The sequence below is a fragment of the Bufo bufo genome, chromosome 6, assembly GCF_905171765.1.
Source record: "Bufo bufo chromosome 6, aBufBuf1.1, whole genome shotgun sequence".
Lineage (NCBI taxonomy): Eukaryota > Metazoa > Chordata > Amphibia > Anura > Bufonidae > Bufo > Bufo bufo.
The window spans coordinates 169,784,797-169,908,313 of record NC_053394.1 but is presented as its reverse complement, the minus strand read 5'-3'; the positions used below and the strand labels follow the sequence as shown (position 1 = coordinate 169,908,313).

At 46.6% G+C, this 123,517-nt stretch overlaps 1 protein-coding gene across 1 annotated transcript; it reads left to right on the top strand.

The window, feature by feature from the left end:
- The first annotated feature begins 3,782 nt into the window (after positions 1-3,782).
- On the top strand, positions 3,783-106,445 carry LOC121004645 (membrane-spanning 4-domains subfamily A member 4A-like). The gene is made up of 6 exons (XM_040436891.1): positions 3,783-3,889; positions 33,365-33,475; positions 70,055-70,111; positions 85,376-85,498; positions 104,493-104,615; positions 106,162-106,445. The coding sequence occupies exons 2-6, from the start codon at positions 33,443-33,445 to the stop codon at positions 106,270-106,272; spliced, it is 447 nt and encodes a 148-aa protein (XP_040292825.1). The 5' UTR covers positions 3,783-3,889; positions 33,365-33,442; the 3' UTR covers positions 106,273-106,445.
- The last annotated feature ends 17,072 nt before the right edge of the window (positions 106,446-123,517 follow it).

Genomic DNA, 123,517 nt, shown 5'->3' with positions numbered 1-123,517 from the left:
GGCGGGGTGCAGGCGCAGAAGATTGGGCATGAACGATGCCCGGAGGATTGAATTGCGCAGGCGCAGGATCGGGACTGGGGAGAGTTCTAGCCGCCGCCCAGCGAAGTGAATAATGATGAGCTGGGCGGGGCTTAAGAACAGCAGTTGGGAAGGCTGGCTGGGCGCATTTTCACATGAAACGCCGCCCCTTGGGCAGATTGCTGACCGGAGAAGCAGGTTATAAAACTTTATATTTCGCTCTTTATAAGGTGGACAGGGGGGATACTTATATGCTTTTAAAAGACTGTATAAGACTTGTAATGTGATATATCTAACTATATATGCTGTTTTGGCCTGTCAGTGTCCCTTTAAGGACGACGCTTTGCATGTGAAAGAGGTGGAAATGGGGTAAGACATTAAACAGGGTGATAGCCAGACCACCCTCAGTTCGTCTTCTCAGCGCGAATTGGACAATGAAGAGGAGGAGGAGCAGGAGACGGTTGCCTCCGCTACAGAGGGTAGTGCCCATAGAAGTTTAATTCCATCTGTTCTTCGTGGGTGGGCAGAAGAGGAGGAAGAGGATGAGGAGATTGAGAGTCATCCTCCTTATGATGACAGCGAAGTCTTGCCTGTTGGTACTCTGGCACACATGGCTGACTTCATTTTAGGCTGCCTGTCCCGCGACCCGCGCGTTATACGCATTTTAGACAACACGGATTACTGGTTGTTCACCTTTCTCGACCCTTGCTACAAAGAGAACTTCTCATCTCTCATTCCTATGGTGGAGAGGATGAGCAAAATGGTGCAATACCAAAAGGTCCTTGTGGAAAAATTGCTCCAAAAATTTCCATCTGACAACGCTGGCGGCAGAGTCCGTAGTTCCTTGGGCAACCTAGGAGGGGAGACAAGGTGAACACACAGCAGTTCCAACAGAGGCAGGGCAACACTCTCAAAAGCCTGGGACAGTTTCTTGACACCCCGCCAGCACCCTCACCCTGATGCGTGGCCTAGTGTCACAAGGAGGGAACATTTTTGGAAGATGGTGAAGGAGTACATAGCAGGCCGTTTCAGCATCCTCAATGATCCCTCAGTGCCTTACAACTACTGGGTGTCCAAGCAGGACATGTGGCACGAACTGGCACTCTATTCCTTGGAGGTGCTGGCCTGCCCTGCCGCCAGCATTTTGTCTGAGCAGTTATTTAGTGCTGCTGGTGGCATTATAACAGATAATCGTATCCTCCTGTCAACTGAAAATGCTGACAGGTTCACACTTAAAAAAATGAACAAGGCCTGAATTGACCATGAGTTCTCGACTCCACCAGAGGAAAGCTGATAAACAAAAATGCACTTTAAATGATGTTTATAATGTACTGAATACACTGTATTCCCATACACCCTTTCCACCAAAAACAAGGGTATATGGTTGAATCTTCCTTTTCTCATCCTCCTCCTCTTCCATCATATCAACATGCTTATTTGTCGCATATAATGCCCTCGCATATATGCCCTCGCATATTATGTTTTACAGGGTCAGCTCACCTGCAGGCCCTTGCATATAATGTTTTACAGGGTCAGCTCACCTGCAGGCCCTCGCATATAATTTTTTAGAGGGTCAGCTCACCAGCAGGACCTTACCTACAATCTTTTACAGGGTCAGCTCACCTGCAGGCCCTCGCATATAATTCTTTAGAGGGTCAGCTCACCTGCAGGCCCTTGCATATAATGTTTTACAGGGTCAGCTCACCTTCAGGCCCTCGCATATAATTTTTTAGAGGGTCAGATCAACAGAAGTCCCTCACCTACAATCTTTTACAGGGTCAGCTCACCTGCAGGCCCTCGCATATAATTCTTTAGAGGGTCAGCTAACCTGCAGGCCCTCGCATATAATGTTTTACAGGGTCAGCTCACCTGCAGGCCCTCACCTACAATCTTTTACAGGGTCAGCTCAACTGCAGGCCCTCACCTACAATGTTTTACAGGGTCAGCTCACCTGCAGGCCCTCGTATATACATTTTTAGAGAGTCAGCTCACCAGCAGGCCCTCACCTACAATCTTTTACAGAGTCAGCTCACCTGAGGCCCCCACCTACAATCTTTTACAGGGCCAGCTAACCTGCAGGCCCTCACCTACAATCTTTTACAGGGTCAGCTCACCTGCAGGCCCTCACTTACAATGTTTTACAGGGTCAGCTCACCTGCAGGCCCTCGCATATAAATTTTTAGAGGGTCAGCTCACCTACAGGCCCTTGCATATAATTTTTTAGAGGGTCAGCTCACCAGCAGGCCATCAATCATAATTTTTCAAGGGTGTATGATGCCCTCCTTCATGTGTAATAAAGGGTGTATTGGAGTGCCGGTTCCTTGTAATTTTTGGCAGCACTTGCACTTTATTTACAATTAAATATACAGGAAAGAATGTTTCCTAACAATTTTTACTCTAAAATTGATTTTATCTTACCATTCCCTGGATTTTATGTGGCTGTCATGGCCCATGAACAGGTAGGAACAAGAGTTAGGGACCACTCATGAGACAGCCTTGACGCGGTGAGTGGCTTACTATGCTTTGGCCAAAATATAAACCAATGTCTCATCCAGCATGGAGGGCAGAGTGCTGGATGTAGTGTGCGATCACATTTGCATTTTCCGATTTTATCTTTGGTTTTGTGCATATAAAAGTGGTGTACTACAAGGACAACATCGTTCCCAGCAGCGACCTGGGAGTCCAAGATGCATCCAGACATCCTCTTTATGCTGTTCCCGAACCATTTCAGTGGTGTCTCCATCAATTTCTGACCTTTTCATGTGAATCAGACACCCTCCCCTCTTCAGAGCAGGGGGTGCCGGGTTTAATGCTCGGGTTCTCCCTTTGACTTCCATTGTGCTTGGGTGCTGGTTAGAGCACCCGAGCATCCCGAGGTGTTCAGCCCGAGTACCTGAGAACCCGAGCACTTTGGTGCTCGATCAACACTAGTATGCATATGTATGAGATACATATTTGTATATACATATAAGTAGTAGTGTGTGTGTGTGTATAAATATTATATATATATATATATATTATGTGTGTGTGTGTAACAAATCTTGTGAACTCATATATTGATAGATAGTCATGTGGATGAGATAACATGTACCTCAGGATGTCACGCTTTTCGTGCGTACACTAATTGCCGTTCAAAGGTTGCATTCTCCTTTTATCTCATTAGTTGTGTGCCTTTAAGAATTATCAGTATCATGAGACAGCAGTAAAAAGTAGAAAAAAGATTAAAACCATGAATGTGAGCAAGAACCTTCAGAGTGAGAAAACAGCAAGCCAAAGGCACAATAATGTAAGTAAACAGTGTTTGTGTGCTACATGTTCCGCTGCAGTGTATTGGTACAATATATAGTTTCTATAGTTATGACTTTCCACTAATTACATTTGTTATGGTACAAATTGCCTGGTCGAATGCATAAGTATACAATAGGTGGCATTTCTATGATTCAGGGGTTACTCATCTCAGCATTTTTATGACAATATTCCATGATTATTTATTGTGGTTTTTGTACCTTGCTTATTTTTCAGCAGACTTTTCATGATGTCTAAACCAGAGAAGACATTCGTTACACCAGTAAATGGTTCTGGTCAGTGTTCTTTTCCCCCTGGTGTCCTTTCTCCTCCAAATTATACACAGTCTCAGTTCCAGTGGAGCATTGTTCCTGGACCCAATGGAACCAATGTGCTTTCAACTGCGTCTCCATGGAATATGTCTGTTGGACCGCAGAATTTTACACCAAATTTTCCAACCTCACACCAATGGAATACCCAACCTTTTTCAACAACCCATCAAATCCAAAATGATGTAATACCCCAACTTACAGGTGTTACATCTTGTCATCAGACGTTTTTGAAAGGAAAACCAAAAGCTTTAGGGGTAAGTTTTGCATTTTAATAGTTAGCAGTGAAAAAAAATATCTAGTTTTCCCTCAAATTAGTTATAAAAGGTCATGGTACACTGCTACTGTACAAATAATAGTTATGGACACTAGAAAACATGTTATGTAGCCCACTAAGATTAATAAATAGTTTTGCCTAAGGTCTATGAAGAAGGTTATGATGGGGAAGCCATTTAGGCACAATTATCTTGCTGTCTCACATAAATTGTCCTAACTCCATTGTAGAACCCATCCTTTCTTCTCCACTGTAGTATGGCCCCTTATTTTTTTCTTTCTACCTTGCTTTATACTACCTGTGACATCTAGGGCTGTCACTTTCTATGGGTCTATTATATCTTTCATGGATGACTGGGCAAATCTAGCGGCCAGTGCTGGTATTAATGAGCCATGCTTACAAGGTCAGGAAGCTAAAATGGTGAGATACAGATAGTTTTGCAGTTCCTATAGTTATAAGTAGAGATGAGTGAATTTTTCAAAAATTCGATTTGCCGGTTTGCTGAATTTTTTTGAAAAAATTCATTTAGATCCAAATTTATTCACTGCAAATTGCGTAAAAAAACGGCTATTTCCTGGCTGCAGAGAGCCTGTATAGTGGTGTAGAACACTGTGCCTTGCAGTAACACGCATAGGGAGTCTGCTGTGGTAGTAAAATTATACTGTGAGTCAGTATGACATGCAGATGACAGGCGTCGCTCTTAGAATCACTGCACACTTCACTTATTTGGGCAGTCACAGGGCCAAAACTGACCAAATAACTCAAGTATGAACTCAGCCTTACAGGTTGATGTTAGCATCAAAAAGACGCGCACTCCTTTTACACCATTGTCAGCTGATTCCACATAGATGTCTACAAAACCTGTTCTATTAAATGCTTATACAAGTAGAGCCCTCCGACAGAGTGGAGAGGGTGTCAGCAGTAAGTTTGTGTTGATGTCACTGATTATATTGCCCTTCCTCTGATCCATCAGAACAATAACCCACAAAAAACGGATCCTGTCTGTTGAGCATCCACCTTCACTCGGTCAGCATTTGGTCAGTAATCCATCACTATTGCTAATGCCTAAAAAACAGGATTGGATCTAAAACAGAGATGACACGTGAATGGAATATTTGCATGTCTTCTGTCTTTTGTACCCACTCCTTCTTTTGGCTACCAAATCAGAAGCCAATTCTGATGGGACCATACAGGCCTTACAGCTGCTACACAGATAGGATCCATTGTGCAGCTCATTTTTCCTTCCTTCTGACACATCAGAAGGAGGGTCAAATAAATCATAATGTTAGCCAGGCCGAAAGGCAAAATAGTGGCCCAGTCACGAAGTGGGGAGGGTGGGAACAGCATGAGAAGTCCACAGAGTGGCCCTATGACATAGTGGGGAGGTGAAAGCAGCATGATGAGGCCACAGAGTGGCACAATGACAGTGTGGAGGTGACAGCAGCATCAGGAGGCCACAGAGTGGCACAATGACAGAGTGTGGAGGTGGCAGCAGCAGCATCAGGAGGAGGCCACAGAGTGGCACAATGACAGTGTGGAGTTGGCGGCAGCATTAGGAGACCACAGAGTGGCAAGGTGACATAGTGTGGAGGTGGCAGCAGCATCAGAAGACCACAGAGTGGCATGGTGTCATAGTGTGGAGGTGGCAGCAGCATCAGAAGACCACAGAGTGGCAAGGTGACATGGAGGTGGCAGCAGCATGAGGAGACCAGAGAGTGGCAAAGTGACATAGTGTGGAGGTTGAAGAAGCATCAGGATGCCACAGAGTGGCAAGATGACATAGTGTGGAGGTGGCAGCAGCATGAGGAGACCACAGAGTGGCAAGGTGACATAGTGTGCAGGTGGCAGCATCATGAGGAGACCACAGAGTAACAAGGTGACATAGTGTGGAGGTGGTAGCAGCATTATCAGGAGGCCACAGAGTGGCAAGGTGACATAGTGTGGAGGTGGCAGCAGCATGAGGAGACCACAGAGTAACAAGGTGAAATATTGTGGAGGTAGCAGCAGCATCAGGAGTCCATAGACTGGCAAGGTCACATAGTGGAGGTGGGTGGCAATACCAGTACCCGCTGAATATGGTGGGTGAAAGAAGTAGCACTTGGCATCAGATGTGTGGCATTAGGCGGGTGGCAGCATCAGAATAGTAGCTGAGGCAGGTGACCAGAAGAAACCGGTCTCTTTTGTCAAAGTGCTGGTGTGGCACCATGGATGATCTAGTCTGATGCATCAGGCATTGGTGGTTGGAAATCCTGTCTGATCCACGCCTGATTCATCTTGACAAAGGTCAGTATCTCCACATTTTGGGTGGACAGGTGAGTTCTTCTTGGGGTAACTATAGCCCCCACCGTACTAAACACTTGCTCTGATGCCACGCTACTGGCCGGGCAGGACAGCTTTTGCAGGGCAAACTCTGCCAGTTGTGGCCACAAATCCAATTTGGATGCCCAGTAGTCCAGTGGATCTTCAATGACAGCTGGCAGGGTGCACTCCAGGTATGCCACCACCTGCTGGTTCAGGTTCTGCTCTATGTCTAGCTGCTGGTGAGTAGTTTCTTCACTATGTGGGTGAAGAAAGCTGCTCAAAAGCGACTCTAGACTCAGGCTGCTGCTGATAGAGCTGGTACTGCTCCTGCCACTCCACCCCTCCCAGCAGCCATGGCAGTGGAACGTGAAAGTGCCCCCCCCGGGCAGACCTGCGAGAGGATGGACTATGGCGCAGATAGGCAGTGGCCAACTGACTACATAGGATGTCTCTATAGTAGTTCAGTTTGTCCTCCCTCTCAGCCGGTGTAAAAGAGGCAGCCATTTTGGACCGGTAGCGAGGGTGCAACAAGGTGGAGAGCCATAAGTTATCCCTCTGCCGAATGGTGACAATTCGCCTGTCACTACGCAAGCAAGTGAGCATGCATCGGGCCATTTGTGCAAGTGACTCGGAGGGACTCCCTGCCTCTATCTCCACTGCATATTGTCACGGTGTGTCTGGGTTCTCTGCCTCATTTTCCTCATCTCCCTGTTTTTCCTCTGGCTGCTCCTACTCTCCTGTCACCTGTGTAGAAAAACCACCCATTTTGCTACACATTGCTTGTGCTCCAATGTCCTCCTCCTCTTCCAGTTCAGCCCCCACATGGCTCATGTGAGCTCTAGGCACCGTGTCTCCAGTTTCCTGACCAGTCACACTTACTAGCATCTGTTCCAGGACATGAAGCAGTGGAATGACATTTTTCATCCCTTAGTCCTGGCAACTGACAAATAACGTGGCCTCCTCAAAGGGCCTGAGCAAACGGCAGGTGTCACGCATGAGCTGCCACTGGCTGACATCAAAGTTACACAGAGGAGTAATCCTGTCCGCTTGGATCATCAAGAAATTGTTTCTGGCCTTGCTCTGTTCGTACAGTCGGGCCAACTTATGGAGGGTGGAATTCCAACGGGTGGAAGCTGCTGATGCAGCTCAAATAGGTTGTGCTTTGCGCTGTATGAGTGGCTGAAGTGCATGCAAAGTTTCCTGGCCATTTTTAGGATGTCTTGCAGATGGGTGGAAGACTTCAGGAACCGCTGGACAACCAGATTGAACATGTGTGCGATGCAGGGTGCATTGCTCAGCCCTCCTTGTTGCAGCGCTGACACCATGTTCTTCCCATTGTCGGTCAGTTCCGATTTTCAGTAGTCGCCGAGAAAGCCAGGATTCGATTTCTTTCTGAAGGACACGGAGCAGTTCCTCCCCTGTGTGACTCAGTTCGCCCAGACAAGCAAGGTGCAGAACAGCGTGACACTGCTGTGCCCTGCACATGTGGTATGCTGGAGGGCCCCTGTGAATTGTCCCTGCAGTGGAGGCTGAGGACACGGTGGAGGATGAGGAGGCAGAAGCGGACATTGTTGCAGGACCAACGGCGTGGCAACATGGAGGTGAAAGCGGCGTTACCTGGCCAAGTTGCTGATGTGGCTGTGCAGGAACCACATTAACCCAGTGGGCCATAAAGAACATGTATTGTCCTTGACCATAGTTACAGCTACGGCATACATATTAGGACATCGTCAGACATCATCCACAACTCTGTTCTCCCTCATCCAAAACTCCATCAGACCTCAGACAAAACTCTGTCCTCCCTCATCCAAAACTCTGTCCTCCCTCAGACATCAGACAAAACTCCATCCTCCCTCATCCAAAACTCCATCAGACCTCAGACATCAGCCAAAACTCCATCCTCCATCATCCAAAACTCCTTCCTCCCTCATCCAAAACTCCGTCAGAAATCAGCCAAAACTCCGTCCTCCCTCATCCAAAACTCTGTCCTCCATCAGACATCTTCCAAAACTCCGTCCTCCCTCAGACATCAGCCAAAACTCCATCCTCCCTCATCCAAGACTCCGTCCTCCCTCAGACATCAGCCAAAACTCCGTCCTCCCTCATCCAAAACTCCGTCCTCCCTCAGACATCAGCCAAAACTCAGTCTTCCCTCAGACATCAGCCAAAACTCTGTCCTCCTTAACTCAAAATACGCCCTACTACACACACTCTTCACCTGACGGAGCTGCTAGCTGCTGGAGAGGCAAAGGACCTGTGATGACGTCATGACCATGTGACGAGTCACGTGTGTGGGAGGGGTCAGATGTGCACAGCAGCTGGTAGAGTGCACAGAACTGTAGCCATCAAATATAGCTCTGTACTAGAGATGTGTGTGTAACCTACATGTAGCAGTGCTGTGTACTGTGTAGCAGAGCTGTATGTGTAACCTGCATGTAGCAGTGCTGTGTACTGTGTAGCAGAGCTGTATGTGTAACCTGCATGTAGCAGTGCTGTGTACTGTGTAGCAGAGCTGTATGTGTAACCTGCATGTAGCAAAGCTGTGTACTGTGTAGCAGAGCTGTATGTGTAACCTGCATGTAGCAGGCTGTGTACTGTGTAGCAGAGCTGTATGTGTAACCTGCATGTAGCAGTGCTGTGTACTGTGTAGCAGAGCTGTATGTGTAACCTGCATGTAGTAGAGCTGTATGTGTAACCTGCATGTAGCAGAGCTGTGTACTGTGTAGCAGAGCTGTATGTGTAACCTGCATGTAGCAGAGCTGTGTACTGTGTAGCAGAGCTGTATGTATAACCTGCATGTAGCAGAGCTGTGTACTGTGTAGCAGATCTGTATGTGTACCCTGTATGTAGCAGAGCTGTGTACTGTGTAGCAGAGCTGTATGTGTAACCTGCATGTAGCAGTGCTGTTACTGTGTACCAAAGCTGTATGTGTAACCTGCATGTAGCAGTGCTGTGTACTGTGTAGCAGAGCTGTATGTGTAACCTGCATGTAACAGAGCTGTGTACTGTGTAGCAGTGCTGTATGTGTAACCTGCATGCAGCAGAGCTGTGTACTGTGTAGAAGAGCTGTATGTGTAACCTGCATGTAGTAGAGCTGTATGTGTAACCTGCATGTAGCAGAGCTGTGTACTGTGTAGCAGAGCTGTATGTGTAACCTGCATGTAGCAGAGCTGTGTACTGTGTAGCAGATCTGTATGTGTACCCTGTATGCAGCAGAGCTGTGTACTGTGTAGCAGAGCTGTATGTGTAACCTGCATGTAGCAGTGCTGTTACTGTGTAGCAGAGCTGTATGTGTAACCTGCATGTAGCAGAGCTGTGTACTGTGTAGCAGAGCTGTATGTGTAACCTGCATGTAGCAGTGCTGTGTACTGTGTAGCAGAGCTGTATGTGTAACCTGCATGTAGCAGAGCTGTGTACTGTGTAGCAGAGCTGTATGTGTAACCTGCATGTAGCAGAGCTCTGTACTGTGTAGCAGAGCTGTATGTATAACCTGCATGTAGCAGTGCTGTGTACTGTGTAGCAGAGCTGTATGTGTAAGCTGCATTTAGCAGAGCTGTATGTGTAACCTGCATGTAGCAAAGATGTGTACTGTGTAGCAGAGCTGTATGTGTAACCTGCATGTAGCAGAGCTGTGTACTGTGTAGCAGAGCTGTATGTGTAACCTGCATGTAGCAGAGCTGTGTACTGTGTAGAAGAGCTGTATGTGTAACCTGCATGTAGCAGAGCTGTGTACTGTGTAGCAGAGCTGTATGTGTAACCTGCATGTAGCAGTGCTGTGTACTGTGTAGCAGAGCTGTATGTGTAACCTGCATGTAGCAGTGCTGTGTACTGTGTAGCAAAGCTGTATGTGTAACCTGCATGTAGCAGGCTGTGTACTATGTTTTAGAGATGTATGTGCAGCCTTCAGGTAGCAGTGCTGTGTACTGTGTAGCAGAGATGTGTACTGTGTTACAGAGATGTGTGTGTAACCTGCATGTAGCAGAGCTGTGTACTGTGTATATAGAGCAGTGTGTGTAACCGCATGTAACAGAGCTGTGTATTGTGTTACAGAGATGTGTGTGTAACCTGGGAACTATAAAAAAGTGTAAAAAAAAAAACATACAACTTCAGATCACCCCCTTTTCGCAAAATGAAAATAAAAGAACTAAAAAAATACACATCATGGGTGTCGCAATGTGTAAAAACTCCCATTGTATAAAAATATATTCCCCATACGGCAAACTGCAAAACAGAAAAAAAAAAAGAGTCCAAATGTCCGATTCGCCGTTTTTGGTCGCTTCATTTGCTACAAAAATTTTAATAAAAAGTGATCAAAAAGTCTTAAACACCCCAGAATGGTATCTGTGAAAAGTTCAGATTGCCCAGAAAAAAAATGAGCCCCCGCCAAGCTCAGTACACATAATTACAAAAAAGTTATAGGGGTCAAAATATGGCGACAAAAAAAAAAATCAGATTCTGGAAATCTCCTGTCACTCCGAGTTACTCAGAATTGGTAGCCCTAATTAATAAATACATGCAACATGAATGCATATATGCCGCTTCACACAAATCTAGATCACAAGTGTTAGGCCTCTTGCACATGAACGTTGTTGGTCCATTCCGTGCATTGGGGACAGCAATTTGCAGTCCCCAATGCACGGGCAACGTGCGTGCAGCGGCCGGGACAGATCCAGACCCATTCAACTTGAATGGGTCCGTGAATATGTTCTACTTTTTTGCTGTGCGGAGGCATGGCCAGAAACACCACGGAAAAACAATGTAGTGCTTCTGTGGGGATCCGATCCGTGTTTCCGTTCCGTTCAAGTGAATGGGTCGACATCACGGATGCGGGATGCAAACGGCTGGTGCCCTGTGTATTGCGGAACCGCCGTATGTGGTCCACAATACAACCACAGGCACACAGCTGCCATGTGCAAGAGGCGTTACAAAGATGGGATTTATGGTGCACATCCTCTTATGCTTCCCATATTCCACAGATTTATATCACACAGCTACTTACAGTTGTGCTGATAAGTTTACATACCCTTGCAGAATTTATGATTTCTTAAAGGGGTATTCTCATCTTCCCTTTTCATACTTACCTTCCTTGAGAGCGACGTTCACTTCCTGGATTCTTCTCCCGGCCGGGCCGCGCTTGCGCAGAAGACTGAATATTTTTTTTTTATCCTGGCCGAGCCGCGCAATGTCCTGAACGCGCACGCCGTCGCGCATGTGCCATGGTGACTTATTCCTGGCCTGTATAGTACAGAGCCGGCATGCGAGTTCGCGGCTCTGTACTATACTGACCAGGTAGAAGTCATCATGGCGCATGCGCGGCGGCATGCGCGTTCAGACATTGCGCGGCCCGGCCGGGAGAGAGTCTTCAGTCTTCTGCGCAAGCACGGCCCGGCGGGATTCGACAGGAGAGGTAGCAGTAACCAGGGAAGACCAAAGACAACATCAGGTAAGAGGGGACTTATTTTCTAAAAAAGAGTGGGAATTGAGTAATAAAATGTATTTAGAAAAATGATCACTGTCAAATCATTAACAGATTTAACAGTGATCATTAAGATGAGAATACCCCTTTAACCATTGTTCAGAGAATATGAATGATAACACGGACACTTTTCTCTCGCTCATGGTTAGTGGTCGGCTGAAGCCATTTATGTCAAACAACTGTGTTCACTCTTTATAAATCATAATCACAACACAAACTTCCCAAATGACCCTGATCAGAAGTTTACATACCCCAGTTCTTAATACCGTGTATTGCCGCCTTTAACATCAATGACAGCTTGAAGTATTTTGTGGTAGTTGTGGATGAGGCTCTTTATTTTCTCAGATAGTAAAACTGCCCATTCTCCCTGTTGAAAAAAAAAAAAGCAATTCAACCACAGTTTTACGGGATTTTTATTTACGACATTCGATGTGCGATAAAACTGACTGGTTACTTTTATTCTACAGGTCAGATCGAATCCGGCGATACCTTATATGTATAGTTTTTCTTGCGTTTTAATAGTGATAAAAAAAAATAATAAAAAAAAATCTGATTTATTTTTTTGTCGCCATATTTTAAGCCCTATAACTTTTTTGTAATTATGTGTACGGAGCTGGGTGGGGGCTCATTTTTTGCGGTGCAATCTGAACTTTTCACTGATACCATTCTGGGGTGTTTAAGACCAAAAACGGCAAATCAGACATTTAGAAACATAGAAACATAGAAACATAGAATGTGTCGGCAGATAAGAACCATTTGGCCCATCTAGTCTGCCCAATATACTGAATACTATGGATAGCCCCCGGCCCTATCTTATATGAAGGATGGCCTTATGCCTATCCCATGCATGCTTAAACCCCTTCACTGTATTTGCAGCTACCACTTCTGCAGGAAGGCTATTCCATGCATCCACTACTCTCTCAGTAAAGTAATACTTCCTTATATTACTTTTAAACCTTTGCCCCTCTAATTTAAAACTGTGTCCTCTTGTGGTAGTTTTTCTTCTTTTAAATATGCTCTCTTCCTTTACCGAGTTGATTCCCTTTATGTATTTAAAAGTTTCTATCATATCCCCTCTGTCTCTTCTTTCTTCCAAGCTATACATATTAAGGTCCTTTAACCTTTCCTGGTAAGTTTTATCCTGCAATCCATGTACTAGTTTAGTAGCTCTTCTCTGAACTCTCTCTAGAGTATCTATATCCTTCTGGAGATATGGCCTCCAGTACTGCGCACAATACTCCAAGTGAGGTCTCACCAGTGTTCTGTACAGCGGCATAAGCACTTCACTCTTTCTACTGCTTATACCTCTCCCTATACATCCAAGCATTCTGCTGGCATTTCGTGCTGCTCTATTACATTGTCTTCCCACCTTTAAGTCTTCTGAAATAATTACTCCTAAATCCCTTTCCTCAGATACTGAGGTCAGGACTGTGTCAAATATTCTATATTCTGCCCTTGGGTTTTTACGCCCCAGGTGCATTATCTTGCACTTATCCACATTAAATTTCAGTTTCCAGAGTTCTGACCATTCTTCTAGTTTTCCTAAATCCTTTTCCATTTGGCGTTTCCCTCCAGGAACATCAACCCTGTTACATATCTTTGTGTCATCAGCAAAAAGACAAACCTTACCAGCGAGGCCTTTTGCAATATCACTTATGAAGATATTAAACAAAATCGGTCCCAGTACAGATCCCTGTGGAACCCCACTGGTAACATTACCTTGTTTTGAATGTTCTCCATTGACTACAACCCTCTGTTGTCTGTCACTCAGCCACTGCCTAATCCACTCAACAATATGGGAGTCCATGCTCAATGACTGCAGTTTATTGATAAGTCTTCTATGTGGGACAGTGTCAAAAGCCTTACTAAAATCTAGATATGCGATGTCTACTGCACCTCCACCGTCTATTATTTTATTCACCCAGTCAAAAAAATCGATAAGATTTGTTTGACATGATCTCCCTGAAGTAAACCCATGTTGTTTTTCATCTTGCAATCCATGGGATTTTAGATGTTCCACAATCCTATCCTTTAATAGGGTTTCCATTAATTTGCCTACTATTGATGTCAGACTCACTGGTCTATAGTTGCTCGATTCCTCCCTACTACCTTTCTTGTGAATGGGCACGACATTTGCCAATTTCCAATCTTCCGGGACGACTCCTGTTACTAATGATTGGTTAAATAAATCTGTTAACGGTTTTGCCAGCTCACCACTAAGCTCTTTTAATAATTTTGGGTGTATCTCATCAGGCCCCTGTGACTTATCTGTCTTGACCTTAGACAGCAAACTTAGAACATCTTCCTCTGTAAAGATACATGCATCAAACGATTTAATAGTCATTCTTTCTAGTGGAGGTCCTTCTCCTTTTTCTTTTGTAAAAACTGAACAGAAGTATTCATTAAGGCAGTCGGCTAGCCCTTTATTCTCTTCTACATACCTTCCGTCCTTTGTTTTTAATTTAGTTATTCCTTGTTTTAATTTCCTTTTTTCATTTATATATCTGAAGAATGTCTTATCCCCTTTTTTCATAGACTGAGCTAGTTTTTCTTCTGCCTGCGCTTTAGAAGTTCTTATAACTTGCTTGGCCTCTCTCTGCCTAATCTTGTAGATTTCCTTATCTTCATTGCTCTGGGTTTTTTTATAATTACAAAATGCTAGCTTTTTATTTTTAATGATTTGGGCCACTTCTGCTGAGTACCACATTGGTCTCCTCCTTTTTTTGCTTTTACTGACGAGTCTAATGCAATTTTCTGTTGCCTTCAATAATGCACCTTTTAAGTAGTCCCATTTCTCCTGGACTCCATGTAATCCGTTCCAGTCTGATAAGGACTCATTTATGACTAATTTCATTTTTGAAAAGTCTGTTTTTCTAAAATCTAAAACTTTTGTTTTTGTGTGGTGGGACTCTTTCACAGTTCTTATATTAAACCACACTGACTGGTGATCACTAGATCCCAAGGTTTCGCCTACAATGACATCATATACCGAATCCCCGTTTGTGAATACCAAATCCAAAATGGCCTCCCTCCGGGTTGGCTCCTCAACCACTTGTTGTAGAGATAACCCCAGTAGGGAATTTAGAATATCTGTACTCCTGGTAGAACTTGCTATTTTGGTTTTCCAGTTTATATCTGGAAGATTGAAATCTCCCATAATGATAACTTCTCCTTTCATTGTCATTTTAGCTATTTCTTCAACTAGTAGATCATCTAGTTCTTTAACTTGACCAGGTGGTCTATATATCACACCTACACGAGTTACTGCATGGTTAGCAAACTGCAACGTAACCCAAACTGACTCTATGTTGGCCTCACCAACTTGTATTAGGTTAGATTTAATGCTATCTTTCACATACAGGGCCACTCCTCCTCCTTTCTTGCCTTCTCTGTCTCTTCTGTATAAAGAGTACCCTGGTATGGTTATGTCCCAGTCATTTCTTTCATTAAACCATGTCTCCGTAACAGCCACTAAATCTACATTCTCAGATGCCATTATTGACCCAAGTTCATTGATTTTTTTACCTAAACTGCGAGCATTTGTAGACAGGACTCTGAGCTTATCATTTCTTAACCTCTGTGCTTCTGACCTGTTCTGGCATTGTTTCGGGGGGCAATTGGACTCTTTTATTTTCACTCTTTTGCCCCCCCTTCCTAGTTTAAATACTCTTTTGCAAATTCTTGGAGCTGTTCACTAAGTACATTTGTTCCTTTGAGAGAAAGATGCAAACCATCTTTTTTGTACAGTTCCTTTCTATTCCAAGTAGAGCTATCATGAGAAACAAAGCCAAATCCTTGCTCTTGACACCATTTACCAAGCCATATGTTGAACTCCTTTATGCGCCTCTGCCTATCATTCTGAACATTATGCACAGGCAGAACTTCAGAAAATGAAATGGTGGATGCAAAATCCTGTACGTCATTACCAAGTGTGATAAAAGATTTTTTCACCTCTGACACTTCATTGCAAGCCAGGTCATTTGTCCCTAGATGGACAAGAACATCCACGTCCCCTTCCTGCTTTGCTTGCTTAACAATATTAATAATACGTCTTCTATCTCTTCTAGCAGTAGCCCCAGGGAGACATCTCACAAAACCATTTTCTTTAAGCTCCACACTTCTTATGATTGAATCACCCAGCAACAGCTGCATCCTTTTAGACTTCACTTTATCTTTTTTGTTGCATACATTAGACATAGGAGTCAATGGTTTCTCACCCTCTGTGCTTGAGTCCATATCCATGTTGTCCTTACATTCTGAGAGTGCTGCAAATGAATTATGGAGAACCACCGACTGTGGGACATGTCTTCTATCCACCACTCTAAGACTTCCAGAACCTACATTAACCCATCTGCCATTTCTGGGGGTCCTCTGTGGCAGTGGCATTGCAGCAGTCCTAGCTGGAGTTTGTTTAACATTTGGACTTTTTATTTTTTTCTGTTTTGCTTTTTGCCGTATGGGGAATATATTTTTATACAATGGGTGTTTTTACACATTGCGACACCCATGATGTGTATTTTTTTTGTTCTATTATTTTCAGTTTGGGAAAAGGGGGTGATCTGAATTTTTATGTGTTTTTCTTTACACTTTTTTATGGTTCCCAGGTTACACACATCTCTGTAACACAGTACACAGCTCTGCTACATGCGGTTAGACACACTGCTCTATATACACAGTACACAGTTCGGCTACATGCAGGTTACACATACAGCTCTGCTACACAGTACACAGCTCTGCTACATGCAGGTTACACACACATCTCTGTAACACAGTACACAGCTCTGCTACATGCGGTTACACACACTGCTCTATATACACAGTACACAGCCTGCTACATGCAGGTTACACACACAACTCTGTAACACAGTACACATCTCTGCTACACAGTACACAGCACTGCTACCTGCAGGTTGCACATACATCCCTGTAACACAGTACACAGCTCTGCTACATGCAGGTTACACATACAGCTCTGCTACACAGTACACAGCTCTGCTACATGCAGGTTACACATACAGCTCTGCTACACAGTAAACAGCTCTGCTACATGCAGGTTACACATACAGCTCTGGTACACAGTACAGAGCTCTGCTACATGCAGGTTACACATACAGCTCTGCTACACAGTACACAGCTCTGCTACATGAAGGTTACACATACAGCTCTGCTACACAGTACACAGCTCTGCTACATGCAGGTTACACATACAGCTCTGCTACGCAGTACACAGCTCTGCTACATGCAGGTTACACATACAGCTCTGCTACGCAGTACACAGCACTGCTACATGCAGGTTACACAAACAGCCCTGCTACACAGTACACAGCTCTGCTACATGCAGGTTACACATACAGCTCTGCTATACAGTACACAGCTCTGCTACATGCAGGTTACACATACAGCTCTGCTACACAGTACACAGCACTGCTACATGCAGGTTACACATACAGCTCTGTTACACAGTACACAGCTCTGCTACATGCAGGTTACACATACAGTTCTGCTACACAGTACACAGCCTGCTACATGCAGGTTACACATACAGCTCTGCTACACAGTACACAGCTCTGCTACATGCAGGGTACACATACAGATTTGCTACACAGTACACCGCACTGCTACATGCAGGTTACACATACAGCTCTTCTACATAGTACACAGGTCTGCTACATGCAGGTTACACATACATCTCTCCTACACAGTACACAGCACTGCTACATGCAGGTTACACATACAGCTCTGCTACACAGTACACAGCCTTGCTACATGCAGGTTACACATACAGCTCTGTTACATGCAGGTTACACATACAGCTCTGCTACATGCAGGTTACGCATACAGCCATGCTACACTGTACACAGCTCTGCTACATACAGGTTACACATACAGCTATGCTACACAGTACACAGCTCTGCTACATGCAGGTTACACAAACAGCTCTGCTACACAGTACACAGCACTGCTACATGCAGGTGACACATACAGCTCTGCTACACAGTACACAGCTCTGCTACATGCAGGTTACACATACAGCTCTGCTACACAGTAAACAGCTCTGCTACATGCAGGTTACACATACAGCTCTGGTACACAGTACAGAGCTCTGCTACATGCAGGTTACACATACAGCTCTGCTACACAGTACACAGCTCTGCTACATGAAGGTTACACATACAGCTCTGCTACACAGTACACAGCACTGCTACATGCAGGTGACACATACAGCTCTGCTACACAGTACACAGCTCTGCTACATGCAGGTTACACATACAGCTCTGCTACACAGTAAACAGCTCTGCTACATGCAGGTTACACATACAGCTCTGCTGCACAGTACACAGCACTGCTACATGCAGGTTACACATACAGCTCTGTTACACAGTACACAGCTCTGCTACATGCAGGTTACACATACAGTTCTGCTACACAGTACACAGCCTGCTACATGCAGGTTACACATACAGCTATGCTACACAGTACACAGCTCTGCTACATGCAGGGTACACATACAGATTTGCTACACAGTACACCGCACTGCTACATGCAGGTTACACATACAGCTCTTCTACATAGTACACAGGTCTGCTACATGCAGGTTACACATACATCTCTCCTACACAGTACACAGCACTGCTACATGCAGGTTACACATACAGCTCTGCTACACAGTACACAGCCTTGCTACATGCAGGTTACACATACAGCTCTGTTACATGCAGGTTACACATACAGCTCTGCTACATGCAGGTTACGCATACAGCCATGCTACACTGTACACAGCTCTGCTACATGCAGGTTACACATACAGCTATGCTACACAGTACACAGCACTGCTACATGCAGGTTACACATTCAGCTCTGCTACACAGTACACAGCTCTGCTACATGCAGGTCACACATACAGCTCTGCTACACAGTACACAGCCTTGCTACATGCAGGTTACACATACAGCTCTGTTACATGCAGGTTACACATACAGCTCTGCTACATGCAGGTTACGCATACAGCCATGCTACACTGTACACAGCTCTGCTACATGCAGGTTACACATACAGCTATGCTACACAGTACACAGCACTGCTACATGCAGGTTACACATTCAGCTCTGCTACACAGTACACAGCTCTGCTACATGCAGGTCACACATACAGCTCTGGTACACAGTACACAGCTCTGCTACAGGCAGGTTACACATACAGCTCTGCTACACAGTACACAGCCCTGCTACATGTAGGTTACAAATACAGCTCTTCTACACAGTACACAGCTCTGCTACATGCAGGTTACACATACAGCTCTGTTGCACAGTACACAGCTCTGCTACATGCAGGTTACAGATACAGCTCTGCTACACAGTACACAGCTTGCTACATGCAGGTTACACATACAGCTCTGCTACACAGTAGACAGCTCTGCTACATGTAGGCTACACATACAGCTCTGCTACACAGTACATAGCTCTGCTACATGCAGGGTACACAAACAGCTCTGCTACACAGTACACAGCACTGCTACATGCAGGTTACACATACAGCCCTGCTACACAGTACACAGCTCTGCTACATGCAGGTTACACATACAGCTCTGGTACACAGTACACAGCTCTGCTACATGCAGGTTACACATACAGCTTTGCTACACAGTACACAGCTCTGCTACATGCAGGTTACACATACAGCTCTGCTACACAGTACACAGCACTGCTACATGCAGGTTACACATACAGCTCTGCTACACAGTACACAGCACTGCTACATGCAGGTTACACACACATCTCTAGTACAGAGCTCTATTTGATGGCTACAGTTCTGTGCACTCTACCAGCTGCTGTGCACATCTGACCCCTCCCACACACATGACTCGTCACATGGTCATGACGTCATCACAGGTCCTTTGCCTCTACAGCAGCTAGCAGCTCCGTCAGGTGAACAGTGTGTGTAGTAGGGCGTATTTTGAGTTAGGGAGGACGGAGTTTTGGCTGATGTCTGAGGGAAGACTGAGTTTTGGCTCATGTCTGAGGGAGGACGGAGTTTTGGATAAAGGGGGACGGAGTTTTGGCTGATGTCTGAGGGAGGACAGAGTTTTGGATGAGGGAGGACGGAGTTTTGGCTGATGTCTGAGGGGGGATGGAGTTTTGGCTGATGTCTGAGGGAGGATGGAGTTTTGGATGAGGGAGGACGGAGTTTTGGCTGATGTCTGACGGAGTTTTGGATGAGGGAGGATGGAGTTTTGGCTGATGACAGAGGGAGGATGGAGTTTTGGATGAGGGAGGAAGGAGTTTTGGCTGATGTCTGACGGAGTTTTGGATGAGGGAGGATGGAGTTTTGGCTGATAACAGAGGGAGGATGGAGTTTTGGATGAGGGAGGAAGGAGTTTTGGCTGATGTCTGAGGGAGGACGGAGTTTTGGATGAGGGAGGACGGAATTTTGTCTGAGGTCTGATGGAGTTTTTGATGAGGGAGGACGGAGTTTTGTCTAAAGTCTTAGGTAGGAGGGAGTTTTACCTGACGGAGGATGGAGTTTTGGATGATGTCTGACGATGTCCTAATATGTCGGCGCAGCCATGCACTTTGGCAGACACCGACGGGCTCAAGGACTGGCCCACCTTCTGTTCTAAAGTGTGTGCAGGGCTGGTACTGCCTTTTTGGCAAAGAAATGACAGCTTGGGACTCTCCACCTCGGCTTGGCACAAGCCATCAGTAATCTCAAAGGTGCAGAGTCCACCACTTGGAAAGGGAGGGACTACAGCACCAGCAAATTGGACAGGAGCATGTTCAGCTTCTGTGCCGTTGGATGAGTGTACGCATACTGTTTTCTCTTGGCAATCCCTTCGGTGATCGATTGCTGACGGAATGACTGATGAGGAGTAGGAGTATCAGGACCAACAGATGATGGGAAGGACAGACAGCAGCCTTCGGCTGGGGTGGTGGAGCCTTGACTGGCTGAAACTGGGTGTGTGCCACTGAGTAATGCAGCGGTTGCTGCGGCAGGCTGGACCACCACATGGGAGCCACAGTTCTCCCAGGCCACTTTATGGTGACTTTGCATATGTTGACGCAGAGCCATGGTCCCAACATTGGCACCCTGGCCACGGTTCGCATTTTGCCCACTGATTCTACATATGACCATGTTTACCTCCTCCGGCGGCTTAACAAAAAACTGCCACACCGCCGAGTAGGTGATTTTACCCCCAACACTCCGCACTGATTGCTACTGCCGCTGCCTCCGTGAACCCATGCACAGCTACTTCCGGGGCAAGTAGGCATCTGCGAAGAGGGTGATCTACCACGGGCACGTTTGGTTCCCGTTCTCCCACTGCTGCCACCCTGTTGACTCCCGGCCACACTAGCGGCTTGCTGATTCTGCTGCTGGCTCACGGGCAAGCTGCCACCCTCTTCTCCCGATGATGATGAAGCCCCTTCATCACCCGGCTCCCATGTGCGATCAGCTACATCATAATCTTCGAATACTGTCTGCACTTCACTGATGTCCTTCTCAAAACTCTCTAAGCCAGGAGCATGACCGCTCGCAACACCAGCTCCCTCGCCACTCTCCTCATCACTACTTGCCGGCCTACCGGAGGAAGCGGCGGATGTCTCCTCCGGATCTTGGATGGGCAGTTGCTGCTGACTGTCCTCTAGTAGTTAGTCCTCATTGTATAGTGGAACTGAGCCCACAGCATATAATACTTCTCTGGCTGAGGGGAACAGAAAAAGACAGAGGCAGGTTGAGGACAGGTGAGGGCACAGCGCCTGCTCCTGGGCCATGCCAACTAAGGGTTGTGTCTGATAAACCCACCGACTCTTGGCTGGGGGTGTCTGATGTAAGTTGCAACAAAGTCTAAGATCGAGTCAACCAATCAAGAACCGCTGGGTTGCTGGTCAAGACACGACCGCTAGCTGACACAGGGAGCTCAGGCCTCTCGAAGTGACCCCTGCTGCCACGCCCCCTTAATCTGCTGCAACCTGTGCCTGCGCCATAAACATTTAGGCCTGTGCCCCAACCCTGTGCAGGGCCTGTCACTTCTCTGTCTGATATACTGTTAGATCAAATAAGTAAATATTAAGGAAATTAATAAATGCCAAAAAGCGCTGTCATTTCTGTCTCTGGGTCAGGAGCCTGACCGCTCTCAACACCAGCTCCCACGCCACTCTCCAGTCCTCATCACTACTTGCCCGCCTACAAGACTGGGCAGTAGCTGCTGACTATGCTCTAGTACAGGCACGCTCAACCTGCGGCCCTCCAGCTGTTGTAAGACTACAACTCCCACAATGCCCTGCTGTAGGCTGATAGCTGTAGGCTGTTCAGGCATGCTGGGAGTTGTAGTTTTGCAACAGCTGGAGGGCCGCAGGTTGAGCATGCCTGCTCTAGTAGCTCGTCCTCGCTAAAAAGTGGAGCTGAGCCTACGGCATATAATACTTCTTGCTCTGAGGGAACTGAAAATAACAGAGGAAGGTTCAGGACAGGTGGGGGCACAGGACCTGCTCCCGAGCCATGCCAACTAAGCGTCGTGTCAGAGGAATCGACCGACTCTTGACCGAGGCAACTATTCAAGAACCACTGGATTGCTGGTCAAGACACGACCGCTAGATGACACCGGGAGCTTAGGCCTCTCGCTGTGACCCCTTCTGCCACGCCCCCTTACTCTGCTGCAACCTCTGCCTACGCCAGAAACATGTAGGACTCTGCCACTCCACTGTGTAGTGCATGGTACTTCTCTGTCTGACATACTGTTAGATCAAATAAATAAATAAAAAGAAAATTAAAACACCCCAAAAAGTCTGTAAATTTATCACTTCACCACACATGCCAAAGAAAGCTTTAGAACATAGAACTGCACTGCTGAATAGCAAATAGGATCTAACTTTTTTCTACTTACTGTATACATGCCACAAAAGTTTTTAGAACATATAACTGCATTGCTGAATGGCAAATAATATATATATTTTTTTGCCACTAATACATGCCAAAAAGAGCTTTAGAACATATAACTGCACCGCTGAAAGGCAAATATATATTTTTGTTGCCACTAATACATGCCAAAAAGGGCTTTAGAACATATAACTGCACCGCTGAAAGGGAAATATATATTTTTCTGCCAATAATACACGCAAAAAAGGGCTATAATATTTTCAATTCACAACACAATGGCAAATACTTTTTTTTGTGCCACTAATACACGCCAAAAAGGGCTTTAGAACTTATAACTGCACTTCTGATAGTTAAATCAATTTTTTCTTTTTCAACTAATACACGCCAAAAAAGGCTTTAGAACATATAACTGCACTGCTGAATGGCAAATATATATATATATATATATATTCCACTAATACACACCACAAAAGGATTTAGAACAGATAACTGCACCGCTGATCGGCAAATATATTTTTTCTTTTTCCAGTAATACACACCACAAAAGGATTTAGAACAGATAACTGCACCGTTGATCGGCAAATATATTTTTTCTTTTTCCACTAATACAAGTCACAAAAGGCTTTAGAACAGATAACTGCACCGCTGATACATGTTTTTTCTTTTTCCACTAATGCACGCCCCAAAAGGCTTTAGAACAGATAACTGCACCGCTGAATGGAAAATATATATTTTCTTTTTTCATATTACAAGACAAAAAGGGCTTTAGAACATATAACTGTACCGCCAAACGGCAAATCTATTTTACTTTTACCACTAATACATGACAAAAAGGGCTGTAATTTTAGCACTTCACCACACAATGGCTAATAAGCTTTTTTTCCCCACTAATACAAGCCAAAAAATGCTTTAGAACATATGACTGCACCGCACAAGGGCAAATAAGACATATAAATATTTCCTTGTAATAAACCCTGTTAATGCCTGTATCAAACAGCACTTGCACCCTGATAAAAATAACTTTATTTGCCGTTCATGGCCGCAGTTATATGTTCCAAAGCCTTTTTTTGGCATGTATTAGTAGGTAAAAAGGGGGCTTATTAGCTGTTGTATGGAGGAGTGAGAATATTAAAGCCCTTCTTGGCGTGTGTTTGCTTATTAGCCGCTGTGTGGTGAAGTGAGAAAATTACAGCGCTTTTTGGCATTTTTTAATTTCCATTTTATTTACTTATTTAATCTAACAGTATATCAGACAGAGAAGTGACAGGCCCTGCTCAGGGGAGTGGCACAGGCCTAAATGTTTCTGGCGCAGGCACAGGTCGCAGCAGATTAAGGGGGCGTGGCAGCAGGGGTCACTTTGAGAGGCCTGAGCTCCCTGTGCCAGCTAGCGGTCGTGTCTTGACCAGCAACCCAGCGGTTCTTGATTGGTTGACTCGATCTTAGACTTTGTTGCAACTTACATCAGACACCCCCAGCCAAGAGTCGGTGGTTTTATCAGACACAACCCTTAGTTGGCATGGCCCAAGAGCAGGCGCTGTGCCCTCACCTGTCCTCAACCTGCCTCTGTCCTTTTGTGTTCCCTCTGCCACAGTAGTATTATATGCTGTGGGCTCAGCTCCACTATACAGCAAGGACGAGCTACTAGAGGACAGTCAGCAGCAACTGCCCAGCCAAGATCCGGAGGAGACATCCAAGGAGTGATGAGTGGCGAGGGAGCTGGTGTTGCGAGCGGTCATGCTCCTGGCTCAGAGACTGTTGAGAAGAACATCAGTGATGTGCAGACAGTACTCGATGATGATGTAGTTGATCGCAATTTGGAGCCTGGTGAAGAAGGGGCTTCATTATCATCGGGAGAAGAGGGTGGCAGCTTGCCCGTGAGGCAGCGGCGGAGCCAGCATGTCACTAGTGTGGCCGGGAGTCAGCAGGGTGGCAGCAGGGGGAGGTCTGGAGCCAAACGTGCCCGGGGTAAACCACCCGCTTCGCAGGAGCCTACCGGCCCGGAAAGTAGTGGTGCAGGGGTTCACGGAGGCAGTGGGGAGTGTTGGAAGTAAAATCACCTACTCGGTGGTGTGGCAGATTTTGTTAATCCCCCGGGGGAGGTAAACATGGCCATTTGTCGAATCTTTGGACAGAAGGTGAGGAGTGGGCAGGGTGCCAATATTGGTACTACGGCCCTGTGTCAACATATGCTGCATCATCATAAAGTGGCCTGGGAGAACCGTGGCTCCAATGAGCTGGTCTAGCCTGCCGCAGCTACCGCTGCATCACCCAGTGGCACGCACCCAATTTCAGGCAGTCAAGGCTCCACCACCTCAGCCGAAGGGAGCTGTCTGTCCTTCCCATCATCTGCTGGTCCTGATGCTCCTGCTCCTCCTCCTCCTAGTCAGTCATTCCGTCAGCAATCGATCACTGAAGCGATTGCCAAGAGACAACAGTATGCGTGCACTCCTCCAACGGCGCAGAAGCTGAACATGCTCCTGTCAAGTTGCTGGTACTGCAGTCCCTCTCTTTCCAAGTGGTGGACTCTGCACCTTTCAGAGAACTGATGGCTTGTGCCGAGCCGAGGTGGAGAGTCCCAAGCTGTCATTTCTTTGCCAAAGAAACACACATATCTAGAACAGAAGGTGGGCCAATCCTTGAGCCTGTCGGTGCCTGCCAATGTGCATGGCAGCGCTGACTTGTGGAGCTGTAACTACGGTCAAGGACAATATATGTCCTTTACGGCCCACTGGGTAAATGTGGTTCCTGCCCAGCCAAACCAGCAACTTGGCCAGGTGACGCCGCTTCCGCCTCCACATTGCCACGCTGTTGGTCCTGCGACAATGTCCGCCTCTGCCTCCTCATCCTCCACCGTGTCCTCAGCCTAAGGCCTCATGCACACAACAGTATTTTTTCACGGTCCGCAAAACGGGGTTCCGTTGGTCCGTGATTCATGACCGTTTTTTCATCCGTGGGTCTTCCTTGATTTTTGGAGGATCCACGGACATGAAAAAAAATTCGTTTGGTGTCCGCCTGGCCTGCGGAGCCAAACGGATCAGCCCTGACTTACAATGCAAGTCAATGGGGACGGATCCGTTTGACATTGACACAATATGGTGCAATTGCAAACGGATCCGTCCCCCATTGACTTTCAATGTAAAGTCATGAGTTAATATACCATAGGATCTGAGTTTTCTCCAATCCGATGGTATATTTTAACTTGAAGCGTCCCCATCACCATGGGAACGCCTCTATGTTAGAATATACCATCGGATTTGAGTTAGATCGTGAAACTCATATCCGACAGTATATTCTAACACAGAGGCGTTCCCATGGTGATGGGGACGCTTCAAGTTAGAATATCCTACGAACTGTGTACATGACTGCCCCCTGCTGCCTAGCAGCACCTGATCTCTTACAGGGGGCTGTGATCAGCACAATTAACCCCTCTTGTGCCGCACCTGAAGGGGTTAATTGTGCTTATTATAGCCCCCTGTAAGAGATCAGTTGCTGCCAGGCAGCAGGGGGCAGACCCCCCTCCCTCCCCAGTTTGAATATCATTGGTCGCCAGTGTGCGCCCCCCCCCCCCCCGCCTGGCCCCCCCTCTATTGTTTTAATATCATTGGTGGCCAGTGTGCGGCCTTCCCTCCCCCCCCATCATTGGTGGCAGCGGAGAGTTCCGATCGGAGTCCCAGTTTAATCGCTGGGGCTCCGATCGGTAACCATGGCAACCAGGACACTACTGTAGTCCTGGTTGCCATGGTTACTTAGCAATATTAGAAGCATCATACTTACCTGCTGCGCTGTCTGTGACTTACCAGTAGGAGGAGCTCCTCCTACTGGTAAGTGACAGGTCTGTGCGGCACATTGCTTAATGATCTGTCACTTACCAGTAGGAGGAGCTCCCGGCCGGTCACAGACAGCGCAGCAGGTAAGTTTGATGCTTCTAATATTGCTAAGTAACCATGGCAACCAGGACTACAGTAGTGTCCTGGTTGCCATGGTTACCGATCGGAGCCCCAGCGATTAAACTGGGACTCCGATCGGAACTCTCCGCTGCCACCAATGATCGGGGGGGGGGGGAGGCCGCACACTGGCCACCAATGAAATTAATACAATAGAGGGAGGGGGGACCGGGGGGCCCTGATCTCTTATAGGGGGCTATGATATGCACAATTAACCCCTCAGGTGCAGCACCTGAGGGGTTAATTGTGCGGATCACAGCCCCCTGTAAGAGATCGGGTGCTGCCAGGCAGCAGGGGGCAGTCATGTACACAGTTCGTAGTATATTCTAACTAGAAGCGTCCCCATCACTATGGGAACGCCTCTGTGTTAGAATATACTGTCGGTTCTGAGTTTTCACGAAGTGAAAACTCAGCTCTGAAAAAGCTTTTATGCAGACGGATCTTCGGATCCGTCTGTATGAAAGTAACCTACGGCCACGGATCACGGACGCGGATGCCAATCTTGTGTGCATCTGTGTTCTTTCACGGACCCATTGACTTGAATGGGTCCGTGAACTGTTGTCCGTCAAAAAAATAGGACAGGTCATATTTTTTTGACGGACAGGAAACACGGATCACGGATGCGGCTGCAAAACGGTGCATTTTCCGATTTTTCCACTGACCCATTGAAAGTCAATGGGTCCGCGAAAAAAAAAACGGAAAACGGCACAACGGCCACGGATGCACACAACTGTCGTGTGCATGAGGCCTAAACTGCAGGGACAATTCCCAGGAGCCCTCCAGCATACCACATGTGCAGGGCACAGCGGTGTCACGCTGATCAGCACCTCGTTTGCCTGGGTGAACGGAGTGACACAGGGGAGGAACTGCTCCATGTTCTTCAGCAAGAAATAAAATCCTGGCTTTCTCCGCGACAACTGAAAATTGGAACCTTGGTGACCGACAACGGGAGGAACATGATGTCGGAGCTGCGTGAAGTAGGGTTGAGCTATGCGCCCTGCAAGGCACACGTGTTCAATATGATTGTCATGCGGTTCCTGAAGTCTCCCACCTATCTGCAAGACATCCTAAAAATGGCCAGGAAACTTTGCATGCACTTCAGCCACTCAGCCGCGATGCACACCCTCCTTGAGCTGCAGGGGCAGAACGGCATCCCCCAACATAGGCTGATATGCGACGTTTCCACCCGTTGGAATTCCAACCTCCATATGTTGGACCGACTGTATGAACAGAGAAAGGCCATGAACGATTTCTTGATGATCCAAGCGGACAGGAGTACTCCCCTGTAATTTTGATGTCAGCAAGTGGCAGCTCGTGTGTGACACCTGACGCTTGCCCAGGCCCTTTGAGGAGGCTACGTTATTTGTCAGTCGCCAGGACTATGGGATGAACGATGTAATTCCACTGCTTCATGTCCTGGAACAGATGCTAGCAAATGTAGCTGGTCAGGGGACTGGAGATGTGGCGCCTAGATCTCATGCAAAAAAGGGGGTCAGTCAGCACATCCCAATGTGCAGGTGCACGCTGCCATGGCTAGAATCATACAGGAAAAAAAGAACAATGCAGCAGCACTCTGCAAACAAAAATACAGCAATGCCATAATTATAGAAAACATTCTAGTGAAAATGCTACGCTTATTTTGCAAAGTAGAGACTCTTGGCAAATACATTTTGTGCAAGCCGGTCTGAAACAAATGCGATCACCGGGAGCAGGCAGTTCCGAGAACAGCCACCGGGGTCCTTCATCCAGCTGTTCTCGGAACTGCCTGCTCCCGCTGACCGCATTTGTTTCAGACCGGCTCGCGGCGCAGGCACAGGTAAGGGCTTACCTGTGCCTCGCCGGACTTGTGAGTTAAAATGGCAGCCCGCATGTGTTCGCGGGCGAACAATGCGAACTGGCCATCACTGTCAGTCAGCACATCCCAATGTGCAGGTGCACGCTGCCATGGCTAGTATCATACAGGAAAAAAAGAACAATGGAGCAGCACTCTGCAAACAAAAATAAAGCACAGTAATGCCATAATTATAGAAAACATTCTGGTGAAAATGATACGTGTTCCCCTAGGATCCGAGTCCCTGCTGTATCTGCTGGCATCGCTGTACAAGCCGATGCCGGCAGATTAACACATTCTATGCCACGATCAGCGCTGACCGTGGCATAGAAGGGATTTGCGTCGGGTGAGGGAGACCATTGGGTCCACGTGCTGTTGTGGCCGGGACCCGATTGGTGAGAATGCAGCCCAATTCCGTGCAGAGGCTTCCTAATGCCTTGCACGGCATCGGGACCTGCCTTCTACGGGTGCCCAGGAGATCCAGCCTCAGACTGGGTCTCCTAGGCAACCTGTTAGTGTATTACTCTGTGTAATATACTAACAGGCAATGCATTACAATACAGATGTATTGTAATGCATTGCAGTGGGGATCAGACCCCCAAAAGTAAACTCTCAGAGTGGGACAGAAATAAAGTAAAAAAAAAGTTTAAAAAAATGAGTTTTTAATTTAAAAAAAAATAACGTTTCAAGTAAAAAAAGAAAAAAAAGCCCCTTTCCCCTGATTTTATATAAAAAAAAAGCAAAAAACCACATACATATTAGGTATCGACATCCGTAACGACAGGCTCTATAAATACATCACATGATCCATCCCGTCCAATAAACACCGTAAAAAAAAAAATATATAGACTGTTTAAAAAACAGCCATTTTTGTCACCTTACATCACAAAAAGTGCAACACCAAGCAATCAAGAAGGCGAATGCCCCTCAAAATAGTACTAATAAAACCGTAAAATCATCCCGCAAAAAAAGAGCTACTACATAAGACAATCGCCCAAAAAAAAAAAATATATATAGCTCTCTGAACATGGAGACACTAAAACATAATTTTTTTGTTTCAAAAATGCTATTATTGTGTTAAAGTGAAATAAATAAAAAAAAGTATACGTATTAGGTATCGCCGCATCCGTAACTATATCGCCGCGTCCTATAAACATATCACATGACTTAACCCCTCAGGTGAACACAGTAAAAAAATAAAAATAAAAACAGTGCCAAAAAAGCAATTTTTTGGTTACCTTGCCTCACAAAAAACATAATATAGAGCGATTAAAAATCATATGTACCCCAAAATAGTACCAATAAAACTGTCACCTTATCCTTTAGTTTCCAAAATGGGGTTACTTTTGGGGGTTTCTACTGTAGGGGTGCATCAGGGGGGCTTCAAATGGGACATGGTGTCTAAAAACCAATCCAGCAAAATCTGCCTTCCAAAAACCATGTGGCAGTCCTTTCCTTCTGTGCCCTGCTGTGCGCCCTTACATCAGTTTACGACTATAGTGTGAGGTGGTACAGGGCGCATGGTACTTGCAAAGTGTAGGGGGCGCTGTCTGCTTACCAGGTCTCTTGAGCTTCATTTCTTCTCTCTGTCACTGATGCTGCAGTGCTGATGGTGGGCCTTAAAAGGCCTCCTCTGGGTAATTCCAATATGGCACAAGCTCTCACGGGTCATAGAACAGGGGACCCACTGCCTGGTGCAGTAGAAAGCAGAAGATGCCTGGCGCCCCTCCCCCACACAGCACCACAGTCTGCTATCTGCAGTACTTGTCTGAGTTCTTCCAGACCTAGATAACAGCAAAGTTATGTGGAGAGACTGACATCCCCAAGTTGGTGTATATGTACTAAACAAGTGTACAGTATGTGTAACTGTATTTATGCTGTGTGCAGGTGTGCTCATCTATCTGCCTGCCAGTCTATCTATCTACCTATTTTTCGCTTTATAAGACGCACTTTTCAGCGTGTCTTATAAAGCAAATGTGCCAAAATCATGGTGGCCAGCTGGCAGCGACAAGCAGTAGTGCAGGGTGGGCGGCAGAGACAGTAAGGCATGCTGTAGTGGGGGAAGGGTAGCAGGCACATTGAGGCATGCTGTAGTGCGGGATGGATGGCAGGGACAGTGAGGCATGCTATAGTACGGGGCAGGCGGCAGCGAGGTATGCTGTAGTGTGGGGCAGGCAGCAGTGACGGGCGGTAGCAGTGAGGCATGCTGTAGTGCAGGGTGGGTGGCAGGGACAGTGAGGCATGCTGTAGTGCGGGTGGGCAGCAGGGACAGTGAGGCATGCTTTAGTGCGCGGTGGGTGTCAGAGACAGTGAGGCATGCTGTAGTGCGGGGGGGAGTTAAAAGTCTTTATTTTAAGAGGCGGCAGGCAGGGAGTTATAAATCATACTGTTATGTACTGCTGACATTAGTACATCGCTAATGTCAGTCAGCTACATAACGTTATTTCTCATGACAGAAAGTATAACTGTCGTATATATTTTTTTGGGGAGTATTGGATTGTGGTGATTAATATCACCTTGGTGGCCCTATTTCAACTTTTCACTGTGTATTCAATTACCCCTTAATTCCACATTTTTGTTCCCTGTACTGCCTACTTTTACCTGTGCTTAAAATAGGGTTGCTAGGCATGGTCCGTCCTCTGTTGAAGGACGGAGGACGCAGAAGCAGGCTGCATGCAAGGTCAGATTACTGACAGCCAGGGACTGTAAGTAAATGATTAAAGCCAGGTCCTCCCCAGCAGCTGATAACAGTGCCTGGGCCGTTGATTTACGGAATCAACGGAATGTGACTGTGTTGTTAGCCCATTATTACAAGATTTGGGGCCCCACTTTTGATTTTCCCAAGGCCAAATTTTGTCTAAAACCGGCCCTGGTGACAGTGAACCTTACTGTGATACAAGACAATGAATACACAGAACACAGTTCACACACAGAAGGCTGCAGCCAGCATGCACGGGAGTCCTCCCACAGCCAGTACGCAACACAGGGATTATACACATTCACAGGCCCACGTTCACACACAGAAGGCTGCAGCCAGCACGCAACTCCAAGGCAACCAGCATACACAGGTAACAGGCCGCGCCTAGTACACAGAGCACATGCACAAGCCTGCACAGCAGCAAGTTCCACAACGAACTGCACTGTGAGGAATAAACAGAAAAGTCAATATTTTTAAAGGCCAAATTAGCTTGATCTTTAAAAAGATTGTTCACCTTCAGCAGTATACATACCTGCTCCCCGCCACTGGGTTCCGGCTACTTCTGTTCCCTGCCAGCGCTGTCTCGCTCCAGTCTCCAGGTGTCAACATCCTGTATGACACAGGTCACATGGCTGCTGCAGCCAATGAATGGAGCCAGAGTCAGAGGTGGGGAGCAGGAAAGTATGCTTCCCACCATAGGTCCGGTGACATGGTGGGGGGGAATCTCCCCACGAAGGTGAACAACCCTTTTAAACGGGTTGTCCCTTTACTACAACTTATCCCCTATCCACAGAATAACGGATAAGTGTCTTAACAGCGGGGGTGTGACTGCTAATGCCCCCACCAATGCCAAGAATGGGGTCCTGTGTTTTCCTATTTGAATGGAGCAGAAGACACGCATGTGTATTCACAGCTATATTCAACTATATGGGGGTCACATCATGCTGAAATATTCCTGTATTAGGTGTATTTCAGGTGCAGATAGCAGCGCAATAGTTAGTTGTGCCACTATCTGTGACTTTGCCCCGCTCACGCCAGGTCTAAAATTGTGGGTGTGGTGTGGGCAGGGAAGGGGATGGGCCAGCAGATATAGAAAATGGTCTAAATGAAGACAGCAAGGAAGCTGTCTTACATTTAGATCTGTCGCTAGATGCGCCAAAGTTATGGAGAGGCGGGCGCCTCTTCATAACTCCGACAGATCCACCGCCAGCCTAGGGCTTTATTAAGACTGGCGTCTAAAATGCTGGTCTTAATAAGTGTGTCCTTATGTGTCTGCCAGAGATAAGCAATGACCTGTACTCAGGTACCTCTGGCAGTCCCATAGGGTTGAATGGAACGACAGACATGCAAATGGCGGAACACAAGCTTCCTGTTCTCATGATCGGCCAGGGCTGCAGAAGTCGGGACCCAACGATCACAGATTATCCCCTATCATTTACATTGGGAATTAGTTGTTTGAATGGATGGAATAGATGGCACAATTAGGAATTATCAGCTCTGTTTAGTTGAATGAAGTTGTACTGCAATACCACTATATATTTAAATACAGGAGCAAACTCACACTTCCATATGAAATCCAGTCTGTGCAGTCCAATTTCATAGGGTGCTGGAAATGCAACGGGCGGCCGTGCCCCAGGGCCCTCTATGCCGTGCGTCCCAGGTGTAGGAATGCTGAGTGTAGAGGACCTGGAAATAAATGCATGAGATGACATGAGGTTAGACCAATAAAGACAGTAGCAGGGTGCAGGAGTCGTAACACCACTCTGGGGTGTTACAGAAAGACTTGTCGTCTTCTCCAAGATAAATGTAGAAAAATTGTGAATTCCGCATCAGAATAAAAATCCATTAAAATAGTGGCATCATGCAGTGAAAAAACTGCCAACATGTTTTGGACAGAGTATCCTTAGGCCCCTTTCACATAAGCAAGTTCTGTGCTGGTGCAATGCGTGAAGTGAATGCATACACCCGCACTGAATCCTGACCCATTCATTTCAATGCGTCTGTACACATGAGCGTTGTTTTTCATGCATCATCTCTGTGTTACGTGAGACTGTCAGCATGTTCTGTATTCTGCTTTTTTCACGGAGCCCTGGCCCTATTTTCAGTGAAAAACGCAGTGTGTCCGGATGCAATGTGTTTTTCACTGATGGTTGCTAGAAGATTTTGTTTGTCATTCTGCAGTTTTTTTCTGGTGCGGAATACCAGACACACTCCATAAACAAAGGTGGAGCTGTATTTGATAAAGAAAGCAAAACTTTTTCTGTACGCCTAGACAATCTATTTTTAACAATAAAGCAATACTCGAGATCTCATATTTTTTCCTCTCTTGTTTTCAGATAGTGCTGATCGTCATCTCCATTTGTGAGATCCTGTTTGCTATTTCATTGCCATTTCTTGCATTGACTATTACTTTCATGAGTTTTATCCAATTCTGGGGACCGGTTTTCGTAAGTAGAACTCACAATGTATTATACTGTAGGTCATTTACTGTATAACCAATTTCCCCTGTCATTGGTGTAAGGTCCAAATTCATGGATTTAAAGGTATTAAAATCATTACAAATGTGTATAAATGAGCAAACTGTTTTTCATTAAAGTGAATCTGTCACCAAGCACACTAAGGGTCCATTCACACGTCCGTAGTGTATTACGGATCCGCAATACACCCGGCCGGCACCCCCATAGAACTGCCTATTCTTGTCCGCAATTGCGGACAAGAATAGGACATGTTCTATTCTTTTCCGGAGCCGCAGACCGGAAGTTCGGGGGCGCGCTCCGGAAATGCGGATACGGACAGCACACTGTGTGCTGTCCGCATCTATTCCTGCCCCTCAGAGAATGAATGGGTCCGCACCCGTTCTGCAATTTGCGGAACGGATGCGGAAACATTCTACGGACGTGTGTATGGACCCTTAGGGTAAGTCTAACTCTGCTGAATGTAATTATATCTTTAACTTAGTGATTTGTTGATTCATTCTGGAGAAAAAGTCATTTTAATTATGGATGAGTGAATAGATTCAGATTAGATTTACTAGGAATTTCAAAAAAAATTGTCCACAAAATGTAAATGAAGATTCTTTATTTGTTTCGGATGAAATGCATAAAATGCACGCCGGGGTGAGCTGCCTCATTTCAGTATAAAGGCCGAGATCGGAAGAGTTCAGATGCCAGTGAATTCCTGTTCCTTTTTGGTATTGCATTCCCTATGGCTGTAGACTTCAGCATCTGGTATTGTGACTACGTTTTCAGGCTTCTGGCAATTTGGTCTTGTATTTGCTCTCCTGGTTTTGACTTCTGGCGTATCTGGCTTTCTCGTTTGCTTCTGGCCTTCTTGGCACTTTGTTGACTGACTGGCTTTTGACCCTAGTACCATACGACTACTCTTTTTTTGTCTGTTTGTTCCCTTTTGGTGTTTTGCTCCCTCACTTATGGAGTATAGGGACCGTCGACCAGTTGTGGGTCACTGTAACGGATCTCCTGGCACCCCGACCGGGTACCTCCGTCGAATGATGCTCCTAGCGCTTCCCGAGGACTCCAAGCACTCCACTTGATACCATAACCGCCACAGACCCCATGAACCGCCGAAGCTTGGTTGAGGTCTCACGGTCTCCTACCTACCCTGGACCTACGACAAGGCTCCAGGCTCCAGTGGGTGAACCTCTCCTAAATCCAGAGAGCAAGAACAGCTCTTACAAGAGCTAGTAGTTATAGCCAGGGGAGTATAGCAAATCTTCAGCGTATAGCAATCCCCAGTGTCGATCAGTTACCCAAACACCAGCCTCAACACGATGAAGGGTAAAACAGGAACTCTTTATTGAACACACAAGCATTGACTTATACACATTTTCCAACTAGGTTCCCACCCACAGGGTTTTGTAAAAACAACCAATAAACACGTACAATACAGTAAAACACTCCCACCCACAATCCTCCCCTCTCCCTGTGATACAATTACCTTACACGGGTTAATGTAATCATCACAGGCAGGAGAATACACAATGTCTTCTGTCCTGGAGACAACCGAGGAGTAATTCAATTATCTCTTAGGACAAAGGGAAATCGCCAATACACACGTGGAGACAATAGGACAGACATCACTACTTAAATATACAATGTCCCAGGGGTTCAAAAGTTTAGCATGGGCTGATGAGAGGGCCCATAATCCTGGGGCAAGAGGCTGGCAAACAGGCCCCTCCAAAACCCAGTGGCGAGGTTGGTTTCGCCAAACATCTCCCCCTCCCAGGGAAGACTAACCAGATACCTGACCTCACGCTGGTCGGTATCTGAGTTAGTCAGGCAGTCCACCCACCACCAAATACTGGACCTGTTGAATTTGGTAGCCTGTCTCTGTCCAGTGAGTCCACCAAGGTTATGTTGGTAACTGGTAATCCCGGCAACTGTGTTGCTCCCTGGCTTGGAGTGGAGGTTGCTTTGTGGGCAGGGATCAGCGGTACTCTGCCCTGGTGCCAGCGCTACCATGGAAGAAGCCTGGTTGGAGCCTGGTTGTTGGAGGGGGAGACCGACTGTCTCTCCTTTGGATACCCAGCTCTGCTGCTGGAGGGGGAGACCGACTGTCTCCCCTTTGGCTAAACAGCCCTGTTGCTGGGGGGACAGGACCGACTGTCCCTACCCCCTGTGCTGTAAGTGCAGAGACCACGGTCCCATCTGCACGGTTGTGGGGCTTACTGTCTCCCCCTGGTAAGTTAAGCTGCCGCTGGGGAATGGAGACTGGGCTCTCAATTCCCAATAAATAGGTTGGTTTCGCCACAGTCACCGTCTACGGTGATTGTGCAAGTAGGCAGGGATAGTGGGTCTGGGAAGTTCAGGGCTACACTATCCCTGTGTGCGTGTTCTGCGTCATCTGACCAGTTTCTATTTCCCGTTTGTAATTTCTCAGTGCATTATAGCTGTGTTACTGAAGACAATTCATATCACTGCAAAATAAAATGGATGTGTGACATACATTACAGACCAAAAGTTTGGACACACCTTCTCATTCAAAGAGTTTTCTTTATTTTCATGACTATGAAAATTGTAGATTCACACTGAAGGCATCAAAACTATGAATTAACACATGTGGAATTATATACATAACAAACAAGTGTGAAACAACTGAAAATATGTCATATTCTAGGTTCTTCAAAGTAGCCACCTTTTGCTTTGATTACTGCTTTGCACACTCTTGGCATTCTCTTGATGAGAGTGATAAGGGGGGGTAGAATGAGAGTGACAAGGGAGGGGGGTAGAATGAGAGTAACAAGGGAGGGGGGGTTGAATGAGAGTGACAAGGGAGGGGGAGTAGAATGAGAGTGACAAGGTAGGGGGTGTAGAATGAGAGTGACAAGGGAGGGGGGGTAGAATGAGAGTGACAAGGGAAGGGGGTAGAATGAGAGTGACAAGGGAGGGGGGGTAGAATGAGAGTGGCAAGGGAGGGGGGGGTAGAATGAGAGTGACAAGGGAGGGGGGGAAGAATGAGAGTGACAAGGGAGGGGGGGAAGAATGAGAGTGACAAGGGAGGGGGGGTAGAATGAGAGTGAGAAGAGAGGGGGGGTAGAATGAGAGTGACAAGGGAGGGTGGGAAATGAGAGTGACAAGGGAGGGGGGGAGAGAGTGACAAGGGAGAGAGTGGCGGGAGAGAGTGACAAAGGAGGGAGGGGGGGAGAGTGACAAAGGAGGGGGGAGTGACAAGGGAGGGAGAAGGGGGAGAGAGTGACAAGGGAGGGAGAAGGGGGAGAGAGTGACAAGGGAGGGGGGGAGAGAGTGACAAAGGAGGGAGGGGGGAGAGAGTGACAAAAGAGGGAGGTGGGAGAAGAGAGTGACAAGGGAGGGAGGGGGGAGAAGAGAGTGACAAGGGAGGAGGGGTAGAATGAGAGTGGCAAGGGAGGGGGGGTAGAATGAGAGTGACAAGGGAGGGGGGGTAGAATGAGAGTGAGAAGAGAGGGGGGTAGAATGAGAGTGACAAGGGAGGGGGGGAGAGAGTGACAAGGAAGAGAGGGGCGGGAGAGAGTGACAAAGGAGGGGGGGAGTGACAAGGGAGGGAGAAGGGGAGAGAGTGACAAGGGAGGGAGGGGGGAGAGAGTGACAAAGAAGGGAGGGGGGAGAGAGTGACAAAAGAGGGAGAAGGAGAAGAGAGTGACAAGGGAGGGAGGGGGGAGAAGAGAGTGACAAGGGAGGGAGGGGGGGGAGAGTGACAAAGGAGGGAGGGGGTGGAGAGAGTGACAAAGGAGGGAGGGGGGAGAGAGTGACAAGGGAGGGGGGAGAGAGTGACAAGGGAGGGAGGGGGGAGAAGAAAGTGACAAGGGAGAGAGGGGGGGAGAAGAGAGTGACAAGGGAGGGGGGGAAGAGAGTGACAAGGGAGGGGGGAAGAGAGTGACAAGGGAGGGGGGAAGAGAGTGACAAGGGAGGGGGGGAAGAGAGTGACAAGGGAGGGGGGGGAAGAGAGTGACAAGGGAGGGGGGGAAGAGAGTGACAAGGGAGGGAGGGGGGGAAGAGAGTGACAAGGGAGGGAGGGGGGGGAGAAGAGAGTGACAAGGGAGGGAGGGGGAGAGAGTGACAAGGGAGGAGGGGGGAAGAGAGTGACAAGGGAGTCCCCAGAGCCAGACCAAGAGCCAGACTGCAGCCAGAGACCAGATCATCTTATTGTCCTGGTGGTAAGTAGACAATGCAATATGTTTATTATGTAATTGTTTAGTTATTAATACTACATTGGAAACTAATTTACCTCACATTTAGGGTCCATTCACACATCCGTGTGTGTTTTGCGGATCCACAAAACACGGACAGCGGCAATGTGCGTTCCGCATTTTGCGGACCGCACATTGCTGGCACTAATAGATTAGCACATGTTCTATTTTTTTCAGGATCGGAATTGCGGACCAGATACTGGCACACATGGGCAGAGAGGAACACTATGGGGCAATCTACTAGGGGGCATTATTTACTAGCACACATGGGGGAGAGGAGCACTATGGGGGCATCTACTGGGAGCCCTATATATTAGAATTATACTGGCATTATGGGGGGGAGAGGAGCCATATGTGGGGCATCTACTGGGGGCCCTATATATTGGCATTATATACTGTCACACATGGGGGGCACTATGGAGAAGTGGGGGAGAGGAGCACTATGGGGGCATCTGCCGGGGGGCATTATATAGGGGCATTTTATACTGGCACAAACCGTATGTGCAATATGGGGGTGGGGATAAGTTCCATATTGGCATTTTATACTGGTATACATTATATGGGCACTATGGGGAAGGGGGGAGAGGGACATTATCAGGACATCTACTTGGGGCACTCTATAGGGGCATTTTATACTGACACATTATGTCAGGCACCATGGAACGGTTGGAGGAGCACTATGGGGGCATCTACTGGGGGCGCTATATAGGAGTATTTTATACTGGTGCAAAATTATGGGGTACTATTGGGACATTAGCTCAACTGGGGGCACTAAGAGGGTTTTTTGGGGGCACACAGTAGGGGGTATTGGAACACATTATGAGGGCATTATAGGGACATTGACTCTACTAGGGGCACTGAGAGGAGGTATTTTTTTACTGCCACACAACAGGGAATTTTTTTGTATCATTATTTTTGGGGGACAATAATTATTGAAGGGGCACTATCTGATACTAGCATTTTCAGGGGGTTTATCTGTTTCTGCAGTATAGTATTGGGGAGCACAGCAGGCACAGGATGGGGTGTTCAGAAGGTTGGAGGATGTTGGAAAAGTAGGAAACTAAGATGTCTGTCAAACTCTGCAGAGAGAAGAGACAGCTGAAAGGAATCATCATGGTGGTCTGGTCTCAAAGGAGAAGATGAGGAAAGAGAAGATCTAAGAAGACGTCACTGGATGTACAAGGTATGTGGCGCTGTATTAGGCTACTTTCACATCTGCTTTAGTGATTTTGGCATGCTGTTCCAGCTGAGAACAGCCTGCCAGAATTCACTGGATCCGGCATTGCTGGATGCAGATGGAATGCCCGCTGGCCCCATTAATTATAATGGGGTATGGTAGAGATCCGGCCACAATCTGGCAAAAATGCAGAGAATCAGCGGGACATAAACCGCTGCATGCTGTGGTTTGTGTCTGGACGGATAGTAGTGCCGCGGGTGTGGAATTAGCCTTACCTTGTATGTTTTGTATTGCTGTATGTAATATTAGGAGATCTTAGGCTGCACGATTGCGTGGTTATGAGTGCCTGCATCCTGATGCGAGAGTTTGTGTTTATGTCATTGCGCCGCCCAAGACCCAGCATAGTATGTATGTATGTATGTATGTATGTATGTATGTATAACAGTAGGGATGGGGGCAGAGGTTAAATTAAAGGCTAGGTACAGCTCTTTCGCTACACAGTTGCCATTACTACTACTAATACTAGCACCCCTAAACAGCTGCATACACATCTACTGCCTTGTCTGTTCCGTGCTAAGCTGTGACCTCTGCCAGTACTGTTCGGTGACATGCCACTATTACCCTAACTTTTCCAGGCTCATTTAGAACAAGCCACTCTGTTTTCTGACAATTAACACTTGGCGTGTATAAATACAGACAGACTTTTGCCCCTGTTAAGGCATAATTTTTAGATGCTTGTGCAGAACAAGGGACTCTTTCTTTCTGACCTTTAAGACTTGCGCGTGTATAAATACAGGCAGGCATTCTGCCCTTGTTACGACATAATTTTTGGACATTTCTTCAGAACAAGTCTTTCTTCTGAAAAGAATGTGTGTGAGTATAAACAGGGGCAGGCGTCAAATTTTTGGACGCTTGGTCCCAACAAGCCGCTGTTATTTTTCCATAACACCATATGTGTTTAAACACTATCTACCCCCGATAAGGGACAATTTTTGGAAGTTTTCTAATATAAAAGGAATAACATGATGGCACAGTGTGTTTTTAAACAAACTGTTAACACCCTGCGTTTACCAATAGCTATATATGTCATTGTCACTCTGATATTATTTGCTATTTCTGTCATTTCATTCAAGGGCTTAAGGAGCGCGGGAGAAAGAGCATAAATTAGTAAAAAAATAATAATATGTAGAGAAGCTATTATGTGCACTGAAGCTGGGCCCAAACCCCTGGGCCCACCCCTTTTCCTCCTGTGTCTTCTGCTAGTGATGGATGAACATCGGCCGGGACGATTCGCGAACGCGTGTTCGCGATCAAATGTTCGCGAACCGTGCGTCTGCGGCGGGCCCCATTCACTTTAATGGCAGGCGAATATGAAAAACCTTCAGGTCATATTTGCAGCCAGCAAAGACTTACTAGAAGTACACAAATAGTCCCACAACATGGACAGTGATATACCAGAGGGAGATCATTGGCAAAAATTCCCACAAAAAATATGTATTTTAATCAGGGACCATTTTTATGCGTCTTAAAGGGAAACTCTCACGAGGTTCTAACCACGGCTATAAGTGCTAGTGGGGTACAGGCTCCACCAAGAGATAACAGTAAGCGCATAAGCACTTATACATAAATATCATCCGTTGAATCATCATGTGGTGCGTAAACACTGGCATATAGGCCCCAAATTAGCCAATAAGCATTCAACTGACAGCAAAGAACTTTGGATTCTGTGGCTGGAGGTTCATTAGGCGGTCACAGGATAAATATGTAACTGTCGGCACAGTACAGTACAGGCCCCAGAAATTAGGCATTCACCTTACATAAAAGTCCTTTTATGCCGCTGTATATACATAAGGCAAAGACCATTCTTTGTTCTGGGTGGTGGCAGGTATGTGTGGGCTGGCATGAGGAAATTCAATTACACATGGTCATCACAGGTGTTGAATTCCTCCGAGATCCATGCATCATTCATTTTAAAAAATGTGATGTAGTCCACACTGTCGTGAGCTAGGCGAGTGCGCTTATCAGTCACGATCTTCCCTGCTGCGCTGAACATCGTTTTGGACAGGACACTCGACGAGGGGCAAGCAAAGAGTTCCATGGCAAATTGTGCCAGCTTTGGCCACAGGTCAAGCCTGCACACCCAGTAGTCAAGGGGTTCCTCGCTTCTCAGAGCGTCCACATCAGCCGTTAACCCTATTTAGTCGAACACCTGTCGGTCTAGGCAATCCCTGAGGCTGGATCCAGAGGCGGCTGTCGATGGGTTGGCTGCAAGAATGATCTCATATACAAAGTGACCAACACATCTTCAAACCGCCCTCTTTTTGCAGACGTGGCAGGATTGGAACCCGCACCTGTTTCGCTGTGGGTAGATATTCCTCTGCCAGTACCCGCAACAGCAGAATGCAGCATCTCTCGCAGCAAGGCCTGGAAATGCTGCATTCTGACAGCCTTCTGTGATGCTGGTAACATGTTGGCCATTTTGTGTTTGTACCGGGGGTCTAAGTACGTTGCCACCCAGTACAGGTCCTTGACCTTTATGCTTTTTATACGGGGGTCCTTCTTCAAACACTTGAGCATGAAGGCCCCCATTTGCACTAAATTGGAAGCAGTGAAGTGCCCTGGCTCCTGCTCATCGCCTAGGAGAATGCGGTCCTCGGTCTCCTCTCCCCAGCCACGGACAACAACAGGGATGCCTGAAAAGTTTAAAGCCTGCTCTTCTTCCTCCTCCCCCCAGCCACCATCCTCCCCTGACTCCTCTAAGGACTTCTGCTGACTTGTCTCAGATGGAGCAGCCCCCCTGGGAATTCATTCAGCATTGCGACTTTCTCATCTTCCAGCTCCTGCTCCTCAACGGCTTGATCAATGACATGACGCAATGAAGACTCCAAAAAGAAGGTGTAAGGTATGATGTCACTGATGGTGCCCTGGCTGAGACTGGCCTGTTTGGTAATCTCATCAAATGGCCGCAGAAGTCTGCATGCATGGCACGGTGAAAAAAAAAAAACAAGCTCCCCAGAACCTGTCCTGCCACAGAGTTTGTACAGGTAGTCGTTAATGGCACATTTCTGCTGGAGCAGCCTATCAAGCATATACAAGGTGGAGTTTCAGCGTGTCAGGCAGTCACTAATCAGATGTCTGACGGGCAAGTGGTGTCTCCGCTGAACATCAGCAAGTCAAGCCATGACCGTGTAAGATCTTCTAAAATGGCCAGAGATTTTCCAGGCCCGCCGCAAGACATCCTGGACCCGGGGTATTTGGCAACGAATCGCTGCACGACTAAGTTCAGGATGTGTGCCATGCACGGCACGTGTGTCATTTTGCCCTGTTTTAGCACGCTCAGCAGATTGACACCGTTGTCGCACACCACTTTACCAACTGTCAAATTGAGCGGGGTTAGCCACTGATCGGCCTGTGACCGCAGAGATGAAAGCAGTGCAGGACTGGTGTTGCTCTTGGCTTCCAGGCACAACAGCCACAGCACAGCATGACAACGTCTCACCTGGCACGTCAAATAGGTTCTGGGGAGCTTGAGGGGTGCAGCGGAAGAGGCGGTAGCAGTTAAAAAGGAGGAGTCAGCCGAGGAGGAGATGGAGGATGGAGTAGGAGGAGGAGAAGAAGAGGCAGGCCTGCATGCAATTCGTGGCGGTAACACCAAATCCACACGGGTGCCACGGGTTACATGCTTGATGGCCATCAGAAGGTTCACCCAGTGGGCAGTAAAAGTTAAGTACCTTCCCTGCCCGTGTTTGCTAGACCACGTGTCTGTGGTCAGATGTATCTTGGCACCGACACTGTGTGCCAGAGATATATTAACTTGCCGCTGAACCTGGCCATATAGTTCAGGGATGCCCTTCTGGGAGAAATATTTCCTTCCGGGGACCTTCCATTGCGGTGTGCCAATGGCCACAAATATTCTAAAGGCCTCAGAGTCCACCAGTTTATATGGCAGTAGTTGGCGGGCTAGCTGTTCCGACAAGCCAGCGGTCAGCCGTTATGCAAGAGGATTATCCGGCATCATTTTTTTAAGCTCTAACATTTGGGCCACGGAAGCATGCCTTGTGCCAGATAAACGGTGGAAGGTGGAGTGGAGGACAAATGGGAGGAGAGAGGAGAAGGAGAAGAGGCAGAACGAGGAGCGCCAGGAATGTGGCTTTGTGGGTTCTGACGACGTTGCTCCCACTGGGCTCGTGATGGGAGGCCAGTTGCCTTCTTAAGGCGGTTGTCCCTAGGTGAGTGTTGGGCTTACCGCGACTTATGCGTTGACAGCACAGGCTGCAGATAGCAATACTACTGTCAGCAGCTGACATGTTAAAAAAAGCCCACACTGCAGAGCCATGTGCCGGCATCCTGGGAGATCTGACCGTGCATGGTGGATGGCTCGCTCCAGATAGATTTGCAGTCTGCTTTTTGCCTCCTGTGCACTGCAAGTTCTGTCTGCTTCTACTCCTTCTCCTCCCTATCTGCTGCTCCGTCTCTCCCTCTGAACTCCCCTCCTCTTCCTCTCTTGTGGGCACCCACGTGACGTCCATCGATACGTCATCATCGTCACCTTCACCACCACTGACATTAGAGATCTCGGAGTAGGCAGCAACAGCGGGGACCCCCCTCCTTGAGCTGATCTGGGTACTGTCGTCAGACCGCTGGGTGGCGGCCGTTGCTACCTCCTCTTCCTCATCCGATTCCAAGAATGGCTGCGTATCGGTAAGGTCTGGGAATGGATGGGAAAATAATTCCTCTGACACGAGTGGAGGGGCTATGGTGGTGGTGTCTTTGCGGGGTGCACACAGCAGAGAGTGAGGAGGGAGCAGAAGCGGAAGGCTGAGTGAGCCACTCAACCAACTCTCGTGCGTCCTTTGACATAATTGCACGCACCTTCTCCAACTTCCCACTGCGGAATGGCCTGCCTCTTCCTCTGCCTGTCATTTTCAAAATGACCTTGTGCCAAAGTCCCTAGAGAAGAGCAGTATTTATGGAAGCTGATATATGGCAGGCCTCAATCAGTTGTTAGTTGAAGCTGGTATATCACCCTCAAGCAGTAATTTTGTGGACGCAGGTATATGGAAAACTTCTATCACTATTTTGTGGAAGCTGATATAACATTGGCAGGCCTCAATCAGTTGTTATTTGAAGCAGGTATATCAAAACCCGTAATCTGTATTTTGTGGATGCAGGTATATGGAAAACCTCTATCACTATTTTGTGGAAACTGATATATGGAATTCCTCAATCTGTTGTTAGTTGAGGCTGGTATATCACCCTCAAGCAGTCATTTTGTGGACGCAGGTATATGGAAAACCTCTATCACTATTTTGTGGAAGCTGATATATGGCAGTCCTCAATCAGTTGTTAGTTGAAGCAGGTATATCAAAACCCGCAATCTGTATTTTGTGGACGCAGGTATATGGAAAACCTCTATCACTATTTTTTGGAAGCTGATATATGGCAGGCCTCAATCAGTCGTTAGTTGAAGCTGGTATATCACCCTCAAGCAGTAATTTTGTGGATGCAGGTATATGGAAAACCTCTATCACTATTTTGTGGAAGCTGATATATGGCAGGCCTCAATTAGTTGTTAGTTGAAGCAGGCATATCAAAACCCGCAATCTGTATTTTGTGGACGCAGGGATATGGAAAACCTCTATCACTATTTTGTGAAAGCTGATAGATCGCAGCCCTCAATCACTATTTTCTGGAAGCATACAAATGCTCTATAATATTCTTTCTATGTCACTATTGATATCACAACGTTATCAGTCCTTAAATGGACTTTTGTGGCCATACTAGCTAGCATTTGGTGTCCCTAAATGGACTTTTGTGGCCCTACTAGCTAGCATTTGGTGTCCCTAAGTTCCTAACATTCTGTCCCTGCTCCAAAATGCAACCTCTCCCTACACTGGCAAAACACATAACCATGTGCTGAATTGTCTCAATTGGCTGCCCTGTCCCACCTGATGGATGTGTCATGGCTCAAAGTTCGGCGCAATGCAAAAGAATATGGCGCGCGCGGACATCGCCATATGTTTGCATGTTCGGTGGATCGCGAACGCGCAAAGTTTGCCGCGAACCGACCGCCAGGCGAACCGCAAGGCCATCACTATCTTCTGCTAGACTCTTCCTCTCTATATGGATTGACAAGCAAGATAAGTATGCAGCAACTTGGCCAATCAAGTCAATCAAGAAGAAGAGGGAGGGGCTGGTAGAGGGATCAGGAGAAAAAAGGATGCATAGAGTAGCTTGTGTCCTCCTTTTGTGCACTTAACTGCTTATTTAAGTACTGTAATGTGATAGTGGAGCTGCCAGAGTAGCATATAGAGGCCATCAATATGGTGTATCTCACCCAGAGAAAGCTGGATGAGAGTAGGTAAGTCGGGGAAGCCTGGGTTTTTACTCACTGTTCATCAGCTAGGCTGGTAATGTGAGGTAATTAGCAGAAAGCTGGGGAGCTCAGTGACACATGAGTTGAGCTCTTTCAGTAGGGCTCCTAATCTGGGGAAGAAGCAGGCTGTTCAGGGCCTGTGCCAAGGTCTATGGAAGCCAGGACCTTCTGATGATCACATGTGTGATATGTACTGTAATTTGTGTTTTGGGGGGCTGGGTGGTATAACCAGGTCCTGCTAGTGAGGGAAACTAGTTTGTAGTTAGTGGGCAGACAGCCACAAATTATTTTTTGTTACCCTTGTGTTTGAAAGTACACTCACTACTGTGAAAAAGATAATAGAGCTGATTGCACCCAAATCTCTGGTGTTGGAGTTGCTTTTTGAGGTTTGCCAACAATCTAAGCTGAGAAGACGGTGATCCCAGAGAGCTAAGTGACCCCAAGTTGTTACAATATGGATTAAGGGCTCTTTCACACGAGCGGATCCCGTGCGTGGAATCCATTGCGCGAAAGAGTGCCAAATCCCGCACCGGACAGCAGAGACACAGAGCATTAACATGATTAATAATGCTCTTTGCCTCTCTATGACCTTTTTACTACAAAATCACAGTGACAACTTTATCTCACTGTGATTTTGTAGTAAAAAGATGACAGGCATGGAGAGGCACAGAGCATATCAATCATGTTAATTCTCTGTGTCTCTGCTATCCAGAACGGGGCTTGGCTCTCTTTCACGCAGCAGATTCCCTGCACGGCATCCGCTCATGTGAAAGAGCCTAAAAGAAATTTGTCTCCAGAATGAAGCAACAGATCGCTAATTGAAATGTGTCAGATGAGTTTGCTCTACAAGGCATTATACCTGGTTTAACAGTGAATTTTCTAATAACAGATTCACTTTAAGGAACACACTATTTTACATGAAGTATCGGTGTATATTCACATGAGGTGTGTCCACAAGTGTCATCAATCTGCCTATTCATTATTAGTGTTGATCACGAATATTCAAATAGCAAATTTTTATCACGAATATTGACACTTCGAGAATTCGCGAATATTTAGTATATAGTGATATATATTCGTAATTTCGAATATTCAAGATTTTTTTTTAATCAGTACACATGATCCCTCCCTGCCTCTAGCTTGTGGGCCAATGAGAATTCTGCAATATCTTTGACTTTAGGAGTAGTGTTGATTGCAAATTTTTGTAATGCAAATTTTTGTAAAGAGAATTTTTGTAATGCAAATTTTCATAAGAATCAATGAGATCGTGAAAACTCAGATCTGATGGTATATTCTAACCCCCAGGAGTTCCCATGGTGACAGGGACTATTGTTGGGGAGGAGTATGCCAAAGTGGAACAACTGTACAGATTAAAAAAAACAAGACGAATATTCTAAAAAACTAATATATTTGTTTCTTAGAATATTCGTAATATTCAAAAACAAGAATATTTAGCAATATAGCAAATATTCGGAAAAAAAAAAAAACGAATATAGAGCAATTTAGCTAATATAGTGCTATAATCTTCTTTGTATAATAGTTGTCAATTTTTTCTCATCTGAAGTTCAGATGGAAAAGAATGACAACTATTAAAAAATTTAGCACTATATTAGCTAAATTTTTTTCGAATATTCACTATATTGCTGTATATATTCTTGTTTTAGAATATTACGAATATTCGAAAAAACAAATATATAGCACTATATCGAATATATTTGTTTTTTAGAATATTCGTCTTTTTTTCCATCTGAAGTCATGATTCCTCCCTGCTTAACCGCCTCCGGACCGCCTAACGCAGGATCGCGTTCCGGAGGCGCCTCACTCAGGCAGAGTCACGCATCTACGCGTCATCTCGTGAGACGCGAGATTTCCTGTGAACGCGCGCACACAGACGCGCGCGTTCACAGAAACTGCAGGCAAGCGAGTGGATCTACAGCCTGCCAGCGGCGATCGGTATTCGCTGAGGGGCATGGAGGGTTCCTAGAATTTTTAGTTTTTTGTCACAAGTTAGCGGAAAATGATGAATTTTTTTTTTTCTTACAAAGTCTCATATTCCACTAACTTGTGACATAAAATAAAAACTTCCATGAACTCACTATGCCCATCACAAAATACCTTGGGGTGTCTTATTTCCAAAATGGGGTCACTTGTGGGGTAGTTATACTGCCCTGGCATTTTAGGGGCCCTAATGCGTGAGAAGTAGTTTGAAATCAAAATGTGTAAAAAATGCCCTGTGAAATCCTAAAGGTGCTCTTTGGAATGTGGGCCCCTTTGCCCACCTAGGCTGCAAAAAAGTGTCACACATGTGGTATCGCCGTACTCAGGAGAAGTTGGGCAATGTGTTTTTGGGTGTCTTTTTACATATACCCATGCTGGGTGAGAGAAATATCTCTCTAAAAGACAACTTTTCCCATTTTTTTATACAAAGTTGTCATTTGACAGAGATATTTATCTCACCCAGCATGGGCATGTGTAAAAAGACACCCCAAAACACATTGCCCAACTTCTCCTGAGTACGGCGATACCACATGTGTGACACTTCTTTTACAATGCCCAGACAGTAAAAACACCTCACAAATGACCCCATTTCGGAAAGTAGACACCCCAAGGTATTTTGTGATGGGCATAGTGAATTCATGGAAGTATTTATTTTTTGTCACAAGTTAGTGGAATATGAGACTTTGTAAGGAAAAAATAATAAAATAAAAAATCATCATTTTCCGCTAACTTGTGACAAAAAATAAAAAGTTCTATGAACTCACTATGCCCATCAGCGAATACCTTAGGGTGTCTACTTTCCGAAATGGGGTCATTTGTGGGGTGTTTATACTGTCTGGGCATTGTAGAACCTCAGGAAACATGACAGGTGCTCAGAAAGTCAGAGCTGCTTCAAAAAGCGGAAATTCACTTTTTTGTACCATAGTTTGTAAACGCTATAACTTTTACCTAAACCAATAAATATACACTTATTTTTATTTTTTTTATCAAAGACATGTAGAACAATAAATTTAGAGAAAAATTTATATAGAAATGTAGTTTTATTTGAAAAATTTTACAACTGAAAGTGAAAAATTTCATTTTTTTGCAAAAATTTCGGTAAATTTCGATTAATAACAAAAAAAGTAAAAATGTCAGCAGCAATGAAATACAACCAAATGAAAGCTCTATTAGTGAGAAGAAAAGGAGGTAAAATTCATTTGGGTGGTAAGTTGCATGACCGAGCAATAAACCGTGAAAGTAGTGTAGTGCAGAATTGTAAAAAGTGGTCTGGTCATTAAGGGTGTTTAAGCTAGGGGAGCTGAGGCGGTTAATATATTCGAATATTTTAGTTTTCTATAATATTCGTCTTTTTTTTTTTAAATCTGTACAGTTGTTTCACTTTGTCATACTCCTCCCCGATAAGCGTCCCCGTCACCATGGGGGACTGGGGGTTAGACTATACCATCGGATCTGAGTTTTCACGATCTCATTGATTCTCATTACAAAAATTCGCATTCCGAAAATTCTCATTACAAAAATTTGCATTCTGAAAATTCGCAATCAACACTACTCCTAACGAATATTCGAATTTGCAAATATTCTACAAATATTTTACAAAATATTCGCGTAATATTGTGAATTCGAATATGACCCCTGCCGCTCATCACTATTCATTATTAATTGTGAGCCATGTATCCAAGTGATTAGTAATTTCCCCCATTCAATCTAGTAGCCAGTAGGGAGAACTATTATACATTTTTTATATTAGTGCTGGCTAATTTGGCCACTAGGCTCCTGTACAGTTGTATGTATGGCCATCTTTGGGTGTAAGATATTTTGCCAGACTAAAACAGGTTTTGCCAAATTTATTATGCCAAGATAATCACACAATTTTTGTGCACCAAATAGCTGTCATTTATGGAAGTTACAATATGTAGGGTGCAATACTAATACCATCAAGACTAGACTAAACATTTATCTGATGTTAACAATGAGAAAGCTTTAAATGCCTTTGCAGTAATAAGGCACTTCACTGATATCCATAAGGGAGACTTGTCATCTTTCACCTTTTGTGGGATTGAGAGAGTTTTTAAACCACAGAGGGGTGGAGATCACAGGAGAAATTTTTTATCAAGGGAGACCTTTTGGATTTTCATGCTAGAAACTAGAGTTCCGACGGGCCTCAGTAAAAGGCAGCATGTGATTTCCTATAATTAATGCCAATTTATATTTATGTCAGTAATTTTTTATGATTTATTGTGTTTGATTAGGTTTACTAAATAGAATGTGTTGATGAACTGTGCATTTACTTGCGTTTTTTTCACCTATATTGACATGTAATGCATGTGGTCGAGCTGTTGATAGATACAGTGCCTTGCAAAAGTATTCACCCCCCTTGACTCTTTTCGTATTTTGTTGCATTACACCCTTAATTTCAATGTTTTGTTAATCAGAATTTTATGTGATGGATCAAAACACAATAGTCTAAGTTGGTGAAGTGAAATTAGAAAAATATATAAATAAAACTATTGTTTAGAAATAGAAAACAGAAAATTGTCATGTGTAGTGTTGAGCGAACACCTGGATGTTCGGGTTCGAGAAGTTCAGCCGAACTTCCCGGAAATGTTCGGGTTCGGGATCCGAACCCGACCCGAACTTCGTCCCGAACCCGAACCCCATTAAGGTCAATGGGGACCCGAACTTTTCGGCACTAAAAAGGCTGTAAAACAGCCCAGGAAAGAGCTAGAGGGCTGCAAAAGGCAGCAACATGTAGGTAAATCCCCTGCAAACAAATGTGGATAGGGAAATGAATTAAAATAAAAAAAAAATTAAAAAAAATTAACCAATATCAATTGGACAGAGGTCCGCTAGCAGAGAATCAGTCTCTTCATGCCATAGCAGAGAATCTGGCTTCATGTCAGCGCAGAATCAGTCTTCATGTCATAGCAGAGAATCAGGCTTCACGTCACCCACCACTGGAACAGGCCACTGTCACATATTTAGGCCCCGGCACCCAGACAGAGGAGAGAGGTCCCGTAACAGAGAATCTGGCCTTATGTCAGCGCAGAATCAGTCTTCATGTCATAGCAGAGAATCAGGCTTCACGTCACCCACCACTGGAACAGGCCACTGTCACATATTTAGGCCCAGGCACCCAGGCAGAGGAGAGAGGTCCCGTAACAGAGAATCTGGCCTTATGTCAGCGCAGAATCAGTCTTCATGTCATAGCAGAGAATCAGGCTTCACGTCACCCACCACTGGAACAGGCCACTGTCATACATTTAGGCCCCGGCACCCAGGCAGAGGAGAGAGGTCCCGTAACAGAGAATCTGGCCTTATGTCAGCGCAGAATCAGTCTTCATGTCATAGCAGAGAATCAGGCTTCACGTCACCCACCACTGGAACAGGCCACTGTCACACATTTAGGCCCCGGCACCCAGACAGAGGAGAGAGGTCCCGTAACAGAGAATCTGGCCTTATGTCAGCGCAGAATCAGTCTTCATGTCATAGCAGAGAATCAGGCTTCACGTCACCCACCACTGGAACAGGCCACTGTCACATATTTAGGCCCCAGCATCCAGACAGAGGAGAGAGGTCCCGTAACAGAGAATCTGGCCTTATGTCAGCGCAGAATCAGTCTTCATGTCATAGCAGAGATTCAGGCTTCACGTCACCCACCACTGGAACAGGCCACTGTCACATATTTAGGCCCCAGCACCCAGACAGAGGAGAGAGGTCCCGTAACAGAGAATCTGGCCTTATGTCAGCGCAGAATCAGTCTTCATGTCATAGCAGAGATTCAGGCTTCACGTCACCCACCACTGGAACAGGCCACTGTCACATATTTAGGCCCAGGCGCCCAGGCAGAGGAGAGAGGTCCCGTAACAGAGAATCTGGCCTTATGTCAGCGCAGAATCAGTCTTCATGTCATAGCAGAGAATCAGGCTTCACGTCACCCACCACTGGAACAGGCCACTGTCACATATTTAGGCCCAGGCACCCAGGCAGAGGAGAGAGGTCCCGTAACAGAGAATCTGGCCTTATGTCAGCGCAGAATCAGTCTTCATGTCATAGCAGAGAATCAGGCTTCACGTCACCCACCACTGGAACAGGCCACTGTCACATATTTAGGCCCAGGCACCCAGGCAGAGGAGAGAGGTCCCGTAACAGAGAATCTGGCCTTATGTCAGCGCAGAATCAGTCTTCATGTCATAGCAGAGAATCACGCTTCACGTCACCCACCACTGGAACAGGCCACTGTCACATATTTAGGCCCCGGCACCCAGACAGAGGAGAGAGGTCCCGTAACAGAGAATCTGGCCTTATGTCAGCGCAGAATCAGTCTTCATGTCATAGCAGAGAATCACGCTTCACGTCACCCACCACTGGAACAGGCCACTGTCACATATTTAGGCCCCGGCACCCAGACAGAGGAGAGAGGTCCCGTAACAGAGAATCTGGCCTTATGTCAGCGCAGAATCAGTCTTTATGTCATAGCAGAGAATCAGGCTTCACGTCACCCACCACTGGAACAGGCCACTGTCACACATTTAGGCCCAGGCACCCAGGCAGAGGAAAAAGGTCCCGTAACAAAGAATCTGGCCTTATGTCAGCACAGAATCAGTCTTCATGTCATAGCAGAGAATCAGGCTTCACGTCACCCACCACTGGAACAGGCCACTGTCACACATTTAGGCCCCGGCACCCAGGCAGAGGAGAGAGGTCCCGTAACAGAGAATCTGGCCTTATGTCAGCGCAGAATCAGTCTTCATGTCATAGCAGAGAATCAGGCTTCACGTCACCCACCACTGGAACAGGCCACTGTCACATATTTAGGCCCAGGCACCCAGGCAGAGGAGAGAGGTCCCGTAACAGAGAATCTGGCCTTATGTCAGCGCAGAATCAGTCTTCATGTCATAGCAGAGAATTAGGCTTTACGTCACCCACCACTGGAACAGGCCACTGTCACATATTTAGGCCCAGGCACCCAGGCAGAGGAGAGAGGTCCCGTAACAGAGAATCTGGCCTTATGTCAGCGCAGAATCAGTCTTCATGTCATAGCAGAGAATCAGGCTTCACGTCACCCACCACTGGAACAGGCCACTGTCACATATTTAGGCCCCAGCATCCAGACAGAGGAGAGAGGTCCCGTAACAGAGAATCTGGCCTTATGTCAGCACAGAATCAGTCTTCATGTCATAGCAGAGAATCAGGCTTCACGTCACCCACCACTGGAACAGGCCACTGTCACACATTTAGGCCCCGGCACCCAGGCAGAGGAGAGAGGTCCCGTAACAGAGAATCTGGCCTTATGTCAGCGCAGAATCAGTCTTCATGTCATAGCAGAGAATCAGGCTTCACGTCACCCACCACTGGAACAGGCCACTGTCACACATTTAGGCCCCGGCACCCAGACAGAGGAGAGAGGTCCCGTAACAGAGAATATGGCCTTATGTCAGCGCAGAATCAGTCTTCATGTCATAGCAGAGAATCAGGCTTCACGTCACCCACCACTGGAACAGGCCACTGTCACATATTTAGGCCCCAGCATCCAGACAGAGGAGAGAGGTCCCGTAACAGAGAATCTGGCCTTATGTCAGCGCAGAATCAGTCTTCATGTCATAGCAGAGATTCAGGCTTCACGTCGCCCACCACTGGAACAGGCCACTGTCACATATTTAGGCCCCAGCACCCAGACAGAGGAGAGAGGTCCCGTAACAGAGAATCTGGCCTTATGTCAGCGCAGAATCAGTCTTCATGTCATAGCAGAGAATCAGGCTTCACGTCACCCACCACTGGAACAGGCCACTGTCACATATTTAGGCCCAGGCACCCAGGCAGAGGAGAGAGGTCCCGTAACAGAGAATCTGGCCTTATGTCAGCGCAGAATCAGTCTTCATGTCATAGCAGAGAATCAGGCTTCACGTCACCCACCACTGGAACAGGCCACTGTCACATATTTAGGCCCAGGCACCCAGGCAGAGGAGAGAGGTCCCGTAACAGAGAATCTGGCCTTATGTCAGCGCAGAATCAGTCTTCATGTCATAGCAGAGAATCAGGCTTCACGTCACCCACCACTGGAACAGGCCACTGTCACATATTTAGGCCCAGGCACCCAGGCAGAGGAGAGAGGTCCCGTAACAGAGAATCTGGCCTTATGTCAGCACAGAATCAGTCTTCATGTCATAGCAGAGAATCAGGCTTCACGTCACCCACCACTGGAACAGGCCACTGTCACATATTTAGGCCCAGGCACCCAGGCAGAGGAGAGAGGTCCCGTAACAGAGAATCTGGCCTTATGTCAGCGCAGAATCAGTCTTCATGTCATAGCAGAGAATCAGGCTTCACGTCACCCACCACTGGAACAGGCCACTGTCACATATTTAGGCCCAGGCACCCAGGCAGAGGAGAGAGGTCCCGTAACAGAGAATCTGGCCTTATGTCAGCGCAGAATCAGTCTTCATGTCATAGCAGAGAATCACGCTTCACGTCACCCACCACTGGAACAGGCCACTGTCACATATTTAGGCCCCGGCACCCAGACAGAGGAGAGAGGTCCCGTAACAGAGAATCTGGCCTTATGTCAGCGCAGAATCAGTCTTTATGTCATAGCAGAGAATCAGGCTTCACGTCACCCACCACTGGAACAGGCCACTGTCACAAATTTAGGCCCAGGCACCCAGGCAGAGGAAAAAGGTCCCGTAACAGAGAATCTGGCCTTATGTCAGCACAGAATCAGTCTTCATGTCATAGCAGAGAATCAGGCTTCACGTCACCCACCACTGGAACAGGCCACTGTCACACATTTAGGCCCTGGCACCCAGGCAGAGGAGAGAGGTCCCGTAACAGAGAATCTGGCCTTATGTCAGCGCAGAATCAGTCTTCATGTCATAGCAGAGAATCAGGCTTCACGTCACCCACCACTGGAACAGGCCACTGTCACACATTTAGGCCCCGGCACCCAGACAGAGGAGAGAGGTCCCGTAACAGAGAATCTGGCCTTATGTCAGCGCAGAATCAGTCTTCATGTCATAGCAGAGAATCAGGCTTCACGTCACCCACCACTGGAACAGGCCACTGTCACACATTTAGGCCCCAACACCCAGACAGAGGAGAGAGGTCACCGTAACAGAGAATCTGGCCTTATGTCAGCGCAGAATCAGTCTTCATGTCATAGCAGAGAATCAGGCTTCACGTCACCCACCACTGGAACAGGCCACTGTCACACATTTAGGCCCCGGCACCCAGACAGAGGAGAGAGGTCCCGTAACAGAGAATCTGGCCTTATGTCAGCGCAGAATCAGTCTTCATGTCATAGCAGAGAATCAGGCTTCACGTCACCCACCACTGGAACAGGCCACTGTCACACATTTAGGCCCAGGCACCCAGGCAGAGGAGAGAGGTCCCGTAACAGAGAATCTGGCCTTATGTCAGCGCAGAATCAGTCTTCATGTCAGAGCAGAGAATCAGGCTTCACGTCACCCACCACTGGAACAGGCCACTGTCACACATTTAAGCCCAGGCACCCAGGCAGAGGAGAGAGGTCCCGTAACAGAGAATCTGGCATTATGTCAGTGCAGAATCAGTCTTCATGTCATAGCAGAGAATCAGGCTTCACGTCACCCACCACTGGAACAGGCCACTGTCACATATTTAGGCCCAGGCACCCAGGCAGAGGAGAGAGGTCCCGTAACAGAGAATCTGGCCTTATGTCAGCGCAGAATCAGTCTTCATGTCATAGCAGAGAATCAGGCTTCACGTCACCCACCACTGGAACAGGCCACTGTCACACATTTAGGCCCCGGCACCCAGAGAGAGGAGAGGTTCATTCAACTTTGGGTTGCCCCGCAATATAATGGTAAAATGAAAATAAAAATAGTATTGAATGAGGAAGTGCCCTGGAGTAGAATAATATATTGTTAAGGGGAGGTAGTTAATATCTAATCTGCACAAGGGATGGACAGGTCCTGTGGGATCCATGCCTGGTTCATTTTTATGAACGTCAGCTTGTTCACATTGGCTGTAGACAGGCGGCTGCGTTTGTCTGTAATGACGCCCCCTGCCGTGCTGAATACACGTTCAGACAAAACGCTGGCCGCCGGGCAGGCCTGCACCTCCAAGGCATGAAATGCTAGCTCTGGCCACGTTGGAGACCCTGAAGTTGAATGGGGCCGAACCATCAGTCAGTCAGGTACTGTTCCACCATGTTAGTGAAATGTTGCCTCCTGCTAACACGTTCCGTATCAGGTGGTGGTGCAGTTAGCTGTGGCGTGGTGACAAAACTTTTCCACATATCTGCCATGCTAACCCTGCCCTCAGAGGAGCTGGCCGTGACACAGCTGCGTTGGCGACCTCTTGCTCCTCCTCTGCCTTCGCCTTGGGCTTCCACTGGTTCCCCTGTGACATTTGGGAATGCTCTCAGTAGCGCGTCTACCAACGTGCGCTTGTACTCACGCATCTTCCTATCACGCTCCAGTGTAGGAAGTAAGGTGGGCACATTGTCTTTGTATCGGGGATCCAGCAGGGTGACAACCCAGTAGTCCGCACACGTTAAAATGTGGGCAACTCTGCTGTCGTTGCGCAGGCACTGCAGCATGTAGTCGCTCATGTGTGCCAGGCTGCCCAGAGGTAAGGACAAGCTGTCCTCTGTGGGAGGCGTATCGTCATCATCCTGTGTTTCCCCCCAGCCACGCACCAGTGATGGGCCCGAGCTGCTTTGGGTGCCACCCCGCTGTGAACATGCTTCATCCTCATCCTCCTCCACCTCCTCCTCATCCTCGTCCTCCAGTAGTGGGCCCTGTCTGGCCACATTTGTACCTGGCCTCTGGTGTTGCAAAAAACCTCCCTCTGAGTCACTTCGAAGAGACTGGCCTGAAAGTGCTAAAAATGACCCCTCTTCCTCCTCTTCCTCCTGGGCCACCTCCTCTTCCATCATCGCCCTAAGTGTTTCCTCAAGGAGACATAGAAGTGGTATTGTAACGCTGATAACGGCGTCATCGCCACTGGCCATGTTGATGGAGTACTCGAAACAGCGCAACAGGGCACACAGGTCTCGCATGGAGGCCCAGTCATTGGTGGTGAAGTGGGTCTGATCCGCAGTGCGACTGACCCGTGCGTGCTGCAGCTGAAACTCCACTATAGCCTGCTGCTGCTCGCACAGTCTGTCCAGGATATGCAAGGTGGAGTTCCACCTGGTGGGCACGTCGCATATGACGCGGTGAGCGGGAAGGCCGAAGTTACGCTGTAGCGCAGACAGGCGAGCAGCGGCAGGGTGTGAACGCCGGAAAGCGCGAACAGACGGCCCGCACTTTATGCAGCAGCTCTGACATGTCGGGGTAGTTGCGAATGAACTCCTGCACCACCAAATTCAGCACATGCGCCAGGCAAGGGAGGTGCGTCAAACCGGCTAGTCCCAGAGCTGCAACGAGATTTCGCCCATTATCGCACACCACCAGGCCGGGCTTGAGGCTCACCGGCAGCAACCACTCGTCGGTCTGTTGTTCTATACCCCGCCACGACTCCTGTGCGGTGTGGGGCCTGTCCCCCAAACATATGAGTTTCAGAACGGCCTGCTGACGTTTACCCCGGGCTGTGCTGAAGATGGTGGTGAAGGTGTGTGGCTGACTGGATGAGCAGGTGGAAGAAGAGGAGGAGGAAGCTGAGTAGGAGGAGGAGGAGACAGGAGGCAAAGAATGTTGCCCTGCGATCCTTGGCGGCGGAAGGACGTGCGCCAAACAGCTCTCCGCCTGGGGCCCAGCCGCCACTACATTTACCCAGTGTGCAGTTAGGGAGATATAGCGTCCCTGGCCGTGCTTACTGGTCCACGTATCTGTGGTTAGGTGGACCTTGGCGTTGCGCAGTGCACACTTGATTTTATCGGACACTTGGTTGTGCAGGGAAGGCTCGGCTCTCTTGGAGAAGTAGTGCCGGCTGGGAACAACATACTGTGGGACAGCAAGCGACATGAGCTGTTTGAAGCTGTGTGTGTCCACCAGCCTAAATGACAGCATTTCATAGGCCAGTAGTTTAGAAATGCTGGCATTCAGGGCCAGGGATCGAGGGTGGCTAGGTGGGAATTTACGCTTTCTCTCAAATATTTGTGAGATGGAGAGCTGAACGCTGCCGTGTGACATGGTTGAGATGCTTGGTGGCGCAGGTGGTGGTGTTGGTGGTACATCCCATGTTTGCTGGGCGGCAGGTGCCAACGTTCCTCCAGAGGCGGAGGAAGAGGCCGAGGCGGCGGGAGCAGCAGCAGAAGAGGCCGAGGCGGCGGCAGCAGCAGAAGAGGCCGAGGCGGCAGCAGCAGAAGAGGTAGCAGGGGGAGCCTGAGTGACTTCCTTGTTTTTAAGGTGTTTACTCCACTGCAGTTCATGCTTTGCATGCAGGTGCCTGGTCATGCAGGTTGTGCTAAGGTTCAGAACGTTAATGCCTCGCTTCAGGCTCTGATGGCACAGCGTGCAAACCACTCGGGTCTTGTCGTCAGCACATTGTTTGAAGAAGTGCCATGCCAGGGAACTCCTTGAAGCTGCCTTTGGGGTGCTCGGTCCCAGATGGCGGCGGTCAGTAGCAGGCGGAGTCTCTTGGCGGCGGGTGTTCTGATTTTGCCCACTGCTCCCTCTTTAGCTACGCTGTTGGCTCGATCTCACCACTGCCTCTTCCTCCGAACTGTGAAAGTCAGTGGCACGACCTTCATTCCATGTGGGGTCTAGGACCCAGGGCCGGTACAAGGCAGGGGCCGAAGGAGCGGGTGCCCTGGGCGCTACCATTTGCGGACAGGAGGGGGGCGCAGGTGAAGTGCCAGCAGCAGTGGCGTCGCCAGGGGGGGGGGCCAGAGGGGGCCACGGCCCCCCCTACATCATGCTGTGCCCCCCCATGTGCCCCCCCAACTAAAATGACCCCCCCCCCCAAGTGAGCAGCCGCCGCCGGGCACAGGGAGATGAGCGCTTCCATTGCGCTCATCTCCATTGTAAACTGTCTGTGCCAGCGGAGGTGCAGGGGAGGGAGAGGCGTGTCCCTTCCCTTTCCTCTGATAGGCTGCAGGCAGGCACCGAAGTGGAGGAGAGGCCCCGCCCCCTAATTACTCCTGTTTACCTTTCTAAAGCTAAAGGACCTTTGATGATGTCATCACAGGTCCTGTAAGGGAACTGCACAGTGTAAAGTGTAGTTCCCAGGTTAGAACAGTGCATCTGCCAGGACCTGTGATGACATCATCTTCAACATCACAGGTCCTGCAGAATCTAGCAAAGGAACTGCACCAAAAATGGTGTAGTTCCTAGGTTTCAAAGGTACATCTGCCAGGACCTGTGATGACATCATCACAGGTCCTTCAACCCCTAACAGCAAGTATTAAAAGTTCACAAGCAGCTCTGTATTGATCCATACAGACTGGAATGGAGAGGTAAGAGGAGGTCCTCCACTTTTCATCATTTACCCCCCCCCCCTCCATGCCCTGTTTTTACTCATTGCTCACTCATGTATACTACTTCAGACAGTTACCACTACCTCATGTACCTCACAGTGACTATAATGCATAACTGACCACATATTTCTATAAACACTGCATCTACAGTATTATACCTTCTATGTGTCACATCAATACACTGCTCTGTATATATATATATATATATATATATATATACACACACATACATGCACACACACTGCATATATTACACAGTATTATACATGCAATATGTACAGATATATAGTATATACCGCAGTGCACTGATATGTAAAGTATGAGGTATAATAGATGCTGTGTGTACAGATATCAGTACACTTCTGTATATACTATATATGTGAGGTACGAGGTATAATAGATGCAGTGTGTACAGATATATAGTATATACAGCAGTGTACTGATATGTGAGGTACGAGGTGTCAATACACTGCTGTATTTACTATATACCTGTACACACTGCATCTATTATACCTCGTACCTCACATATTACACTACTGTATATACTGTATACACTGCATATATTATACCCCGTACCTCACATATCAGTACACTGCTGTATATACTATATACCTGTACACACTGCATCTATTATACCCTGTACCTCACATATCAGAACACTAGGGAATATACTATATACCTGTACACACTGCATCTATTATACCGCGTACCTCACATAACTGTACACTGCTGTATATAATATACATCTGCATCTATTATACCTCTTTTGTGTGCCAGGGCTGTTTTGTAATCCCATTCCGGCCCTGATGGCATAAATTATTAAACGCAGCAGCAAGAATAGTTCATGGAACAAAGGGAGGGGCTATAAAAGGGGAATGGGGGCCCAATTTAGATTCCTGCTATGGGGCCCAGTGATTTTTATGTACGCCCCTGGCTGCAGGCACTAGGCCGGCAGCCTATCAGAGGCCGGCGCAATGACGTCATCGTGCCGCCTGAGCCTTACATTACAGCGTGGGACACAGGAAGAGGCTGCATCGCATCGCTGACACTTAGGTAAGTATAAGTGTTTTTTTTTTGTTTTTTTTTACAATAGTGTTACTGGCCTATTGGGGGGGCTTATTACAAAACTGGCACATGATGATGGGGGGGGCTTTATACTGGCACATGATGATGGGGGGGAACTTTATAGTGTCTGTGACTTTTAAAGTCCCACAGTCCTTTGTTCTATTGCTTTAAGTATATTCTTGTTTTGAAACAACATTGATTCTTTCTTAAAAACGGGGGGGGGGGGGGGGGGAAGGGGCAGTTTGCCATCTTCGCCCTGGGCACCAAATGGCCTTGTCCCAGCCCTGCTAGGACCTCATCGTCCCCTGCATCGTCTTCCACCCAGTCTTGATCCCTGACCTTCTGTTCAGTCTGCACACTGCAGAAAGACGCAGCAGTTGGCACCTGTGTTTCGTCATCATCAGAGACGTGCTGAGGTGGTATTCCCATGTCCTCATCATCAGGAAAAATAAGTGGTTGTGCGTTAGTGCATTCTATCTCTTCCACCCTGGGGAAGGGCTAGGTGGATGCCCTTGGGAAACCCTGGCAGCAGAGTCTTCAAACAGCATAAGAGACTGCTGCATAACTTGAGGCTCAGACAGTTTCCCTGATATGCATGGGGGTGATGTGACAGACCGATGGGCTTGATTTTCATGCGCCATCTGTGCGCTTTCTGCAGAAGACTGGGTGGGAGATAATGTGAACGTGCTGGATCCACTGTCGGCCACCCAATTGACTAATGCCTGTACCTGCTCAGGCCTTACCATCCTTAGAACGGCATTGGGCCCCACCAAATATCGCTGTAAATTCTGCTGGCTACTGGGACCTGAGGTAGTTGGTTCACTAGGACGTGTGGTTGTGGCAGAAAGGCCACGTCCTCTCCCAGCACCAGAGGGTCCACTAACACCACCACGACCATGTCCACGTCCGCGTCCGCGTCCCTTATTAGATGTTTTCCTCATTGTTCCCATTCACCACAATTTAGAGAATGGCAAATTTGGGAATAATTTTTCAACCCAGAACAAAATCTGTGCTTTTACGGTCACTACAAATAACTTGACCAGCTAAAACAGTACAGATTTGGTTGAATAGAAATGTGAGGCCTATTTTTTTTTGCTCTGTGTGACAGGTATACGTTTAATCACAGAATTAGACTTGTATCTGCACGGTAGCGTGTGTGTTAAGTTTTTCTGAATGACACTATCAGCACCTTGAATCTAAGATATCCTTTTTGGGATAGATTTCAAGTAGGCCTGATATAGCAGAAACTACTTATTTTGAGAATGTCAAATTTGAGAATAGTTTTTCAACCCAGAACAAAAACTGTGCTTTTACGGTCACTACAAATAACTTGACCAGCTAAAACAGTACAGATTTGGTTGAATAGAAATGTGAGGCCTGTTTTTTTTTTTTGCGCTGTGTGACAGGTATATGTTTAATCACAGAATTAGACTTGTATCTGCACGGTAGCGTGTGTGTTAAGTTTTTCTGAATGACACTATTAGCACCTTGAATCTAAGATATCCTTTTTGGGATAGATTTCAAGTAGGCCTGATATAGCAGAAACTACTTATTTTGAGAATGTAAAATTTGGAATAGTTTTTCAACCCAGAACAAAAACTGTGCTTTTACGGTCACTACCCTGTTTCCCCGAAAATAAGACAGTGTCTTATATTAATTTTTGCTCCAAAAGATGCGCTAGGTCTTATTTTCAGGGGATGTCTTATTTTTCCATGACACAGGGGGATCAGAGGGGAGAATCAAAATGACACAGGAGAATCTGAGGGAAGATTACAATTTTAGTACCCTTTCTTATCCTCCTGTGTCATTTTGATTCCCCCCTCTGATCCCTCTGTGTCATTTTAAGTGATCCCCCTCCCCTGTGCCAGCGGACAGTGGATTATTTAGTCTCTCCCCCCTCCCACCTTCACCAGACATCCCTTACCACTTTATCAGACATCCCCCCCCCCCATACCTCAGTCACCCCTGTATGTCCGTGCCTGCCAGATTCCACACAATGTGCCCGATTCCTGCCCTGCGCAACGCACTCACATTTAGACAGTGAGTCAGCCAGACTCCGTCAGGGCAGAGCGAGCAGCAGGCGGCAGCTTGTCCTGGCAGTGGCGCGGGCTCTCTGATTTAAAGAGACCTCGCACCGCCTGAACAGCTCTGGCTGTGCTGCGGCCAATCAGTGAGCTGCGCGGCGGCGCCCGCCGCTACGATCGGGAGGAGTCAGATGCCTTGCAGTAACTTCTGAGACCTTATATTCCGGGGGGCCTTATTATCGGGGAGGCCTTATTTTCGGGGGGATGCCTTATATTTCAGCAAGAGGCAAAACTAGAGGTAGGTCTTATTTTCGGGGGATGTCTTATTTTCGGGGAAAGACGGTACAAATAACTTGACCAGCTAAAACAGTACAGATTTGGTTGAATAGAAATGTCAGGTCTATTTTTTAGGCGCTGGGTGACAGGCTCAACTTGCCCCTGATGTAGTATATGGCCAAAAAATAACCACACTATTGATGGTTAAATGCACTTGGGTGACACAGGCTCAGCCTGCACCTGATGTAGTATATGGCCAAAAATTAACCACACTGTTGATAGTTAAATGCACTTGGGTGACACAGGCTCAGCCTGCACCTGATGTAGTATATGGCCAAAAATTAACCACACTGTTGATGGTTAAATGCACTTTGGTGACACAGGCTCAGCCTGCACCTGATGTAGTATATGGCCAAAAAATAACCACACTGTTGATGGTTAAATGCACTTGGGTGACACAGGCTCAGCCTGCATCTAATGTAGTATATGGCCAAAAAATAACCAGACTGTTGATGGTTAAATGCACTTTGGTGACACAGGCTCAGCCTGCAGCTGATGTAGGATATAGCAAAAAATAACCACACTATTGATGGTTAAAAGCACTTGGTGGTAGCTTGTGCTGGCGCACCACAAGCCACAAAATGGCCGCCGATCACCCCAGAAAAAAGTGATATAAAAACGCTCTGGGCAGCCTAAAAAAAGTGAGCAAGTCGATATTAGCACTTCAATGATCCACAGCTGGAGATCGATCACAGAATGAAGTCTTTTGGAGGAGTTAATCTGCCTAATCTCGCCCTAACGTCGCAGCAGCAACCTCTCCCTATGCTTGAATCAGCAGAGTGACATGCAGCGCTACGTGACCCAAGCTTATATAGAGGCTGGGTCACATGCTGCACTGGCCAATCACAGCCATGCCAATAGTAGGCAAGGCTGTGATGGCCTCTTGGGGCAAGTAGTATGACGCTTGTTGATTGGCTGCTTTGCAGCCTTTCAAAAAGCGCCAAGAAAGCGCCGAACACCGAACCCGAACACTGACTTTTACGAAAATGTTCGGGTTCGAGTCCGTGTCACGGACACCCCAAAATTCGGTAAGAACCCGAACTATACAGTTCGGGTTCGCTTATCCCTAGTCATGTGCGTATGTATTCACCCCCTTTGTTAGGAAGCAAATAAAAAGCTCTGGTGCAACCAATTACTTTCAGAAGTCACATAATTAGTGAAATAATGTCCACCTGTGTGCAATCTAAGTGTCACATGATCTGTTATTACATATACACACCTTTTTTGAAAGGCCCCAGAGGCTGCAACACCTAAGCAAGAGGCATCACTAACCAAACACTGCCATGAAGACCAAGGAACTCTCCAAACAAGTAAGGGACAATGTTGTTGAGAAGTATAAGTCAGGGTTAGGTTATAAAAAAATATTCAAATCATTGATGATCCCCAGGAGCACCATCAAATCTATCATAACCAAATGAAAAGAACATGGCACAACAGCAAACCTGCCAAAAGAAGGCCGCCCACCAAAACTCACGGATCGGGCAAGGAGGCAGCACAGAGACATAAGGTGACTCTGGAGGAGCTGCAGAGTTCCACAGCAGAGACTGGAGTATCTGTACATAGGACGACAATAAGCCGTATGCTCCATAGAGTTGGGCTTCATGGCAGAGTGGCCAGAAGAAAGCCATTACTTTCAGCTAAAAACAAAAAGGCACGTTGGGAGTTTGCAAAAAGGCATGTGGGAGACTCCCAAAATGTATGGAGGAAGGTGCTCTGGTCTGATGAGACTAAAATTGAACTTTTCGTCCATCAAAGAAAACGCTATGTCTGGCGCAAACCCAACACATCACATCACCCAAAGAACACCATCCCCACAGTGAAACATGGTGGTGGGAGCATCATGCTGTGAGGATGTTTTTCAGCAGCTGGGCTGGGAAACTGGTCAGAATTGAGGTAAAGATGGTTGGTGCTAAATGCAGGGATATTCTTGAGCAAGACCTGTACCACTCTGTGCGTGATTTGAGGCTAAGATGGAGGTTCTCCTTCCAGCAGGACAATGACCCCAAACACACTGCTAAAGCAACACTTGAGTGGTTTAAGGGGAAACATGTAAATGTGTTGGAATGGCCTATTCAAAGCCCAGATCTCAATCCAATAGAAAATCGGTGGTCAGACTTAAAGATTGCTGTTCACAAGCTCAAACCATCCAACTTGAAGGAGCTGGATCAGTTTTACAAGGAGGAATGGGCAAAAATCCCAGTGGTAAGATGTGACAAGCTCAAAGAGACTTATCCAAAGCGACTTGGAGCTGTGATTGCCGCAAAAGGTGGCTTTACAAAGTATTGACTTTTGGGGGGTGAATAGTTATGCACATTGACTTTTTCTGCTTCACAATAAAAAAAAAATCTTCAAAGTTGTGGGCATGTTCTGTAAATTAACCCCTTAGGGACTTAGGACGTACCGGTACGCCCTGTTTCCCGAGTCCTTAAGGACTCAGAACGTACCGCTACGTCCTAAGTTTAAAAAAAAATTGCGGCGCGGCAGGGGTTAATTGTGACAGGATGCCTGCTGAAATCATTCAGCGGGCATCCTGTCACAACGCCAGGGGGGTCATGAGACCCCCCCGTATCGGCGATCGCCGCAAACCGCAGGTCAATTCAGACCTGCGGTTTGCGGCTATACCTGCGGTTGTGGTGGCTGTGCGGCGGTGCCATCGGGTCCCCATGCGGTTGTAGGGGAGACCCGATGACTCCGGTGACGAGCCTGTGAGATCCAGCCCCCTGGATCTCACAGGCCGGAAGCTGTATGAGTAATACACACAGTATTACTCATACAGCCAATGCATTCCAATACAGAAGTATTGGAATGTATTGTAAAGGATTAGATTAGTAAAGTAAAAGTTCAAGTCCCAAAGTGGGACAAAAAAAAAGTTGAAAAAATAAAGTTTTCCCCCCAAAAAATTTAAAGTTTCAAGTAAAAATAAACAAAAACGTAATTTTCCCCAAATAAAGTTAAAAAAAATAGGGGAAAAAAATATATATACATATTAGGTATCGCCGTGTCTATATCGACCGGCTCTATAAACATATCACATGACCTAACCCCTCAGATGAACACCGTGAAAAATAAAAAATAAAAACTGTGCTAAATAAACCATTTTTTTGTCACCTTACATAACAAAAAGTACAACAGCAAGCGATCAAAAAGGCGTTTGCCAACCAAAATAGTACCAATCAAACCGTCATCTCATCCCACAAAAAATGAGACCCTACCTAAGATAATCGCCCAAAAAAAAAAAAAATACGGCTCAGAATATGGAGACACTAAAACATCATTTTTTTTGTTTTAAAAAATCAGTTATTGTGTAAAACTTACATAAATAAAAAAAAGTATAAATATTTGGTATCTCCCCGTTAGTATTGACCGGCTCTATAAAAATATCACATGACCTAACCCCTCAGATGAACACCGTAAAAAAAAAAAAAAAAACTGTGCTAAATAAACCATTTTCTGTCACCTTACATCACAAAAAGTGTAATAGCAAGCGATCAGAAAGTCATATGCACCCCAAAATAGTGCCAATCAAACCGTCATCTCATCCCACAAAAAATGAGACCCTACCTAAGATAATCGCCTAAAAAATGAAAAAACTATGGCTCTCGGAATATAGAGACACTAAAACATGATTTTTTTTTTGTTTCAAAAATGATATTGTGTAAAACTGACATGAATAAAAAAAAGTATACATATTCGGTATCGCCGCGTCCGTATCGGCTGTCTCTATAAAAATATCACATGACCTAACCCCTCAGATGAGCACCGTAAAAAATAAAAAATAAAAACTGTGCTAAATAAACTATTTTTTGTCACCTTACATCACAAAAAGTGTAATAGCAAGCGATCAAAAATTCACACGCACCCCAAAATAGTGCCAATAAAACCGTCATCTCATCCCGCAAAAATCATACCCTACCCAAGGTAATCGCCCAAAAACTGAAAAAATTAAGGCTCTCAGACTATGGAAACACTAAAACATTATTTTTTTTGCTTCAAAAATGAAATCATTGTGTAAAACTTACATAAATAAAAAAAAGTATACATATTAGGTATCGCCGCATCCGTGACAACCTGGTCTATAAAAATATCACATGATCTAACCTGTCAGATAAATGTTGTAAATAACAAAAAATAAAAACGGTGCCAAAACAGCTATTTCTTGTTATCTTGCCTCACAAAAAGTGTAATATAGAGCAACCAAAAATCATATGTACCCTAAACTAGTACCAACAATACTGCCACCCTATCCCGTAGTTTCTAAAATGGGGCCACTTTTTTGGAGTTTCTACTCTAGGGGTGCTTCAAATGGGACATGGTGTAAAAAAATCTGCCTTTCAAAAACCGTATGGCATTCCTTTCCTTCTGCGCCCTGCCGTGTGCCCGTACAGTAGTTTACGACCACATATGGGTGTTTCTGTAAACTACAGAATCAGGGCCATAAATATTGAGTTCGGTTTGGTTGTTAACCCTTGCTTTGAAACTGGAAAAAAATTATTAAAATGGAAAATATGCCAAAAAAGTGAAATTTTGAAATTGTATCTCTATTTTCCATTAATTCTTGTGGAACACCTAAAGGGTTAACGACGTTTGTAAAAATCAGTTTTGAATACCTTGAGGGGTGTAGTTTATTAGATGGGGGTCACTTTTATAGAGTTACTACTCTAGGGTTGCATCAGGGGGGCTTCAAATGGGACATGGTGTAAAAAAAAACAGTCCAGCAAAATCTGCTTTCCAAAAACCGTATGGCATTCCTTTCCTTCTGCGCCCTGCCGTGTGCCCGTACAGTAGTTTACGACCACATATGGGGTGTTTCTGTAAACTACAGAATCAGGGCCATAAATATTGAGTTTGGTTTGGCTGTTAACCCTTGCTTTGTAACAGGAAAAAAATTACTAAAATGGAAAATCTGCCAAAAAAGTGAAATTTTGAAATTGTATCTCTATTTTCCATTAATTCTTGTGGAACACCTAAAGGGTTAACAAAGTTTGTAAAATCAGTTTTGAATACCTTGAGGGGGGTAGTTTATAGAATGGGGTCATTTTTGGGTGGTTTCTATCATGTAAGCCTCGCAAAAGGACTTCAGACCTGAACTGGTCTCTAAAAATCGTTTTTTTTTTAATTTCTGAAAAATTTCAAGATTTGCTTCTAAACTTCTAAGCCTTGTAACATCCCCAAAAAATAAAATATCATTCCCAAAATAATCCAATCATGAAGTAGACATATGGGGAATGTAAAGTAATAAGTATTTTTGGAGGTATTACTATGTATTATAGAAGTAGAGAAATTGAAACTTGGAAATTTGCAATTTTTTTTAAAAAATTGGTAAATTTGGTATTTTTTTTATAAATAAAAATGATATTTTTTACTTCATTTTACCAGTGTCAAAAAGTACAATATGTGACGAAAAAGCAATCTCAAAATGGTCTGGATAAGTCAAAGCGTTTTAAAGTTATCAGCACTTAAAGTGACACTGGACAGATTTGCAAAAAATGGCCAAGTCCGTAAGGTGAAATTGGGCCGAGTCCTTAAGGGGTTAAATGATGCAAATCCTCAAAAAATTCATGTTAATTCCAGGTTGTGAGGCACCAAAATACGAAAAAAGTCAAGAGGGGTGAATATTTTTGCAAGGCGCTGTAAATGCCGCAGCAGTACAGTAATACACTGGTATGATTTATACCGGTGCATTACTGTACTGCAGCGGCAGCAGGAAGCGCACGGCATCATAGCAGCCAATGACGGCGTGCGCTCCTGGACACAGAAGAAATCCAGGCCGGTATCACACGGACCGAGTTCCACGGGCGTGTGCATGAGGCTTTAATTGGTGACATATTGATTTCTAGTTGGATGGTTGTTTTTCAAACATGTATTTTATTCACAGCTCTCTGTGATTTTTTTTTATACTTTTGACTAGGGTTGTTGAGATACCAAAATTTTGATTCGGTTTCGATACCATAAAAAAGTATTGCAATACTCGATACCATTCGATACCACACGAAAAAAAAAAAACACAAAGAAAAGCCGCGTGCATTCCGCATTTTATGGAACGTCTGGCTCATAATCGAACAGTCCAATCCTATTTTTTGGGGGGACAAGGTGACAAAAAAATGGCAAATCACGCAGTTTTTATTTTATTTTTTTCTGTTCTGGCGTTCACCGCATAGGAGATTTTTAAAAATATTTTAATAGTTTGGACTTTTCGGACATGGCAATATGTGATAAGTTTATTTATTGTTTATATCTAAAATTGGGAAAGGGGATGATTTATACTTAATATCTTGGTGTTTTTTTTAACTTAGTTTTTTTTTTACAGTTTATTTATTAACTGCCAGTATTTCCCCCCTTAGGGGCTAGAACCTGGGATCTTTTCATCCCTTGTCCTATTCACCCTAATAGAGCTCTGCTGCCCTGTGCATAGTATATACAGCAGCAGGGAGCTTACCATGGCAGCCAGAGCTTCAGTAGCATCCTGGCTGCCATGGTAACCGATCGGAGCCCCAGGATTACACTGCTGGGGCTCCGATCAGAAGCTGCCACTGCCACCAATGAGGAGGAGGGAAGAGGGGACCCTGTGGCCACTGCCACCAATGATTTTAATACTGGGGGGATTTGAGCGCATTGCCGCACCAATGATTTTAATAATGGGGAGGGAGGGGAAAGGGAGCACTGCGCCACCAATGTATTTAATACTGGGGGGAGGGCGCACTGTGCCACCAATGATAATTAACCTTTAATACAGGAGGCGGTGCCGGCAGAATTACATAGCTGGCACCCTGCCTCTGACAGGGAGCTGCGATCAGTGGCAGTTAACCCCTCAGGTGCGGCACCTGAGGGGTTAACTGTGGCTGATCGCAGCTCCCTGTCAGAGGCAGGGTGCCAGCTATGTGATTCTGCCGCCTCCTGTATTAGAAGTTAACTTTCATTGGTGGCGCAGTGCGCTCACTCCTCCCTTCTCTCCTCATTGGCAGTGGCAGCACAGGGGGAGGGAGAGACTGCTTCCTTCTCCCCTGTACTGCTGAGGGAACTTGGAGCGCGCTGACAGCAGTGCGCTCCAAGTTCTGTGATACTAGACTGCGCAAGAGCGCAGCCCAGTATCGAAAAAAATTGAAATCCCAGTATCATATCGAAACCGGTACAAAAGTATCGATTGGGTATCGAAATTTCAATACTCGACACAACCCTACTTTTGACAAAGGGCAAGTGCTGCCCGAAACGCATCAAGAAAGTTTTTATCTGCATGTGTATTTACTAATAAAGTCTCCAGTTTGAAGATCAGAAATGCTGGATTTTTTTATATGATTTTTGTGCACCAAATTCATATACCCTAACATATTATTACATATATCCTTATATCCTTGTCCCTATAAGGCTACTTTCACACTTGCTGCAGTGTGATCCGGCAGGCAGTTCCATCGTCGGAACTGCCTGCCGGATCGCCGATCTGGATGTGACTGAAAGCATTTGTGAGACGCATCCGGATACGGATCCGTCTCACAAATGCATTGCAAGAACGGATCCGTCTCTTCGCTTGTCATGCGGACAGACGGATCCGTCTTGTATTTTTTTTCCTAATTTTTACCGGTCTGCGCATGCGATGGATCCGGAATTACAGTATTTTGAATGCTGTATCTGGCACTAATACAATCCTATGGGGAAAAATGCCATTTAGGCAAGTCTTCAAGTTTTGTGGCCGGAGATAAAACCATAGCATGCTACAGTTTTATCTTTTGCCTGATCAGTCGAACGACTGAACTGAAGACATCTTGATGCATCCTGAGTGGATTGCTCTCTATTCAGAATGCATGGGGATAAAACTGATCAGTTCTGTTCCGGTATATAGCACCTAGGACGGAAGTCTATGCTGGAAAAGAAAAACGCTAGTGTGAAAGTACCCTAAGTCAATTTTGATTCACCAGCTGCCTGTCTTCTCAGTCCACCCCTGACTCATTTATTTTGTTTTTCATTTTTTTTAGTACATCATTGCTGGATCTCTTACAATCAGAGCTCAGAAAAAGCCATCTATCAGACTGGTGAGTTATTTTAAAAGTCTGGAATGTACACAACCAGTGAATTTTTAATTGTCTTTCAATTGTCCTTGAACTCAGCCCGGCCGCATCACATAACCATGCTTGGTCAAAACCATGTTTTTGACCAGCTGCTGTTTTTGTTATAGTTTTTCCACCATTTTTTGCTAACAGTGTATTTTACCACTAGTGTCTTCTTCATTTCATTTTTCCCCCATAGAGAAGGTGATGTCAAAAAGCCTAAAAATAGAGCTCCAGCATGCTGTGTTTTTTTTAAATAAGCAAGGAAGACAAAAAACAGAGGATGGAAGTGGTAGTGGCTCTGACTGCAATAATTATTTACAATGGCAATTCTCACACCGATGCTCCATAGGGCCAGGGCACTGTTAGGAGGTCGCACCCTTTCTTCCTTAGGAACACACCTTGATGATGGGGCTCCTACCTGATGGCATTTTGGGTGACCTTGGTGTTTATTGGGTGCAAGGCAGAAGATGTGGTTGCTGCAACTGGCAAATGGTGCTGGAGTCAGTACCCAGGCCAGTTGTACAAAATTTAAATGTCTCTTTAAAGTGCAGAATGGAAGTTGTTGAACATCCAGCAGTATCAAAACACAGTTCCAATCAATTCTCAGTGCAAATCTTCCCAGATATTGATATGGGTCAGGATGAGGATTGTAGTACTCCTTCCCTCTATCTCACCAAAGCCTCTCTTCCGAATCTAAGGCTGGCAATTATTAATGGTGGAGGTAATTCCCAGCTGAGGGGTACAGGATTACAATATGATGGGCCAAACCATGTACAAGTGTGAAGGGATTTTTAGCAATGTCCCTCTTACTGCAGTAAAGACTTTCTCAGCATTAAATAGAAAATACCTTACTGATTCCAATGTTTAGCTATGCAGATTTTGGACCTTCTACTTATTTTTTTCTGAAGTACTGTGAAGTAGAAATGGCTTTCTTTCTGTACATTTCTCAGAGATAGTGACTCTCTGGGATGTAGGCCTAGTACTCTGAGAAGTGAGTACATGTAGCTTCCTCTCAGTTCCTCCACTAACACACTAATAACAGAGCAGGGGGCAGATCTAAGTCCAACACCTAACATACAGAGATATGCTGGTATATGACAAATCATTAACTGTCATGAACACTCCCATGACAGGTGCCAGGAGATCAGGGAGACTGGCAACACGTGGGTTAATCTGACTGGTTCTTTGTGAATCATTTGTCTCTGTGTTGTTTTGGTCATGACCACACCTCTTGCAGGTGTTGTTGGTTTGGTCATTTAACTTCCCCTATTTATTACTGCTTCCCCTATTTATTACTGGGGGTACAGTTTGTAGCTTCAGTTTCTGGACTCTGGGCTAGCTGGTTGTTGGATCTCGGTTGAGCTCCTGGCGCTGCCTTTCCTCCACCTGAAGTTAAGTGTTGTCTTCCCTATTTGTATTTTGTTTGTTGTATTTCCCTGTCTTTTGTATCTAGGCCTGAGGGAGACTGCTGTTCATCCTTCTGGTGGAAGAATAGGTTGTCTCAAGTCCTGTCACTATACCAGGGCCCTACAGGGTGTGTTAGGGCTCTATGTTCCTGTGTATGAACTTTCCTACCATCAAGGTCAGTTCATACTGATATTTAGTTAGGACTTGGACTAGGGTTGTTCTAGGAGGGGACCCTCTCCTTTTCCCTAGTTTTCAGCATAGTTCCTGTCCCCTTTCCTCCTGTGCTCGGTGTGGAGTTTCCCACCCACACCACATCTGTGACATAAACATATTAAATAACCTTACATAACCAGAACAGTGTAACAGCGGTTGCTCTCCGCCAATGTCCCCCTGCTTATTTCCACGGTCCCAGGCTCCGTGTTCAGCAGTGAATTTGCTACATGGTTTCAGCTAGTTCCCTGTAGCACTTCCTTAAGGGCCGGGGAGCATCACTTCCTGTGATTTATTGGTTTAGCACATGTGACCATGCTGATAATTACTAGCCCTCCTGCACCCATATAAGTAGTCTAGTCCCCTTCCCAGGTGCCTGAGCGAAAGGTCTTTGTGTCCTGCAAAGGTTGCTATTATCTATGCTTGTGTTCCTGTTTACCTGACCCGTGCTTGTGTTTCTGGACTCCGCTACTTGTTTGATCCCTGCCTGCTTGCCTTGCCACACCAGTTGCTGATCTGGATTGCCTGACCCATGCCTGTGCTGCCTGCCCTGACCTATTGCTTGTTTGACTTTGCCTCTGCCTCATCCTTCGGTCCTGCACTGTTGCTCATTGTTACGACTTGGCCTGCTGCTGACTATGTCTTTACCTCTGGTACCTAGCTCTGGTACCCCCTTGTCCGCCTGGACCAGCTGCCTCGTGTGCCAATCCTCCTCAAGAGGTAGCGACCTGGTGTTCCCCTTAGGAAAGTCTATCCCCACCATCAGAGGTATTGAGAAGAACGAGGAGTTCATTTAGACAACGCCCTTAGAGGAGGTAGGACACGTGGCACGGTGGGTTCACATCCGCTGGTTTATGACAAACCGTTTTCAATATGGGGTACTGCATATACAATTTAAGGCCTCATGCAGGGCCAGACTGGGACTGAAATTTATCCCTGGCATCATAAAACAGACAAGCCCACTTAAAGTTGGCTGAATGTCAAATATGTTGTGCGAATCCATACCAATACCGAATCCACCTCCCCACCCCAGTGCTAATGGAATATCTAAATGGATATTACATACAGCACTACCACCAAACATCTAGGAGTATACAGCACTATATCTTCTCTAATGTAGATGTTCTCTTCCCTCAACTTCTTCAATGGGGGCAGAGTAGTTATAGTGTCCCCCTATAGTGTCCACAGTAGGCATATTACCCCCCCCCTCCCGCCTGTATTGCCCAAAAGTGACAGAAAAAAAAACCTCGCAGACTCAAGTCCAGCTCAATGCTTGAGTCTGCGAAGCATGCGATAGGCGTCTTCTGGCAGGTGGTCGCTATGAAGTCGTTGTGCCGCCTGCATCCAGACACAACGCATCTCAACCACTTGTGCTGCCTCATGGGCTTGTGGCAACAGCAGGGCCAGGAACCATTGGTTTCCTTGCCTCACCGCTCTATTCAACTTTCTCGCCATTCAGAGGCCGGCGATACAGTTGTATCTGTGGTGGCAACTGCTTTCTGGGCCCTGGTCCAAATCTCTGGGGCCCAAGACCCAGATATTTTGGCCTAACAATGCATCTGGAGCAGGCAGCCTATTGAGGAACTGGATCATATGGCATTTGCGTCATGCACATGACCGTATTGGCATTTCAGTTCACAAACCACGGATCTGCAAAATATGGATACTTTCCTACCATTTTCTCACTCCTATCAATAGAAATGGCTGTTTTGGTCCAAAATGTGGACCAGAATTGGGCATGTTTAATAATTTGCAGATTGGACACACAGATGAGGACAGCACACCAATATCCGTCCGTTTTTTTTTTTTTTTTTTGCAGACCCATTGAAATGAATGGGTCCATGTGCTATCCGCAAACAATGCAGATACCACACGGATGGAAAGTACATTCCTGCTCATGAAGCATTAGTTGATACTACACATGATTTAGAGCTGTAAGAAATCCTGGGCAATAAGTGAAGCTGCAGTTTCTCCATTCTGTTTGTAGAATTCTGCATATGAATGTACATGGATCAGAGATGTTTTTGTTTCTGATACCGAGCTCCTTCACTCGCTTATACCCATAGAGTTAAATAGTACATTTCTGGTTGCCTACAATAACCACTAGGGGGAGGGCAGGAAACTTATTCCTATGGCTATACAGGGAATTTTAGTTAAAAATTTTTTTAATTAAAGACATCAAAATCAAAATGACAAACTTTACATAATCGCACATTGATGTTCTGTCATGTGGGAATTTTGACCTTTGTAAAAGTAACATAGTGTCCCCAATCCTTAAAAAATGTTATAATTGTAGACTTTTGAACCTATATGTTATAGTATCATAAAAATATGATAGTTATAACATCAGAATGAAAAAAAATGTTAGTGACTATTTATATACAGAGAAGTAGGACACAAGACTACAGAGCCTTGCAACATGGATACGTGAGAGAAATAATCATAATAAAACTACAGCAATTACAATGTTTCACATGCAATACCAAGTCTGTCCACATGCTGTGCTGTTGTGGAAAATGTAGCAATATTCAACACAAAGCACAACAGACTTTATAATGCAGAATGTGTAGTAAAATTCTAAAGTGCCACCTAGTGGTAGAAATATTTATGCTGCTTACACAAGTTAAGAGGAATGTGTGACCATGTTAACCTCCTCCCGACCGCCTAACGCAGGGATGCGTCCTGCAGGCGGCCGGGTTATTCCTCGTAGACGCATCGACGCGTCATCTCGCAAGACGCGAGATTACGCGCATAGCCGGCCCGCGCATGCGCAGTGCGGGCCGGCAAAAGTTACAAGAGGAGTTCGTCACCAGCCTGCCAGCCAATGATCATCGCTGGCAGGTTGGTGATTTTCAAAAAATCGAATCACAAGCCATTTAACACATTATATTTATAAATATAATGTGTTAAATGGCTTCTGTGCTCTCTGCTGGGTCCTTTTCGTCGGTTGGTCCCAGCAGAGAGCACACATCACTGTGAGTACACCAAACACTAGACATTTAGCCCAGGATCACCCCCCATCACCCCAATTAACCCCTTGATTACCCCTGTCAATCACTAGTGAAAGGGAAAAAAGTGATCAGTGTAAACTGTCACTTTTTTTCCCCCACCAGTATTGACTGTTAGGTTTAGATTAATTTAGGCCCCTTTGGTAGTTAGCTTCAGTTAGCGCCCAGCCCACCGCACCGCACCGCAGTCACTGATTCGCTGATTAGCGTATCGCTAATCAGCATTGGTACTTTTATAGTATCTGTAAGTGATCAGAACTGATAACAGTCAGATCTATAATAGTATTAGTGTCACCTTAGCTCGTCCTCCACCCAAAACGCAGTGTTTGCCCGATCAGGCCTGATCGGTCGCCCACACCGTGCGTTCACCCACGCCCGCCCCGCCGCAGTGACAAATTTTTTTTTTTTTTTTTATCACTGCACATTCACTACACAAGCGCTGCGGTGATAAAAAAAACGTTTTGATATTTTTTATCAATCGCAGCGGCTTCCTGTACTTCGCTAGCCTGTAATTTGTAAGACAGGCTTGCTTTTTTTCTTGGGTAGTCTCAGGGAATACCCCCTAAATTTAGTTGACCAAATGGCAAGTAAGGGGTATTCTTCTGAAGAGGCCTACAGGCTTCTGACCCAGTCGGATGAGGAATGGGAACCCTCATCTGACGAATCCAGCGGGCCAGAATACGAACCTGTAGAAAGCAGTGGCAGTCTGACCCAAAGTTCGGACGATGAGGTTGAGGTCCCTCATACCACCAGGTGTACCCCGCCCCGTGTTGCTAGACCACAGGTTGCGCAGGATCTGCTTCAAGGGCAGCAGAGTGGGGCTGGCGCTGTCGGATTACGTGGTGAGGCATACACTAGCAGCGCAGCCCATCCTGGACCTAGTACCAGCACTGCCGTAGAACATGGTGAAGTGGCGAGCACCAGAAAGGCAGTTGAAGCTGGTACGGTGGCACGTGCAGTAGTTCCCCCGTCGCAGCCACCGCAACAGACAGGCCCGTAGAGCCCCTAGAGTCCCTGAGGTGCTGGCAAACCCTGATTGGCAGCCCCCATCTTCAGCGGCACCAGTAATTCCCCCTTTCACCGCCCAGTCTGGAGTTCGGGTTGAGACAGCTCAGATCGGATCGGCACTGGGGTTTTTTGAGCTGTTCTTCACTGCGGAGCTCTTAGACTTAGTCGTGGCAGAAACAAACCGGTATGCCACTCAATTTATAGCCGCCAACCCGGGAAGCTTTTATGCCCAGTCTTTCCGGTGGAAACCCATCCAAGTTTCCGAATTTAAAACTTTTCTGGGCCTTCTCCTCAACATGGGCCTGACAAAAAAGCATGAATTGCAGTCATATTGGTCCACGAACCCAATTCATCACATGCCCATGTTCTCTGCTGCCATGTCCAGGACACGATTTGAGACCATAATGCGTTTCCTGCACTTTAGTGACAACAGCACCTCTCGTCCCAGAGGCCACCTAGCTTTTGACCGGCTCCACAAAATTCGGCCCCTCATAGACCACTTTAACACCAAATTTGCAGATTTGTATACCCCTGAGCAAAACATCTGCATAGACGAGTCCCTGATACATTTTACCGGGCGCCTTGGCTTCAAACAATACATCCCAAGCAAGCGCGCCCGGTATGGGATCAAATTGTATAAGCTCTGTGAAAGGGCCACAGGCTATACGCACAAATTTCGTGTCTATGAGGGTAAAGATCAGACCCTGGAGCCGGTCGGTTGCCCTGACTACCTGGGGAGCAGTGGGAAGACAGTCTGGGACTTGGTGTCACCCTTATTTGGCAAGGGGTACCACCTTTATGTGGACAATTTCTACACAAGTGTGCCCCTCTTCAGGCATTTTTTTCTAGAACAGATTGGCTGCTGTGGCACCGCGCGACCTAGTCGCCGGGGCTTCCCCCAACGGCTCGTTACCATCCGTCTTGCAAGGGGGGAGAGGGCTGCCTTGTGTAACGAAGAACTGCTCACGGTGAAATGGAGAGACAAGCATGACGTTTACATGCTCTCCTCCATTCACGCAGACACGACAATCCAAATTGAATGGGCAACCAGTGTCATTGAAAAGCCCCTCTCGGTCCACGACTATAATTTGCTCATGGGAGGGGTGGACTTCAATGACCAGATGATGGCTCCTTATTTACTCTCCCGCAGGACCAGACGCTGGTATAAGAAGGTGTCTGTATACCTAATTCAATTGGCTATGTACAATAGTTCTGTTCTCTACAGTAAGGCTGGGAGAACAAGATCCTTCCTCAAATTTCAGGAAGAGATCATCGAGAACCTCCTGTATCCAGGAGGTTCTGTGGCCCCATCCACCAGTGTAGTGAGCCGTCTACACGAGCGACATTTCCCCAATGTCGTTGCTGGTACCTCAAACCAACCGCCACCCGAAAAAGATGTTGTGTCTGTAGCAGGAGTGGAATAAGGCGTGACACCCGCTATTTCTGTCCTGACTGACCTGACCACCCTGCCCTATGCTTAGGGGAGTGTTTCCGGAAGTACCACATACAGGTACACTTAGTATAGGGATTGAGTGACACAGGACAGGCACACAGGGGTCTTAGGGCCTTTTCACACAGAGCTGCTGCAAACCTCTCCTTTCACCTGGGACAAAGTGCATAATGTACTTCGCCACATCTCTGGGCGATTTACGCTTTGCACATTGTCCCATGGGGAAGGAGAGGTTTGTCCTATAAAGGTAAAAAAAAAATAAAAAAAATCACAGGTAAGCAAAAAAGTTAATGTTCCAAAAGTTCAATAAAGTTTCTAAAAGTTAATGTTCTGTTTCAAAGGTTATATAAAGTTAATGTTAATAAATTGATTGCGTTGCGGCCTGTTTTTTTTTTTTTTTTTTACCTTCTAGGTGGACCAACCGTTGAACCAGCTGCAGCACTGATGTGCGTTCTGACAGAAGCATTGCGCTGCTGTCAGATTACACAAAAGTCGGTGTATGCGGCGCTGCAAGACGAGATTTCTCCTCTGCAGTAGAAAAGATACGTTTGCCGAGGCTTATGAGCTGAGGGGCGGTGTTCATATGCTTTGGCAAACACTTTGTATATAAAAAAAATGTAAGAAATTCCGGCAATGATTTATTCATCCACATCGATTGATGTGAATGGAGAAATCGGGTTTGCCAGGGCATACGGGCTGAGTGGGTTTGGATGTTGGGCGGAGCTCCTATGTCCTGGAAGACGCCTTTCCCCTCCTTTTTTTTTTTTGGCAGAGATTTTTTCATCCACATTGATAGATGCGAATAAAGAAATCTGTGCCGTTCATTTTTTCTTTCAGCCCAGAGGCTGAACGGAAAAAAAAAATCTCATTACCCGTATGCTCAATATAAGGAGAATAGCAGAAACTCCTAATGCTGGCCATACATTTAATGATTGTGGAGACCCTCAAATGCCAGGGCAGTACAAACACCCCACAAATGACCACATTTTGGAAAGAAGACACCCCAAGGTATTCGCTGAGGGGCATATTGAGTCCATGAAAGATTGAACTTTCTGTCCCAAGTTTGCGGAAAGGGAGACTTTGAGAGAATAAACAAAAAAAAAACAATTTCCACTAACTTGTGCCCAAAAAAAAAAAATCTTCTATAAACTCGCCATGCCCCTCACGGAATACCTTGGGGTGTCTTCTTTCCAAAATGGGGTCACATGTGGGGTATTTATACTGCCCTGGCATTTTAGGGGCCCTAAAGCGTGAGAAGAAGTCTGGAATCCAAATGTCTAAAAATGCCCTCCTAAAAGGTACTCATTGGAATTTGGGCCCCTTTGCGCACCTAGGCTGCAAAAAAGTGTCACACATGTGGTATCGCCGTACTCAGGATAAGTAGGGCAATGCGTTTTGGGGTGTATTTTTACATATATGTCACGGAACCATGAACCAGACGTACAACAAGAGATAAGTGAAAATAAGAAGGCTTTATTGAAAATAAAGCTGTAAAGCAAAAGTCCAAACGGATGGTGAAACCGAGCAGAGTCTTTGCGAAGCCAGAGGTCAGGAACCAGAAGGGTAGTCAGACGAAGCCAGGATCAGGAACCAGCAGGGTAGTCAGACGAAGCCAGGATCAGGAACCAGCAGGGTAGTCAGACGAAGCCAGGATCAGGAACCAGAAGCAGCAGCAGTCTTAGAAGCATGTGAACACAAGAGGACCAAGCAAGGAACTGAAGCCACAGACCTCCTATATATATGAGCTAGGCATCCAGCTCCTCCCAGTGGGAAGGAGGAGCCGCAGGGTGGAAGGCTACAAGAAACCCAGAAACCAAGATGGCCGCCAGCACATGTCAAACGAAGGAGAACAGCAAGAAGGTAAGACCATGACAGTACCTCCCCCTCAAGGGCCCCTCCTCCGCGGAGCACAAAACGGTTTCTGAGGGAAGCGTGCGTGGAAGGCTCGGAGCAAGGCAGGAGCATGGACATCTGCGGAGGGAACCCAGGAACGCTCCTCTGGACCATAACCACGCCAATGGACCAAAAACTGCAACCGACCGCGGACCAGGCGTGAGTCCAGGATATTGCTCACCTCATATTCCTCACGATTGCCCACTTGGACCGGACGAGGCCGAGGAACCGAGGAAGTGAAACGATTACACACCAGTGGCTTCAACAGGGAGACATGAAACACGTTGGAGATCCGCATGCCAGGAGGAAGCGCAAGGGCATAGGCTACCGGGTTTACCCTGCGAAGCACTCGGAAGGGACCAACAAAGCGAGGCGCCAGCTTGGGAGTGGGCACTCGAAGGTTGAGGTTGCGGGTGGACAACCATACACGGTCTCCGACCTGGTAGGAAGGAGCAGGCGCTCGTCTGCGATCAGCCTGGAGTCTCTGGCGCTGCGCAGAGACCTCAAGGGACTTCTGGATCTGTACCCAAGAAGCACGTAGGACAGAAAGGTGATCCTCCACAGCCGGAATATCCTGGGGAGAGAATACCTCCGGTAACACGGCAGGTTGGAACCCATAATTGGCCATGAAGGGAGACGTCCCAGAGGAAGAGTTCACCGCCGTGTTCCTGGCAAACTCAGCCCAAGGCAGGAGGTCAACCCAATTGTCTTGGTGATCGGAGACATAGCAACGAAGGAATTGCTCCAAGGCCTGATTGGATCGTTCTGCGGCCCCATTGGACTGAGGGTGGTAGGCCAAGGAGAAGGAGAGATGAATCCCCAACTGGGAGCAAAAGGCGCGCCAGAACCTGGACACAAACTGACTCCCCCGATCCGACACAATCTCCTTGGGCAAACCGTGCAACCGGAAGACCTCCCTGGCAAAAATCGTGGCCAACTCTTGTGCAGAGGGTAACTTCTTGAGAGGAACACAGTGGCACATTTTGGAAAACCGATCCACAATCATGAGAATGACCGTATGGCCTCGGGATGCAGGGAGGTCCACAATGAAATCCATCCCCAGGTGTGACCATGGGCGCTCCCCGGTGGCTATGGGTTGCAGAAGGCCCAACGGAAGGTGCCGAGGGGACTTACTCTGGGCACAAACGGAGCATGCCGCTACATATGCGGCGATGTCGGAACGTAGGGAAGGCCACCAGAACAGACGTGAAACAGCCCAGGACAGCTGATTCTTTCCAGGATGCCCCGCGGTCTTGGAGTTATGGTAGGTTCGCAACAACCGAGTGCGCAACTCCTCAGGCACAAAACATCTGCCGTTGGGTCTCCCAGAGGGAGCACCAGATTGAGCCGCCAAAATCTGCTCACCCAGGGGAGAGGTCAGGCTGGTGCGAATGGCGGCCAGGATCTGATTCGGAGGTAGGACCGAAGTCGGAATCGACTCCTCCCTGGACAGCTCGGAGTACTGCCGTGATAAGGCATCCGCCCTGATGTTCTTGGAACCGGGTAGGTAGGAGACCACGTAATTAAAACGTGACAAGAACAGAGCCCATCTGGCCTGACGTGGTGTCAATCTCTTGGCCTCAGAAAGGTAGGTCAGATTCTTGTGGTCCGTCAGGATGAGAACCGGAACCACCGAACCCTCGAGCAAGTGCCTCCATTCTTTAAGGGTCTGCACGATGGCCAATAACTCCCTGTCACCAATCTGATAGTTGCACTCCGCGGAAGACAGTTTCCGGGAGTAAAACCCACAAGGAAGCAGAGGACCCTCTGGTGTTCTACGCTGAGACAGAAGGGCGCCTACTCCCGTCTCAGACGCGTCCACCTCGAGGACAAAGGGCAACCCAGGGTTGGGATGCGACAGAATCGGAGCCGACACAAAGGCGGACTTTAGGGCCTCAAAAGCTCGGATGGCCTCGAGCGGCCAGACCTGGGAATTACTGCCCTTCCTGGTCAGATCCGTGAGAGGCTTGGCCAGCATGGAAAAGTCCCTGATGAACTTCCGATAATAATTGGCGAAGCCCAAAAAGCGCTGCAGGGAACGAAGACAACTGGGCTGGGGCCACTGTAAGACAGCCGAAACCTTCTCAGGATCCATGGAGAACCCCTCAGCGGAAATGATGTAACCTAAGAAGGTTACCTGGGATCGGTGAAATTCGCATTTCTCAAGCTTACCGAACAGCTTGTTCTCTCGTAACCGTTGCAACACTCGTCTGACATCCAGAATGTGGGCCTCCATGGATTCAGAATATACCAAGATGTCATCCAAATAGACCACCACACACTGCTGCAACAGGTCACGGAAAACATTGTTGATGAATTCCTGAAGACTGCGGGCGCATTGCACAACCCAAAGGGCATAACCAAGGATTCGTAATGACCGGTCCTGGTGTTAAACGCGGTCTTCCACTCATCGCCCGCCTTGATCCTTACCAGGTTATATGCCGCCCTCAGGTCGAGTTTGGTAAAGACCGTGGCCCCTTTAAGGCGATCGAACAGCTCAGAAATCAAGGGTATCGGGTAAGCGTTCTTGATTGTGACGATTGAGACCCCTGTAATCGATGCAAGGCCTCAACTCACCGCCCTTCTTTTTCACAAAGAAAAATCCAGCCCCTGCCGGGGACGAAGATTTGCGAATGTGTCCGCGTGAAAGCGCCTCCCTCACGTACTCCTCCATGGCCTCATTCTCCGCTACCGACAGTGGATAGACTTTGCCACGAGGAGGAACGGCACCAGATTGTAACTCTATGGCACAATCGTATGGGCGATGCGGAGGTAGGGCAACCGCGCGCACCTTATCGAATACATCCTGGTACTCCTCGTATTCAGGAGGCAACAGAGAGTCCGAGGAAGTACACAGCAACTTGACAGACCCATGGATGCAACTAGCTCCACACTGCGGTGACCACGAGAGGATCTCGACCGATCTCCAATCGAAAGTCGGATTATGCTTCTGGAGCCAGGGGTACCCCAAGACCACCGAGTAGTGTGGAGACGAAATAACCTGGAGGCAGACCGACTCTCTGTGAACGGCACCAATGGCTATCCCCACTGGAAGGGTCTCATGAGTCACGTGTGGCGGCAGAAGGGGTCTGCCGTCTATCGCCTCAAGAGCCAGTGGGGAACCTCGAGCCTGCAGAGGAATGGAATTGGCGGCAGCGAACACACTATCAATGAACAAACCACCAGCACCAGAGTCCACCAACGCCTGGGTCGTCACCGAGCCCCCGACCCAGGAGAGGACAACAGTGATCAGTGGTTTGTCAACACGGGAAACCGGGGACGAGGAGACTCCACCCAAGATCTGCCCCCGACAGGATCTCAGGTACGAGCGTTTTCCCGGACGGTTCGGACATGCCAACCGAAAATGCCCACCGAGACCACAGTACATGCATCGGCCCTCGCGTCTCCGGAGTGCCCTCTCCCCCTCGGACAGGCGAGCAAACCCCAGCTGCATGGGTTCACCCCCAGACAAGTCATCCCCAGGAGACGTGGGAGGAGAGGGAGGCACGGGTGGGACAGCAAACGTAGGCACCAATCTGTTAGAAGACCTCCGCAGGTTCTCCTTAAAGGAAGGTCTCTCCCTGAGTCTGGTGTCAATCAAAATCAGGAAAGAAATAAGAGACTCGAGCTCAACTGGTAGGTCCTTAGCTGCAACCTCATCCTTCAAGGCATCCGAGAGACCATGAGAGAAAGCAGCGACCAGAGCCTCATTATTCCAGCCCACCTCTGCTGCCAGGGTACGAAACTCAATGGCGTATTCAGCTACGAATTGTGAACCCTGTCTGATGGACATAAGGAGCTTCGCAGCAGAGGCAGCACGAGCCGGCACATCGAATACCTTCCGAAGAGAAGCAACAAAACCGGAAAACTCGGCAACCACCGGATTGTTGTTCTCCCATAAAGGGCTGGCCCAGGCCAAGGCCTTGTCCGAGAGCAGCGAGATCAAGAAGCCCACCTTTGATCTCTCAGTAGGAAAGGCATGTGGCAGCAACTCGAAATAAATGCCCACCTGGTTAAGGAAACCTCGGCACTGAGTTGGCTCTCCCCCAAAGCGCTGTGGAAGAGGGGCAGAACCGGTCATACCCCGAAACACCGCAGGCGCAACAACAGGTGTCGGGGTAGACTCTGGCGCAACAACCGGAGCGGCAGTAGGAGCGAGCCCAGGAGCGACAACCGACCCATCGGCAACGGGAGCGAAATGAGCCGTGCGTTCAAGCAGGGTTTGCAACGCCACAGCGAACCGACCCAACAGGTGATCCTGCTGATCAAGTCTGGCAACCAGCGTGGGTAGCGAGGATGGCCCTGTACCGTCAGAATTCATGGCTTGGTCCTAATGTCACGGAACCATGAACCAGACGTACAACAAGAGATAAGTGAAAATAAGAAGGCTTTATTGAAAATAAAGCTGTAAAGCAAAAGTCCAAACGGATGGTGAAACCGAGCAGAGTCTTTGCGAAGCCAGAGGTCAGGAACCAGAAGGGTAGTCAGACGAAGCCAGGATCAGGAACCAGCAGGGTAGTCAGACGAAGCCAGGATCAGGAACCAGCAGGGTAGTCAGACGAAGCCAGGATCAGGAACCAGAAGCAGCAGCAGTCTTAGAAGCATGTGAACACAAGAGGACGAAGCAAGGAACTGAAGCCACAGACCTCCTATATATATGAGCTAGGCATCCAGCTCCTCCCAGTGGGAAGGAGGAGCCGCAGGGTGGAAGGCTACAAGAAACCCAGAAACCAAGATGGCCGCCAGCACATGTCAAACGAAGGAGAACAGCAAGAAGGTAAGACCATGACAATATACCCATGCTGGGTGAGAGAAATATCTCTGTAAAATGACAACTTTGTATTAAAAATGGGAAAGGTTGTCTTTTACAGAGATATTTCTCTCACCCAGCATGGGTATATGTAAAAATACACCCCAAAACACATTGCCCTACTTCTCCTGAGTATGGCGATGCCACATGTGTGACACTTTTTTGCAGCCTAGGTACGCAAAGGGGCCAAAATTCCAATGAGGATCTTTCCGATTTCACAGGGCATTTTTTACGCATTTGGATTCCAAACTACTTCTCACGCTTTAGGTCCCCTAAAATTCCAGGGCAGTATAAATACTCCACAAGTGACCCCATTTTGGAAAGAAGACACCCCAAGATATTTCGTGAGGGGCATGGCGAGTTCATGTAAAATTTTATTTTTTGTCACAAGTTAGTGGAATATAAGACTTTGTAAGAAAAAAAATAATAATAATAATAATCATTTTCCGCTAACTTGTGACAAAAAATAAAAACTTCCATGAACTCACTATGCCCATCAGCGAATACCTTAGGGTGTCTACTTTCTGAAATGGGGTCATTTGTGGGGTGTTTCTACTGTCTGGGCATTGTAGAACCTCAGGAAACATGACAGGTGCTCAGAAAGTCAGAGCTGCTTCAAAATGCGGAAATTCACATTTTTGTACCAAAGTTTGCAAACGCTATAACTTTTGCGCAAACCAATAAATATACACTTATTGCATTTTTTTTTATCAAAGACATGTAGAACAATAAATTTAGAGAAAAATTTATATAGAAATGTCGTTTTATTTGAAAAATTTTACAACAGAAAGTGAAAAATTTCATTTTTTTGCAAAAATTTTGGTCAATTTCAATTAATATAAAAAAAAAGTAAAAATGTCAGCAGCAATGAAATACCACCAAATGAAAGCTCTATTAGTGAGAAGAAAAGGAGGTAAAATTCATTTGGGTGGTAAGTTGTATGACCGAGCAATAAACCGTGAAAGTAGTGTAGTGCAGAATTGTAAAAAGTGGTCTGGTCATTAAGGAGGTTTAAGCTAGGGGAGCTGAGGTGGTTAAACATATTTTTTAAGAATTTTTGGTGTGTTTTTAACTTTCCATGTCATTGTATCTATTTTTCTTTAGTTCTATATGGGGAAGTATAAGTATAAGCAGCACAGCAGCTCAAGCAACATGGTTGCCTTAAAATCATGTTCTGAAGGCTAAAAATAAAATCTACTGGGGTCATTTTTTAAACTTTAAAGTAGAACTGGCTTAGTTGCCCATAGCAACCAATCAGATTTTACGTTTCATTTTTTGACAGGTCCTTTGGAAAGTGAAAGATGGAATCTGATTGGTTGCTTTGGGCAACTTTACAATCGTAAAATAAAAAACTGTTTAGAAAAACTGAGTATTTCAGAATATGATTTAAATTAGTAAAAATATATGATACAGTCTCTTTATGTTTTATCAAAATGTATCTGTTTCTGTCCCTTTTTCAGGTTAAATCATCTTATGGTTTGAACATTGTCTCAGCGATATTCAGTATTACCGCAGTGATAATTAATATAGTGGATTTTTGCTTCATAAATTGTGACAATTTTTATAACTGTCATGATGAGGGGGTAAGTTTCCTTTTTGTTCCCAAAGTTCTGAAATAGTTTGCATATATACAGTTTATGTGTGTGTGTGTATATATATATATATATATATATATATATAAGCTGAAGGATCCGGCTTCGCACAGGTATATTTCATCTATTTAATTTAATGTTTGTGTGTGTCATTAAAAGATATCTACAGTATTCATTATAACAGTGACATCTACAGTACCCTGCCCCCTTAACAGTGACCTCCACAACCCCCCACAGTGTCCCGACTTCTTAAAATGGGACCTCTACAGCAGCCCACCCCCTTAACTTTGACATTCACAGCAGCATGCCCCTTTAACAGTGAGTTCCACAGCACCCCACCCCCTTGACAGTGACCTCCACAGCGGCCTGCCCCCTTAACAGTGACCTCTATAGCACCCGCCCCTTAGCACTGATCATAGGTTATAGTCCCCTTAACTGTGACTTCCACCATTCCCGGCCCCCTTAAAAGAGACTTACAGCGACTGCCCGTTTAACAGTGACTGCCACAGTACCCTGCTCCCTTAACAGTGACCTCCACTGTACCCTGCTACCTTAACAGTGACCTCACAGTCCCCTCTTCCCTTAACAGTGACCTCCACAGTGCCCGCCCCTTTAACAGTGATATCCAAAGCGTCCGCCCCTTTATTACTGACCTCCACAGTACCCCGTCTCCTTAAAAGTGATTTCCAAAATATCCCGCCCCCTTAACAGTGACCTCCACAGAGCTCCGTTCCCTTAAAATGTGACCTCCACAACACCCCGTCCCCTTAACTGTGGCCACTATAGCAATTTGCCCCTTAACACTGACCTCCATAGCTGACCGTTCATCTGTGACCTCCACAGCAGCCTGCCCCTAGGGTGGCCAGAGGTCCGGTTTTAGGGCGGACAGTCCGGCTTTCAGACTCCCTGTCCTCCGTCCGGCGCAGGGCCTAGAAGGACAGAGGGATGTCCTTTTGAGCAGCTCACTCTCAGACAGCAGCACTGTGCTGTCTGAGCGTGAGCTTCAGGGAGAAAGTCACCCTCCCTCTCACCCCTACCGCTGACAGAAGTTGATTTTTAACCTTCATTGTTTCAATCCCTGTCGGCTGTGCAGTGGGAGAGGGCGTGGCCTAACCAGGTCAGGGGGGTGGCTTAGTGGGACCACCACAGCACTCTGCTCCCTTAGCAGTGTCATTCACTGTGCCCTGCCCCTTTAAAGCTGACCTACAGCAGTGAAGAAAAATGGTTGTTATGAAAACCTGGTTTAAAACTGTGTGTATGTAGAGACTAAGGGCTTCTGTTGGCTGATAAGCGTCATGTGAACAGGCTTCTATTGGCTAATGCATTTTTTGGGAATATCTCAAGAATGGTAGCTGAGATCCGGTCTAAAACCTTTCCGGACACCTGATGTACCAAATTTCTTGATTGTAAATGCGACGGTGCGGATTTCTTTAGCGGACATACATACATACACACACACAAACATACACTCAGCTTTATATATTAGATCTAATATACACTGAGCAAAAATATAAATGCAACACTTTTGGTTTTGCTCCCATTTTGCATGAGCTGAACTCAAAGATCTGAAACATTTTTACATACACAAAAGTCCCATTACTCTCAAATATTGTTCACAAATCTGTCTAAATCTGTGTTAGTGAGCACTTCTCCTTTGTCGAGATAATGCATCCCACCTCACAGGTGAGGCATATCAAGGTGCTAATTAGACAGCATGAATATTGCACAGGTGTGCCTTAGACTGCCCACAATAAAAGGCCACTCTGAAATGTGCACAGTTTTGCCTTAGGCTACTTTCACACTCACGTTTTGGCTTTCTGTTTGTGAGATCCGTTCAGGACTCTCAAAAGTGGTCCAAAACGGATCAATTTTGCCCTAATGCATTCTGAATAGAAAAGGATCCGCTCAGAATACATCAGTTTGCCTCCGATCAGTCTCCATTCCGCTCTGGAGGCGGACACCAAAACGCTGCCTGCAGCGTTTTGCTGTCCGCTTGACGAAACTGAGCCAAACAGATCCTGGCACACAATGTAAGTCAATGTGGACGGATCAGTTTTCTCTGACACAATCTGGCACAATAGAAAACGGATCCGTCTCCCATTGACTTTCAATGGAGTTCATGACTGATCCGTCTTGGCTATGTTACAGATAATACAAACGGATCCGTTCATGACAGATGCATGCGGTTGTATTATTGTAACGGATCAGTTTTTGAAGATCCATGACGGATCCGCCCAAAATGCGAGTGTGAAAGTTGCCTTACTTAGGGGGGTGGGGGTCAGAAAACCAGTCAGTATCTGGTGTGGCCACCATTTGCCTCACGCAGTGCAACACATCTCCATCGCATAGAGTTGATCAGGTTGTTGATTGTGGCCTGTGGAATGTTGGTCCACTCCTCTTCAATAGCTGTGCAAAGTTGCAGAATATTGGCAGGAACTGGAACACGCTGTCATACATTCCCATCCAGAGCATCCCAAACATGCTCACTGTGTGACATGTCCGGTGAGAATGCTGGCCATGCAAGAATTGGAATGTTTTCAGCTTCCAGGATTTGTGTGCAGATCCTTGCAATATGGGGCCGCGCATTATCATGCTGCAACATGAGGTGATGGTCGTGGATGAATAGCACAACAATGGGCCTCAGGATCTCATCATGGTATCTCTGTGCATTCAAAATGCCATCAATAAAATGCACCTGTGTTTGTTGTCCATAACATACGCCTGCCCATACCATAACCCCACCACCACCATGGGGCACTCGATCCACAACGTTGACGTCAGCAAACCGCTCACCCACACGACGCCACACACGCTGTCTGCCATCTGCCCTGAACAGTGAAAACCGGGACTCATCCGTGAACACAACGCCTCTCCAACATGCCAGATGCCATCGAATGTGTGAGCATTTGCCCACTCAAGTCGGTTATGACGACGAACTGCAGTCAGGTCCAGACCCCGATGAGGACGACGAGCATGCAGATGAGCTTCCCTGAGACGGTTTCTGACAGTTTGTGCAGAAATTCTTTGGTTATGCAAACCGATTGTTGCTGCAGCTGTCTGGGTGGCTGGTCTCAGATGATCATGGAGGTGAACATGTTGGTTGTGGAGGTCCAGGGCTTGTGTGGTTACACGTGATTGGCGGCTGTGAGGCTAGTTGGATGTACTGCCAAACTCTCTGAAATGCCTTTGGAGACGGCTTATGATAGAGAAATGAACATTCATTGCACGGGCAACAGCTCTGGTAGACATTCCTGCAGTCAGCATGCCAATTGCACGCTCACTCAAACGTTGCGACATCTGTGGCATTCTGCGGTGGGATCAAACTGCACATTTCAGTGTGGGCAGTCTAAGGCCCACCTGTGCAATATTCATGGTGTCATGGTAATCAGCACCTTGATATGCCACACCTGTGATATAGCATGGATTATCTCGGCAAAGGAGAAGTGCTCACTAATACAGATTTAGACACATTTGTGAACAATATTTGAGAGTAATGGGTCTTTTGTGTATGTAGAAAATGTTTCAGTTCTTTGAGTTCAGCTCATGCAAAATTGGAGCCAAACCAAAAGTGTTGCGTTTATATTTTTGCTCAGTGTATAATGCTAAGTGTATGTGTAACATCCTGAAGTATGTAACTAAAACTCTTTCACCCTGCTACAATAATGTCACGTGTTAATGTATTGTCAACTAGTGTAATATAACTGTGCATTGCCATTTCTATGTCTGTATTTTATATATTTGCTGTAATTTCCATGTACACCAGCAGGTGGCAGCAATATGTAGTGTGGGGATTCGTTCTGGTAGGCAGGGTAAGCGGACGCAGTACAGAGGCAAAAACAAGGTTGTAAACCAAGGTTCAGTGTTTATTCTCACACAGAAAGGAAACAAGCCAAAAGTAAATGTTCATTTTTTGGTGCCTGTTCACACCACACAAAGTTCACAGTGTAAAAAGACTTCACCTGGTCAGCAGATGATTTTCACCCACAGTCCGCAGCAGGCTTTAGAGGCCTGTTTCCCCAGCCTATGGCTCTCACAAATAAATGTCTCAGTGTCTCAAACCACAGACTCCTCAGCTCCTCTGCCATGGAGGATAATCCACACCCAGCTGAGCTGCTGGCTGGGTTTTTAAACCCCAGCCCAAAACCTGGCCTGGACGTGGGGAACAGCCACCCACCCTGCTCTTTGGCTGCTCCCAATAAGAACCGGCCCGGATCGGCTTTTCAGCCACACTAAGAATAAACAGTGTCAGCAAGCACTAGCTGCGGCTGACACATTAAATAACCGGTTCTTATCTCACCGAGGCCAGGAACCTCGGTGACACGTACCTTCCGTCAATGACGGACCCTTGCGCCTTCTTACATACCTCCCCCCTTTGTTCAACCCTGAGGGGGTGAACACACGCCAGACAGTGTACTCGGGACAGGGCATCCGCGTTTCCCTGTAACCGGCCTGCCCTGTGTTCTACTGTGAACTTAAAGTTTTGCAGCGATAAGAACCACCTGGTGACCCGAGCATTCCTCTCTTTGGCCTGGCTCATCCACTTGAGAGGGGAGTGATCGGTCACCAGACTGAATTTCCTCCCCAACAGATAATAGCGGAGAGACTCGAGTGCCCACTTGATGGCCAGGCACTCTCTCTCCACTATACTGTACCGGGTCTCCGCTGGAGTGAGCTTACGGCTGAGGAAGACAACGGGATGCTCCTCCCCGTTGACTTCCTGAGACAGTACCGCACCGAGGCCCACTTCGGAGGCATCAGTCTGTACCACAAATTCCCTTTTGAAGTCGGGCGTCACCAAAACGGGGACCCACACAGTGCCGACTTCAAAGCGGAGAAAGCCTCTTCCGCCTGGTCATTCCAGCGGACTATTACGGACTTACGTCCCTTTAAGAGCCCTGTCAACGGAGCCGCTAAAGTGGCAAAATGGGGGACAAACCTCATGTAATAGCCCACCATTCCCAGGAACGACTTTATTTGTCTAGAGGTGGCAGGTCGGGGCCAATTCCGTATCGCCTCTATCTTGCTCACTTGGGGTTTGATGACTCCGCGCCCAATGACATACCCAAGGTATTTAGTCTCCTCTAACCCTATCGCACATTTCTTTGGGTTAGCCGTTAGCCCCGCCTTTCGAAGGGAGTCCACTATGGCCTGTACTTTGGGCAGGTGACTTTCCCAGTCTGTACTGTGGATGATAATATCGTCCAGGTAAGCCGAGGCGTACCGCCGATGTGGACGAAGTACAATGTCCATTAGACGTTGGAAAGTGGCGGGGGCGCCATGCAGGCCAAAGGGTAACACTTTATACTGGTACAGCCCCTCTGGTGTAATGAAGGCAGTTTTCTCTTTGGCAGCCTCCGTCAAGGGTACCTCCAGTACCCTTTGGTGAGGTCCAGAACAGAAAAATACCTGGCTTGACCTAATTTCTCAATTAGTTCATCCACCCGAGGCATTGGATATGCATCGAACTTTGATATCTCGTTTAATTTCCGAAAATCGTTACAAAATCGTAACGACCCGTCTGGCTTGGGAATTAAGACTATAGGACTAGCCCACTCACTTTTAGACTCCTCAATGACATCTAGCCGCAACATGAGTTGCACTTCCTCCGAGATGGCTTTTCGCCGAGCCTCGGGTACTCGGTATGGCTTTAACCGGATTTTTGCCTGAGGCTCAGTGACAATGTCATGTTGGATTAAGGAAGTGCGTCCAGGGAGGTCTGAGAACACATCCGTGTTCCGACTAACGAACTCCCTGGTTTCCTGAGCCTGTTTAGAGGAGAGGCTGTCAGCAATTTTTATGTTGGCAACCGCTTCCCTCACATCAGACCTAGGAGCCGGAACCTCTTGTCCAAGAAAGCCCGGCCGCGGCCTGTCTTCCGTACCGGTTTCCCTATCCTTCCAAGGTTTTAGCAAATTAACATGGTAAACCTGCTCCGGTTTTCGCCTCCCCGGCTGGTGTACTTTGTAGTTTACTTCTCCTATTTGTTCACGTACCTCGTAGGGCCCCTGCCACCTGGCTAGGAACTTACTGTCCACTGTCGGCACCAGAACCAAAACCCGATCACCCGGGTTAAAGTTCCGGACCCGAGCCTGCCGATTATAGATCCGACTCTGGGCTCGCTGAGCGGCCTCCATATGTTCCTTGACAAGAGGCAAAACGGTCTCTATCCGCTGTTGCATCTTAGTAACATATTCCAGGACGCTTTTATGCGGAGTGGGTTGTTGTTCCCACGCCTCTTTGGCTACATCCAACAAGCCACGAGGATGTCTGCCATATAGCAATTCGAAGGGCGAGAACCCAGTAGAGGCCTGGGGCACCTCTCGCACTGCGAACATGAGATAGGGCAGAAGAAGGTCCCAATCCTTCCCATCTTTGGTCACCACCCTTTTTAACATGGGTTTTTAAAGTTTTATAAACCTTTCCACCAGTCCGTCCGTTTGTGGATGATACACGGACGTCCGTAACTGTTTTATACACAGCAACTTGCAGAGTTCCCTCATGACCTTGGACATAAAAGGGGTCCCCTGATCAGTCAGGACCTCTTTAGGTAGCCCCACTCGGGAGAACATCTCCATTAGCTCTTTAGCTATAAGTTTTGCTGAAGTATGTCGCAGTGGCACTGCCTCCGGGGTACCGAGTAGCGTAATCAAGGACAACCAAGATGTGTTGGTGTCCCCCTAGCCGGACTTTGGTACAGGACCTACTAGGTCCATAGCGATTCGCTCAAACGGTACCTCAATGATCGGGAGGGGTACCAAGGGACTGTGGAAAAGGTGCTGGGGGCTAGTTGCCTGGCAGGTCGGGCAAGACTTACAGAACTCGTCCACCTCTTTAAAACACACTGGGCCAGTAAAACCGTTTGTAGTATGCGGTCCTGTGTTTTCTGCATTCCCAGATGACCCCCAAGAACATGCTGGTGGGCTAACTCTAACACGAGTTTGCGATAAGCCTGGGGCACCACCAACTGTTCAACGGATTCACCTCGCAGCTGATTTACCCGATACAACATATCCTGATGAACCACAAAACGGGGAAACACTGATTCTGCCCCTGGTTGTTGTGGTTCACCATCTATTATTAGTACATTTTCCAGGCTCGGGATAAGGTTGGATCCCGGTGTTGTGCGGTACCAAAATTATCCCCTGAGACATTGAGGTCTGCAGCTCAGGCCCCGGTGGCGAGTCTTCCATGTCTCCCACCATTACACTTAGCGGGGTTGTTCCCCCTCTTCCACCGAAGTGGCGGTCACCCTACCCGCGGGACTTCGGATCTCAGGTCCCAGGGTTCTGGTCTCCCCGCAGAGCCGGGCCAGTCTGCTAGGGTTACACCTGTATCATGCGTATCAGTCACTATCGAACCGGCCACAGTGCCGTGAAACCGGGGAAGTCTCTCCCTACTATAAGTTCATAGGTGGAGGTGGGTTGCAACAGCCACCTCGTGGATCCACCTGCCCGGGAAAACCGTAGACAGAGACACTATAGCAGTAGGATAGTCTTTTCAAGTCCCCATGGATTAAACATGACTCCAACCTTACGGCCGGTGTACTCAGTGGAGCGTACTAGGGAAGCCCTTACCAGGGTCACCAAACTTCTGAGTCCAAACAGAGCCTCCGCTGGGAGGTCTCCCACCTCAACCTGGCACAGGTGGTTTCAGAGACTCCGGCTGCACCCACTGCACATAGTTTCCTGGCATATATGACTGACGGAAGCCACAGCTTTGTGTCCATGGGTTCCCCCCTGACGTGGACAGTCCGCTCGAACATGGCATGGCTCTCGACAACCGCCAGCATATTATTGGAGCGGGTGCCACCAGGGGTTATATACCGGGCAGGTTTGATGGGCACCGGTTGTTGGGGTCCGGGGTGGAGAGTTACGGGATCTGACTGCCCCCCTCCCAACAGAACCCCCCTGTAAGTTCCGGGTAGCCTCATAGCGCTCCACCAGGTCGACCATCTCCAGCGCATTCCCTGGGGAGACCTGGCCAATCCATTGCTGGAGAGAGGGGGTGGCAGAGCCCTCCAGAACCTGTCTGCTAATAACCGGTCCAACATAGCCGTGGGGCTCAACACGTCAGGTTGTAGCCACTTTTTGTAATAGGTTATGCAGGTCATAATACTGGGGTCTCATGGGCTCCGCCGGGTTGAACCCCCACTGATGCACCCGCTGGGCCCGGACCAAGCACATTCACCCCCAGTCTTGCCAAAATCTCCCCCTTTACCTTTGGGTAGTCGCGGCCGCTTGATCATCAGGCAAGTCGAAAAACACCCGCTGGGACTGTGATGTCAGAAAAGGAGCGACGATCTCAGCCCATTGGTCTTGGGGCAGCTTTTTCCCTGGTGGCCACTTTTTCATACATTGCCAGGTAGGTCTCGATGTCGTCTGCGGGGGTCATTTTAGGGATCGCTGCAGCTACTGCTTTCCGGGCATCGTGTACGCTTGGGGGTTGCTCCTGCTGACTGTAACGCCATTACGTGTTTGTAGCAGCAACTGGTTGGTCTCCTGCTGCTGTTTATTAGCCTCGCGTTGTTGCAGGTTAAGCCTCCACAAGGGCCTTCATAACAGCCTCCAATTTCGTCTCTTGACACCGGTTTGAATCTAGCCGGTTTGATAAATGACATACAACCGTGAGAGAAAAAATTAAATTTCGGCGTTCACGCCAGCCTCACTGCGCTTGCCCGCATCCTCCACCAATTGTGGGGATTTCGCTCTGGTAGGCAGGGTAAGCGGACGCAGTACAGAGGCAAAAACAAGGTTGTAAACCAAGGTTCAGTGTTTATTCTCACACAGAAAGGAAACAAGCCAAAAGTAAATGTTCATTTTTTGGTGCCTGTTCACACCACACAAAGTTCACAGTGTAAAAAGACTTCACCATGGTCAGCAGATGATTTTCACCCACAGTCCGCAGCAGGCTTTAGAGGCCTGTTTCCCCAGCCTATGGCTCTCACAAATAAATGTCTCAGTGTCTCAAACCACAGACTCCTCAGCTCCTCTGCCATGGAGATAATCCACACCCAGCTGAGCTGCTGGCTGGGTTTTTAAACCCCCAGCCCAAAACCTGGCCTGGACGTGGGGAACAGCCACCCACCCTGCTCTTTGGCTGCTCCCAATAAGAACCGGCCCGGATCGGCTTTTCAGCCACACTAAGAATAACAGTGTCAGCAAGCACTAGCATGCGGCTGACACATTAAATAACCGGTTCTTATCTCACCGAGGCCAGGAAACCTCGGGTGACACGTACCTTCCGTCAATGACGGACCCTTGCGCCTTCCTACAGTAGTCAGAACATAGTTCGTTAACAGACCTAGACTGGAATAAACCATTCCAGGCTAGCTTCCCCCTATCTGAGGAGGAGTGGAATGTTCCCAGATCCTACTTCAGAGGGAGGACAGAAAGTTCTAGGCAGTGTACCAGCCACCCCCTGTTGGGGTAGGCTGTGTGAATAGGAGCTCCCAGAAACAGGGATCCCAACCAAGGATTCAGGCCTAACCTGAGGCCCAAAGCAACATCCCCAGCCTGAGTTCCTTACCTCAGCTGGATGACAAAGAAAGTAGCCATCTTCAGAACTACTAGATCTCCAGGAAGAAACCACCATTCCCTGCGAGCAGTCCTGTAAGTACAGATTCCAAATACAAGGAGAAGATAAGTACCTCCATAGCTAGTCAGGCCCAAACAAAGCAGAAGATAGACAGAGCAGAGACAGATACCTGCCAGATTCTTAAAGGCGTATGTTCAGATGCAGAATATAGATATAATTCCTGCCACATATTGCCAATACCTGCTGGGACCCAAGACTCATTGCTGTAATATTGTATGGATCTAGAGCTGCATAAGATAACCTCAAGTAAAGACAAGTTGGACCCTATTCTCTGTGTGGAATGCCATCATTCCTCCATTACTCCTATTTACAGCACTCATTTTGTTGCATGTGAGCCAGGATACAGGAGTCCAGCCGTACCAAGGTAGGAGACACCGTTGACATAATACAGAGACAATATCCCCCTCTGGCATTCCTAACCTAGTACATGAGCTATACCATCTTAAAGGGCCCTTTCACAGTACCTGCGCAAGCTGCAACTGGCGTCACGAACTTATTTACACCTAAATCTGACCCACTGCATGGCAGCCCCAATGACCCAGTGTCCTGCTCATTGCATATGTATGTGTGTATGTATGTCCGCTAAAGGAATCCGCACCGTCACATTTACAATCACTGAATTTGGTACACAGGTTCATCAGGTGTCCGGGAAGGTTTTAGACCGGGTCTCAGCTCTCTAGGATGTACCGTTCCTGAGATATTCCTGAAAAATGCATTAGCCAATAGAAGCCTGGTCACATGACCCTTATCAGCCAATAGAAGCTCGCAGGCCCTTAATACATACACACAGTTTTACTCCAGGTTTCCATAACAACCCAGCCATTTTTGTTCACTGCTGTAAGTCAGCTTTAAAGAAAATCTGTCACCAGGATAATCACTATTGAAGTAAAGCCATAGCCTAATAGCACTTAGTACCTTATTTCCAGATGTGCCTTTGTTCCACCAATAGATAGGAGGTAGGAGCCCAGGCACGCCTCCTGCCACAATGTGTCCACCCACCCCTACTACATCACATTCAAGCTATAACTCTTCCCCCCTTTTCCCTGCTCCCAGCAAGAGGGCGGGCTTGGGCACTAGCAGGAGGCGTGCCTGGGCTTCTTCCTGCAAGAGTGACGCCCCTTTGGGCACCTTACTGGCTCTTTTGCATACCAAATAAACTGGATTTTCAGAAGATGGAAAACATTTATTGCTGGAACAAAGGCACATCTAGAAATAAGGTACTAAGTGCTATTAGGCCATGGCTTTACTTCAATAGCGATTATCCTAGTGACAGATTTCCCTTAACCCCTTAAGGACCCTGCCATTTTTTACCTTAAGGACCAGGCCATTTTTTGCAAATCTGACATGTGTACATTTTATGTGGTGATAACTTTAAAACGCTTTTACTTATCCAAGCCATTCTGAGATTGTTTTCTCGTCACATATTGTACTTCATGACAGTGGTAAATTTGAGTCAAAATATTTCATTTTTTATTTATAAAGAAATCCCTAACTTACCAAAAATTTGGAAAAATTTGCAATTTTCTAAATTTCTATTTCTCTGCTTTTAAAACAGATAGTGATACCTCCTAAAATAGTTATTACTTTACATTTCCCATATGTCTTTTTCATGTTTGGATCAGTTTGTAAATTAAATTTTTTTTGGGGAGGGGGGGGGGGGGGTTAGAAGGCTTAGAAGTTTAGAAGCAAATCTTGAATTTTTTTTAACATTTCCAAAACCCACTTATTAAAGACTAGTTAAGGTCTGAAGTCAGTTTGTGGGGCTTACATAATAGAAACCACCCATAAATGGCCTCATTTTAGAAACTACACTCCTCAAGGTATTTAAAACTGATTTTACAAACTTTCTTAACCCTTTAGGTGTTCCACAAAAATTAGAGAAAAATGTGGATGAAATTTCAGAATTTAACTTTTTTGGCAGATTTTCCATTTTAATCCATTTTTTTCTTGAACACATCGAGGGTTAACAGCCAAACAAAACTCAATATTTATTACCCTGATTCTGTAATTTACAGAAACACCCCATATGTGGTTGTAAACTGCTGTACGGGCACACTGCAGGGCATAGAAGGAAAGGAACACCATATAGTTTTTGAAAGGCAGATTTTGCTGGACTGGTTTTTAGATGCCATGTCCCATTTAAAGCCCCCCTGACGCACCCCTAGAGTAGAAACTCCACAAAAGTGACCCCATTTTGGAAACTACACCCCTCAAGGTATTCAAAACTGATTTTACAAACTTTCATAACCCTTTAGGTGTTAAACAAGAATTAAAGGAAAATGTAGATGAAATTTCACAATTTAACTCTTTGGCATATTTTCCATTTTAATACATTTTTTCCAGTAACAAAGCAAGGGTTAACAGCCAAACAATACTCTTTAGTTTACAGAAACACCCCATATGTGGTCGTAAACTGCTGTATGGGCACACGACAGGGCACAGAAGGAAAGGAACGCCATATGGTTTTTGGAGGGTAGATTTCACTGGGATAATTTTAAGTTGTCATGTAACATTTGAAAACCCCATGATGCACCCCTAGAGTAGAAACCCCCAAAAATTGACCCCATTTTGGAAACTACGGGATAAGGTGGCAGTTTTGTTGGTACTATATTAGGGTGCATATGATTTTTGGTTGCTCTATCTTACACTTTTTGTGAGGCAAGGTAACAAAAAATTGCTGTTTTGGCACTGTTTTTATTTTTATTTACAATGTTTATCTGACAGTTTAGATCATGTGGTATTTTACAGAGCAGGTTGTTACGGACGCGACAATACCAAATATGATTTTTGTTTGTTTGTTTCAGTTTTACATAATAAAGCATTTAAAAAAATATATATTTTTGTGTCTCTATAATCTGAAAGCCATAGTGTTTTTTTTTTTTAGGCGACTGTCTTATGTAGGGGCTCATTTTTTTTTCGGTATGAGATGACGATTTGATTAGTACTATTTTGGGGTTCATATGACTTTTTGATCGCTTGCTATTACACTTTTTGTGATGTAAGGTGACAAAAAATGGCTTTTTGACACCGTTTTTATTTGATAGTTGATAGCAGCAACACCAAGCGATCAAAAATGCATATGCCCCCCAAAATAGTACCAGTCTAACCGTCACCTCATCCTGCAAAAATTAAGCCCCTACATAAGACAATCGCCCAAAAAATAAAAAAAATATGGCTCTCAGACACTAAAACACTCCTCCCTGCTACGGAACTAATAGTTATAAGTAATACAGCTGGAATACATATGATTCTTATATCTTAACAATGCAGGTTAGATAAGATTATACAACAGTGAGCGGGGCCGGTGCATTAGAATGCAGGGACTGCACCGATCCCCGCTGTCATTCCTAATCCAGATGCCGGCCTCCAGCCCCTGTATTGGGGGTCATTCACACTGCGGAGACATTGTTATGGGGGGGATCTGTGGATGGCACATTGCATAAGATGCTATATATGTGTCATTCACAGATCCCCCCATAACAGTGCCATCCAGAGATCCCCTATAACAGTGCCATCCAGAGATCCCCTCCATAACAGTGTGTCATCCACAGATCCCCCATAACAGTGTGTTATCTACAGATCCCAAATAACAGTGTCCTCCACAGATCCCCCATAACAGTGTGTCATCCACAGATCCCCCATAATAGTGTCATCCACAGACCACCATTAGTTTAAAACCCACCAAAAGCACACCTTTTGGTTCAAAATATTTTTTTTCTTATTTTCCTCCTTAAAAACCTAGGGGCGAAAAATACGTATAGGTTATATGGTATATCATAGGTGGGTGGAGTATGTATATTGAGCTGGCTCATAGGTTGATCCCACTACTTACAGCTGTATAATAACTTCAACCTTGGTAATTTAACCCCTCAGATGCCATGGTCAATAGCAACTGTGGACTGTGGCATATGAACGGTTAGACAGAGAAAAGATCAAATCATGGGACTCTGATCGGTTGCTATGACAGCCTGGAGCCTTGTGAATGCTCTCCGGCCTGTCATAGCGAACTACCTAAAAAGCCAAGCCGGAGACATGGCCTGACAGGCAGCCTTTTATTGCAGTCAGATCGCATCTACAATTCCACTAAGGGGAGTAAAATATAGAAATTCAAATCACAGTTTTTCCAAATTTTCAATAAAAGAATAAATAAACAATAAAAAATAAACATAATTAGTAGTAATGATCAAGCACCAAAGTATTCGGGTGTTCGGGCCGAACACATTGCTATGTTCGTGTGCTCGGCCGAGCACCCGAGTATAATGGAAGTCAATGGGAGACAACAGGCACCCCTGCTCTGAAGAGGGGAGGGTGCTTGGTCCATTGGAAAAGGTCAGAAAGTGACAGAAACACAACCGAAATGGATCGGGAACACCATGAGGACGATGTCTGGATGCATCTTAGACTCCCAGGTCGCTGCTGGGAACCATGTTGTCCGAGTTGTACGCCACTTTTACAGACTGACAAAAATACGCACAAAACCCCCCAAAAAATTTTACTGGAAAAATTATTAGGAAACATTCTTTCCTGTATATTCAATTGTATATAAAGTGCTGCAATAAAATTAAAAGGAAGAGGTACTTTGATGCAACCTGTATATCACATAAACGAGGGCCTCATTCACATTGTGGTACAATTGTTCAGGTAGTGGGACTCCTACACTAATAAAGGATATGCACTAAGTGTAAGGGCTGCCAAAAATTACAAGGAACCGGCACTTCAATACACCCTTTGTTACACATAAAGGAGAGCATAATACACAGCCTTGAAAAATTATGATTAATGGCCTGCTGGTGACCCTAAAAACATTTGGAGTAATTTCGAAGTTGCGCCATTAAGTGCTATGGCCTGTGGGTGGGTGTGTGGGTGTCTTCACTTGTGTTCAAATGACTGTGTTATGGACATTTGTACGCTGCGCTGGGAAACAGAAGTGGATCTTGTTGCTGATGGTTCATGCGAAGGTCTAGGTGCAGGGCGAGGGGCATCCGGGCCTGGGCCTTCGACAGGGGATTGACTAGCAGTGCGTAACACAGGGAAAGAGGAGGCAGTGGTGTGACCCGCAAACCAAGATTGTGGACCCAGGCGTTCGGCCCACTTTTTAGGGTGCTTGGATGCCATGTGGCGGATCATGCTGGTGGTGGTGAGGTTGCTAGTGTTCACGCCCCGGCTCATTTTGGTACGGCACAGGTTGCAAACTACCACTCTTTTGTCGTCTGCACTTTCCTCAAAATAGAGCTATACTACGGAACACCCCCTACCCCTTGGAAAAGTAGATTTACGCCTGGGTGTGCTCGGTATTGTAACGGTTTCGGGCCTGTTTGGTTGTGGGGGGACTTCTCCCTTTTGCAACCCCCACTGCCTCTTCCAGCCTGTTGCGGTGCTGTGGATCCTCCCCCTCTGCACTGCTATCCTCGCTCGGCTTCTCACCTTCCCATGTTGGGTCAGTGACCTTATTGTCAACCACCTCCTCTTCCACTTCCTGACTCTGCTCATCCTCCTGACTTGACCTAACCACAACCTAACCTGTGTCCCATCATCATCCACCTCGTGAAACGAATAATTGCCGTTCACCACCGTCATCATCTTGAGACTGTGAAGGCTCAAGAGGTTGGGAATCAGGGCACAATATATCAGGTCCCTCTTCAAGCCTGCTGGGCGCGAGGTCCAAATGTAATAGTGGCGCTGAATAGAGCTCCTCAGAATATCCAAGTGTGGGATCACTCGTTTGTCAAGCCTCTCCATAGTGTGAGGAAGGATGATCAGAGAGAGGATTCGGTTGACCAGACTCTTGGCTACAGAGACTGGACTTGGTGGAAAAGAGGGTGGTGCTTAACCGACTGGAAGCATTATCTTCAGCAATCCAACCGACCAACTGTTAGCAGTGGTCCAACTTGGACAGTGTTGTCCTGCGCCGCCCAGCTAAGTTGGACATGAAGATGGGTACGGTGGATGTTTTTTTTTTCTGGTGCACTGGCAGCAGGCACAGTTTCATTGGGCCCAGGGCCACGGCCTCTGCGTGCACCATCAGCATCACGCCCACTTCCCCGTCCCTTAGTGCTTGCCTTCTTCATATTAATGGTTTTGTCACTAGATGTGGCGCAGATTGTTTTACAGTCCGCTAAAGACACCGTTTTCTGATGCAGGACAGTATATGACACAGAAACACAGAATATGGACACTAGATTAGGCCCAGCATTTTGGAATTTGCCCTAAAGAAACTGTTTTTGGATGCAGGACAGTATATGTCACAGAAACACACAGAATATGGAAACTAGATTAGGCCCAGATTTTTGGTATTTGTCCTAAAGAAACAGTTTTGGATGCAGGACAGTATATGTCACAGAAACACACAGAATATGGACACTAGATTAGGCACAGATTATTGGAATTTGCAATACAAACTCAGTTTTCTGATGCAGGACAGTATATGTCACAGAAACACACAGAATATGGACACTATTTTAGGACCAGATTATTGGAATCTGCGGTACAGACACTGTTTTCTGATGTAGTTTATATTTATATTTTTCCCTATATCTGGTCCTGACAATGTATTGAAGCGCAGATCACACAATTCACGGATTACACTGTTGACAGCAAAAATGTGGATAGATTATAGGAGAATCTTTTTTTCTGTATTTTAATTTTTTTCCCTATATCTAGGCCTGGCAACCACACAATGTATTGAAGCGCAGATCACACAATTCACGGATTGCACCAATGACAGCAAAAATGTGGATAGCTTATGGGGAAAAAAAGTGTTTTCTGTATAAAAAATTTTTCCCTATATCTGGGCCTGACAACCACACAAGGTATTGCAGCGCAGATCTTACAACTCACGGATGACACAGTTTACAGCAAAAATGTGGATAGATTATGGGAAAAAAATTTTTGTTTTCACTAATATTCTTCCTATCTCTGCCCCTGACACACAGAAGGTATTGCACAGATGTCCAAGTCACTGCAGACACCCTCTATATAGAAAAATAATAGCTATTTTGAAAAGTATGTAAAAATAAATTGCTGCCAACCACACACAATAGTCCTTAAAATGACTTTTGGGTCTTTGAAACGTTATTGTGATCGCAAACTCCCTACACTATCTGTCCCTTCCTAAGCGCAGCTCTCCCTGACTCGCAATGAGCCGAACCCGCATCATAGGGTGCTATATAGCACCTGATGACACATTCCGGCCAGCCAATCACTGTAATGCCAGTAGCCAACATGGCTACTGGCATTACAGTGATGGCAGTACTTACCTGCACGTTTATTGGCTGCTTAGCAGACGCGAAACGTGCGGGGAGGAACTCAAGCATGGCGCTCGAGCACATGTGGTACTCGGCTGAGTACCGCCATGTGCCGAGCATAGCGATACTCGAGCCGAACAAGTATTCGGCCGAGCATGCTTGCTCATCACTAATAATTAGTAACACCAAACTATTTAAAAATAATAAAATTTTATCTGAATAGTGAATGTTATAACAGAAAAAAATAAAAATGCCCGTTTTGCCATCTTTGGTCACCTTGCCCCTCAAAAAAGTAGAATAAAAAGTGATCAAGAACACATATGTACACCCAAATGGTAAAAATAAAAACTACAGTTCGCCCCACAAAAAAAAAGTCACTCAGCTCTGTAGATGATAGCAAAAAAAGTTAGGGTTGTCAGAATTAGTGTTGGGCACGAATATTCTAATCGTGAATATTAATCGCGAATATCGGCATTCCGATAATTTGCGAATATTTAGAATATAGTGATATATATTTGTATTTTCGAATTGTCTAGACTTTTTTTTCATCTGAACCCATGATCCCTCCCTGCTTCTTGCTTGTGGGCCAATGAGAAGGCTGCAATGTCTTTGTCTGAGCTTAGCAACATCCCAAACAACCAATAGGAAAGTTGCCTAATGCCTACCCCTTACTATATAAGAACCTCCCCAGCAGACATTTTCCACAGTTTTTTAAAGTTCTGAGAGAGACAGCAGTGTCATTGCTGTGCACTGTTCTTTCCACTCATTACATTAGATGGATAGTTAGATAGTATATATATATAAAAGCTAATACAGATAGTTAGTGGGAGATAGTCAGTGTAGGTTATATCCTGATATAGTGTAGCTGTCCATACATACATGCTTCAGACATAGTGCTGTGATGTCACAACAATACTTAGTGCACCAATCAGTAATCTGTAGTCAGAACTGCTAAAATCTGAAGTTTCACGTGTTGCGCCAAAATATTTGCATCATTAGTGCCGATTAGCTCAATTGCGAATATATTGGAGCATATAAAGCCATTTTTAATGTTCTGCTGTGCCAACCATTTTCTCCAGTCTCAGAAAACTTCTAGCAGCTTGGAAAATGTAGCAAAAGTGACCCACACCTATATTGCGTGCGCATTACGCGAATATTACATTGCCGATATTCGCAATCAAGAAAATAATCGTGAATTCTCAAATTCGTGAATATATGACGAATATTCTACAAAATATTTGCTAAAAATCGTGAATTCGAATATTGCCCCTGCCACTCATCACTAGTCAGAATATGCTGATGCAAAGAAAACTTTTATTTTTCAAAGGTTTTCAAAAAAATTTAAACTAGTAAAACATAATGAGAACTATATAAATTTGGTATCGCCACAATGGTACTAATCTATAGAATAAGGATGTCATGTCATTTTTAGAACACAATGAACACCCTAAAAACAAAACTTAAAAAACCTAATAATTTTGCTCCCATTTTTCAAGCTATGGTATTTTAAATAGTGCCATTAAAAAAAATACAACTTGCCCTGCAAATAAAGAAGCCCTTAAATGGCTATGTGAATGAACAATTTTAAAAGTTATGGCTCTTGGAAGGCAGAGAGGAAAAAGTTAAAGGGGTTGTCTCATCATGGACAATGGGGACATATCTCTAGGATAGGCCTCCATTGTCTTATAGGTGCGGGTCCCACCGCTGGGACCCGCACCTATATCGAGAATGGAGCCCCGCAAGGGAAGGAGGGCGCACTGCGCATGTGCAGCCACCCTCCATTAATTTTCTATGAGGCCGGCGAAAATAGCCGAGCCCTGGCTCTGCTTTTTCCAACTGCCCTATAGAAATGAATGGGAGCGGAGGCTGCACATGCATGGTATGCTTCCATTCACTTCTATGGGGAGCCGGCTTGGTGGTGGCCGGACCGGAGTCCTCCAGCCACCACCTTGCCGGGCTCCATTCTCGATATAGGTGCGGGTCCCAGCGGTGAGACCCGCACCTATAAGACAATGGGGGCATATCCTAGCGAAATGCCCCGATTGTCTATGATGAGACAACCCCTTTAAGTGGTTATTATACTTATTATGAATATATAAGTACATGTGAACATTGGTAAGTTACATTGTATGTTTCCTCTTACTCAGGCCGGTACATATACAATTGTTTCCATCCTCCTTGTTATGAATCTTCTGGTGTTCTGTACTGCTGTCTCAATTGCTGTGTTTGGTGGTCGTGCTTTGGAAGAGGTGCCAACAAATGTCACTCCGGTAAGTCCAGTATATGTAGTTATGCCCTCTCAGCAGCATTCAGTAGTCTTTCGGGCAGTGAGGGGTAGCATGCAACTTTGAGTCACGATTTTCCTGGTACACTCAATGCACTGACACTTCACTTATTGCCTGACACTCCTTTTCCCTCATGAGGCTACTGCTGCTTCCCCTCTCCCTCCTGTAACTGTTACTTGGGTCCTGTGATTGTTACTGGGCGTTCTGCAGTTTTTACTTAAAATCCTATGGTTGTTGCTGTTTGGATGCAGATTCCTGGTAGGCCAGACTTTTTGTGGGCCATTTGAACCACCATTGTCAAAAAAGCCACAACTGGAGAAAGAAATTGTGCTAAAACTGCAGTGATTGTACATTGATTTGAGCAGAAATTTGTGAGACATGGCTGGATGATAGCTATGACTGGGCAGTTAACGTACAGGATTACAGTCTGTTTAGAACGGATCGTGAAAACAGAGAGTGGGAGAGTTGGCCTTTATGTAAAGTCCTATCTAAAGCTCACGCTCCGGGAAGATATAAATCAGGGAAACGGCAGGTCTGCAATATACGGGCACTGGCGGTGTGGGCACTCCGTGCTGCGGATGCAGATCCATTGACTTAAATGGGTCCACAATCCGCGAAATGCCGCAAAAGATAGGAAATAACGATTTATTGATGTTGGTAAAAAAAAAAAATATTAATGTAGGAAATAGACAAATATTACAATTGTTGAAAAGGTTAAAATGTAGTGTAGTTGATCAACTAAAATAAGGAGGTATATGAGATATTTGAGCGGTTAAAAAATGGTGGAAAAAATAAAAATATTAATAAAATCACTATTTTCCACTGTATAATCCAAGGAGTAGTTCTTATTAATGTCCAGTAGGAGGAGCAATCTCATAAAACATGGTTAGTGGTCCAGGTTCATTCCGGAAGGTAAAGGATGTAATGCTGGGTTATATGAATCTCCCCTGTTATGTGTAGGTAACTCTGTGTCTAATTAATACATCAGAGAGCCTAGTTCTGGGTTTGAGTATTCTCTTTTGACTGGATAATAATTTATATATGTCTCTCTAAAATATTGTAAAAGGTGTGGCTCTTCTCTCTATCCACAGCAGGTGAGTCAGGACTTTATAAATCTCAGGACTCATCGGCATACTCTGAAGCTGTTAGGACTTGGTAGTTGGTGTAGAATAAAACTGGTGCTGGCGATCAGCTATTGTAGCCATGGGACCTGTACAGCCGCTGCAGGAGAAATCTGGTGTTATATTGTACCCATTCAAAAGTGACATGTAGCCATACTACACAGTGGCTCTCTGTTCTGGCTAATATTGCGGAGTTCTGAGTAGTAGACGCACCTCTATGGCATCCATATTCTCTACTAGGGCACATGGATGTTAAGCTGTCCAAATGTGACACAGCTTGCAAAAGTTTTAAAGAGGGATACAAGAAATACTTGAAAAGCTGAGATCTCCTTGAAAAATGCTCATGACGTTAACATTTATTACATTAGCATAGTCAATAATATGACAGCTTTTCAATTTTTTTATTGCAGGTGTTCGTGATTCAAAATGTTGTCTCAATGCCTCACTCTTCCTATCCAGAAAATTCTTCCGAGACCTCCATTCCTGCTCCTCCTCCTCCTCCTCTTTATTTTACTTCATAAAAGACCACCCACAAATCACCTATGACATAAAGAATAATCTATAGCAATAAAATCAGAAACAGATTAAACTGTCCAATGTGTTATGAGCTTTATATGATGACCTATGTAAGCACAGCATATCACAGCTACAGGTCCATACTCCTTGTAGCTAAAATTGCACAAAAATGTTGTGCTATTTGGCTATTCGGAGCAAGAATATAGTGGGTGTATTCACCCCCAGTTTCTGCGGGATGCTGTGTATGCACATATCTGGAACTTGGGCTGAGCTGCAGAAAATGTGAGACCCATTACAAATGGTAGACACTCAGACCATGTTTAAAGCCTTGGCAGAAATGTGAGACATGCAGCATATCTCCCCTCTTCTGTCAAGGCCATAGGCAAGGTCTGGGAGACCAAAACACTGACCAGATATGAAAGTTTCAATCCATTAATGTAATTATATGCTAGATTATTGAATTAAAATAATTGATTTTTACTAGCCACAATTGTCGTGATTTTTTTTTTATTTTATTTTTTTCGTTTTCTGGAGATTTTGTTACCATTGAGTGATCACAGATGGCATTATCCCTGGAGGTCTAGGTTGGGTTAAAAGTTAATTGCTTATATTCCTTGTGGTTTAGGATGCTAAAGGTGGCATAGGACAGTACAAAGTACTGATAGTTTCATCTTATTTATATAATTAGATCCAGAATAGTTTGAGTCAGAGCTCTTCTTTAGGTTATCAACCACTGAGGGCCAACTAGAAGATTTTTATTTAAGGCCTCTTGCACACGAACGTATGTATTTTGCAGTCCGCAAAAAATAGGGATGACATCCGTGTGCATTCCGTATTTTGCGGAACAGAACAGCTGGCCCCTAATAGAACAGTACTATCCTATGTCTGAAACGAATGTTTCCGTATACAGTCAGCAAAAAAAAAATACTGAACGGACACAAAGAAAATACGTTTGTGTGCAAGAGGCCTAAATATTTGGGACACCTAATCTCACGATATTCAATTTAGTATGGTGTATGCAAAAAAAAAGTGCTTTCCTATACACCAAATGTATTCAGATAACTAAATGTGAACATACTCTTAATGGAACACATGATGGTCAGCACTGCAGGTGCCCAGTCTAATCTAAGAGGTGTAGGAAATTAACTTTTAAGAGGTTTATGAGATAAGAAATAGGGGTTTGCTTTCTCTCAGTAATAGTGCAGCTCTTTTCCATAAGCTGTGCCTAGTGTTGCAGTTCATCCCTATTTACTTGAATAAGGCTGAGCTGCTATACCAGACACAACAAGTGGACGCTTTTAGAATCTGTCTACTAGCCAATAGTGGAAAGTCACAGCAATTTTACCTGGTAGACATACTTTTGATTTCCTTGGACATCATGTATTGCTTAAAGGGGGTTTACAGGCTTCTGATATTAATGACCTGTTAATAGTGATGAGCGGTATAGGCAATATTCGTGATATTTCGTGATTATTTGCCATAAATTCGCGAATTCGTGATCTCCAGTAATTTACTTGTTTGAGAAAATCGGCAATGTAATATATTCGCTATAAAAATTTGCGATTAGAATGGAACAGGAAGCATAGCTCTGTTCAAAGTGTAGTGGCCATGATGGGTTACTGAACCTTTAGTTTCATTCAATTGAATGGAGCTATGCTTCCTGCTCCATTTAAAGTTCTTGCTCTAGTGCAGGAGGCTGCAGAAAACAGTGATGACCTATCCTCAGGATATCACCTATCAGGAACCTGGAAAACCCTTTTAAAGGGAATGTGGCATTATTAGTGTTGGGCAAGCATGCTCAGCTGAACACTAAATTTACTCGAGCATCGCGATGCTCGGCACATCGCGGTGTTCGGCCGAATACCGCGTGTGCTCAAGCGCGATGCTCGAGTCTCCTCCTCGCACGTTTGATGGCTGCTACACAGCCAATAAACGTGCAGGTAAGTACTGCAATTCACTGTAATGCCGTAGCCATAATGGCTACTGGCATTACAGTGGCTTGCTGGAACGCGTCTGTATAGCACCCGATGACACGTGTTCGGCTCAGTCTTAGTCAGGGAGAGCAGAAGGGAGAGATAGTGTAGGTAGTGAAATAGGAATATTTTAGTTTTTATACTTGTTATAAAATGTCCTTTTAAGGATTATTGTTGTGTGTGGCAGCAATATATATTTTTAGATAGCTTGCAATTGTTTGGCCGCTGCAGACAGCGACATTATCTGCTCTAAATCTCCTGTCTAACGTGTGACCAGCCTAAAAAAATCTGACATCCAGTGTACTTTTTCCATAGACGGTGTCCGCTGCGGACAGTTACATTACCTACACTACATCTCCTGTATAACATTTGGCCATCCGAAATATCAGTGACCCTGATTCAGTGTAATTTTTTATTAGCTGCTGGTGACGGCAACATTACTTGCGCTATACCTCCTGTTTAACGTGTGCGCATCCTAAAAATATCTGATATTCTGTGTACTTTGCGCATACACTTACAAAACCTGTGCTACTGTACATGTCACATACTTGCAAGCATATATACCATTTTAATATGCGCAAGGCAAGCAGTAAGGGACGGAAAAGTGTCCGTGCTGCTGATGGTACGCGCAGAGGCAATGCCCTGCGCGCGGTTAAAACTGTGCCTGCTGCCAGAGCACAAGAAACACACTCATCCACAATACCTAGCTTTATGTCCCAGTTTGCAGGATGGTGCAGCACACCACTCTCGAAGTGCGACCAGGTGGTCGGTTGGATTACAGCAGATAATGATTCGACTCTGTTAAGCACCACCCTGTCTTCCACAATGTCCAATCTCAGTAGCCAAGAGACTGGTCAATCCTCACCCTGATACTCCTTCCACCCACCATGGAGAGTCTTGGCAAGCAAGTGATCCCACACTTGGATATTCTGAGGAACTGTTTTCATAGCCATTACTTAATTTGGGCCTCTTGCCAAGCCTGCTTGAAGAGGGACATGAGCAGATCTTGTGCCCTGATTCCCAACCTAGGGTGGAGAATGGCAACTTGTGTTTCACAAGGTGGATGATGAGGATGAGACAAGTCAGGAGGATGACCAGAGTGAGGAAGTGGAGGTACTAGACAATGAAGTCACTGACTCAATCTGGGAAGGTGGCAAGGCGAGCGAGGAAAGCAGTACAGAGGGGGAGGGATCCGCAGCACCAAAACAGGATGGAAGAGACAGTGGGGTGGCAAAAGGGAGAAGGCGGGCCACAGCAAACAGGCCGGCAACTTTTTCCCGGAGCACCCCCTTGTGGCAATATCCCTTGCCAAGGGGTAGGTGTGCCGCAGTCTGACGCTTTTTTCAGGAAAGTGCGGATGATAAAATAATTGTCATTTGCAACCTGTGCCATACAAAATGAGCAGGGGCGTGAACACTAGAAACCTCACCACCACCAGCATGATCCGCCACATGGCAACAAAGCACCCAAATAGGTGGGCCGAACGCCTGGGTCCACAATCAGTGTCTGCGGATCACACCACTGCCTCCACTTCCTCTGTGTTACGTGCTGGCTAGTGTTGATCGAGTACCGTAGTGCTCGGGGGCTCGGGCTGAACACAACGAGATGCTCGGGTGCTCTACCGAGCACTCGAGTATAATGGAAGTCAATGGGAGAACCCGAGCATTAAACCAGGCACCCCTGCTCTGAAGAGGGGAAGGTTCCTGTTTCATAGGAAAAGGTCAAAAATTTATGAAAAACCATCGAAATGGTTCTGGAACAGCATGGGGAGGATGTCTGGATGCATCTTGGACTCCCAGGTCGCTGCTGGGAACGATGTTGTCCGATTATTAGGCCACTTTTACAGACTGACAATAATGCGCAGAAAACTGAAGATAAAATCGATTTTAGAGGAAAAATTGTCAGGAAACATTCTTTCCTGTATATTTTTTTGTATATAAAGTGCAAGTGCTGCCTAAAATTACAAAGAAGAGGCACTCTAGTACAACCTGTGTATCACAAAAAGGAGGACCTCATTCACATTGTAGTACAACTGTTCATGTAGTGGGACACCTACACTCATAAAGCCTATACACTAAGTGAAATGGCTGCCAAAAATTACAAGGAATCGGCACTACAATACACCCTATAATACACATAAAGGAGGGCATCATACACAGCCTTGAAAAATTATCATTGATGGTCTGCTGGTGACCCTCAAAAACATTTGGAGTAAGAGACTGCTGATCTGACATCTGAAACATGATGGGTGAGGGCCTGCTGCCGCTTTGGTGATTCTAAATAACCTGGGGCCGATCGCATGTCCTCGTGACGACGACGACGATCCATTCGGATGTCTGGCCTATCAACTTTGGATGGTCAATCCAGGCCTGTCAGCATTTTCAGTTGACCGGCGGATACGCCTATCTGTTATAATGCCGCCAGCAGCACTAAATACCCACTCAGACAAAACTCTGGCGGCAGGGCAGGCCAGCATCTCCAAGGCGTAAAGCACCAGTTCATGCAATGTGTCTAGCTTGGACACCCAGTAGTTGTAAGGCACTGAGGGATCATTGAGGAAGCTGACACAGTCTGCTATGTACTCCTTCACCTTCTTCCCAAATTTTTCCCTCCTTGTGACACTAGGCCACGCATCAGGGTGAGGGTGCTGGCGGGGTGTCATGAAACTGTCCCAGGCCTTGGAGAATGTTGCCTTGCCTCTGTTGGAACTGCTGTGTGTTCCCCTCATCTCCCCTCCTCGGTTGCCCAAGAAACTAAGTACTCTGCAGCCAGCATTGTCAGCTGAAAATGTTTGGAGCAATTTTTCCACAAGGAGCTTCTGGTATTGCACCATTTTGCTTGTCCTCTCCACCACAGGAATGAGAGATAAGAAGTTTTCTTTGTAGCGGGGGTCTAGAATTGTGAACAACCAGTAATCGGTGTTGTCAAAAATGCGTAAAACGCATGGGTCACGGGAAAGGCAGCCTAACTTAAAGTCAGCCATGTGTGCCAGAGTCCCAACAGGCAAGACTTCGCTGTCGTCATCAGGGGGATGACTTTCAATCTCCTCATCCTCTTCCTCCTCTTCTGCCTATCCACGCTGAACAGATGGAATTAAACTTCCATGAGTACTACCCTCTGTAGCGGAGGCAACCGTCTCCTGCTCCTCCTCCTCATCCAATTTGCGCTGAGAAGACGAACTGAGGGTGGTCTGGCTATCACCCTGTGAAATGTCTTCCACCCTTTTCCACCTATTCCAGGTGCAAAGCGTTGGCCCTAATTGTGAGCAGCGAGCGTTTGAGTAGACACAGAGGTGGGATGGTGACGCTGATAATAGCGTTATCGCCTCTTACCATCTGTGTTGATTCCTCAAAGTTTCTTAAAACCTCACAGAGGTCAGACATCCATGCCCACTCCTTGCTTGTGAAGAGCAGAAGCTGACTGGATAGGTGACGACCATGTTGCAGCTGGCATTTCAATACTGCCCTCTGCTGCTCACAAAGCCTGGCCAACATGTGGAACGTGGAGTTTCAGCGCGTGCTCATGTCGCACAACAGTTGGTGAGCTGGCAATGTCAAGTGCTGCTAAAGCATTGACAGACTGGCAAAGCCGCCACCAAGTTACGGCCATTATCAGACACAACCATGCCTGGTTCTAGGTTGAGTGGCGAGAGCTACAGCTCAGTCTGGTCTCTTATCCCCTGCCACAGCTCTGCAGCGGTGTGCTGTTTGTCACCTAAGCATATCAGCTGAAGCACAGCCTGTTGACGCTTCCCCACTGCAGTGTTACACTGCTTCCAGCTACCCACTGATGGCTGACTGGTGCTTCAAGAGGATAATTCTGAGGTGGAAGCACAGGAGGAGGTGGAGGAGGAGAAGTGGGGGTTGGAGCCACTAACGTAGCTGCTGGAGGAAACACTGATCGATGCAGGGCCTGCAATCCTTGGCGTCAGTAGCACCTGAGCCATCCCAGGGTATGACTCGCTCCCGGCCTCCACAACGTTCAACCAGTGTGCCGTCATGGAGCCTCCCTAGCCATAAGCACTTGTCCATGTGTCAGTGGTTAAGTGTACCTTCCCAGTAACTGCATTGGTAAGGGCACGGTTGATGTTACGGGACAAATGCTGGGCACAGCACACCATAAAAAAAAAGCGGCTCGGGACTGCGTTACGATGGACGGCCGCCGACATCAGGCTGCAGAAGGTCTCAGTGTCCACAAGCCTTAATGACATTTCCAGCACCTGCAATTTGGAAAGTTGCGCATTTAGTGCTATGGCCTGTTCAAATGCCTGGGGTAAGGACATTTGTACGCTGCGCTGGGACACGGAAGTGGATGTGGTCGCTGACAGTGCTTGTGAAAGTCCAGGTGCAGGGCGGAAGGCATCCGGGTCTGTACCTTCAACAGGGGATTGGCCAGCACATAACACAGGGGAAGAGGAGGCAGTGGTCTGACCCGCAGACACAGATTGTGGACCCAGGCGTATGGCCCACCTATTAGGGTGCTTTGATGCCATGTGGCGGATCATGCTGGTGGTGGTGAGGTTGCTAGTGTTCACGCCCCTGCTCATTTTTGTATGGCACAGGTTGCAAATTACGATTCTTTTGTCGTCCAAACTTTCCTCAAAAAAGCGCCAGACTGCAAAACACCTACCCCATGGCAAGGGATATTTCCGCAAGGGTGTGCTCCAGGCAACAGTTACGGGCCTATTTGGTGTGGCCCACCTTCTCCCTTTTGCCACACCACTGCCTCTTTCAGCCCGTTGCGGTGCTGTGTATCCCTCCCCCTCTGTACTGCTGTCCTCGCTCGACTTGCCACCTTCCTAGGTTGGATCAGTAACTTCATAGTCCAGCACCTCCTCTTCCACTTCCTCACTCTGCTCATCCTCCTGACTTGTTGACTTATCAACAACCTCATCATCAACCTCTTGAGAAACGAATTGCCGTTGACTTATTGGCAACCTGTGTCTCATCATCATCATCCACCTCATGAAACACTAATTGCCATTCCCCACCGGCATCTTTTTGTGACTGTGGATGCTCCAGAGTTTAGGAATCAGGGCACAAAATCTCATGTCCCTCTTCAAGCGGTCTTGTCGAGAGGCCCAAATGAAGGCATGGCGCTGAGAAGAGCTCCTTGGAATATCCGAGTGTAGGATCACTTGTTTGGCAAGACTCTCCATGGTGGGAGGAAGGAGGATCAGGGTGAGGATTGTGTTCACCAAACTCTTGGCTACTTAGACTGGAGTTGGTGGAAGACAGTGTGGTGCTTAACTGACTAGACGCATTATCTGCTGCAATCCAACTGACCACCTGGTTGCACTGGTATGACTTTGAGAGAGTTGTCCTGCGCCGCATGCAAACTGGGACATGAAGCTAGGTATATTCATATTTAATGTTTTATATGATTGAAAGTATGTCACACGTACATTAACGTAGGATTTGTAAGTGTATACGCAAAAAAATAATAAAAACTATTTGGGATGCACACACGTTACACAGGAGAAATACCGCAGATAATGTCGCTGATGTCAGCAGCGGCTAATATAAAATTACAGGGAATGTCACAGGTATTTTGGATGTGGAAATTAATGTCACTGTGCGCAGCGGACACCGTCCACGGAAAAAGTACACCGGATGTCACTGATATTTTTGGGATGTGCACACCTTGCACGGGAGATAAAAAAACACCCAAAAAGCCACACTACAAAAATGTAAATAAATATATTTATTGAATTCCATATAATAATAAGTATAATACAATCACAGAGATACGGTTGAAAACGGATCCCATATAGCAGCATGTGGCAAGTCACACATAAAAGCATACAGCAATGTATGCCTATAAAAGTACGCCTGTAAAAGTCCACTAATCGGAAGGGCCCATATCCATCAGTACACTAATCCTGAAAGTCAGGATGATTTATATAGCTAGGTAAAAAGTTCCCTAGCCAACCTACAAAGCAGGCAGGCCCAATGGCCATATCCTGTTAGTGCATGGTGGATAACCAACCCAACTGTATAAGCCACAATATAAGATAGGTAAGGCACGAGGCTAAACTCGTAATAAGTAGGGTTGAGCGAACCCGAACTGTAAAGTTCGGGTTCGTACCGAACTTTAGGATTTTTGGACCCAGGACCCGAACCCGAACATTTCAGTAAAAGTTTGTGTTCGGTGTTCGGCGATTTATTGGCGCTTTTTGAAAGGCTGCAACGCAGCCAATCAACAAGCGTTTAACTCTGTGCCCTTAGAAGCCATCACAGCCATGCCTACTAATGGAATTGCTGTGATTGGCCAGTGCAGCATGTGACCCAGCCTCTATATAAGCTGGAGTCACGTAGCGCTGCACGTCACTCTGCTGTGCTTAGTGTAGGGATAGGATGCTGTTGTGAGGGAGCGATCAACATAGATTTAGTTTTGTGGGTGCAGTGCACAATCTTTTTACCCTGCCCTAAGCCCTGTGACAGAGAAAAATAACTTTTATCCACGCCGGCCGCGCACGTCCCCTCTGCGCGGCCGGTGTTCTGCCAAATCTCTATACCTTGCCAAAAGTCTATACCGGAAGTGACGCGGGCGCATCGGAAGTGACGAAGCCGCCAAGGAATCAGCTGGAGGAGGGTGTGTGCGGCGCTGCGCAAGCGCACATCCACCAGCTTACTTCCGGTATAGACTTTTGGCAAGGTATAGAGATTTGGCAGAACACCGGCGTCCTCAGTTCCCCCAGTAACCAGGGGAAGTCTGAGCACCGAGCTGGACACTGGTCCGTCCCACCCCCTGTTACCTAGGAGACGAGGACGCTGTGCGCGTCCTCTCTCCTGTACAGCAAAGGGACGCCGACGGCGCTGAGGAGAGCGAGTGCCTTGGCGTCCCGTGACAGTACCCCTCCTCTTATGCGGGGCCACCGGACCCAAGACTTCAGGCGACGGCCTTTCAGGATGTTCTAAATGAATTTTTCAAACCAGTCTAAGAGCATGAACCTTCCTAGCAGGTACCCAAGATCTCTCTTCGGGTCCATACCCCTTCCAGTAAATCAGGTACTGTAAGGAATTATGCACTCTCCTGACATCCACTATCTTAGACACCACATACTCGACAGCATCATTAACAAGAACCGGCGGAGGCGAGGCTTTCGATGGTATAACAGGTTCAAAATATTTTTTAAGTAGAAATTTATGATACACATTATGAATGTGGAACGACTCGGGCAGCTCCAACCTAAACAATACCGGAATAATCACCTCCGTGATCTTATACGGTCCAATAAAACGAGGAGCAAATTTTCTAGAAGCTACCTTGAGAGAGAGATTCTTGGAGGACAACCATACCTTATCCCCAACCTGAAAATTCATCCCCTTGGAACGTCTCCTATTGGCCTTGAGTTTCTGAGAACTTTGAGGTTCGATAGGTTCGATTGAACCCGGGCCCAAACTGTGCACAGTTCAGAGGAGAGCCTATCCGCCTCAGGGTTAGAGGAGGAGACGGATGACCCAGAATGAAAACGGGGATGGAAACCATGGTTACAAAAGAAAGGTGAAACCCCAGCAGAAGAATTAACATGGTTATTCAAAGCAAAGTCAGCCAATGGAAGGTATTTAACCCATAATTGCTGGTCATCAGCAACATACAACCTCAAGAATTGTTCCACAGACTGATTAAGGCGTTCAGTCTGCCCATTACTCTCAGGGTGGTAGGCAGAGGAAAAAGACAATAACATTTGACATTTTTGACAGAAAGCCCTCCAAAATGTGGACACAAACCGCACACCCTTGTCAGACACAATATTTTCCGGGATACCATGTAACCGAACAATTTCTTTCACAAAAATTGACGCCAGGGTTTTGGCATTCGGGAGTTTAGACAGGGGAATGAAATGGACCATCTTGTTAAACCTATCGACCACTACCCAAACCACAGTCTTACCCTCCGCCGGCGGTATATCCGTAATAAAGTCCATCGAGATATGGGACCAAGGTCTACTGGGAATGGGTAGGGGTCGTAGGTTACCAGCAGGGCGAGTCCTAGGTGTCTTGGACCTAGCACAAACCTCACAGGCTGACACGTAGGACTTGACATCCCTAGTTAGAGTGGGCCACCAATAAGATCTCAAAACCAGATCCTTAGTGCCCTCAACACCCGGATGTCCACAAAAGGCAGAATCGTGACACTCACCCAACAGCTGGAGACGAAATTGTATGGGAACAAACAACTTATCTGTTGGGGTGGATACCGGTGCCAGATGTTGTTTAGCCTTAATGAGAGCCGAGATATCCTGGGTTATTGCTGCTATGAAGATATTTGCTGGTAGGATGGATTCAGGGGGTGCCTCTGTAGGTTGAAAAGCATGGAATCTCTGAGATAATGTGTCCGCCTTCACGTTTTTACTTCCCGGTCTGAATGTAATGGAGAAATCAAAACGAGTCAAAAACAGAGCCCATATGGCTTGACGGGAATTCAACCTCTTAGCAGACTCGAGAAACATTAGATTTTTATGGTCAGTGACAACAGTTACACAATGCCTTGCCCCCTCCAGAAAATGCCTCCACTCCTCAAATGCCCATTTAATGGCCAGCAATTCCCTATTCCCTATGTCGTAGTTTCTCTCAGTGGGAGAAAATTTCCTGGAAAAGAAGGCACACGGTCTCAGGTTAGTAAGGCTAGCAGGACCTTGTGAAAGAACTGCTCATGCGCCGTCCTCGGACGCATCCACCTCCACACTAAAAGGTCTCTCCTGATCAGGCTGCATCAGAATGAGAGCGCTACTGAATGCCTTTTTTAGTGTCTTAAATAAAGAAATGGCCTCAGTAGACCAATTCTCCAAATCCCCCCCTTTCTTAGTGAGGTCAGTCAACGGTTTAGCAATTACAGAAATATTCTTAAATTTACGGTAGTAATTGGCGAAACCCAAGAACCGTTGTAAGGCCTTTAAGGATGAAGGCCTTACCCATTCTTTAATTGCTAGTACCTTACCAGGATCCATCTTGAAGGCGTGAGGAGTCAGGACATGCCCTAGAAACAGTATTGCCTGTAGACCAAAAACACATTTTTCTTGTTTAGCGGATAACTGGTTCTCCCTCAACACCTCTAATACTTGTCTAAATGAGACACATGAGATTTGAAATCAGGAGAGAATATCAAAATGTCGTCAAGATAGACAATAACAAATTTACCTAAGAATTCCCTAAGAATATCGTTCATAAAGTTTTGGAACACAGCTGGGGCATTGTTGAGTCCAAAAGGCATAACCTGATATTCAAAGTGTCCTGCCGGTAATCGATACAGGGCCTAAGACCACAATCCTTTTTCTTAACAAAGAAAAACCCCGCTCCCACAGGAGAGACAGAAGGTCTAATGTGCCCTTTACCGAGGCTCTCCTTAATATAATCTTCCATGGCCTTGCGTTCGGGCTTAGAAAGATTATAAATTTGCCTCTTAGGAAACTTGGCACCTTCTACTAACTCTATGGCGCAATCATAAGGTCTTTGGGGTGGTAGAACCTCCGGAGTTGGTGATGAGAATACATCAGAATATTCCCTAATGACTGTGGGTAATATATCAGACTTTACTTAGACCCCAGCCTGTACCACGGACAAGCATGAGTCACACTTAGGTCCCCATTTCACCAACTCCCCCTTGGACCAATCTATAGTGGGGTTGTGTAATTGGAGCCAAGGCAACCCTAGTACAACCTCAAGCGGTAAGTTCTCCAGGACTAAAAGGGAACATCTCTCAGAGTGGCACACACCCACGGTTAGAGAAACCTCTGAGGTACATGACCTCACCATACCACCAATCAGGGGAGTAGCGTCAATAGCCATGACATGGATAGGTGTAGGTAGAGCAAACATTGGAATACCGAGTTTATAAAGCTGGCAGCTGAGCCAGAATCAATAAAGGACTTACCCGGCCATTTATTAACCCCCATAGATATCGTTATGGGTACCAAAAGTTTTACATTTAGTAAAATCAGGGTGTACCTGGTCTTTAGGTTGCCTTGCCTTAGGAGACTTGACGGAGAGGACCTTCTTAGGACACTGGTTGATACAATGGTCTGGATCTCCGCAGTAGAAGCACCCTCCACGTCTGCGGCGAAGATTCCCTTGGGTCATGCCAACCTGCATGGGTTCTTCGGTAGAGACCTGAGCATTGTCTCTGGGATAGGCCTCAGGCTGGACCACCATCTGAGAAGAGAACTGTCGTTCCTGTCGTCTCTCTCTAACCAGTCGGTCAAGTCGGACAACAAGGGTCATCATTTCCTGTAGGGTCTCTGGAAGTTGATAACTGACTAGAACATGGGTGTCAAACATGCGGCCCGCGGTGAATATCTTTGCGGCCCGGCAGTCTAGTATCTCTGAACATGAGCGCGCTGCTATCGGCGCGCTCATGTTCTCTCAGCAGCACGGGGAGAAGGAAGCTGTCCTCCCTCCCCCTGTGCTGCTGCCGCTGCTGCCACCAATGAGAAGAGAGGGGGGGAGGAGGGGCGGGCGCACTGCGCCACCAATGAGGAGAGAGGGGCGGAGGGGGGCGGGCGCACTGAGCCACCAATGATAGGACTATTCCCATTTCCCACACGGAGCGGCGCCCAGCGATGTCTCAGCACTCACCATTAGTCCTGGGCGCCGCTCCGTTCGCCCGCAGTGCCCCATTACTGTCTCCTCTCCTGCTCCACATGCTGCTGATTACTATCGGAGCGATGGGAGGAGACATCAGCTTCACTAGTGGGCGTTCCTTCTTCCTGGCTGTAGCGCTGTCCAATCGCAGCGCAGGGAGAAGGAACGCCCACTAGTGAAACTGATGTCTCCTCCCATCGCTCCGATAGTAATCAGCAGCATGTGGAGCAGGAGAGGAGACAGTAATGGAGCACTGCAGGTGAACGGAGCGGCGCCCAGGACTAATGGTGAGTGCTGAGACATCGCTGGGCGCCGCTCTGTGTGGCCTGATAGTGAAAGTCAGTCTTTAACACAATACAGGAGGCGGGTGCCGGCAGCAGAATCGCATTGCCGGCACCCTGCCGCTGACAGGGAGCTGCGATCAGAGGCAGTTAACCCCTTAGGTGCCGCACCTGAGGGGTTAACTGCTGATCTGCCAGTACCAGCCTCCTGTATAAAGGGGTAATTTATCATTGGTGGTGCAGTGTGCCCCCCCCCCCTCAACCCCCCATCCCATTAAAATCATTGGTGGCACAGTGCGCCAGCCCCTCTCAACCCCCCCAGTATTAAAATCATTGGTGGCCACAGGGACCTCTCCCCTCCCCCTCATTGGTGGTGCAGTGGCAGCTTCTGATCGGAGCCCCAGCTGTGTAAGCCTGGGGCTCCGATCAGTTACCATGGCAGCCAGGATGCTACAGAAGCCCTGGTTGCCATGGTAACATCCCTGATGCTGTGTGCACAAGGCACAGAGCAGCAGGGACAGTGTGAAGTCCTATTCACCCTGATAGAGCTGAATAGGACAAGGGATGAAAGATCCCAGGTTCTCGCCCCTAAGGCTACTTTCACACTTGCGTTCAGAGCGGATCCGTCTGAGACGGATCCGCTCATATAATGCAGACGGTGGATCCGTTCAGAACGGATCCGTCTGCATTGCATTTTAAAAAAAAAAATATTTTTTTATGCGGCCCACATAAACTTAAATTTTGTTTTTTTTGGCCCATGTTAGCCTTTGAGTTTGACATGCTTGGACTAGAAGATCCTTTAAGTTATCAGACAGACCTGACCTAAACTGACTCTTAAGGGCTGGTTCGTTCCATCCTGAGGACACACACCATCTTCTGAATTGGGTGCAATACTCCTCCGCAGGTAGATTGCCCTGAACCAGTGCCTTTAGAGCCGTCTCGGCTACCAGAGCCCTGTCTGGTTCATCATAGAGGGTACCCAGGGCCTGAAAAAAAACTGGACGGCAGTCCCTAACTTAGGATACGTGCGGGAAGGACAGACAAGACAAATAACGGAATGTGAACGGACCGGGTCAACAGGAGTCCGCAAAGAATCGTCAGAATACCAGGATAGATGCGCAGTACAGGAGGAGCAGGTAGAGGATCGTCAGGGAACACAGGATCAGGTAAGTATGCAGGAAACCAAACAAACGCCAGATACCTAATTAACAGGCAACCTGTGGCCAGCAGGCTGCCTGTTAAATACTGGCAGGCTGAGGTCATGTGACGTGACCAGCGCCATATGACCTGCACCAGTGAGAACAGCAGAGCACCGAGTGTTCAGCTCAGAGCTCAGACTTCCCCTGGTTACTGGGGAAACTGAGGACGCCGGCCGCGCACGTCTCCTCCGCGCCATCCCGCCCCCTGTTACCTAGGAGACGAGGACGCTGTGGGCATCCTCTCTCCTGTACAGCAAAGGGACGCCAAAGGCGCTGAGGAGAGCGAGTGCCTTGGCGTCCCATGACACTGGGTTTAAAAAACACCAATTTTTGACAATATCCTACATCTGGTGCCTTTGCAGCATTTGTCAGTGTGCAATTTAAGCTAGAAATACAGCAATAATTTTCTGGGTTTTAAAAAACACCCTTTTTGGGCAAAATACTCAATTGTACACCCCTTGCTGCCTCTGTCAGTGTGAGATACACGCTTTAGATACTGCTGTCATATTCTGTTAGTAAAAAAAACACCCATTTTGGGCAAAGTACTTAATATTGCAGCCTTTGCTGCATCTGTGATTGTTAAAAACAAGCTCAAAATACTTCAATAATTTTCTGGGTTTTAAAAGACACCCATTTTTGGCTATACCCTCCATCTAGGGCCTCTGCCGCATTAGTCAGTGTGCAATTTATGCTAGAAATACAGCTACATTTTTCTGGGTTTCTGCCTTGTCTGCATCTGCTAGTATGAGATACACGCTTTAGATACTGCTGTGCTATTCTGGTATTAAAAAAACACCCATTTTGGGCAAAATACTTAATTTGCGGCCATGTCTGCATCTGTACGTGTGAAATTCAAGCGTTATATACTGCTGTCATATTTTGTTATTAAAAAAACACCTTTTTTAGGCAAAGTACTTAATATTGCAGTCTTTGCTGCATCTGTTATTGTTAAAACAAGCTTGAAATACTTAAATAAATTTCTGGGTTTTAAAAAACACCCATTTTTGGCAATACCCTCCATCTGGGGCCTCTGCCGCATTAGTCAGTGTGCAATTTAAGCTAGAAATACAGCTATAATTTTCTGGGTTTTAAAAAACACCTATTTTGGGCAAAATACTTAATTTGTGGCCTTGTCTGCATCTGTCAGTGTGAGAAACACGCTTTAGATACTGCTGTGCTTTTCTGGTATTAAAAAAACACCCATTTTGGGCAAAAATCTAAATTTTGCAGCCTTCGCTGCATCTGTCATTGTGAGATACACCCTTTAGATACTGTTGTTCTATTCTGCTATTAAAAAAAAACACATATTTAGGGCAAAAAACTTAATTTTGCAGCCTTTGCTGAATCTGTCATGGTGAGATACACGCGTTAGATACTGTTGTTCTATTCTGTTATTAAAATAACACCAATTTTGGGCAAGATCCTAAATTTGAGAAATATGGGGAGCGTCAAATAAGGGACGTGGCCCCGGTCGTGGTGGAGCTCCTGTTGCAGGGAGAGGACGTGGTCGATCTGTTCCAGCTACACGCACAAGTGAAACACCTTCCTCAGGTGCGAGTAGGCGACAGAACCTTCAGCGGTATTTGGTCAGGCCTAATGCGGTTATACGAATGGTGAGGCCAGAACAAGTACAGGCGATAGTAGATTGGGTTGCTGACAGTGCTTCCAGTTTCTTTACATTGTCTCCCACCCAGTCTCCTGCTGAAAGATCAGAGTTGGCACCTGCAGCCGATGTCCATCAGTCTTTCACCTCACCCCTTTGCAAATCAGCCAAGCCGTCTGAGCCCCAAGTCATGCAGCAGTCTCTTCTGCTTTTTGATGACTCTGCTAGCAGGGTTTCCCAGGGCCATCCACCTAGCCCTGCCCCAGAAGTGGAAGAGATTGAGTGCACCGATGCCCAACCACTTATGTTTCAAGATGAGTACATGGGGGGACCATCGCAGCACGTCTCGGATGATGACAAAACACAGGAGCCAACTGCTGTGGCTTTCTGCAGTGTGCAGACCGACAAGGAGGGCAGGGGTGAAGACTGGGTGGAAGATGATGTGGAGGACGATGAGGTCCTCGACCCCACATGGAATCAAGTAGTAGTAGTAGTGTAGTTCAGAGGAAAAGGCGGTGGTCACACAGAGCCACCAGCACAGCAGAAGAGGGAGCAGGTTGCAAAACCGGAGTGGCCGTCCCCTGGACAGGACGTCTGCTGCTGCCCACCGCAGCAAGGGCCTGAGCACACCAAAGCCAGCTCCAAGGAGTTCCCTGGTGTGGCAGTTCTTCAGACAATGTGCTGACAACTAGACACGAGTGGTTTGCACGCTGTGCAATCAGAGCCTGAAGCGAGGCATAAACGTTCTCAACCTGAGCACAACCTGCATGACTAGTTATCCAAGTGCAAAGCACGAGCTGCAGTGGAGTAGACACCTCAAAACCAAGAAAGGTCTCTGGCTCCTCCTGCTTCCTCAACTGCAGCAGTCTCGGCCTCTTCATCCACCTCTGGAGTGACAGTGCCACCTGCCACCCTGCAAACAGAGGATCTGCCAGCAACACCACCAGCTGGGTCACCAAGCATCTCCACAATGTCCCACGGAAGCATTCAGCTCTCCATCTCCCAAACACTGGAGTGGAAGAGGAAGTACCCTCCTACCCACCCGTGATCCCTGGCCCTGAATGCTAGCATTTCAAAATTACTAGCCTTTGAAATGCTGTCATGCCGTCTGGTGGAGAGGGAAAGTTTTAAAAGCCTTATGTCGTTGGCTGTCCCACAGTACGTTGTGTCCAGCCGCCACTACTTTTCCAGTCGTGCCATTCCTTTCCTGCACAACCAGGAACAAAACCAGGTGTGCACTGCGCAACACCATCTGTGGCAAGGTCCACCTAACTACGGATAGGTGGACCAGTAAGCACGGTCAGGGACGTTATATCTCCCTAACAGCACACTGGGTAAATGCAGTGGCGGCTGGGCCTGAGGCGGATAGCAGTTTGCTGCATGTCCTTCCACCACCGAGAATTGCAGGACGCTTCAGTTTGCCTCCTGTTGCTTCCTCCTCCTACTCCGCTACCTCATCCTCTACCGCCTCCTCATCCGGTCAGCGTAACACCTTCACCACCAACTTCAGCACAGCCAGGGGTAAACGAAAGCAGGCAGTTTTAAAACGTATCTGTTTGTGGGACAAACCCCACACTCACTGGTTGGTGCCAGTGAGCCTCAAGCCCAGCC

Coding starts and splice junctions, on each gene's coding strand:
- LOC121004645 (XM_040436891.1), top strand. CDS start 33,443: ATGAGTTTTATCCAATTCTGGGGACCGGTTTTC. Junction 70,112..85,375: donor AAAAGCCATCTATCAGACTG/GTGAGTTATTTT, acceptor TCCCTTTTTCAG/GTTAAATCATCTTATGGTTT. Junction 104,616..106,161: donor TGCCAACAAATGTCACTCCG/GTAAGTCCAGTA, acceptor TTTTTATTGCAG/GTGTTCGTGATTCAAAATGT.